General features: G+C 46.5%; 6 protein-coding genes across 11 annotated transcripts in view; 3 read left to right on the top strand and 3 right to left on the bottom strand.

Moving 5' to 3' along the window:
- tnikb (TRAF2 and NCK interacting kinase b) overlaps nucleotides 1-18,249 on the bottom strand; it is a 52,299-nt gene extending 34,050 nt beyond the window's left edge. The window contains exons 1-2 of one of the 4 annotated variants that reach the window (XM_062521823.1): nucleotides 17,816-18,249; nucleotides 8,346-8,411 (exon numbers count right to left, since the gene is read on the bottom strand). In XM_062521823.1, coding sequence (XP_062377807.1) covers nucleotides 8,346-8,411; nucleotides 17,816-17,872 — 123 coding nt within the window. In that variant the 5' untranslated portion in view covers nucleotides 17,873-18,249. The remainder of the gene's footprint in view (nucleotides 1-8,345; nucleotides 8,412-17,815) is intronic. The other 3 variants (XM_062521824.1, XM_062521822.1, XM_062521825.1) reach the window with 3 other exon arrangements.
- A 4,342-nt stretch (nucleotides 18,250-22,591) lies between these two features.
- pld1b (phospholipase D1b) lies at nucleotides 22,592-52,324 on the bottom strand. Of its 3 annotated transcripts, none has more exons than XM_062520787.1 (27): nucleotides 52,216-52,324; nucleotides 41,131-41,310; nucleotides 40,834-41,000; nucleotides 40,377-40,519; nucleotides 39,919-40,030; nucleotides 39,757-39,822; nucleotides 39,605-39,663; nucleotides 39,328-39,420; nucleotides 38,796-38,948; nucleotides 37,801-37,950; nucleotides 37,193-37,276; nucleotides 35,988-36,069; nucleotides 35,722-35,832; nucleotides 34,613-34,798; nucleotides 34,049-34,250; nucleotides 33,093-33,185; nucleotides 31,658-31,786; nucleotides 31,414-31,532; nucleotides 31,097-31,210; nucleotides 30,568-30,678; nucleotides 30,278-30,366; nucleotides 29,307-29,420; nucleotides 28,818-28,867; nucleotides 27,154-27,288; nucleotides 25,139-25,292; nucleotides 24,679-24,796; nucleotides 22,592-24,411 (listed from the first exon to the last, which is right to left on the bottom strand). In XM_062520787.1, the coding sequence occupies exons 2-27, from the start codon at nucleotides 41,276-41,278 to the stop codon at nucleotides 24,187-24,189; spliced, it is 3,207 nt and encodes a 1,068-aa protein (XP_062376771.1). In that variant the 5' UTR covers nucleotides 41,279-41,310; nucleotides 52,216-52,324; the 3' UTR covers nucleotides 22,592-24,186. The 3 variants fall into 3 exon arrangements, with proteins under 3 accessions (XP_062376771.1, XP_062376770.1, XP_062376772.1); XM_062520786.1 differs by lacking the exon at nucleotides 52,216-52,324 and adding an exon at nucleotides 48,137-48,324; XM_062520788.1 differs by lacking the exons at nucleotides 33,093-33,185; nucleotides 52,216-52,324 and adding an exon at nucleotides 48,137-48,324.
- Nucleotides 52,325-54,669: 2,345 nt separating this feature from the next.
- ghsrb (growth hormone secretagogue receptor b) lies at nucleotides 54,670-56,320 on the top strand. Its single transcript, XM_062521940.1, has 2 exons — nucleotides 54,670-55,468; nucleotides 56,016-56,320. The coding sequence occupies exons 1-2, from the start codon at nucleotides 54,670-54,672 to the stop codon at nucleotides 56,318-56,320; spliced, it is 1,104 nt and encodes a 367-aa protein (XP_062377924.1).
- Nucleotides 56,321-58,799: 2,479 nt separating this feature from the next.
- On the bottom strand, nucleotides 58,800-117,992 carry fndc3bb (fibronectin type III domain containing 3Bb). The gene is made up of 26 exons (XM_062521166.1): nucleotides 117,870-117,992; nucleotides 108,674-108,812; nucleotides 108,472-108,547; nucleotides 95,188-95,264; nucleotides 93,232-93,463; nucleotides 91,825-92,178; nucleotides 87,544-87,602; nucleotides 84,762-84,907; nucleotides 84,469-84,528; nucleotides 83,778-83,916; nucleotides 83,608-83,661; nucleotides 81,950-82,074; nucleotides 81,057-81,231; nucleotides 79,827-79,913; nucleotides 78,193-78,328; nucleotides 77,985-78,056; nucleotides 77,680-77,798; nucleotides 77,128-77,233; nucleotides 76,026-76,312; nucleotides 74,527-74,640; nucleotides 73,048-73,197; nucleotides 71,127-71,407; nucleotides 68,219-68,428; nucleotides 65,749-65,915; nucleotides 65,298-65,425; nucleotides 58,800-61,314 (listed from the first exon to the last, which is right to left on the bottom strand). Exons 2-26 carry the CDS (start codon nucleotides 108,782-108,784, stop codon nucleotides 60,988-60,990), a joined length of 3,792 nt encoding a protein of 1,263 aa, XP_062377150.1. The 5' UTR covers nucleotides 108,785-108,812; nucleotides 117,870-117,992; the 3' UTR covers nucleotides 58,800-60,987.
- Nucleotides 117,993-120,260: 2,268 nt separating this feature from the next.
- Nucleotides 120,261-124,978, top strand: LOC134066286 (neutral cholesterol ester hydrolase 1). Its single transcript, XM_062521572.1, has 5 exons — nucleotides 120,261-120,507; nucleotides 121,058-121,289; nucleotides 121,693-121,762; nucleotides 122,067-122,238; nucleotides 122,554-124,978. Exons 1-5 carry the CDS (start codon nucleotides 120,370-120,372, stop codon nucleotides 123,172-123,174), a joined length of 1,233 nt encoding a protein of 410 aa, XP_062377556.1. The 5' UTR covers nucleotides 120,261-120,369; the 3' UTR covers nucleotides 123,175-124,978.
- Nucleotides 124,979-130,826: 5,848 nt separating this feature from the next.
- On the top strand, nucleotides 130,827-134,976 carry tnfsf10 (TNF superfamily member 10). Its single transcript, XM_062521416.1, has 5 exons — nucleotides 130,827-131,106; nucleotides 131,829-131,975; nucleotides 132,218-132,263; nucleotides 132,387-132,506; nucleotides 133,286-134,976. The coding sequence occupies exons 1-5, from the start codon at nucleotides 130,984-130,986 to the stop codon at nucleotides 133,747-133,749; spliced, it is 900 nt and encodes a 299-aa protein (XP_062377400.1). The 5' UTR covers nucleotides 130,827-130,983; the 3' UTR covers nucleotides 133,750-134,976.
- Nucleotides 134,977-143,486: the final 8,510 nt, after the last annotated feature.

The raw sequence follows: 143,486 nt of genomic DNA, 5'->3' as shown, positions 1-143,486 counted from the left end.
CAGACGAAACAGATCCCCTCACACAAAACGTAAACACCTGTGCAAGACAGGTTTTTAGCATCTTTATTCACAGCCCCTCTATTACCGTCTTGTAAAAGGAAGTAAAAAAGGAAGTGTAAAAAAAGGAAGTGGGGACACAGATGACTTGATCTGTGGTTAATTATGCAGAAGGTGAAATGAGTGTTTAGCTCAGCCACCAAATGAAATGAACATCACCCCATCCCACCCCCCCCCCCCCCAACAGCAGACACAGACACAGACGCAGACAGACACAGACATCACCTCACCAGGCAGCCTGGTATAGACGGACACATGATGGACTGCGGACGTGAACAGACTGTTCTCTCCTCACCTAGCCTCTCGCTGGCCCTGTCTGCATGTCATTACATAATCAAAATAATTACTCATCATCATAAAGCGCCGTAATTAGAGAAGGATTTTTTTCTTCACCTCTTTTCTCCTTCCAAATAAAAGAAGTGAGATTAACCTTTAGTTATGCGGTGTGTGTGTGTGTGTGTGGGGAACTATGCGGTGAGAGCCTTTCTGTAGATCTGTTTACGTCTGGATGTGCTTGTCTGTGTGTCTGTGTATGTTTTGACCGTGTGATGTGATGCAACAGTGTTTTTGTCCCTGTGCGCAGTGTTAGTGTTTGTCTATTTGCATGCATTTGTCTCCATGCATATGTGTTCGTCTGATCATTTGAATGTGCGAATTTGTATTTGTCTCATTGTGTGTGTGTGTGTGTGTGTATGTGTGTGTGTGTGAGAGAGAGAGAGAGAGAGAGAAGGAAAGAGAGAGAAAGTGTGTGTGTGTGTGTGTGTGAGTATCTGTGTGTGTGAGTATCTGTGTGTGTGTGTGTGTGTGTGTGTGTGTCAGTGATGCGCGGGCTGATCCAAATCGAGCGGGCGACCGCGGTCACCCGCGGTCACCCGCGGTTATGGGTCAAGAAAAAATATTTTTAATGATATTCGGGTCATGTTTGGTCGGGTCGGTAAAAATATATGCCGTTAATTTTTTGTCATTTATATCGTACATAATTGTCTTTAGAAGACAAAGAAATAATTTGCAGCATTCCCACTGAAACGCGATTCTATACCCCACATTTTGTCACGAACATGTAGAAATGCACTTGTTGTTTCTGCGTAGACAGACCCTCGGCTACACTTGACATGCAGTTGTGTTCTGTTCTCAGAGCATATGCTTTCTCTGTCTATGGTCTCTGTCTCAATTGTTATGAATGAGCATGTAATGTGCGTCCTTGCGCAACTTATAAAGTGGCTCGTTGGAAAGCACCACGTCTGCTCTTTCGATCAATAAAGGTTTCGAGCAATAAAGGTTTCATCTCGCTGCAATTTATAATCACGGAGCAATGACGCACTCAATCGGGCTCTATGGGTTTTGGTTTTTGTTTTGGTCCATTGATGAAGACGTTAATAAAGAGTTTCTTAATAATAGCCTATTCTATGCCTGCATTTCATGCTTGGGAGAGCTTCAAGGCATTCATGTGAGGAACGGCTGAAACAGAATTTGTAGCCTATAGGAAAATCCTTAGGCTAATTATGTTCAATGTTGAGTCAAATAGCCTCATTTTTGGATGAATGCTGACACGGAACAAAAAAAGGTAGACTAAATGCATGTTTCCCAAATTCTGAGCAATTATAGGCTATATATAATTAGGCAATGTATATTATTGTTTTACATGCATATGAGATACCAAATTTGCGTAGCTCAATGAAGCTACGACTAAGTTAGACTACTTTTTACAATAAGCGGGTCGGGAAGCGGGTCGGGTCCAGTATTTCAATAATTATTTTTTGCGGTCCGAGTTGCGGTCGGGTTAGTTGTAGACGGCGGGGCGGGGCGGGTCGTTCAGACACGTACCCGCGCATCACTGGTGTGTGTGTGTGTGTGTGTGTGTGTGTGTGTGTGTGTGTGTGTGTGTATCCTCTCGGTGCGTGTCTGTATGCCTTTTTCCCTGTAACGCTGTTGGTAAAGGTAATGCTGCTGTGCAGCCTGTTGTCTGGGTCCATTGCTCTGCTGTTTCATCATGGTGCCCGTGTGAGAGAGTGCCCTCCTCTCCTCTCCTCGCCTCGCCAGCGCAGAAACTCCATCACCAGCAGGCTGTCTGGCAGTGGTCACGCAGTCACGTGTTTCTGTGTCTGTGTGTGTCAGTGTGAGTGTCAATGTGTGTATGTGGGTGAGATAGAGAGGGAAAGAGACAGAGGGAGAGAAAGAGAGAGAGAAAGAGTGTCTGACTGCGTGTTAATGTAGTGTGCATGCCCGTGCCTTTTGTTTCTCATGCTTTTCAGCTATGATCACAAGACTGTGGGATATGACTGAAAAATAGGAAGTCACAATTAATCTTCCCCCCCCGTCTGCATGGCAGTTAAGTCAGGGTGCAACAGCGACACACACACACACACACACACACACACACACGCCCACACACACAACCACATATACACACTACTTCCCCTCTGTAGCCTAGCAACAAGGCTGGCAGGTTTGCGAGGCGGGCGGGCGGGCGGGCGGACGGGCAGATAGGAGAGGAGGAGGAGGAGGAGGAGGAAGAGAGGCTGGAGGAGGAGGAGGAGAGGAGACAATGAGGGTTCATGAATTTCACACTCTTGGCCAGACAGACTGCTGGGGCTGGTGAGGCATGCGACCTGCCACGACCCACACAGCACTGGTGCAGAGCCACACACACACACACACACACACACACACACACACACACATAACACACACATACACTGCCCAGAGATAAAAGCACTCTCAAACACAAGCCAGGGCAAGGATGGGGGGGCGGCTTACAGTCTAACATCCATACTCACACTACTGCACATACATATGCACATATAAATTAAATTCACACGTGCACCAGTGCAGCGCAGAGCTTAACTATGCATGCTTGCACACATGTAAGTACAGTACACACATGTAAAGGAGCACAACCATGCGTGTGTGTAGTGCTGTAGTGCTTATTTGCATGGTACCACTGCTCTTCTCACGTACAGTGTGACAAGTACATTTGTTGTATATTTAGCTCCACCAGCAGAGCTAGCGACAGCAGAAGGCAAAACCCGGTGTTTTTAAATGGAGAGAGCGCTAAAAGCTAGGCTAGCGACAGCAGAATGCAAACCCAGTGTTTTTAAATGGAGAGAGCGCTAAAAGCTAGGCTAGCGACAGCAGAAGGCAAAACCCAGTGTTTTTAAATGGAGAGAGCGCTAAAAGCTAGGCTAGCCGCCATTCCCTCCTTCACGCTCAGGGCAGAAGCGGCAACAGGGAGCGCCTGGTGATGGAGGAGACGGGGAGGCACAGGGGGTGGAGTAGAACAAGCGCTGGGCAAAACCTGGGCTCAAAATGTGCCGGATGATTAATGGGAGAGCGTGGCTGGGCACCGTTGACAAACGGTGTTTATCTTGCCAAGCCAGGCTGGCGGCAGAAAATCTTTTGAGAAGCTCAAGCGATCAGACCGCTGCTGCAACTGTCTGAAAAAAAGGCCGCCCTGCCTTCTCATACCTCCAATCTTGCCCCCACCTACTACGAGCACTTGCTTCTGTCTGTCGAACTCATTCATACATGGCTTTATCAGCCGTCTGTCTGTTGTAGGTCTGTCTGTCTATCTTTCCGTCGACATCAGCTTATCTGTCGACTTTTCTGCTGTCTCTCTCTCTCTCTGTCCCTCTCTCCTTCTCTGTCTATCTCTCTCTCCCGCTCTCTCTCTGTCAATCTTTCCCCCGGTCCGTCCTGCTCTCTCAAATGGCATGTGAGCCTGGAGACATGTGGCCGTGATGCGGCACGCTCTGACCCAGAATCCATCTCTCTCTCTCTCTCTCTCCGCGCGCTCGCTCGCAACACACCGCGCACACTGGGGCATCGTCTTTTAATGGAGCTCCCAGCCTCCCCGAGATGCCATGCCAGAAAAGAGGAGCGCCCGCCTGGGATTTCGCCCAGCGCACATTTCCAAAGCCCCGGCCACTCACCGAATGACCCATTAGGGCCTGACCATAAAAACCAATGGACAGGCAGCATATAGCACTCATCGCACTGGACGTGTTAGACTCGGGACATGGCAGTGACTCACGAGGCAGGCCTACCCATCCCAAACCACAATGAGCCCCACTGTCTTCTAATGATAGCACAGCAGCACCTGGGATGATGCAACTTAATGTGAATCCAGAGCACACTGCCTAGGCATCCTCTTCTTCTGCTTTAGCTGCCTCACCCTCGTTGAAAGGAGAGTAGGACAGGGAGAGAGAGAGAGAGAGAGAGAGAGAGAGAGAGAGAGAGAGGGAGCTACAGAGAGATGGAAAGCAGGTTGTGAATGGCTGAGAATGTGTCTTGTCCGTGCATGTGATATGTGAGTGTATGTTATTGAGCAAGTGAGTGTGCTTATGTGAATGAGGGTGCACATGTGTGTATGTGAGTTTGTACTGTATGTCCGTGCGTGTGTGTGTGTGTGTGTTTTTTTAAGTATGCATGTGAGTGCAGGAGAGACTGCAGCTATACAACTCCAGTGTGAAACAGCCCCGCTCAGATTAACCCAGTTCCACCGCTGCCACTGACTCGGGCAGACGCTCGGAGCAGCGAGCAGAAAGCAGCGAGCAGAGAAAGAGAGAGAGAGAGAGAGAGAGAGAGAGAGAGAGAGAGAGAGAGAGAGGGAGAGAGAGATGAGCAGAGCAGCGAGTGGACAGGCTCTCCCGTTACGCAAGACCAGATAGAGCCCACTGAAGCTGGGTCAGCCGCACCAATCCATTCTGTTTAACGAGCCAGTTTCAGCGGGGAGGGGAGAAAAAAAAAAGAAAAAAAAGATGGGCTTTATTATTAACCAGAGAAGCACAGCGGCAGCCACTCCTCTCCACGACCCCTTCCCCCACACCAAACACAGCAGAGCAGAGCGGAGTGGAGTAGAGTGCAGCACAGCACAGCACAGCACAGCACAACGCCGCTCACCACAGCACAGCGTAGCACAACCAAATGGAGCAGGGCACCGAAAGAGCCACGGGGCTTCATCAATGCAAACGCACAGGGTAGAAAACGAGCTCCTTTTTTCTCTTTCTTTGAGCGGACAAATATCACAGATCCTGAAAGGGAGAGGGGGGAGAGAGAGAGAGAGAGAGAGAGAGAGAGAGCGTAGCTCTTCGTTGTCAGTGAAGCGGATTTACATTCTTGGGTTGTAAAAGAGTCTGCTTGATTCAAGAGGGAGAATAACATTTCTTGTGAGAAAAAAAAAAGAAAGCAGGAGGAGGATTTCCGCGCATCTAGTCATCTTATTTTGAATCAGCAGGCTGACTCTTCACAGAGACTATCTCCTGCGCTTTCCCTTTGACAGCTTCCTCTGCCAGTTCTCTGCGACGGCATCTGGCTATTTATTTCAACTGCACAGTGCTTCCAAATGCATATTAAAAGATACAAGAGAAGAAGCGACTGACATTTCTTTTCACCAAGAGCGCTAATTGAAAACCTTTCATTTATCATCGCATTGCCAAGGCGAATCACTCGCTCATAAACTGTATTCACGTATGCCACATTCATCTCTCACAATGTGCCTCACACTGATGGCAATACAGCACTAGCTCTGCTGATAGCTTCAACAGCACCATTTGATCAATGAGTGGAGCGCGAATCTTACTCAGAGAAGAGAAGTAAGATGATCCTTCAGGAAAAATCTGTCACTTCCGTGGGTTAAGAATAGGAAACGAGTTAGAACGTGTTAGAAAGCTCTCTGGCACTCAAGTCACATGTATTAACATGTAGGGATGAAGAAATGACAAGTCGCCCACAAGCCAATGATCTGGGCGGTTCTTGTGACATTTTTTCCCTCATCCTCAGGCAGATAAGGCCACACAAGGACGCTTGCGCTAACTACACAACGGGCAGCCAAACAGCACCAGGGCCTGATGGGAGTTATTAGACGGCGACGCGCCAACACAAAGTCAGGAACAGGGACCTATGACTCGGAGATAAAACCCGCTGTTGTTCCTGCATATTAAAACAGAGATTTGTTTTGGCAGCTCAGGGAAGCCTTTGCGACCGGGTTCACAAGGTCGGGTTTGGTTGACAGTCATCGCATTGGCATTAATATTTATAAACTGTGTGTTGCCTTGATTTGTTATCCCTTGCTATCTTCCTTTCTTTGTCTCCCTCTGTTTCTCTTGGCCATCTCCTCGTGCCCGTAGTGCGCAGTCACTGCAATCATATTAAGGATGTCATGTCTGACGTAACCCCCCCCCACCTCTCCCTACTTTTATCAAAATGATTTCACATGCTTCAGACATCCTCTGACCTTTCGGAAAAACACTCACTGCCTCTTCGCCGACGACGACGAAGCCGACAATTTCCACCACTTGCACGACTGCGGCTTTGTGCACGCGGCTCTCTGCATTATCTGGACAATGGGTGTGATTTGGTGCCTTTGATCTTACCCTCTGACAACCGACACTCTAAACAGGACTGTTGTTTGCCACTGGGCTTGTTCGTGGGGGGAGAAAAAAAAAAGACTACTGCCCCTGTGCCCCTGGAAGGCGAGATGCTTATTTGTTTTTCTTGCTTAAAAACCCGACATGACTCAGACCTCCACGTCCAGCTGCCAAAGGGGGGGGCAACCTGAGACTCAATCCACCATGCAGAAATGTGAGAGGACATGAAGGACCGTCCAGAAAAGAAAGGGGGGGGCAGGAGGGGGCATCTGTAATCTCTGTTGGCTGTTTGTGGAGGTTTGTAGAGATTAGGGGAGTATAAGAGGTGCCAGCACAAAGGTGCTCTCTCAAGTGTGAACAACTGCATTGAGGAGCCCTATGCAGTATCTCAGCTCCATCAGCAATCTCAGCAGTTGTAGGGAGAGAGAGAGAGAGAGAGAGAGAGAGAGAGAGAGAGGCGGGGGGGAGAAAGAGAGCGAGAGAGTGAGAGAAAGAGAGAGAGAGAGATCTCCTGGGCTTTGCTGTCACAGAACTGGGTCAATGTCATCTGAAATAAGTTCTCAGAACCAGATAGCACGTTGCTGGGCACTGTTTCAGCACAGCGGCAGCTGTTATGGCATCCATTTCCCACGTCACCCCTCACTGTGAAGAGTGTGAGGTGCAATGATAAGTTTGTCCATTCATCTGCAGGCCTACGCGCAAGTCGGTACAAATCACAGCAGATGACCCAAAAAGGGAGTGGAAAACGTCTGATGGAGGCTCTAATGATGTCTCATAAGCTTTGACACCCTGATGCACGTGTGAATCACACACACTCACACACACACACACACACACACACACACACACACACACACACACACACACACACACACACACACGCACAAATGTGATCACCCCGGGGAGTCCAGTTGAAAATGAGCCTTTTAGCAAAATCAAGCATATTTACAGTAACCATAATTGCTATCCACTGCCCCTGTCTGCAACCACAACCCCCATCTCTCTCTCTCTCACACACACACACACACACACACACACACAAACACACACAGAGATCCTTTCAATGGCTTGCAAATCCTGTCAGTAACAGTCTGACACAGCAAACACACTCATAGAGCATTTTACTGTGATTTGCCCAACACTGATCAATGATGCTGACTGTCAGCATTGATCAGGGAGCTGTGCCGTGTGAGAACAAGGCCAGTTAGGGGCTGAGGGTGGAGGGGGACATGACTGATGCATGTGCTACATCACCAGGGCCTCGGCTGCAGCGGTAAACTCCGCCACAGCGGTCCCTGCCACTTCCTGTGTAAGCACTCGGGCCTGACATTAGCTGGCACTGTGCACACGGGTCAGCTGAAATGGATGTCTGCTGCATACGTGCACTTTCATTTTCCTCTCACATAACGCCATACGTCGTACTGTTCAAGTGAAAATACAACCGCACAACACAAGTTAGCATGCACAAAAGGCACACACAGAGCTCTTTAACCAGCACAGTGCACACGTTTTGCACACTTTCAATATCTGAGAGACTTGTTTAAACGGTAACTAGGAGGACAGTTGGTGCGACGGGCTCCTGTTGAAAATCACTCTCAAAAGCCCCCTGAAGCATAGACAACACATAGGTCCTGACATGCTCCTGCATTCCTGAGCCTAGAGCTGTTCTGTTCTACGCTGCGGGCAGGTACATGCACTGACAGGAGGGCCTGAGAGCTGTGAGAGGTGGCCAATGATACGCCTGAGAAGAAAAAAAACTGTGCCAACAGGAATAGAAGGTGAGAAGGACCCATGATTAACCTTCTCCAACCAACCTTTGCAGTGGAGTGTAACTGTGAGCTTGGAATAGTTTATGTTTCTAGGGGACTGAATTACAGGGCCATCTTGGAAGTTTACCTGGAGTTGGATAGGGGAGGGTCTTACCTTGTATACTTGACCATAGGTTCCATTCCCAACCAGTTCCACCAGTTCAAATATGCCTGCAGGGTCCTGTGAAGACAAAGACAACAGGGGTTAAAAGAGCCTGAAACCAGCACTGAGTTTCTAAAGCACAGAGCACTGACGGCTCATTAACTCATAATTTGTATGCCAGACCATCTAACGACACGCCACAGCATGCGGAGAGTTACGGCTTGGGAAAACTCAGTCTTTCAGATAGTTTGATACCAGCTATCTTAATCTTTGCTCTCTAAAAAAGGCCATGCTTGTAGAGTCTAGTTGGGGCTTCTAAAAGAGCAGGATCTCTTCCTTGACAAGGTGAGTCACTCTCAAAAGATGTCAGACTCATCAACATGTCAGACTAGATTCATCATCATCAAATCCCATAACACTCCCACACCAAATGTTATTTTATCTTTAAAAGTATTATATAACCCAACTCTGACAGAACCTACATCATGTTCTTCTGCACAAATCAGAGTTTTTGTTAGAGGAAACCTAATTATGCAGGAATATAATATACTAAACATGAAATGACTTAATCAATACTACAGTCTAAACTTGGTACAAAGCAAATGCCTTAATCAAATCTGTGGTGAAAACTCCAGTCTAAGATTTACGTTGAAAGGCAACTCTCAGTAAATGATGAGTCAGAGAACACCTTTGCCATTGTTCCCGCAAGTTCTCCATTTCTCTCTCTAACTTCCTCATTCAACTGTATGGTTCAGAGTCAGACAATGTTCTAAGGGGTCAACAAGCCACTAGACTACTGTACAGACAAATAGTATGACTATCCTATAAGAGGACTTCAGTAAGGATTTCAGTAGGTGGAAAACCAGTTCTCAATCACCAAAACGTTTGTGTTCGGCGTGTCTGTTTCAGCACAATCCATCTGTCATTAATACAGTTGTAGGGCTACAGAGCCAAATTGAGTGAAGTACAACCCCGCCAAATAAAATAAATGAACCAGAATTATGTGTAAAGCTTCTCTAACAATGAGCGGGGCAGGATAGGTTGCCATGGCAATCCAACAATAGCTGCCATTGATTCAACTCACAGGAGATGGAGAGGAGCCCTTCAACTTTGTCATACACTTCCATTCTCTCAACTAAGCCATAGCGGGTAAGGAAAAGGAAGAAGACAGGCAAAAGAGGAAGCAGGTAAAGAGGACGGAAGATAAGAGAGAGGAGGGGATTGAAAACTTGGGGAAGAAAGAGAGACAAGACCAAAAGGCCCTCTTCTGCAGGTGATTTCAGAAAGCAGCGCAGCTAAAAAAAAAAAGTGCTTAAGGTTGGTGCGTTGGAATTATCCCGCAGCACTTTTAAGAAGACATGCCTGTCAGTCTGTTCTCCAGATATTCGGGCCAACATTCAAGAGCACCCAAGCCTCCAGAAGGGTGGCACAGACGTCAAATGCAGATGTTTATTTTGAAATAAACATGAGGGTTTTTTTTACGCTGCCGAGGGATTACAGGCGGGAGACTGCGGAAGGCCGAGCTTAGCGGGAATCTTTCGAGCCGAGCGTGACTTCTAACGCCCAGTCACTAAGTCCGTGTGGTTAAACTAGGTCAGGCGAACGGCCGGTCCCTCAATTTTGATTCAGACAGCAGGCTCTCTCTTTTCCGACATGACGTCACGTGCACTGCCACAGACTCACATCAGCAAAGACCCCCAGGGGCTGATGGGTAAAGGGAGCCGCCCCCCATCTGTCCCGCTTTAGATGGTTCACAGAGAGGGGAGCGTGAAAAAACTCTACCCTCGTCACACATAGTGACACAAGCTCGTGATACATCTACCTGAAAAGAACCGCGATGCAATAACGACGAACTAATGAACTGCTAATGATGACATACTGATCACTGAGAGCCCCTCTATTACAGCAGGTTAGAAATGAGCAGCTTTGCCAGAGACACATTTCAGTTCAGCTGAATTCATTTCCTGTGATGTCAAAGATCACTGACATTTATTACATAGCTACTAATACTTACAAAATGACTGCAACAACCATTAATCTGGTATTAAAAATACTTTTATGTTGTATGGTTCGACTTGACCTGACCTTTTTAAAAAAAAAAAAAAAAAAAACAACACTAGCTACATCATCCGGGCGCACATTCTAACCCAGCACTAAATAATTCATGACCTGGGATGAGAGGAGGTGTATGGACCTATGCCATGCCTGAGCATCTATTCTGAGGGGGATTATTGTGATGTGATTTGCTCCCCAAAGCTATTTCCCTCCAATATGCCATCAGGCAGATGGGCTGTGCCAACCAGCCTCCATCAGGACCTCTGGCCTCAAGCAAGCAGAGGTCATCTAAGCACCTGAACAGAGATTTCAGACGGCTGATTTCAGCTCATTCCGCTACAGTGCACACCATGCGGATGGCAGTCTCCATCTATCCCTCATATTTGGTGGATGTCAGCTCTCTACGCAACAAACTCGGATTGCAACAAGTTTAGATGGAATAAACAAATACCTAAAAAAAAAAAACAGGAAAAGAGGGGGGAAAGAAATCCAAAAACGACCAACATCAATCTGAGGCTGTGAAGTGAGGAAGCTAGAGAGCCATGCCTCCCACTGCCTTGTCTCTAACAGGAGCCTGATTTCCCATGGTGGCCCTGGGAGTGTGTTCAGTGGCTTTAAATTACACGCCATTACAGCTGTTCCTTCCTCCATTACAGGGAAATAACACCATAACTCAGGCCGCTCCGAGGAGCACAACGCTGGGGCAGGGAGAACAGAGGCAGGCCCCCGCCACTCTCCAGAGGGCAACACCTCAGGCGGGCATGACAACAGGCAGAGGAGCTGCCATAGAGCGCTGCCAGCTAACGCTGGCACAAAGAGGGGAGACGGGAGCTTTGATGGATGGGGCGATCACCGTGGCACTTGCGCTAGGCTAGCTGAAACTTTCTATTGGAAAATGTGAATGACATGACCGGGCCAACTGCCTCAGACACGATCCATCATGTGGAATGAAGAGAAAAGCGGGGATATTTTTTTTGTGGCTCTTTGTTTTGGGGCTGGTGATCCCCCATCTTAACATGTGCCTGTTTGTTTGTTTTAGTGGTTGAGTCAAAATGGCTGTTGTATTGATTCTACTGTATGCTGCTATACTTTCTCCAATTTAGGTTATCTACAAAAAGTTCTTCTATTCTCTTGCACAGAGGGGACCAAAAGCCTGGAGATTTCAGCAGCTAATTAAAACTAGAAATGTAAATCTTAGCGAAGCTCAGAGTATTTACAGTGTTTGTTAAAAAACTGGTGTGGGTTAGTGGAATCCTTTCATGTCGCAAAGACCAAACAACCCACGACAACCCAAACAACCCACTCGACAGCTAAGTAGCCGTAGCTATAAACGAAATCTCAGTGAGACGCAAACAATGAAGTGGAGCGTCTCCATCTGTCGCGAGATGAAGAGAATCAGAAGTGCACCTCTGCTCTAACCACGGACCAGCTCAGCCCCTTCACCCAAAAGACAACAAGACAAAATGGAGGCACACATATGTGCGAGGCAAGTGCAGGCAGTAAAAAAGTGTGTCATCACTGACAGAGCTCCAGGACAAGAGGACAAACACAGGCCAATTATCACTCAGGCATGCTGACACCTGAATGGACCTGTGAGGATCCGCTCTGCACTGGACAACTGCATCTAACAATGCATCCTGGGACTCTGATGCAATACACATTTTGCTGAATTCAGAAAATGACCCCTTGCAAGCCTCTGGCTGTCGTTTCAGTGTGTACACCCAGACAAACTGGTATACACAATCCTCGCCCTGTAAATAGAAAATATAGTAGCTTGGACTAGGGCTAAACAATTAATCGATTTAAAAAAAAAAAAAAATGCATTTTGAACTAATAAGTGATTGTGAAGGCTGTAATCAATCATGCAACTCACAACTGTGAGGCTAATCACATTGCATGTATGATTTTTAAACTCATCAACTCATAAACTGTCATCCCCCATGTAACAGACTATCCAGCTCACCGATCAGACATGCAGAGAAGTGGTTGCTGCTAAATTAGTGCAGAAGAGGAGTGGCTCTTTGATTATTTGGGAGTGTTTCAAGTTTCCCAGAAGTCATGAAGGACCTACAAACAAACAAAGGCAGGTTACCATGCACCATCGTTGAGCAGTTGCTGCGCACCAAGGCAAAGCAACACGATGAATTTGTCCTAACATTTAAAAAGGAACCATAGGTAGCAGCATGATAGATGTAGGCCTACTACAGCAAAATAAAAGCAGAAGTATTGCTGGTCTTGACCAACAGAACAAGACTAAGCAAATAACAGGAGTCATCTGAGTAAATTTTGGAAGCATATAATTCCATTCTCGCCCTTGGATTGGTAGATATGTATGTATTGTATGAAATGCATTATGAACTGAAGCTTGACTATAACATTGCAAATCACATTCCCTATATCTGCTGTAGGGAATCAGCTACTTTCCCCAAATAGTTCAACCCTAGCCTGAACTGAACCATCAAGAATTCCTGCCAATCAACACTGCTTCAGGGGCATGGAAGGAAGGGGTGTCGTTTGATGAAGGCTGTCAAAACAGGGTTCATCTGAGAAGAAAAATGTTCTTCACCTCTGTAATTATTTACATACATTAATTTGGCACATGTCTTCATCCAAAAACAAGTTAGGATTTTTTGGGGTTTCTGACTGTGTCTGTGGGTATTAAATAATTGATGCCTGCCCCACTCAGAAATGAACTTTTGACCCTGGTAGAAAATGACAGTTAAGATTACGCAGGACTCTTGTCACCCTCTCCACACTTGTTTGGGAAACAAGGTTATGGAACACAGTGGTCGGTTAAGACCATCGGTGACACACACTAAGCGGTATGCTCTCCCTTTTATAACACACATACTGTACCTTTAAAAGACACATGCTTATTTAGTTGTATATATGCGTGTGTATTTAATGTTAACTTATTATCTTGAAGTGTTAATTATTGTTAATTCATTACATCTGTACCTGTAACCATAACTCAGATGCAGATGCATGTATACTATCTACCCTCAACTGTTTGGTTTTTTATGTGGTCATGACGGTGGGTGGAAGCACTGTCATTTCCATTCTTATGGATGAAGTAAACTTGACTTGACTTGACTTGGTATTGTTAGTGTGTTGCTCTGCCACGCTGGAAAATGCCTGTAAAAGCTTGTGTTGAAAGAATCCACAAACTCTCCATTTGGCACTTGTGAACTTGCTGTGATTCTTTAACCGAAAATGGAATATTGACCTGGGAGTGTTGCGCAAGCTGTCTAAGGGTCTCCTGAATTCACAACCCCACCCTAAGATTCAACATTCCCATTAAGCATATCATGCTGGTTATCTACGGTACACTGCAAGCGTTTTTTTTTTTTTTTTTTTTAAGGAGACCTGTCACATCTTTCTTTAATCTTAGTACTTCACAGTCGCCTTGTTATATTATGCCACACTAGCAAAAATCAGTGTGAAATGAATGTGGCAACATCAGGAATTCAAAAGTGAATCCTTGTAATGTGTCATAGGGTGTTTGTGTGTGTGCCTGTGTGTGTGTGTGGGGGGGGGGGGGGCAAGTATGGCATGAGGTTTACCTTGTTTTATCTAGCACATACAGTAGGAGTGAGTTTGCCTTGTCATATATTGTGAATTTATATACTAAGTGTTGCAAAACATAAGGGGATAGTGAAGGGCATTTGAATGGAGTTATGTGGCTCATGGGTTGGTTTGACCTGACTAATACCGGTCTTAACACAACTGAATAATCTGTCTCCTGTTTTTACTATCAACTTCTAGTCTATGAGTCTCCTCCAGTTTAATTTCTGTTACAGCAATGCAACAATTTAGACAGTTCATGACCCTCAAATCTGCCCGGCTGTGTCTTCTGTTAAAAAAAAAAGAAACAATTACATTCTTTCCAATTCAAGGTCATCCAAAGCCTCTAATCCCTTGGCATTAAAACTTCTGTCGTGCCTTTCAAAACAATACCCCATTTGGCACGGTCTCCCGAAAGTGGAAGAAGCACAGCAAACGGTAAAAAATAAAAATAACCTCAGATGTGGGGATCCGTTCCACATGAACATCTGTCTGCTTCAAAACAATAGTCACATGATCACATGATAAGCCACACTCGTTCAGAAAAAAAAAATGCTGCTGGGAAAGCTGCCCGCTCATTCTTTAATAATACACATTGTTACAATTGACCTCAAAGATCCACTGAAATGTCTGTGCAGACTGAATGAAGACATGAATACATCTCTACTCATTCAGCATCACCATCTGCCAACGCTGAATATCTTCCCCGTACAATGAGCCTGCCGTCGGGGACTGAGACAGGTAATCTGTTACTGTGCCCAGCCATTCACTAATCAGTCAGCAAACAGGCCACAGTGAAAAATCCGGACCGCCCTCACAAGAAGTGCCATTCTGTTCCTCCACCGACACCGGGCACGGCCACAACGGAGCGCGAGGAAGATTAATATGTGCACGGCAGCGCTAATGGAGATGGTGGTGCTGCTGCTGTTGCTGTTGCTGCTGCTGCTGATGATGATGATGGTGATGATGGTGATGCGGAGTGGGCTAAACAACGCCGCAGCTCAGCCCCGGCTCCTTCCTTCTGACAGCCACCCACATTCCTTCTTGGCGCAGGAGAGCGAGCATTAAGAGTTTCCAGCGTGCGCAACGAAGGAGTACATGCTGCTCGGTGCTTGAGTAACATGGCCCTGGGGCCTCGAGCTTCCAGAGTCATCAACCGGAAAAAAAAAAAAAAATACGCCGGGCTGGGGTGGAGGAGCTGGGGGTGGGGGGGCTTTGCAGACAAATATGGTCATGTAGCTTGTCACTCCCTCACTCTCTCTTTCTTTCTCTCTCTCTCCCTCACTCTCCTTTCTCTTTCTCTCTCTCTCTCTCTCTCACACACACACACTCTCTCCCTCTGTCTTTCTCTCCACTGACAGCTCTCGGAGAGGTCCGCTCTTGGCGGCATTAATTATTCACAAAGCAAAAATGTATGCCTGGCTTTTGTGTGCCTCCCATGTTTTCAAAACACGCCGAGCACAGGCACAGTTCTGCGCCACCACCGACAGCTCTGTTCTTATCTTCAAAGATTAATGTTCCCGGCTGTATGCAGGAAAACGACTCCTTTGTTTTGGTGACACAATCAAACGCTCATTGGTCAGACAGGTGAGGACTTGAGCACTACGCACCATCCCACACAGCCATGGACTATATTGACAAAGCGACGCAGCTTCGAGAGTGTCGGTGTCAAGACACATTCGCCGCTACATGGGAAGGCATGTCTACTGCTGCGTTTGTCTATCTTGAGCTGTCCCTGATCTCTCCGCTCTTCCAATCGTTCTCCTCTCTAAGAGGCATCTGTCCATCGGTCTACTTTGTGCAGCGTCGAGCGTGTGTGTGTGTGTGTGTGCAACATCAAAATGCTTCCCCAGCTAAGCCAAACCTTGCGCTCTGCCTCTAGATGACCTATTTTCCACTGGCACCACTGATCCAGTGAGAGCAGGGAGCAGAGAGCAGCTCGTGGGCAACGGCGAGAAGGGCCAAGGCCACCGTTTTCAAATCACGCCGTGATGTAATTGCACACTCTCCACTTTAGATGTAGCGCAAGAGAGAGAGAGAGAGAGAGAGAGAGAGAGAGAGAGAGAGAGAGGGAGAGAGGAGCCTGTGAGGTCAAAAAAACAACAGAAAGAGGTGCTGAGCATGCCAAACACCCACACGGAGAGGAGTGTGGCTGTGTGCTAAATGGAACTAAGCTCATTTAGGTCAGAGGGACAGGAGCCAGGTTGCACTAATGTTCCAACACCACCACTGGCGTCACCACTGGCGTCGACTCGCAGACAAAAGCCATTGGTGGGTGCTGCCCATTGTCCCCTAAAAGTCCATGAAAACCTGACACTGGCTAGCGAAACACTGTGAAGATGCAAAATCATCAGACCGTCGCGTAAAATGGGATTTCGTGTGTCTGTGATTTAATGGTGATCATTCAGACAGTATCATTCAGCAACTACTGTATGACATTTTTGCTCAGAAATCAAAGATGAGGAAAATAAACTCCCGATCAACATCATGCACCTCAAACCATACATTGCTCTCTTGAGGAATACTGTTCTACTGTTCAAATGAAGGGTTGCAAATGTTGCCTAATACCTGCCTAATACCTGTCCAATCATGCATAAGGCAGTTAACAGGGGGCTGTATTCAAAAGCCCCATATACCCCTGAGAATTCATTCAAAAAAATATTACTACAGTTCAGTTCACTGGGGCAAAAACCTCACAAACAGTCCAACACCCAAATGCACTCGCTACAACGCCCATCGTGCCCAGACTTGACTCGAGTGTTGCAGGTAAGATCACGTTGCGTAACTAACGTGCCTGATGTCTACGGTGATGCGCGGTCTTTCATCTCACTGAATTCAGACACCGTGAATACCCAAGGAGCTGGATTGTCTGAGAAGCTTAGTCCACCGCGAGGCTTGTGGTCGGAGAGTGTCCACTCAGCCAGTGAATGTATGTCACAGTGAAATGATTTCTGAAAGGGGTGAACAAAAGAGAGACGCTGAGGCCGCAACTGCAATACTGCCACAGCAGGATTCTCTCAAGCCTACTGTACCATCTTTCCCCTATGTTTTTTTTTTTTTTGCTTACCGTTCGGGGCGGCGCAAGAAACAGGGTACATAACATCATGATAAAAACATACACCATAAGCATACTACGACATTGTGTTATAGAATAACGCGTACAGAATATAAAGGAATTCAGACACAACTAGGAAGAATTATTCAGATCATCACCGCGTAGAAGATGGAGAGCCAGCATAGGCTATTACCATTTCTCAAAATGTCCTACAATGTGAACGAGAACGTTGCAGGCAATGCATATGATAGGCTATAGCCTACGTCAGGATTCACATTTGCCCTAAATGTAAAAAGTGATCTCACTGTAAAAAAAAACAGTTATTTGACAAGACGTTACAATAACTCTACACAACGCGTGGGTGTTCTTCGTCTCAATTAGACAGCATTAGGCTACTAATAAACATGAATATATTACATGCTATTGCACGTGGTTTTGTCGAATGTTCTGCCAAAATAATACCACTTTATAACGATAATGCATCTTGGAGTGTTGTGTTGTATTGAGCGCAATATCGTGACGGTTTATCAATGAATTGAATCAGGTGTGAATTCATGTGTGACTGCAGGAATACCCTTCTTATTCACCATCGCATCATATCACCTAATAATTTAGTTGTGCAACGACAGATCTATGTTATAACCAACTGGTTTTGCCGTGTAAGACGCGGGTCGTAAGCTAGGTTGTAACATCTACAGGAGCGATCAGGTGCATGGCGCCGAGTATCAACCCCCATTTTGCCTACCATTAATGACAGAAATGCAGGACATATTCACGCACAGTGAAGTGGATTATTTTTGCTACTCACCCGCAGAGCCGAGAGGTCAATCTCGTCCAAACTTCTAGCGGGAGAATCGCTCGCCATGATTATCTTGCTTAATAAATTTCAAACAGATGACACCCAAAAATCATGTAGAGTGGGTCCAACATCCGTCTCGGCCACGGTGTTGAATCCTTGGCAGTAAGCGTACAACCTCCGGATGAAATCTAAAGGATGCCTGATAAACAGTCAATTCCCTCGTGATCCCGGAAAAAAATACCGAGAATGAAACCGAAGGACCAGTGTCTCATGTGCTACATTAACGCATGTATGAAGGACATGCTTCGCACCGTTTACATCGCCCAGATAAACTATAACAAAATCGGGCAAGGCACAGGCGCGCACATACACGCATATCCCGGCCCGGCGGAAAAGTGTCAATCACGAACGTTGTCGGGAGTGGTCAGGACAGGAGGCGGGCAGAACTCCTGAAGACTCCGGACGCCTACAGTGCCATTACACGCCCACCCACGTAAGGATCTGTACAACAGCAAGTAGCCTACACTTCTGTGAATGTAATGTCTGTCCACGGATATGGTAGCCTATTTTTGAGGGAATTTGTCTAGTGAACAGCTGGATTTCGTGACGGTTCGCATTTGCATGATTCAAAATTTGAATAGTCAAGGTGTGTCCGCCACGCTTTAACACTGTAGGTTACAGCCTGCAGCGTTGCAACATGCAGAAACAAACAGCTGCACATCGACAGCATGAAATGAACCTTCTTAACCTTGAGATGAACCGACTCTTTCCGGTGACCGTTCTAAAGTCCTCTCTCAACATCCACTGTCGTCAAACCAAATATAAACTACAATTTATTAGCCTATATAGCCTAGTTGAAAAGCACAATATCGTATAGTCTGTATTATGTGTATTCTGTTATAGACTATTTATATCCTAAAGCTACATCCCTCTCCGTGCGTGTGTGCGCACGCGTGGGTATGCATTCTGGAATAAATATTTCACCTGGTTTAGCCTAGTCCATGTTAAGAGAGGCTGAACAGTCTGTCAGGAGGAAGATGCATATATTTGGAGATTATCTGGGATGTGCTAAAAATAGCTTGATATAACAGAGCAGATCATATCAACACAACACACACCTAACCATTTATTCTGTAAGGGAATCTTGTAACAAAAACACTAAAGTGGATGACAAGCATACACAACACACATCAGTCATTCAAAGGATCAGCCACTTTAGACCTGCTAAGCAGACAGGCATTTATCCACAGGATCATGTGTATACCCAAGAGACTAGAGAGGCAGAGAGAGGCAGAGCTCACTGCAGAGGAGAACAAGCACTGGCACCATGTAGAAAACAGGAAGGCGTACAGCAGACAGAAGAAGCACTGAGCTACACAACAACACACACTTCCTCACACCTTCCGTTTATGTAAGCAGCTGGTTGTCATAAACCACCTCCCCCCTTCCTGTATGCATCGGCTCAGCTTGAAAACATCCTCTCTCTCTCTCTCTCTCTCTCTCTCTCTCTCTCTCTCTCTCTCTCTCTCTCTCTCTCTCTCTCTCCATGCTGTATAAGAATGTGTGGCAATGGTTTAATAAAGGAATGTTAAACCAATCTGTCGCAAGCAGTGAGTCTCTTATAAGGCTGCAGCCTGCAGTTCTCAATATGTTGATGGCAATGTCAGTTGTTTCCTGGTGAGATCTAACCCTTGAAATAAAAAAAAATAAAAAACTTTCTATCAAACGAATGTTTTCCTGTGGGCATCTTTGAAGATTTCAGAAATCGATTATGCGTACCGGTCCGTGACACAACTGACTGCCATCTAGTGGTGGGTCTTCTGACACTGGCAGGTTGTGAAAGTGGGGCACCATTCAAGAGAGAGAGAGAGAGGCACGCAGAAGATCAAAAGATGAAGCTATCGCATGCCGCTCCACACGCACCTGTGATGTCTCTACATACAGTAAATAGAGCCGATGCCTATGACAGTCAGGTAGAGAAAGAGTCAGAGAGAGAAAGATGGCAACACAGAGAGAGGGAGAGAGAGACAGAAAGAGAGAGAGCTGTTAAGGAATGGTAATCAGAGTGAAGGGCATTCATGATAGAGTGTGTATGTGTGTGTGAGTGTGTGTGTGTGTGTGTGTGTGTGTGGGGAGGGGGGTATTCAGTAATGCTTGTCTCCTATAGTGACACATCTGAATTCAGGCGTGAAATATCGTAGCATAATCAATCAGTGTGTCAGACTGGATGGATTTGGTTCCTGGGATATCACTGGACACTGTGTGCATCAGCTCAGCCTTTTCTCTTACTTCCTCACCGCTGCAAATAAACAGTTGGCTCTTGCAGTAAATTAGAATGGTAATGCAGGCTTCCTGACTCCTCCAGCTATGGTGTCTCATTAGCGGAATCAAAGACAAGAGGAGAGGTTCAGACACAGGAAAGCAGCAGAGGGGCACCATCATCTGACAAAGCACAGCAGCACACTAACAGTTTTCCTGTTCAAATGTGTCCCACTTGAAGCAATCCACGGACTCCGTTGTTATGTCCCTCGGAGCAGAAGCTCCAGAGGAGGTCAGGGCCTCACCCAAAAAACCTCACACCTCCCTGCCATGGGGAACCTTGCTCCTCGCTCTCATCAAAGACGTGCCAAAAACCGAATGTTCAACCCGAAGCCTGCAGCGGGAGTGTTTGTTGAGTATACGCTTAAAAGCAGAGAGAGGCCAATGTAGGTGCTGCCATACTCCATTCATCTCCCCCACCAAGACATGCCAGAATCCAAGCGCCACATTTCACACTTGACTTTCATGCTCACAGATCTAAGGGCTGGCACTCTGCTTTATTTATTTATTTATTTATTTTTTTGAAAGGACCTTTTTGTTTTGAACCTTGCAAGCTGATAAATCAGGTCACAGGCCAGCGGCTCGAGAAAAAAGCCGAGGGTGCTCGGGCAATAATCAATCACCTTCGCATTGATGATCTGTTGCAAACACTAGCATCTTGTGCTCCGGCTCCGACGCAGACCCACCACAAAAACAGACTGTGTTGTGGGAGAACAATGGCAACCTGTTTCAGGCCCAGAGGCTGTCAGCACCGCAGCAGCACACTCTGCAAGAGATATTGGGTTTCCAATGTCAGCTGGGACCGCACATTACGTAATTAGTCACACCAAGTCAGACGTGATTCACATGTGAGCTGGGTTTAATCAGGCCAGAGGATCAGGGGGAGAATGGAGGGCACTTCATAAAGCCTCCCAAACAAAGACATCAACAGGAAGAGGAAGAGAGCGAGCATACAAACCCACGGCGGTGTGTTTCTGCTCAATATTTTACAACCTTTGGTGGGAAGGTCTGCTATTAAATTGTTATTTGTTTTATTTTTGGAGGAATATTGTATCATGGGGAAGTCTCTAGATGATGAATTTCCTTGATGAAGTTTTACTGTAGATGGTTCTTTGTGATCCCCCATTTGTGAAGGGTTCATACCTTTTAAACAGAGATGGGAAAAATCAAAACATGTTTTAAAATAGATATGAAATATTGTCATTTTAGGTGTATTACTAGAAACTACAAAATACTGTAGCCATGCCATGTATCACAATAAAATACAGTATTTTTTGTATTTTGAAACCACTAAAATACTAACGGGAGCATGAAATAACTTTGCAAACCTTCAATATCTGTCTATTTAATCTATTCCTTCAACAGCACACTGATGCTGTTGATTAAGTGGACACTGTTACAGAACATCTTTCCTCTGGCCACGGGACATGCCATAAATCTACAAACAGTCAACAGATTAACTATACTGGCCTGCCTGTTACATCTCATAGCCTACAGTATATCACAACTGAACTGGTCAAGTGGTACAAATTGGAAACTCTGACATTGTCAATGCATGACCAGATTGCTTGATACTGCACTGTGTAATGCTGTCGAGCAAGAAAGATCATGTCCTTTTAGTTTGCTTCCAACTAACTGGGTAGCATGTAAGCGCTAAATGGAGTTATATCGGGGAAGATAAATATGAATATACTGTAGTGTTGCAGGTGATACATGGGGATACTTTTTGAGCAATCACATCCTTCGCCTCATGTGCTCCGATTGGATCATTCAAGTTCTCAAGAAACTTGAGGTTTGTGTGAGAAGGAGTGCGCTGTGTGTCAGCATCAATCAGAGGCTGCATTTATTGTTTTGCACTTTGCACTGTCCTCACATCACCAACAATATTTCACAGTATTTTAAGCTACAAAAATACACACCTGTAAAATATTTTGAGGGAAAATATGAAGTCAATTTAGTCAACCCAATAAAATGCAAATGGCAACAAATACTGTTTTGTATTTGAAATCCATGTTTTAAATACTGTCCATGCATCATAAATTCTGCCCATCCCTGCATATAAACTAAACTGGTATAAAATAGGAAACTAGCAACATCTAGCCCTTTGTTGTTGTCTATTCAGCCCTCCTGAATAGAAGTTGCCATGAGCCAAGTTAATGTTTGTGGTCAAATATACTGTACAGTTGCTTGAGTCACACAGGACACAGATTTACTACATGATACACAGCGTCTGATCCAGGGGGCTGCAGCATGTCATACCGAGGTCATGACTTGCACACAGAGGTGCAGAATGGAGCCAGTGACTCAATCTCTCTCTCACTCTCTCTCACACACACACACGCACGAGATATGACTTCTGACATGACATTGCTCCTCAATGTACTGTACCTGGCCACAAGAAGTAGATTCAACAAGTAACAGCTGAATCTAAAGAAAAGAAAAATATATATATACAGGACTCTGATGGTATGGAAATCATATGCATTTAATTATTTGCATAACCTGTACATCAATGCACACAGATGATGCATATCATCAAGGAAGATCTTCATTGGGTTTTACAACACATGACATTCTGTGCAAAAACAACACAAGGCAACACATGTGAGAGTAACACCTTGCAAAGGAAGAGACAGACATCCTCAAGAGAAAGACAAGACACAGTTAGAAAAAGAGTGTTATGGTCCCCAAGCAGCCATAGATATACTTCACTTCTTTAGCGACAGTCAGACCTTAAGACAAGACTTTAATGTAAGATCCCCAGAGATAGCTTAAAAGTCACCACAAGGCCTCTGTGATGGAAAGTCATATTTTTTTTACTTCTTTGTGATGCATGCACTGGGCCGAAGCACATCGCATTATTTATGACAAGTAATTAAGAATTAATGACTTGCACTAAACTGCATGAAAATAGGAAGTTACAGCTGAATGCCGTGCTGTTATCCAGGGCCTACTTACAGTGTGTGATCACATCAGCCAGTGAGTCACAGAGAATTCATGCACATAGTAGACACCCATCCATCCACTTTTCCACTAGTAGACAAAATTGGCAAAAGAACTACATTCAACACCATACCATACTGATTCACCAAAGACGGCATGCCACATTTCCCAAACAATTCATGGCAAGCGTGCCCCTTTGTGAAGGCACTTCTACAAAGTGTTTCTCTTTCTTTTTTTCAAATTACTTTTCACAAAAAGCATCCTTGTATCATGGCTTTATAATGGTCAAGGAACGGGCAAATGGAATACATTTCAGTAAGATCACAGTATTAGGGTCAGAACTGGCCAACAAGAGTAACTACAGACCAGATATGTAGTAGAATGTTCAAAAAAGTTGAAAGGCAAGATACATAAAAACAACACACGAATGGAATTAATTTAGGAATGTTAAAGAAAATATACTGCATAAGTTAGGGTCCTAATAATTGGCACTTGTGTTATTGCACCTCTTGCTTTCCAATCATACGCGTTAACAAAATGCTTAAAAGGCATTCTTGGTAATGCTTCTGTGTTATCGTCTAGTATATCAGTACTGTATCATTATGTCTTTTTTAAGACACCTGAAACTCCCACAGGGTTGAAAGCCCCTCTCCTCAGTCGATACCCTCCCTCTGTTAAAATGCACTGTGTAAAAATGTAGACTGCAGTGTACCATCACTGTAATTGCATAGTGTTCAACTGTAATGTTAATTACAAATAAAATAAAATAAAAAATAAAGAATAATAGGAGAGACTGACAGACATATAAGAAAGACAGATAGAATAACAGTCATGCATTGGGTTAACCGTCGCTTGGGAAGAGTGGTGGCTCATTCCCTTTAGTCTTCTGACTGAGGTCGTATCCAGGCAGTAGCTCCTTCATCTGTGTGGGAGGGCAGGACGGCATTGCTGGTGGCCCTGACTCAAGGCATTCGATCTTCAAAATGACATTTCTCACTGGATGGCAAGAAGTCATTACATGGTTTGATGAGATTCTCCACCCCTCCACGAGTCCCTTCCCCACGCGATCCACGATGGGTCCGGCTGACGGTGCCAGATCTCGGGTCCGTTCTCGGGGCTCAGGTCCAGACCTCCATGGGCACCATGGCCTCCTTGGAGCCGATGGGCGGCAGCAGGTTCTGCTCGCTGAGGAACTGGAGGGGGAACTGGACGAGGAAGCCGCGGATCTTCTTGAGCTCCTCCTGGGCCCGCGCCGGGTCCTCCTTCTCCAGGCCGGGCTTCGCCAGGTAGCCCTCCAGCTCAGTGATGCTGCGCACGTCACTGGACGGGAGGCTGCGGAACACCTGCAGAGGGAGGAAGAGGAGGAGGAAGAGGAGGAGGGCGAAGAGGAGGTAGCATTGATACATTAGGCAATGACAAAAATAAATCTTCTGATTAGCATTAAAAAGATGTTAAATTAAATATACAATGTCTGAATGAATCATCTTTGTTAGCTTGCTAATTGCTAATGCTAGTTGCTCACCTTACAATTACAAAAGGACACAAAACAAAACAATACTACCTAAAATAATATAAGCTCCTCCTACTGCTGAAAGATGGAGGGCACTTGCCTTTTGGTAGATGGTGGCATTGATGGCTGCTGTGGACATCCACACCTCCTTGTAGAAGGTGTCACTGATGGGGTCAGACACGTCGATGCTGCTGTCTGTGTTGGCCCCAAGGATCATGCTACAGAGAGGAGCAGAAACATATTCACCGTTGAGATCATAAAGACTTCATTAAACAGCATAGCTAAAGAGCAGCATGTGCTTACATTAGAGAGATATATCTAAAAATGATGACACAATGAGTCATCGTGTTTCGTTAGGTTGTGTGCGCGTTGAGTGGAAGTATGCTTATGGTGCAGAGCATAGTTTTGTGTGTGTGTAAGTTCCATTTCTCCCTCTCAATGCCATAATCACGCTGAAAAAGGGTGTCTTGCCCGAAATGTGATTAAACAATGTTTTTAAAAATAATAGAGTATAATCCTTTATCAACAAAGTTCCGTCTCTGCCCCCATAGTTAAGGCACCTGAAGCACTCCATTCTGAGGCGCAGCCCGAATGGCCCGGCCTGGTACTCCTCTCCGTCCATCACTGAGGTCACCGTCTCCGTGTCCTGGTAGATGACCGCCACCTCACTGTCCCTCTTCCCCAGCATACTGCGGTCGTTGATGTTGGCCGAGCCTGGAGAGACAGGGACACAGAAAAAACTGAAACAAACTTAAACAGTGCAAAATGTGTTCACAGATCTTGGAGTCACTGTCCAGGATGAGGGCTGTTGCAGTTGCAGTTGTAACATTTTCAGCTGAACAGCAGAGGGCGCCACAGGGTTATTTCAAGAAGAGCCATTCAGTCGAACGCCTCAAATTTTATTGCAGAGCTACAGTACAGTAACATGCCTGACAGAATCCATTGATTGTGCTACCTATGACCAGGAAAGCAGAGAGTTTCAGATGAAAATGGAATTTCAGGTTTAACCGCAGTGACGCCTGAAGGAGTCAAGTAACAGGAAAAAAATGTTTTCTTGTAGACCTTGGAGTAAGATATGTTGATGTGACTAGGAGACATACAGTAGGGTACTTTCCGGAGTGGACTGTTCCCCTCCGTGTCTAATGGCCACAAGCAGGAGATGGTCACAGCCTCCTGAGACGGAGCAATTTATTACTATTTCATATCGTACTTCGCTTTCAGTGGACATCGGGTCTAAAATGAATGTCATGTCATGATATTGCATTGAATTACACTAGGATCTTACTTGGCACATCTATTTACAAGTAATGTCTCAAATACTTCAGTAATACTAGTAAGGCTTTTGCTCCCCTGGACTGGTTCCAAGGCTGTGTCCCTATGGTTGAATATGCACTCTGTGGGCTGTACCAATGAGCTAGGCTCTTTAGCGCAGCACTCAGGGAGCAGGTATGGTACCCTGTACACCTGGGGTGCCTCTCATTCAGCTCATTCGGCTCAATGGGATGGTCTATCCAGTTTTAGTTATAGATCAGTGGGAACGCCCCTCGAGGATCGAGGAGAGATGTTGAGAGGCACACCTGGACTTTAGCCCAGGAGGGGTGGCCGCACTCTTCCATCTCTACATAGGTGGTCAAGAAGTGGGATGGCTGGCTGGGAGGCCATCAGAGACATGTCCAGAGACGAGTGAAATACTAATGTGGGAGCAGACGTACAGTGGAGGGACGCCTGATGGATAAGTGTGTGTGTGTGTGAACACACTTTTAGCAAATGCATTATTAATTACACAAACTAATGGGGTCATTATTATTGGAACATCAGGGGGAAAAACGAGCCAAGACATCGATTCAATAAAAGACCTTGCAGACATTACATAAGCATCATAGGGAATGTTTCAATTTATTTTAAAGTGTATGGCGCGACTCCTTTTATGGTCAATTCTGTAACCCTGCTCTGTGAGACCTCCTCCAGGACACTAACTGTGTCAGGTCAAGTTTTCTCTTCACACAAACAGGTTCAGTCAGGGAATAAAGTCACAGTTTCAGCAGCTCAGGATGTAACGACTGGATATTGAACCAGCTGTGTTATATTATACTAAATTCCATTTGATGCTATTTGTGTTGAACAGAGCAGAACACTAGCCGAGGAAAAACTTTCACACAAAGGAGAAGCTTGTTCATCACACACAGAGAGGGTAAAGTGTAGGGTTGCCCACACAAGACACACAAAATACCCTACAATTAGGGGCAACATGTTCTGAGTCATACTCATCCTCTAAAAAAGGTTTTCAGTGAGTCATGCTTAATGCTCATTTACCCTCAACGCAACTGGCCCTGGATCAGGCTAGGTGGGCAGCCTGTTGCTATGGCGATGTGCCACATATAAATAAGATCCAGCTTTACGGGGCAAACCCAGGTTACATTGACTTAAATCTGTAGTTTACTGAAACCTGTAGTTCACTGGCTAAACCTCCAAATGGTGAAAGTAGGTTAAAGTCTGGATGAGGTACATCAAAATGTTCCTGAAACTGAAGCTTGTGTATTATGCAGAATGACTAAGCACTTCTGTCATGGCTCACCAATGATGACAGTGTTATCATCAGCGATCAGCATTTTGCTGTGGACGTAGATGAGCTCAGTCACCAGGCGGCCTTCCAGCTCCGCGTGCGTCCGCAGCCCACCAAACGAGATGTAGTTCATCCACTGATCCCCCACTGAAGAGAGCAAGAAAGAGGAATAGACAGATACAGAGAGAGAGAGAGAGAGAGAGAGAGAGAGAGAGAGAGAGAGAGAGAGAGAGAGAGAGAGAGAGAGAGAGAGAGAGAGAGAGAGAGAGAAGCCGGGAAAAAAAAAACCCCTTCCTTTACTTCTGTTTTTAGTTGAAACCCACCAACGCCGACAGCAACCACAAACACCCTTGTTTATACAGCCATAGAAACCAGCAGCCGCTCTCACGTGCTAACAAACAAACTTGAGACCTTCCTAGGAGTATTGAATGTACGCATTCGTATACTGTATACGGTCCTTTGCATTTGCACTCCGAATGTAATGAGTCGGTGAGCTGTCCCGGTAGACCAGCGCAAGGGGATGCACGCGAAGGTCACCGTATCCAGCCAATAAGCTGAGTGCGTGGTCTGCTCTGCGGTGGACCCGTCCGCTCTGCAAGGCAACACCGCCGGGCTGCTGGATAATTCACACGGGCACAGAACAGACACTCTGCTCTGAAGCACTCACTGCCTCAGGTTCTCAAGAGCCCATCTCAGGCCCCTCAGCAGCATGCTCCGGACTTAGCAGTCCAGTCCTCAAGTGTGTGTGTCTGTGTCTGTGTCTGTGTCTGTGTGTGTGTGTTTGTTTGTGAGTGTGTATGTGTAGTGTGTGTGTCTGTGTGTGTGTGTGTGTGTGTGTTTGTTTGTGAGTGTGCATGTGGAGTGTGTGTGTGTGTGTGTTTGTTTGTTTGTGTGTGTGTGTATGTGGAGTGTGTGTGTTTGTTTGTGAGTGTGTATGTGGAGTGTGTGTGTGTGTGTGTTTGTTTGTTTGTGTGTGTGTGTGTGTATGTGGAGTGTGTGTGTGTGTGTGTGTGTGTGTGTGTGTGAGGTGGGGGGGCTTGAACATCTGTCTTCATCATGCTCATTCAATCTGTCTCACATTCACTGACATTCGTCCATATCGGATATCAGATATCAGAACAGATTGATGTCAGTGGCCTGTTTGGTTATGTGACGTGTGCAAACCAGACCTCAGTCTTCTCAGTCAGTGGCGTCAGGGCATTGTGTGGGAACTTTGAATAAATGCCTGGGTATCAAGCCGTCTACTCATGCATTTACATGTCGCCGGTGACCGTTGCCTGTGTAACAAACACCAATTGTTATTTGCATGATTTGGAGAGCTATTCACCGGTAAGCCATGCGGGTTTTACGGGCGGTGGTGAAAGGTTGCCAAACCAGCACTTCCTGTTTCGCTGCTCGCCTCTTGTGCACACAGTAGTGACGTGGGCACAGGCCTGAAACTCGACTCAAATCAGAGGCCTTCGGTGTGTTGACTTGAGGTGAGGTCGAACTCCCTCATGCCATTGACTTAGCATAGCTGGCCTGAGATCAGCGTGGACTGGGAGGCTTTAATGCCTTGAGGGCGAGCCACAGAAACCACAAATAAGCACTGGGAGTTTTTCGGAGCGTACAGATAAACAAAGACGACTCTTAACTAACGATGGGTTTGGCCAAAACACTTGTGGCTTTTTACTCACTCTCTCTCCTCAGCTGCGAGATGATGGAGCAGTCCCCTCGATTCATCGTTCTGAAAAAGAGAGAACCAAGAACACGACTGAAACAGAGAACCGAGGACTGAAACTATCCTTCCACTTCTAAATTGAGAAGTAGTAATGGTACTTATAGTCATATTCTATTTAATGTGAAACGCAAACACACACACGCGAGAAACTTTGTAAGATAACTACAGACCTGAAATGCCTGAAGACAAAAGCAACACCAAACCATGGGAACAGTATCAGCAAACTGACCTTAAATAACCCTGCCTATTTTCTGGATGACTGTCGTTTCTATCTAATATCTAATATCTCTTTATCTCGGCTCCCTAATGAAATTTACTCTCCTTCCTCGGAGGCTTGAAGCTTCCTGAAGGAGTTTGGCTGGAAATGATTAATCTCTGACGGGGAAGTGTCTCCTGGTACAATCCATCGGCCTTCTGCAACCAAGGTGCCCACTGGCCGGCTCACCTGTAGTTGAAGTGCATGACCGCCTGGATGGCACTGCCGCCGCCCGTGTTGATGTCTCCCTCAAAGCCAGGCAGAAGAGGGGTGACCACGTACACACGGTACTTCTTGTTCTCCCTGGAGATGGCGCAAAGAGAGAGAGAGAGAGAGAGAGAGAGAGAGAGAGAGAGAGACACAGAGTGTGTATGTGTGTATATGAGTGTGTGTATGTGAGTATGTATGAGTGTGTGTATGTGAGTATGTATGAGAGTGTGTGTGTAAGTGAGTGTGTGTGTGTGTGAGTGTGTGTGTGCGCGTGTGTGTGAGTGAGTGAGAAAGAGAGAGAGACAGAGGAAATAACAGAGAAGGAGAATGGCCATGTTAGAGAGATAGAGAGCAATCGAGCAGCAGATAAGAGCGATGGAGGAAAAACATCAGGAGGGACCCAAATGGGGATATCAAAACAGCTCAGTGTTTTCATTACACACAGGCGGCAGCAGATTATTTTCTCTCTTGCAAAAAAAAAAAATCAACCTTAAAAAGCAAGGAATTCAAAAGAGAACAGCCCATGCCATCTGGAGCTAGTCCACATATGGTGGTGGTTAACCAGTCAGCATGTGCCGCCTAGTGTGTTTTAGCGAGTGTATGTTTAAGTGTGTGTGCGTAGTGTGTGTGTGTGTGCCCATAGTGTGTGTGTGTGTGTGTGTGTGTGTGGGGTGGGGGTATGCCTGCTTTGAAGCAAATGCTTAGAAACAGCACAAATATAGGTTGTCTATTGAATTGCCAAGTGGCATTATACTTAGCATGGCCCAATGAAGGGTTCCTGACTTCTATTAAAGCCTGCCAGTGAAAGCCAATTACAGTGCGGATTTATGGCACTGATGACCATGTTATTTCCCCTCCCGTGTCCACAGTATGGTGGGCAGCACACCAGGAGCCTATTCAAATGCGGCACGTAATAAGGTATAATGGCCGTCATGTAGTAAGGAACTCACTTGTAGGCTCTGATGATTCTCTCAGCGATAGCGTCTCCGATCTTGTTGTACACATGCTTGTTGTCTGCGCAGCTTATGAAGAACTGATTCTGGGAGGACAGCGAGACAAAGTAAAGGATGTTCAGGATGTTTTGTCATACCCAAACGTAGACACTACGTTCGTGTTCTGCTTGCCTCTTGCTCGAGAGACGGAAGGCACCACTTCCAAGTTATTGTGTAGAAACCATGAGGGGAAGTGAGCACTGCGAGATTGCGATCTGGCGTGTTTACGATAAGTGCGGTGTGGGTACCTCGATGTAGACGTAGTGCTGGCTATTCTGGATCACGTGGACGTAGGCGTTGTGGATGGACTCCTCGTGGTACTTAATCCCGGCCGACCAGTCGGATGCCGATCGCAGAACCTGAGACAAGACAGTTTAAAGGATTTAAGAGTTTGGACTGGCAGCGTAAGAGTCACCAAATACATTGCGGGGGTACCTCCTTCAACTCAGTCTCAGCTTCACATCGCCTGTCTGTAAAGTGGCACAGACAGTCTGACTGATTGACAGTACTTATATGTTAAGGGACAACGTATTCAGGAGGTTGGCACACTGACGTTGAGCACTCGGTGCAATGTGAATTGCAGGACTGTGTATTTCTCTATACAACAGGTGTGATCCGGGTTTCAAGACTGTATCAGGAACCAAATGTGTTTATAGCACCCATTAACACTGTTTGCATAGCGTATGTGTGCCAGCCATGAGGTGATCACTGAATTGACCATATTCTAGTTCAGTCGATGAGCTATAAAGGAAGTTGGGATTCACAACAGTCCCTTACCTGTACTTTCGCCTTGGTGCAGTTGGGAACCTGGTATCTGATCTCGTTGGCAGTGGTGTGCGACTTGGGTAGCAGGTACGGGTAAGACAGAGACCTGTACTTGGGCTTCATGAGCTGGAGGAAAAATACAGACAGATTGTTGGCAAACAACTCCAAAAATGATACCCTCCTTTTAAAGACCAATGCTGTAACCGCGCCATGAAATACAACTCAAGACTATCGATGCAATACCTATTTATAAATCCGAACAGAGTTTTTGCAGGGTCTAGTTACAGAAATATGCAGTGGAAATCTATTTCTTCCACAGTGTGTCTGACCTTGGTGAAGTTCCAGCGCTGGATGAAGTGTCTGGCGACGTCTCTGGCTGCCCTCCCATGGACCACTGAGGCGATGTCATGCCAAGGCATTCTGGGAGTTGTATGCCTGTCAATGAAGTCTGTGCCAGAAAAATATGACATTATATTTCCAAAAAAGGACTTACTCCTTTCGTGTGTTCAATTGGTTTTGACAAAGAAAACTGTAGTGAACCACTCTACGTGATTAGAATTGGAAGAGGCTCACCATCAAATGGCTTCTCGAGCTGAATCCAGTCCTTGTGAACAAAGTTGCAGTAGTCCTTTCCATGCCAGAAGCGGGTATTACCAAGGAGCCCCACAACATCAGCCTGCGTGTTCTGGGCAGAGTCTGCCCCTACGGAAAACCAACAAGCCCACAGGACATAGTTTAACGGCCTGAACAATGGACGCAGACCTCACCAAGCAGCCCAACTGGCAGGGCCAGAAAATGCTCTAATCAAAACAAGATTAAGAGCAGCTTTCAGAGTGGAAAGCTCCATGGCACAGGGAAGAGCTGGGAGAGCAGAGATTTGAAGTCACGGAACATGACCTTGAGAGAGTGGAGACAGGGAGGCGGTGAGGGAGAGGCACCAGAGACTACTTTTAAAAAGTGACAATCAGTCGTTTTTGAGAGAGAAGTTTGACAAAAATGGCCATGAATCTTAAGTCACATCCTTTGTAAACTATTTGCCCAATCACAGATCCAATTGTCGCGTCTGCCTTCATATCTCTAGTAGTTTCCTGTTTCCTGTTTCCTATCTCTGGTAGTCTCCGTCACAACATACTGTAGGAATTCTAGCATGCAAAGCTAATATAAGGTGCCCACATCAATGGCCCTGCTGTGCAAGGGGTGAAGTACAGGAAGCCAGAGTGTCCTGCTGTGGTCCTTACTCAGTAGCGTTTTGCATCAGGACTCTGGCTGCTTGTAGTACACTATTCCTGGAGACCTGGTGTACAGTATGTGTCGTATTTCAGGGCTGCCTTTGACAATAACAACAGCAATAGTAGTGGTCTTATTCTTGTTGAAGGTTTTCATTTGTCAAAGGGATTGAGTGCCGCGAAACACAGCACACACACACACACTCAGACACAAACACACACACACAGCATGGTGCTCCAAAAATAGGCCCTGTGACTGTGGTAAAACAGTGGTTCTCTCCCAAGCTGATGCTGTGCTCCTGTCAAGGCAAATCATTCTTTTTTATGATCATATCAAGCTAATGGCCAAAAATGGGATAGCATTTCATTGGAATTTTGTAAAGCTTAAGCATAGGCAGATGCACACATGCACACACTTGCGCAGGTGTACACACACACACACACACACACGCACACACACACACACACACACACACAAACACACACACACACAGCTTAACTAAACCTGAGCAAGGCTGAGAACCACAATTTCCGCAATGGATCAATGTGAGGTGCTGCCCCTCCTCCTATTCATTGATCACCAGAACAAAAGAGTGGGAAAGGTACAGCAAAGGCAGGCCACACAAAAGGGAAACCACCATTATTCAAAAGACACTCTTGTTTGTGCAGCAACACCTGTTCACCACACACACCAGTGTTTTTTGACCTAATGGAGCGCGCAAGCGGGCTCACGCAAGGGCCCTGGCCTCAAGCCCCTTCAACCAATCCTGGGCCTCACTCACCCGGCAGTGATGGACCAGAAGGTGAGTCCACCTTCAACTCCATCCATCTACCTGGTATCAAATTGTGTTGGCTGGATATGCTGTTAGACCAACCTGTGAGAGAGGCGAGCCATTTATAATACCCTCGCCACTAGGGGCATGGTTCTCTAATGCTGGCTCCCCATGATGACGTGCTTTACTGACTCAACGTCTGTGTTTGGGAGATCTTCCGTTAACAGCTATGACGAGGTTGTGCCGAGATAAAGGTGGATATGATGTGTCTGTAGTAGGAGGCTGTCAATCGGTATCTTCTAATGACCACTATGATTTACTGCTTTCGAGGAAGCACAGGAACCAGTAGTTCCTGATAAGGGAGTTCACATCTTGGCTGACACATTAAGGATGATTAAGGTTCTTAGGATCTCAATCAATATCATAGATCACGAGCTACTCATAATGAGTCACAGCGGTTAAGGATGTTTCTCCAGAACAACTGACTAACAATCCGTGTCATTGGGTCAAATTGGGTATTACAAAAGGCTGTGAGATGTAGTTCAGCATTCTGACCTCGGAGCTGGTTAGTTCAGCATGGCGTTGTTAGTGACAAAAAGGCACATTGTTAACAAGTAGCTTAAGCCGTAGAAAAAGCACAAGTGAGAACATTCTGTAGATGTTAGATGTTAGTCCAAAGTTGTCCTCCCAGTCACAGTCAATGTCCACTGCCCAACTCCCCATCCTCCCATTCCATACCCATCCACTGCGCTTAATTAGCACAGCAATACATGTTAAGACACACAACATTTCATTTTGCCCAACTTAACACCATTATCAAACAAACCCAGGGTGTCCAATGGGTATTTCACTCTGACCACTTCTTCCACACAAGTCTGTAGACGTTAGAGAGATGGACAGAGACAAAAAAGGACACAAGTCTACTGGTCTGTAAGTGAGTGGGGATGTGTTTGAGGAGGCCTTACCCTCCTCGCTGTCGATGGTGCTGACGCTGTCGGCGTGGGTCAGGCCGCGCTTCTGCAGGTGGCGGCGGATGCTGAAGCGGGTCCGGCGGCCGCGGCCCTGGCCCTTCAGCTTGGGCTGGTCCAGCGAGTCGTCCGTCGGGACGCCCTTGCCGTTGCTGGTCGGCGGGCATTTTGCAGGCGAGGCCATGGCTTCAGTTTCTGCCTGTTAAGCAGACAAGAGGGCGGTACAGCGGTGAGAAAACGGGCAGAATGACTTGGAGTCTGGAACAGAAAAGGACACCATATGTTCACAAAGACGTTTAACTAGCAGTCACAGCATGACTAAGAATGGAAGCCACATGATTGGAGAATATGAAGCTTTTTTGGTCGTCGGAAAGCTTGAGGAAAACATGGATGCTTTGACTTTTAGATTCTGCATTCTTCAAGTTCCTGTGTGCTTCTCGTAAAAAGACCAATTGAGGCTTCTCTCTTCTACACCGACCGCGATATTTTAATGCGCGGAGTTGACAAAACAGAAAAAAAGGAATGTAACAAAGGAAGGAATGTGTGGTGTCTTCTCCCCACCTCGGTGTTCTGCATAGCTCGGGTGACGCTCCCGACGTCTGTCAGGCGATGTTCGCAGTCGTCCCAGCGGCCGTACGCCAGGTCAATGCCTCCCACGAAGGCCACCGACTGGTCAATGACTATGATCTTCTCGTGGTGAGCCCACAGGTAGACCGAGGAGGACACGTGGTCCGGGTGCCTCATCACCTGCACACAAACAGACAGGTGGACAGAGTTTAGGTTTTAGGTTCATGAGTTTATTTGTCCATGTACTGTAGGCAACAGTACAACTCCTGTACCAGAGTAAGCTATGCAACTAATCTGTTGCCCCTGGGCAGGGAGAGGTTAAAATAGACAGACAGATAGACAGACAGACAGACAGACATTAGATAGCCTCAACAACATCACATACAACAGCACATACAACAGCAGTCAAAGTCGTAATAAATTACTGCACAGACAGATACAATAACGTTCATTGACCTATTTATGTCTCCACGAGTCCCTCTTTCCACATCATCCTTTTCTATTTCAGTCTGTTTTTCTTTCCTTCCGTCACAATCTCACGCCCTTTTCCACACCCTTCTGTTTGTGTACAATCATGTGCAGACGCATGTGGGTCGACCTTTGGTGCCTACACTCTACACTGACTATACTGTAAGTCTGACAGACAGCTACCGGTTGTTGATGCTTGCTCATGCTGATGGGGGGTATGTGGAATGTCTGCCGAAAGATCAAATGGAAGGAATGTGCCAAATCTCGCTCTACGTCTCTCTCTGGTTGCTCTCTTGCCTTTTACACACATCTGTTCACCATGCACTTAATTAATCAAAAAGTTATGGTTTGTATGTTTATGGTTTTTGTTCATATGAAAACGTATTATTTTCACTGTTGATATCACATTGCTATTTTCCACTTTATTTGAAACTATTATTTGTAATAACGAATGTAGTTTTCATATACCTTGAGCCACCTTGGACAAAAGCGTCTGCCCAATACAATAAACAGAAATATAAACACATGAAACTGTAATGTGACACCCTTGTAGCACAGACACTTTCACATTACCAATCCAAACCCACATGCCGTGTGTTACAATGAAGCTCTCGGGTTTCAGTCTCCCACTCTACCTTGATATTTGGGTGAAGGTGCATGAGCGTCCTTTTGCTGTATTCACTGTTGATTCCAAGGGCCAGCTCCACCTCTTTGTACAACATCACGAAAATCCTCACGCCTTGTTGCTGCACAACCACAAGACATTCATAAATTTTACAGTGGGAGTTAAACACACACACACACACACACACACACAATCACAATCAGGGCCATAAATCTAACAAATGGACAATAGTGCCGTTTTAATGGTGGGGTGAGATAGGGGAAGAGACTGACTCACTGCTCTGCGTTTTAAAATGCAGTCCAGGCGCCAGTAGTTGCCCTCGACGACAGGCCGCTTCAGGAAGATCTCCGGGCTGAGCCTAAAGGCATAAATATTGTGTCAACAATAAATAATTCTGCGCAGTCATCGGCACAACAATATTTATAATTTATGCTTTCCTGGTACTGTACTGTATGCATGTGCTTGTGGGTGGGGTTGGGTGACCGTATGCTCCACTCAAAGTGTACCAACCTCACCGCAGTGAGGTAAAAACAAATACACTTAGCATGCACCTATAAGGTGTGCATACTGCTACAGTAAGTGTACTAGCAGCACACAGTATGACTTTTCAGTCTTCTGTGGGATGTTGTATTCACACCTCGTATGTGCCGATCTGTTCTACTTTAATGAAAACATTCTGCTTAATCTGACTAGGGCAGGACACAAAGGGTTAACGCCTGCTGAGGCGATATTGACAAGCATTAAATAATATCACTGATCCACACGTGGTGCAGAAAATAGGCCACAGCCAATAACTGCAATAGGCCGTCTAATCTGATTCCCAGTCATTATTCAGTCATTTCCGAGTACCTGAGACATTTCATAATGTGCAGGGCAGAGCACTTACACCACTACAAAGAGGTTTTGGCCACTCTGGCGTACAAACAAATGTGTAATTTGGCTCTTTTTTTGTTTGTTTGTTCCGAGTTCGATAGTAATTCAGCTTTTCCCAGTACAGAATCTCCTCTATCTGCCCTCTCTCGCACGGTAGACAGCGTGAAACACATCCAGTCAACCAAATAATTTCCCCTCTTTTGTGTTTTTTCCTCTTCCTGGGTTGTGGGTCTGCCACGCTTTACTTAACGAGTCCCTTCCTGCCCTCTCAGGCTCAGTCATAGAGAATACACTCACTGGAATGCTTGCCTAAGGTTGAACTCGGTTACTGATTTCCTTCCATTATAACAAAGGGGGAAACAAAGCCTTGCTCTGTGTGTTTGTGCAGTTCAGAGATTTAATCATTGCCGGTGCCCCTTTACGGCTCCAACTGGTTTTCACTGTGTGTCAAATTACAAAGCAAATCGATTCCACAAGGTCCTCAAAGGTCTGCTCGGGAGTCACTCAGCATTCTAATTGTTGCTAACCGTAATGGCGAGAGGTGGTGCTGAGAAACTGTTGGCATTACACCAGAATTTCTTCACAATAGCATTACTCTGCATACTAACCACCAGTCGGTGATGAAGATCTCTTCCTTTGCCTCCTCTAGCGCATTAGCCACATCCTCCATGTAGGTCTTCCCATTGACATACCTGTGAAAAGCAGAGAAACATTTGATGCCTCCATTTTATTCAAAACGCTAATGCTAATTAATTTTCATCAATTCTAATGATGAGAGAGAGTCGGTCATTGACTTGCTGCCATCCTCAGAGGACAGTTTGAAGGCTCTAGAGAAGAGCACAACAGCAGGCCCCTCTGAGCCTGCGTGAAGAGCCCCGAAGACAGACTCTCTCACGCAGACACTATCACATTCCTCCGCAGGGTCACGGGGAAGATCAAAGCTAGCGTTTCACTTTTCCCCCGGCGTGCGTTCTCTCTCATGTTACGCTGGGGCGAAACAGGGCCCCCGCCACCCAGGACACCCGAGGCCAGCGCTGATGCCCAGCCCCGATCACCTACGCCAGGCTACGGGCAAGCGGGCAGGCGGGTAGAGGGAAGAGGATAGAGAGCTGGAGGTGAGGATAGAAGAGAGAGAGAGAGAGAGAGAGAGAGAGAGAGAGAGAGAGAGAGAGAGAGAGAGAGAGAGAGAGAGAGAGAGAGGTGGAGAGGCGCTCACCACTTGGACGGGATGTCCAGCTGCTCCTGGGCAAAGGAGCCGAAGCGCTGGTCGGTGAGGAAGGCGCTGCCGTACTTCTGAACAAAGTCCTCGATGGCCTGTCCCCACCAGCGGGCGTGCCGGTAGCTGCTGCACTTCAGCACCAACGTCCTGCAGGGGTCAGTCAGCAGGGAGAGGGTCAGGAGGGAGCACCCAGGAGGTCAAGCTCCACAAACTACATTCCCTCACAGAGGTGGGAAAGTCCAGCTTCAGAAAGTAAAAGTCCTACCACATGTCTGTGCCAACCATTCATTTAAACCAGCTGATTCTAATCAACACAAGTCTTCAGCCAGCTAGCGCAGCTAATTAATGAGATCACCTGTGTTAGTGCACAGGTAGAACCAATACAGTACATGATTGGACTTTTTACTCGCTGAAGCTGGAGTTTTCCACCTCTGCCCAGGAGATCAAGCTACACAAACTACAATCCCTCATTAGGGCCCGAGCACCAGAGGTGCAAAGCCCTATTGTTTCTATATGGACTATTAGTTCTTTGAGTATCGATGATCACACATGACTTAAGGGTCAGAGGTGGAAAAATCCAGTTTCTGAAAGTAAAAGTCCTACCACATACAGAATCTGTGCCAACCATTCACTTAAACAAGCTGATTCTAATTAGCACAACTCTTCAGCCAGGTAGAGCAACCAATTGATGAGGCTACCTATGTTAAGTGCACAGGTAGAACCAATACATGATTGGACTTTTACTTGCTGAAGCTGGAGTTTTCCCACCTCTGCCCAGGAGATCAAGCTACACAAACTACAATCCCGGTGGAGAAAGGTGCAAAACCCTATTGTTTTTGTATGGATTATTAGTTCTTTGAGTTTCGATGATCACACATGACTAAGGGTGTGGCCAAAAAGCTTTACAATGCACCTTTAGAGGCTATGATAGGAAGTGAAGCATCTGCCTAATCTGAACAAACAAGCAAGAGGCAAAATGGCTTGCAACGGACCTGTTCAGATTGTCAATGCGCACCCCGTGCTTAGTCTCTGTGTCTTTGGAGTCCATTTTGATCGAGAACTCCTTGTCCACCAGCATGACAAAAGAGATGGCCCCAGAGTCTGGCTTCATGTAGACCAGAAACGAGTCTTTCACAACCAGCCACCTGCAGGAGAGTCCAACCAAACATCAGCCCGCAGAGAGGAAAAACATTCTTCTACGGCACACAAACCAGCTGCCTGCATGCTATGTAGCATTAGCAGCATATGCTAGCTAACACTATAATAATCAGCTGTGCTGATGAGGCCAGCTGCTGAGAATTATTGTGCTGTTATCCCAACAGTGAGAGTCACTTGGAAGAGGCCCCAAGATTCCTGGAGGGTCAAACATTTGTACACACATGTTTTAACACATGTTTAAACACATCATCTAGCTATGCCGGTGCACTTTCACGAGCAGTGTAAAGACATACAGTATACAGCTCTGGACTTCAAGTGGCTGTTTCATGATGAGAGGCATGTGGAAAAAAATAAAGCCGTACTGACCGTTTGGACCAGCGGTAGCACATTTTACTGTGGCCACAACAGTTGAGCCCTGGGATCCGGTGACCGCCCGACCGCTTGTAAACAAAGCCCTCCCTGAGGAAACAGAATGGCAGAGGTCAACTGCATGTGGAATATATTTATCTGTGAATGACCGTAAGGTAGAAATCTTCACTTGTATTAGGGGTTTTGTATTTCTTTAAGAAGTTGATGTAAATAATAAATCATACAGAGTAATTCTGTAATACACTTGATAGTTATGCACGAAGAGATTTCTTACAAGCCTTTTGCTCCCAAATCATGAATGAAGGACAGCTGACTCACATCAATGAACTCGGTCTACAAAGTGAAATGAAAATAATCACATATTAAGATAGCAGTTAGTGGCATGTCATCAAGATACTGTCTAAGAAGCACATTGAAAAACCTTACTGTAGCATGGTAGCTTCTGTACATTGGCATTTTTAGCAGATTATTCAAGTAATCTTCCAGTTGTTTCTGGAAGAAGACAACAACAAAAAACACTCCGTTAATATTCTCTCTCTCTTTCTGGGTGACTGACATGGGCAAAATCCAATCAGGAGAGAGACTGACCCGTCTACTGGACACCTGCTCCTCCCTGGCCAGGTCCTCCCCACCCCCTCGTGGCAGACTGGGCATCTGACGTGCCAAGTTCCTGTTTATAGTCTGCCGGCGTTCGGTGTGACTGAGCAGAGAGGGAAATTACATAAGTCGCTGAATTCTAAGAAAGCTTATCAGTCTGCTACAATGCAACACAGCAACAGATTAAAACTACTTATGTAGGTACAAGACGTGCAAGATATTCAAGTCACTAAGGAAGACGTACAATAGCAAAAAAAAGAGAAAAAAAACAGATGACTTAGTTAGGTTTGAGAGATTCACATTATTAGTCAGGCGAATGAAGATAAAGTTACAGTAGAGAGAGAACAGGACAGACAGATCAGAGACTAAAAACAGCCACAGTGGAGTCCGCCGCTCAGTGGAGACCCAGTGCAGTCCACCCCCTCGTGAGACACGGAGGAGCTGCTCACCTGCGGGAGGGCAGTGGGATCCTCAGGAAGGTCTTGTAGGTGCGCAGCTCCCGATGAAGCTCCATGAAGTGTTTCTCCTTCCTCTTCACCATCCAGGTGAAGTTCCCGTGCTTCATCTCAATCTTGAAAACAGCAGGGAGCACCTGAGGGTGTCAGGAGAATATTATGAGACATGTGTCTAGAATTAAACATGCCGTTGTGCTATTTTAGCTCATTGCAGTACTATTATTATCATTACACATGGGGACATAGCACATAGCAGTACTATTATTATCATTACACATGGGGAGTTGGGGACATACTGAGCTTTTCACTGAGAACACATTTAGGCCCAACCCATATCATTATCACCAATTCAAACCTACAATAATACAGCCTCGACTGGAGATTAAACACACACAAACACAAACACACGGTTCCTGTGAAGATGAGCCAAGGGCCAAAAGTGAACACGGACCTTTGACACGCTCCTCTGGGTGGTGAGATTGAAGCGGTCCTGGGCTATCCTGGGGCGCTCCACTTCCAGGATCTTGGCCGTGATGGCGAGGGTCGCGATGTAGACCCGCGTCTCTGGCTCCTTGAAGCCGGTTGTCTTGTAGATGGCGGAGAAGGGGATGCGGAGGTCTGCCAACACAACCACACCACAAAGGGTTAAACGGCTATATCTATCTACCTATATACACATACACATATATACACACACATATTTCTTTAACCTAATGTTGAAGTGGCGCCTCTCGTGTTTTTGACTTGCCTGGGTTGCCGGCATCAACTCCGTCGAACACCTCGTCCCCCCCATCCCCCATGTCCAATTCTCGTGTGTCTAACTTCTCCATGATGTCTGTCATGTCCGAAGCCACCAGTTGCAGTGTGCTGTTCGTGGGCTCGTGGTGCCGCAGCATGGCTAACAGTCAGCCTGCTGGCCAGGGCTCTCCTGTAAACACAAACACACACACAAACAAACACACACACACATTTAGAGCTTGTGAGACAGGGTGTGGTGTAGGGAAGTTCAGTGTTGGTAAGGGTAACCCATGGGTAAGGAGGAGAGTCAAAATGCAGTACAGCTGAACCCTAGCTGAATAACTCTAATAATACACTGGCTGGGTTTGTCTTCGTTAGTACAGGCTGCTTTGTTTAGGGAACGAGACCAAGTTCATTTGGGCGCACGATTGTGAGTGGGAGTGTGTATCCCATAGAAGTCATCACACAGTAATATATGGCCCATGTACGTGGGTGAATGTATGTATATGTGAGTGTTGAGAGAGAAGGGGAGAGAGAGAGCGTGCACGAGAGAGAGAGAGAGACAGAGAGCAAGAGATCTATTTATCCATCAATGGTTGGGGGTTAAAAGGAAAAAGCGTCAGTCCACAGCATAACCTACAACATGTTCCCTAAAGAGCCTGAACAGTGAGTAAAACCAGAACTCTCCTCTCCTCCCCATCATCGCACTTCTGCAATCTCAGATGCAATTACACAACCAGACTGCAAACCTAAATACTGAATCATGACTACGTGCCACATAGCATCCTGTGGTCCTTAGCGTGCACTTAGGGTGACCTAAGATGTTTGCAGTGAGACATCCTTGCAACTGTAAACTTCGAGGCGAGCGGCTGCAACCCACGCGACCGTAAACAGCTCAGCGTCTGCCACTGATCTGCCATCTGCGGAGTCACCTTCAGCACCAGAATAGGTCTCCCCACGAGGACACCTCACCCACGAGGCGTGCGGTTCACGGGGGCCCTGGCGAGGCACAGGCCTCGAACCACACGGCCGGCCCCATTGCGGTGGGCTTGTTACGATCATGGCTCTGTAATTGGTAGACCGGGGGGCAGATGGATGGTTTACTGAGTGACACGGTGTGGCCGAAAGCCACACGCACGCACCGCTAAATATTTACATATGTGCAGGAAGGGTTTTTTAGGATGCACGACACACACACACACACGCACACACACACACACACACACACACACACACACACTGTGTCAACGGCTAGCAATTACTTGTTAAAAATTACACTAGCATCACATATCATTTGCCTGCTCTTCATGGCAGCAAGAGAACAAGTTCATGACTATATTAACACAATGTAGAGCTAGAGCTGTCATATGAACTCTCATCTCTCTCAGAACTCAAAGATCATGAAATGTGTTCTGAGAATTGCCTTACGTGAGTGAGAAACAAAAAGATATCAGTGCTGTGATGTGCGTGTGTACACACACACACACACACACACACACACACACACACACACACACACACACTTACACTTACAATGAATGTGATGTCCCTATCTGTACACAGAGATGATTTTTAACCCACGACCACATGTTAAAAAACAAATGCAAGTTGTGTTGTTTTCAACATATTTGTTTTAAGAGAGTGCACACACACACACACACAAAGAGAGACACCCACATACTGTATGCATACACACATTTACACACAAGCTTTACTTTTGATAAACGCATTTGCACGCGCACACACGCACACTCGCACACTCACACACACACACACACACACAAGTAGACAGAGGGCCAGGTGTATCCCAAATCAAATCAGATGAATACTGCTGGGGTCTAATGAACCAACGTTGTCATTGTCAATTACAGCACAGTCTCAATGCTATCTGACAAGTGCAAAACATCATTGTCTCCCTAAAGACAACCGATGGCATCACATGCTCGTATAATAATAAATGGCTCATCTCACTTCTCCAAAGGCTCATTGTGAAAATAGCATGCCTTTCCGTCGCTCTTAGAAAAAGGAAGCACCGGCACAACAATGAGCTGAAAGACTTTGTCCCAAAGGATTTAGGCGGCAGGGCCGCTCCAAACGGTCTCGGACAAAAGCAGTTAACCAATGAGCACCCTGAGAAAACACGTCTATCCATTCCAACACTGATGCTTCAGAATGTCACGCACCTCACAGCTCCACACACAGGCCACTGTGACGGTGACCGTGTGCGTCGGGGCTGCATTTTGAGACGTGGTGGGACATGTCACAGACTCCCACTCCTACTCGACACCTGCGGGCTATAGTCTCTCGTTTCGGCCGACACAATCGCGAGCTTTAAGAGTTGGCTCGGCTTATCGTTCCAGTTTTAGTGGCGTTTGTTTCTTTCCAACGTACGGGTGTGGGCGTGCGTCTCTGCATCATCCTCTAATTTATCACCAAGAAAAACACGGCAACCAAACACAGCGAAACAAGATAGGCAACAACACAAATATTTACTGGAGAAGGGAACAGAGTACTCAATTACGAGATTACTAACTTGAGCAGCAAGCAGACATACAGTATCCCTGAACATATAGATCCAGATCACAGACCCATCACTATGGTCTGCACATACTTCACAGCTGAGTGGCTGGCTGATTATAAACCTGGATGACCTTGATCTTCAGCTGCTCTTTCATTCACAAATTCACACTTAAGTAATTTGGCGTATACACTTTTATCCAAAGTGACTTACAATTAAAATGCTATTAAACTAGCCTGCAACCGGAACCATGACCACAGAGGTAACAATAGCCCACATGGATCTCATCACTCCAGACTTGTGTGTGGTCATTATTATTTGGAATCAAACCATGACTAAGCTAGTAATGCGATCACTCCATGTGCAATCTGATCATTGTCTGCCAGCTAGCAGGGAAAACGATCAGAGGAGATAAAAACACAGTATGACAATATAGCCGTGTTTGTCTCACTTCCCTAATCAGGCACCCTGAGAATAACTCGTCCAACCACACGGCCAGAGGAAAAGAGAAGGACCTGGGTCAACTCTGAGCACTAAACTCAGGCTGGAAACCACGAAAAGAGCCCAATGTTATGAATTTGGGGATCTCAACACAGACTTGTGTGAAATCAGCAACACCACATTCTGAGGTAATGCTGAACACAAAGATGACAGTGTGAAAACAGTAAAGAGAGAATCATTTCAACAGAAAAATGTTCTTTCCAACCAACAGTGTTGAGCATTAAACTAAGGCTGTGGGCTTGATGGCAATCCCCAACTCATTAATCTACAACAGCGATGTCTTTAGGTCAACTGGTCCAACCACATTGTCAAGGAACTTTTCCCGCCCCAACTTGGCCAATGAGATGAGCGCCAGCAGAGTTATCCAACCATTTCATCTTTAATAACGCACAAATGACAAGGGTGGAAAAAGCTGTTATTTGACAAGATCTTAAAAAGGAAAACTTTCCACAACATATACTTAAACTTAGACATATATATATATATATATAAATACTAAGGCTAAGGAGTTTACTGGCAAGGATTTTTTCACAGAACACCACATGAAGCAAGCGTTGGGTTTCGGCCTGTGTGTGTGTGTCAAAGTGAGTGGGTGTTGGCCCAATAAAGCACTAGCTGAGCGGAGCCACTTCAGAGGACACAGAGCTGCCCCAGAGCCCTGCGGGCCAGCAGGCTGAGTCTTGCCAGTACAATGAAGCCCTGGCCAATCTCTGATACCACTTTTCACATTTCCTTCTTTGGGTTTGGGTTTAGCGCTGCTCCTAAATTAATACGTTTATCAAAGAGGGAAAAATCAACATAAATAGACACAGCCTATCATTTGAGGGTGGGTGGGTCAGCTGTACGATGCGCAGATAAGGTTTGGGCATCCCTAACTGGAAACCACCTTGGGCCTAAGGGATCGCTTTGCGCCGTGTTGGTGCCTGCCAACAGTTGGCATGGCATCTTGTTACAAACCTTGGTCTGGAAATGCCATTCACCAAACGCACAAGGGTCAAGACTAATAAGGTCAGTAATGGGCTACATTTCAATTTGGTTGGTGATTTTGGCGAATGTCAAAGAGTATACACAGTATGCAGTACTACTAATTGGATGTAGCATGATGCTGCTAATGCAATGCTTAACGGGGTGACATAAGGCATCAAAAACACCATCAGGCACTTCACCATCTTTAGTTTAATTTAACAAAAGAGAGGGGCTTTCATCTTTAGTTCAGTTTAACAAGAGGGGGCTGTCATTTTTAGTTGAATATAACAAAAGAGGGGCTAAAAATAAACATGGGCATCTAATGTGCTGCTGTACTTAGATCAAATCACATGTAAACACACTTTTCCTTTTCCCTCCTACAGTGATGAAGGTCTCAGCCCGAAGGCCTTCCAAACAAGTTGACAGAAGCAGAGACTCTGGATCTGGTATTCACAGCTAGACACACGCTTATCCACTTTCATCAATCTCTCTCAAAGACGAGCGAGGGCAACAGGCAAGGCTGTCCCACCGCTCTGATCCAATTTTGTAGAAGCCCGTCGGTTGTCTGAACTGTATTGTTAGAGATCCTTCCTGTACTCGTCTGCTCAGCCAAGAAAAAAAACAAAACAAATCCATTCTGTACTCACGTTCACTTGCGGGGAGATACAGATGGCTACTGTTACAAAAGCCTCCGTTGATCTCACGGACATTATAATTACAGAGTATGCAAATGCCCCCTGCTTCAGCTCAATCCGTCCATGTCACAGGGTACACTGAGCAGGCAGCGGTCCTGTGCTCGGTCTAGGAGTGGCCAGCATCCGAACTGCCCGCATCAGCAACACACGCTTTTAACAGTGTAAGCAGAAAGGAAACTAACAATAATCTCGCCTTACACATTCACAGAGAAACACATGCGCATACACAAACACCCAAATGTCTAGGAATGATCTGTATTTCTATGTGTGGAAAAAAAAACCATTCGGTTTTCTGTACACACAACCAACAGATATAATCCTGTGCTTTCTGTCAACACAGCTTGGGCTTGATAAGACTGGACACAGGCGGCAGGTAGGCAGGCAGGCCCCTCGCTTGCTCAGCTGTAGAGACCCCATGCCTGTTCAGATTTGCATGCACATTTGCATGTTTGACCACCCAGCTGAGAACCGATGGCAATAGACAGCACAACCCTCAGAAACACATCTCTGTCCAGAGTTACAGAGAAACTCGTCATATTTGCTGCTTACCACAAAGTACACGGCAGATGACTTTAGTCTTATACTTCTCATATTACATAATGTATGCCAGACACATACCTCTTCTTCATTTTTACGTAGCCTATCTCTGTATTTTACATTAAAATATGGCGATCAGCAGGCTTTTATGTAGGGGATACAGTTTGTTTGAGAGCCTGCCATATTTCTCCTCTAGCCCTCCCGACAAACACCTGTGGCATAAAGAGAAAACAGAGGCTACGGGATTTGTGGAGCAGAACTGAACCCCTTGAGGCGGGCCTTTATCTGGCAGGAGTCTCTTATCCGAGCAGGAGGCCAGGGGGCCGAGAGAATATGAGGGTTTTCTTCAAAGTGGACTCAATGTCCTCACAGGCCTTTGAAGTTCCCTGTGCCCACATCTGAATGCCCATAAGAGAGCGCTGAGAAAAGTAGAACAGGTGGGCAATGAGCCAAGTGTTGTTCTACAGTAAGTGCCCTCTTCCTGGTGCCAGGTGCCAACTTAACTCACAAAACTGAAAGCCACAATGCCCTCTTCCTCACTTTTCAGCTGCTTTTTTTTGCACCAACAACCACCACCCAGAAACAGTCCGATGTGTTATTAAGGCCACAGGGACTGAGTCATACCACTCTCACACAGGCACGGGCGCAGGCACCCGTCAGACCGGTATGAGCACCCAAGTCCCCTTTGCGCAGTTTTAAAGAGGAACCCGTCAGGCAGATACAGGGTGTGCCAAGGGCTGGAGACGGAGATAAAGACGCCAGCGCAGTCACGTTTGGGGCAAGTCAGCCAGCACTTCATCTACACTGGTATGTGTTTGGGGGGGGCAGGGGGGTGAGAGAGAGAAAGAAAGAAAGAGACAGAGAGACAGAGAGTGAGAGATAAGCATGTGATTTGTGCAAGTGGAAACATCAAACGTTTCAGTGTTCGATGTTTCAAACAAGTGATAACCAAGATGAAAAAGAATCAACAAATGTGCTGTATCTTCAGGTACAAGGAGGTGTTGATAATTGCCCTTTAAAAAAAAAACTAAAAAAACAAGCCCAACGTGTGGGAGAGCCACTGAGGGCATGCTGCCATTGCGCTGTAGGGGTTCGCCAGAGCAGCTTGGCTGCGGAGGCACTCACAGTAATTGGGCGCAGAGAGGGATAGATGATGCCCACGCACAATTCTCTCACTAGCTCACCGGCCAGGTGTCTGTGGTGTTGAGTCTGGATCTCATGAGGAGAGCGCACACACACACACACACACACACACACACACAAACACACACACACACACACACACACAGGTGAACCACAAAGAGCACTACAAAGAGCATTTACATAAGCAGATGCTAAACAGGTAATTTGCGGAACAGCAGGGGCACTGTGTTTTTCACGTGGTTGCCAGGGCAGCGGTAGTATTGCACGTTTATACTTCTCAAAAATGAAACATGCAACAACCGGACCACACCGCCCACGGCGGTAACTAAGCAATAACCATGAATACACTCTCTCACCCCAGCACTTATGTGTGATCTTCACAGAAAGACAAAATTCACACCCTATTGCACAGCGAGGCAAATATCATCCCCCTTGTGTGAGAAAAACAGCCCTAAAACACACTTGCGCAAACATTTAAAAACAGTACTTGTGAGAAAGCGCAGCTCAGAGAGATTTCAGCCGTTTTGAACGCTTCCATGAACGCTGTCAGTCCACGAGTGTGGTGGACAACAAAAAGACAACACAGAAAGACACAAAACTGCAAGGGGGTGAAATTCCAAAGCACATGGAACACAGGAAAGTATGCGTTCACTGACCTGCACCCTGATTGGGCGGGAGGGCCCCATTGTGTCAGCTGTCTCTTGCTCTTCTCTGCTCTTCACAATTGTCAGGAAGTGCTTGCGCACACAAACACCTCAAAAGTGCACCAACACACACGCACGCACGCACGCACACACACACACTCACTCGCTCCCCTGAAATGCTCCTCTGCCGGACTAACAGGGCTGAGTGAATGAGGGAGGAAAGCTCAGCTAAAGTAAAGAGGGAGGGAGGGAGGGAGGCTGAACACAGAGTGAACATAGAGGAGGGGCTTAGAAGAAAGCACCGAGGATGTTGGGGCTATGATGTGTCCATCTCACAGCTGAGCCAATGAGAGCTGAAAGGGTGGGCCAAATGCAGGGCATGCGGTGTGCCTGATCTCAGTGTTGTGAGTTGTCTGTTTGAGTGCGCCTCCAGCGACCGCAGGGATCAGGAAGTTCAATTTATTCCTGGAGGAGGGAATGTAGCCTTCTGCTGCTTCAACATGACACACAAATGGTTAGATCATAGCAAATCGTGTCGTCATTTTAGACGACTTCTCTTTTTTGTTTAATCACGTGTGGTGGTGTCGCAGTGCAATACATCCATATGTGTATGAAGTATAAGTACTGCATTGCACAATCCTACCACCCACACCCATGTCAACCATTCATTGCCCAGAGCAGCCAGTGCTGAAAGGCCTGTTGGGATGGAAAATCCCCAAACACTAGGTGGTGTGGCGAGTTCTGGGGATGATCTTTTCATCGTAGTACACACCCACACAGAGAAAACGTGTTGAAGTAGTCATATGACATGACACACACACTACAGTGAGAGGAATGGCGAAGGATTGACGCATGGTCTTTTGGTCACATCCCCTACCGCATGCGGACATGCTGCAGTACGAGCATTTCAAGAATGTGAATGCTGGGACTAACTAAATCAATAGCAAAAGGTCAACTAAGGCAAGATAAGAATGACCAGTACACAAAACAAACAAACAACAACAAAAAAAATAGCATTTCTTAGGAGAGTCCAGGCAAAACAGACTGGATTTTTGAAACATGAATGAAAAGTTTCAGAACAAAATGCCTAGAAATGTTCTGAACATATTCTGTTTCTTCCTTGGACACGGAGATATATTAATTAATTAACCTACTTTGACTTGATTGTGGTTGTGGAGGTGATAACGCCTCCTTTCCCTATTATCAATGACAATAAAGCAGCCAGCATGATAGCCTTGTATGCGCCTCACCTAGTTCAATTGGCCTTATCGTCGCTCTCCAACTGAAGCACCCAAGACCAGCCATATATTCTGTGTCCTATCTCTCTACCCAACCCATACCATCTCTCTCTCTCTATGTCCTCACACTGCTGAGAATTGATCCAGCGCAGCAGACCTGCTCAATACAAAATGATTAATGGAGATGGCGTCAACGCGATGCCTGTGTTATACTCAGTTCACTGGTCAACAAATCATTTTCTCTGAGGTCTAACAGCAATGCACCTTTGATCTAGCACTCTTTGGTATAGCTAATCATTCTTATTCACCTCCTGATAATAAGTACTACACAGCGTAGCTTTTATAATATAATTAGTGAGATACGCCAAACTAGAGTAGCAGAATTTGCATGTGAAAACACAGAGCATATCTGCCCTCTAGTGACATCTGTAGATACTGCATTGTAACATGCAATCCCAAGTCTTTATATCACCAAGACAGAAAAGAAAATATTACTGAAAGAATAACCAAAGTGTGATGCATGTGATTAAATTATTCTTATTATGAGCCCCTTTTCACTTCACATAACATAACCTTTAAAAATCTACCGTCATCACACCTTTCATATAGAGGTGTTGAGCTAGACACCTCATCTTCATCATCATTAAATCCCCCCTGCCCCCACACAGACTCTTTCACCATCACCCTGTCTGCACCCACACACACAGACACATGGTAATGAGTGTAAAAGATCACATGATCTACACAGTTTCCTGCCTGCTGCTGAGCTGTGGCTACAACACATTACCACTCCTTAGACCAAACCACCGCCAGTTCCTCCTTACACTGTCTGAAGTCAACATGGTGCCAATGTTTCAACATGGTGCCTGCCATGTCCAAGTATCAAGCAGTCACAGGTTCATATGCTGCATCTCCACTCATTTGGAAATGATGTACAATTTACTGCACAGTGACGACAGTGAAATGAATCTGCGAGTGGTGACCACACAAGGCAACACACAAATGCAACCCACAAAGTTTAGTGTGAACAGGGACAGAAACAGGGTGGTGGTGGTAGCGTAGTGGTTAAGGAGCTGGGCCAGCATCCAGCCCAGGACAGTAAGTTCAAGCCCCACCTTCCACCACTGTGGCCTCGAGCAAGGCACTTAACCCAAGAGGTGCTCTGGGGACAGTGGCCCTTCTAACATAACATACATTATAGAAATATGTCCCTTTAATAAATAAGTTCCTTTGGATAATTTGGTCTGCTAAATGTAAATGTAACAGGAACTCTGTCGATTCAGCTGAACTCTCGACCGCTTCACCACGAGGTGAGCTCCGGTTGGCACGCCTAGGCTGTGGTCCAGAATCACAACAATGCGCTGATCTCAAAACCACCTCACACTTTAATTGGACAGCCGAGTTCTTCAATTACGAAACTCCTGTCTCATGACTTTCGCCCACTGACTACCAGAGACAAACACTGTTGCCTTAAAATGCAACTGAACAGAACACACAGTTGTATCAGGGTGAAATATCTCAAAAATAAGTCTTGCAAAGGGGAAGTCTGAAGAGACTGCCTAATGATGTAAGAGTTAATCAGTTTATCGCAATGTTCCTGTGGTAATATGAGCATGCATGTGCAATAGTGAGTTTGTGGCAAAACCTGCTTTCATGTGTATGTTAGCATGTACAGTGTATCTTGTTTGTTTGTGCGTGCGTGCATGCTCAACCATGTCTGCAATGACAGGTGTTAACCTATAGCACACCCTTTTGCCAGTGGAAGGCCGTCATTGAGTGCTGCATTGACTTATCTGGTTATCTCAAGAGGCCCTGAACCTGAAAGGATGTAATCTGCAAATAATCAGAAGAAGAAGGAGGGGGAGGCCCTGAACCTAGCTGAGAGTAAGTGGCCAGATCTGGATAGACAGCCAGAGATTACAGATCTCCCACCCCAAACGCTAGCTTGATCCCGGTGCAAAGAGCAAGGCTTGCACCACACCAGCCTGTTAAGTCAACTGAACACACCCATGCGATGTTTACCTCTGTGAATTACCCCTGTAAATGAAATTCACCAAATACATTTGCCCTGCCTCAACAAGTAAGAAAGGAGCCAGGTACCATATAAGGAGACAGAGGCAGTAGATAACACAGAATAAATATAAGAGATAAAAAAAAGCCTAGTAGCCTAGTGATCTACAGTATAGTAGCTGTAACATTTTACAAGCCACGCCAGGGAAACTGTGGTTGAAGATCTAGTTCCTCTAGAGTCTAGAAGTTATTAACTGGTCATAGCAAACACATTCATACCGGATGTGCTTAACACTCTAACATGATTACTTTGGCAGGCCACCTAAGCGCCTCGCCACTAATTCACTTACCGGCAAACGCACCAACAAAATAAAATGCCAAAACAGGTCATACTGCAACGTGAAGTCGTTGGCAAATGACAAGCCTGATGCAATGCAAGAGTAAAGGCATGTGTTGTTAATAATCATCTCCACCTGTCTTTAGGTGACGTGAGATCAATACATCCTTAAGTGGTCTTACCGGAACATCAGGTTACTTCGTTTAGGTTTTCCTCGGCTGAAGAGCTAACTAGTGAACATTATCTAGTGCTGCCAATCCCATCAGGAAAATGATAAACACGGCAATACACTTAATAAGATTACTTTAAAATGGCGAATGAATCTAAAACATGTTATCAAGACGAGACGACAGAAAAGTTAGAATGCTTGGATGGATCCAAAAAGATACATCTCAGAAACAGCAGACAACACGTTTCATCAATTCAGAAATATGTGGCACGGCGTTTCAATTTTGTTTGCGCGTTTAGAAAAAAATCCCTCCAAAACACAAAAAAGAAAAACTTACATCAAGAAAATCTCAAAATGTATACTTAATCCACTGTCCAGGAAGATGCGTGCGGAAGAATGTCAAACCACTGGCTGTTGCCTCGTTGCTTCTTCGCTGCCTTTTGCGCAAGGGCCCGCCCACTCATAATCTCGTGGACCTTATTCTTGTTTGCCACTCCTGACTGGCCTCAACGAAAATCAGACCAAAATTTGAATGACCGCAGACATAATTACGGCATTAATGTCCACCCATTATGCTACACTGCAGTAAAGAATAAGTGCCTAAACGGAAACTTCCTGGACTCGATCATTAGAGACAGAGGTGGAGTGAGAAGTGCCTATTTCCCTGCTTACTCAGCTGCTCGTGATGCGGATTGGGTGTATACTGCAGTGGACTTCTGCGACCCGAGTCCTATGTATGATCGTCAGTAGTTTGTTAGTTGAGTCACGTTTACTGTTGCATCAAGTGCATTGTGACCTCTAAGGTGACATCCGATAAAACTGGGTTAGCTCATATTTCTAAATAACCATATATCCAGCAGTGAGGACAAATATTCACCCAAATCCTGAAATGTTAAATAAATGATGACAGTACCAAGACTGCAACGAGCGCTCATTGACTCCAGTTAATAACTTCACTGGGTTGCATGCAGTCACGAAGATGCGCCTTCTGAATTACAGTTTCACGGATGCGCATCGCAAACCAAACCACTGAGGTTAACAGTGACTTGTACTGACATTCCTCGGGAAATTGCCATTCATCCCAGTACAGGTTCGACCTGGGCACACCCAATTCTTCACACACAGCTGCACTCTCCTAAATGTCAAATGATCACGTCCGTGTTGGAGGGAATCCTGTCACACCATGGATTTGCTCGTGTCACCAGTAACAATTGAAAAGCCGAGCAGAATCCAGTCTCTGGTATTAGCTGACTCCATCTAGTGGCCATTTATGAATGTACATGTCAGTTAAACTTGGATCTGCATGGGCAATTAGCGCAAAAGGCAGCATACTATATATTACACCGACTTGACTGACAAACTGAAATCTGACAACAGAACAAAAAAGAGAGAAATCTTCATGCACCAACTAGATGTTAGTTAATTTTCTAAGCATTCAATTTTGTCAAGATGCACTTTCTGTGCAAACTCACTTTTTTGTGAGACTGTTATCTCACGCCAGTAGATCCAGTCTCTTAAGATAGAAAAAAGATTGTACAGATTGTATAGTAATTCAGAGGAGGAGTACGAACTATTGGTCCCCACATTTCATTTTCAGTACCCTGGACAGCGGGCACTGAAACAAGATGGCATCTACGATCAATAAATAATTGATGTAGTCTACACATCTTACAAAATAGATTAAGCCGGAGACAAAACGTCGAAATGTCATGATTACAACTATGGTGTCAATCACAGAAGGCTACACACATTGAGTGACGACCACGTGCGTCCTAAATCAGTGATATTTCGACTCATTGTGTTGAAATCCACGGTTGACTGCACATAATCAACAGAAAACTTATCATGTTCAGAATTCTGACCAGACATCAAAACACACAATGCAAATGTGTTACACAAATGCAGTTTACGCCTGTAAGTAGAAGGGGTATACTAGGATGCCACTAAACACCAGATGGCAGCAACCGTGCGTATGATGTCCGCCCTGAATTCCTCAGTGTGGATGAAGTTTCCTGATGTTGGGACATCTTTGTAGCCTGGTCATATCAAACACTAGTTCTAATAGCCTACGGAGGGCTATGTCAGGCTAACATCTTAGCAGAAATATTTCCTTCGTTTCAAATGTATAATCATTCTAAGTGTACCAGAGAAAAAAACGTCTGACAAAGAAAATGTCTTAAAGGTTACGAATCGAGCGGGAGATAAAGATGGTGGTTCAAAATTAACTTTGTCTGTATCTTGTCACCTTAACCATACCATTACTCCAGGTCTTCATGAATCGTGCTAATATAGTATGAATTGATTTGTACAAACACATGGGGTGTCAATACGCAAAAGGAGTATTCAACAGGGAAGGCTTTGCGCGCAATCTGCGCATGTCTAGTCAAAGGTGTCCATACGGTTCTCCTTGCCAAACTGAAGACGCGTCAGTGCAGGGCGAACAGGTTTGCTGTTAGGACGCAAACTCCTATTCTGTTTTACATTTCTTCAATATGCAGTGTTCTTCATTCTTTGGTGTCCATGGAACATGAACATAAAATTAACTTGAAAACCATGTGAATCTTGGATATCTTGTAATGGAACTGCTTTGATGGTCTGACACGATGTAGTTCCGAAAACCTTGAAACCTGCGCGCATGCAAGATGTGAAGATGGGCTATCTTATCTTTTTTGAGAATCATTTCGAAACATTTGTCTACTTTTTCAGAAGATGTGTTATTGCCTAAGTTTGTACGCCAAATGGGTTTAGAGATAGATTCTTCCAAACTGAAATTAACCAGTGGTTCACCGTAATGACCAACTGGACAAACAACTCAAGCTGCATGCTTAGTCTCAGCTTGTGCGATGCAGAGGTTACAGACAATGACAATGAGACCATGAGGGATTTCGAGTATCCTGTAGAACTCTTCCCAGTGTCTTTACTGCCTGCGATAACGGTAACCTGTGTTTTGTTGTTTCTTGTAGGGGTTACAGGGAACCTAATGACCATTGTTGTTGTCACTAAATACAAAGACATGCGAACGACCACAAACATTTACTTGTCTAGCATGGCATTTTCGGACCTGTTGATTTTCATTTGTATGCCTCTGGACCTGTACAGAATCTGGCGTTATCGGCCATGGAATTTTGGGGACCAACTCTGCAAGCTATTTCAGTTCGTCAGCGAGTGCTGCACTTATTCGACCATCCTGCACATCACAGCGCTGAGCGTGGAGAGATATTTTGCAATATGTTTCCCGCTGAAAGCCAAAGTTGCAGTCACGAAAGGGCGCGTGAAATGTGTCATAGTCGTGCTCTGGCTGGTGGCTTGCTGCAGCGCAGGACCAATATTCGTTCTTGTTGGAGTTCAGCATGTAAATGGGACTAACCCGTTTGAGACAAATGAATGCACTTTCACGGAGTATGCCATCCGCTCCGGACTTCTTACCATGATGGTGTGGGTCTCTGGAGTTTTCTTTTTTCTGCCTGTGTTGTGCTTGACAGTTCTGTACAGCCTTATTGGGAGACGGCTGTGGAGAAGAAAAAGACATTCGTTTGCGCAGAACATTTCCAGCCGGGACAAGAGTAATAAGCAAACTGTGAAGATGTTAGGTAAGGACCCAGATATAATTGTCAGTATTCAAATGAATCGAACAGGAGATGTTGCTGTTGTCCATTGATATGTAGGCAATGACTTTCCATTGCCACCTAAATTTAGGTGAATGTAGGTCCTGGTAAGGTCCTGCATTAACTGACAATTGAGGGTAAGCTATTCATTGGAATGTTTAAGGGTTATATTTTAGTGCGCTAACTGAAGTAGGACTATGGGTTGTACAACCTTCGACGACATCTTTGTGGTTGATGGGATAAAACAACTCTGCAGAGATGTGGAACAGGGTAGAGTAGGAGATAACGTCAGTGGAGGATGCGTAATGACGGGCTCCCTTCACCAGTTTTAGAAATGACCATTTCTTGAAATAGTTATTATATGTATTAATTAGTTGAACTGTTAACAGCTTTATGCACCTTCAGTGTTGGGAATGAACATTGCACAAAATAGTTATTTTAATGTTTTTTGATCAATGAAATGAATGATGTTATGCACGCTCGATTGTCGAGTGTCCTTTGATGTAACATGTGTTTTCAATTTTTTCTACAGTGGTGGTTGTAATTGCATTTATCCTCTGTTGGCTACCTTTCCACGTGGGACGCTATCTCTCCTCCAAATCATCAGAGGCCAATTCACCTCTCATCTCTCAGATCAGCGAGTACTGCACCTTGGTGTCGTTCGTGCTGTTTTACCTCAGCGCGGCTATAAACCCTATTCTATACAACATTATGTCCAAGAAATACAGGATAGCAGCATGTAAACTGTTTAGAATGAAGCATTCAGAGAGGTCTGCATGTGCAACGGTCAAAACAGAGAATGCGACTGGATGGGGAGAATCAAGTGGCAGTAATTGAGGAGCCCAGGTATTCACCTGAGTTTGGTACAGAAAAGTTATCGGAGCAGAGGAACATGAAAACTTCGTTGTGATGCTGACAGAGCTCGTCTGGTCTTCATTCACCCAAGGCATTTTGGAGTCGGAAGGAGCATGTCATGGAATCATCGACTGTCCGTAGAACTGATGAAAGGCCGTGCGTAACGAGACCGCGCCCCCCCCCCCACACACACACCTTAATTATGTCATAAACATTTTTCTTTGTCCATCTAGGGTCAATTATGATTGAATCGAAGTTACCACAGGCAGGCATTACCAAAGAGACAAGACAGGAGAGGCGTCGCAAGAACACAGCAGACTGATGATCGAGTCGAGTTATGTTGATAAGAAAGGTTGATGTTGAGGGTACTCGATGAAATAATAAAATGGATGAGAAGGATACCAAATACGATAACTTCCTAACAAAAAGAGAGCTATCATCATCCCATTTTCCTGATTTCCTTTTGAGCACCGATACACTGACTGCTGCATAAACCACCTGCAGCGCACGGGTAGGCTACAGCGTGGTTTGAGCTAAGGGAACGCGTCTCAGCTCGTATTATGGGCTGATGGGTTTTGACCTTGTGGATCGATATAGATTCCATTTTATTCCTTGTCGTTATCAATCGAATAATAATATTGCTATTATTATTATTATTCACTATAATAATATTGCTTAATTGTTCACTATTATGACCGTGATACCAGTTCTTTCCCTGCCAAAGAGGTCACTGAAGTTCCGCGAACTGAACACTTCAGTTACGCGTCTGTTGTAGCCTGTCTGTAAAATTGAAATACATTTTTGGGGGATGAGGATGACCGAACAAACACGAACGATGGAAAACACAGTTGTCATTAAACGTATGTCTTTAAATGTGACTGGTTGGTGTTGAACTGCTGTATAAATGCAATATGACACTCGTGATCGTGGGATTGTTAAAGGAACAGACCTACCCACTCGGGTGTGGTTCGGCCTCCGGCTGAGTGTAGGTAGCCACAAACCCTACTCACACTCGTGGCATATTGCTTAATGAATGAATTGATGAGCCGACCACTTAATGGAACCCAATTATTTCTGCATCAGCGCTTCTCATCCTGCATCACAACTGTTTTTCATATACGCGGCACTGGCCAGTTGACGTTGATAATGGCTAGGCATCGTTATAACACTGGCTTGCTTCTTACACATTGTGTATTTGTTTGGAAGTGTCTTCGGATGGGAGTGTTATGAATCGTTTGTATTGCAGATGCCATCAACTTCAGCGGACTGAAATTATGCACATACACAAACACATACCGTAGCCTACACATACTTGAAAATGCCTTAAATTGATACTTTACACTGGATGACAATGTGAGCACTGTAGATGTATGTTAATGTAAATAGATTCGTCAAAATGTCTTGTCAGGGATCACGCCACGCTTATCACTTGATGCTGTGATGTTTCCACCAAAAATGTGAGCTTTTTGTTTGTAAGCTACCTGACATCGTGGAAAAGTGCACTTAAAATGATGACACATTTGGAGAAAAACAGGCATTTGTTGTCATCATCTTTCAATGTTTGCTGGTGTCTAATGTTGCTTAAAATGTATGGCCAGGCTTAGCCTATAGTTATATAGATTTGGAAAGCAGCTTTCTCTTGTTTGGGTTTTTGTCTTTGCTTGGTTCAGGCTACAAAGCAGCCATGACATTTGTTTTAATATGCTACAGCAACTTTGTAAGAAATGTTAATATTTGTACAGCTTGAATGGCAAACATTTCAGCACACCTCCAGTAAGCCTGCCACAAGCACTGTAAGTCTGCAAAAGCACAGACAATGTGCACCAATGCAAGACATGTAACAATGTTTGAAATGTCCAGTATTGATAAGAATGTATATTTGAAATATGGCATGTGTATTTTTATTCATTAAAATCAGAGTATTTGCACAAGCTAACCATAGTATTCACCCCCGAATCACTTGTTAAACTCTTCCTGAATGTCAGTATTAATTTAAGAATGGATAACTCAAAGAGTTTTCAGCAACACCGTTTTTCAGCATCATTAAAGGTGTGTGTGGGTGTCATTCAGGCTCTGGTCAAAGATGAGTTTTCTGCCCATAGCATAGTTCTCACTGCCCATCAGTATCCTCAGCTGACCCCTCACAGAGTGCAACAGACCATAAAAATACCGGACTCCTCCCCTGTGGGGTGAGCACATTAGACACCTCAGTATATGGTCTCTGGTGGCAGGTTTATGTGTTATGCACAAATTGAGTTCGCCTGCATGGCTAATAAAAGAGTGCAGTCTCACCAACACCTCGGGACCTAAGGAAGAGTTATGCTCAAACATCAGTGACCACTGAAGAAACGACGCTCCAGTGCAGTGAGTCACAGGAATTTGTGGACATCATGTCAAACACTGGTTGAAGGAACTGGATGAATTCTGACCGGCAACATTCTAAGGCAACAGAGGTCAGATATCCGAGAGAAAAAAAATTAAACATTTATTGTGCATAAATATATTACATATATGCTACAGATACATAATCATCTTAAATACAAAGGGTAGTATTTTCAAAATCTATACATTAAAGTTGATATGGTAGTATTTTATATGATGTCTATGATTACAATGTACAATTATTGATGAACTCTAAAAAAATCAATTGATTATAGTTAGAAATAATGGCAATATGGAATGAATTTTCTTTTAAGCTCAAGTTAACATAAAAAAAACATCTTTTAGGGGTAACATTTTCAAGACATCTTCAAGGAAAGATAAACAAATCTTCAAGTGTCAATATTAAAATTCAAGAAAACGTTCTTATAATACAAAACTGATTGACGCCAATAGAAAAAGGTCAGTGTGCTGGGATTAAGTCTGGGTTAAGACAACATTGCTCTTTCACAGATCATTTGTCAAGACTAACAACTCGTTGTCACAAAAGTGGACAGGAGGGGACAGGAAAAAAAAGAATCAGAACTCCAGGAACGTGTGATCAGTTCAAGCTGAGTGTATTGTTATGGCTCTCCACACGTCACTTTTTGATTAACATCATAATGCCATGTGTGTGGGTCTCAGCAACAAGGATGGGTGTGCATCATTTGCAAACAGCACCTATTCACTTCATTATCTGGACAGATGTGCATTATAAAAAAAAGGAATCAAAACATCAATGACAGGTCTGAAACATGAACAAGATTAAAAATGTTAGGAATGCCATTTTCTATTTGAAAAATATAAAATATATGTAAAATGAAATCATTACAAAAAAAAGGTAAAATATATGACATGCTACATGAGAAAATATGTATGACGGTTCTTTTGATTTTTTTTTTTTAAAGAAATAAATAAATGAAGATTGCACTGTGATTTGCATTATAAAGTACGGTATGCAATATATAGCATAAATAAAACCCTAACAAAATTGCTCATTAACTTTGGTTAAGGTATGACTGAGCTAGTAAACTTTAAGAGGGTGTACTGTAGTCTCGGGCTATACTCTCTGCGTAAGGCTACGAGAAGATCAGGCAGCAGAGCGGAGCGGTAAGGCTGAAATGACTGAAGACAAAAGAAGCGACAGAAACACGCCGGTGAAATGACTAGGAAGGATAAGAATAGGGCACGGGGCTGGACACTGCCACCCTGGAACGCGAGGCTGTCGGTCGCCCCTTCGAACACAAGTCCCTGAGGTACATTCCAGGCTTCGTGCCATCACTAAGGGGTCTGCTCGGTGAAACTCTTTGGGATTGATCAACGCTGATGATGATGACGACGATGATGATTAGGCTCTGGGCTCAAGGACAGTTTCCCTTTTTTTATACATTTGAAATGCAATATTTTATCACAGGTCAAACAAGGCGTGGGTTGGTTTACGATGGTTGGTTGGTTGATATTTCTCATCTACATTGCTCTCTGGGAATTTATTTCATGTTGTCAGCTGACTATACTTGGGCAGCTGGTATCATAAGCCCCCACCTAACAGGTAGCTTAGATGGAGGATACGCAGAGGACTGGTTTCATTCAAACCAAGCACTGCAGCACACCAAAGGCCCCGGGTCCAATCTTACCCAAAAGGAGGGATAATCCCTTCGGCCATCAAATGTTAAAGCTGTAACATAGACAATATAACAGTACAAATATATAAATACACTTAGAGAACAAGCTTAGAGGAAAAATAGGACCAAACATCAATTTTTCGATGTAGAAAATAGAACAATTTGTGTTTCAGTCATGGACCTAAAAACCATTAAAAAAAAGTATAAAAATACTTTTGCAAAACCTTTTTTTTGAAGGATTGTGGTTTCAAAACTGGCGCAACAAAGACGCACTACAATCCCACTCCTCAGACATATAAAAACAACTTACAGACAGATACAAGGGCTAAAACACAGAAAAAAATGGAATGTGACGTACAGTACAGACAATGGAATTGTATAGGAGACTATAACAGGGAAAAAAAAGAACTGGACTTTTAAAAATATCCCAAATATTATATATATATATTTATATATAAATCTATAATGTGAGGATCGGTGTGTCCTCTTATATATAAAGAAACATCCCTCAAGTTTCCATCCTCTCTTTCTTTTCATCCCATAATTTCACGTTTGTTTTGTTTTGTTTCGTTTTGTTTTCCCTTTACATCACCCAATGGTTGGACAGCTCTACTCCATGAGGAAGAGCTGCAGGAGGAAGGCCAGGAGGAAGGAGAGCGAGGACAGGCCCACCACGATGAGGGTGGCAAACTGTCCGTCCGTGGAGGTCACCCCGAAGGCCTTGACGGCCGGCGGGGTGGCGGCGGCGGCGGCGGCGGCATCGGAGGCCAGCGCGGGCTCGAGGCGGCGCGGCGTGAAGTGGGCCGACGGGCTGAGGGCGCCGCTCAGCTCCTGCGCCGTGTCCGGACAGTGGCGGCTGGCGCACACGCGGAGGCGGTAGTCCGTGTTCCACTGCAGGCTGAAGAGCTGGAAGCACGTCTCCTCGCCCTTGAACACCTGCGCCCGCCACAAGGGAGGGACAAAAAAGACGAGACGTGATTAAGATCTCTGGTAGCCTAGGAGCTGTGGTCAGCTAGTCTGAACCATATCCGCTACCCGTTTTTTTTTATCTGGAATGACCCCCACTGCTCTATGGTCAAGAGCCTGTGAACCTTTACAAATTCTGAGCCCAGACACAAATCCCGCTCACCATTTTCTGTGGCATTCAGCCTTGCCCCAAACACAACACAACAATGAGACTGTTAAGAGGGTGTTCTTCAAAGCCTCCCGCCATTGCGGGCTTTCAGCCTGTCATTTGAGTGCAAGTTTAAAGGCTAGCAGATAATGAAAACCCGTGTATGATGAGGACACAGGGCCACCATAAACATGCCTAGAGAAGTGTGTGTGTGTGTGTGTGTGTGTGTGTGTGTGTGTGTGTGTGTGTGTGTGTGTGTGTGAGTGTGTGTGTGTCTGTGTGGTACAGTTGTTTATCCATCTGGAAGTGACGATGCCATGTTTACCCATAATCAGCCGTTTAGAAAGAAAATAGCACAATGCATTTTGTTTGATCAGACCTGCATACGTGTGTACTGTGTACCCTGTGTTAAGGTCCAAATAAAAGTATTGAAGTGTGTGTGTGTGTGTGTGTGTGTGTGTGTGTGTGTGTGTGTGTGTGACATGTGGAGTTAATCCCTACATTTAGACAAACCTATTTGTGCTTTCTGACTCAGCCATAACAAGTTGTTTGCCAAGAGATTCCATAATGCAGAGTTGCTAATGTCTCCCAGCGTACTCTTTGCTAATCTAATATTGCTTCTAAGCACTCTGCCACTTTGGTTCAATTAACCCATTGGACAAAGACGGATGATTGACAGGTAAGAGATTTTGATGTCCTCATGGTAAGGTGTGCAGCGCACTCACATGCTAAAATGTTTTCATTTAGTTTGTAGAGAAATGAGAACACTGGCACGTCTTCTAAATGAAATTAAGTACAGTCACATGAGAAAGGTAACTATTAAGTGAGTGTCTGAAAGCTTGTATACAGATATGAACATGTAAACACAAGTGTGCATGTGTCCAAATGTGCAAGTGCCTGTATGGGTTGTGTGCTGTGTAGTTGTGTAGTTGTGTGGTGTGTGTGTGTGTGCACGTGTGTGTGTGTGTGTGTGTTTAAATATCATCATTTACTGTAAGCCATTAGGATGCCATTAGGGACAGGTACTCCCGAGGGGTGGGGGGGTGGGGGGTGGGGGACGGGGGACGGAAGAGAACATATGTGTCAAGACGAGTCATTTGTTTGAGATCTCAGCCGCAACCAACTCTTCTGCTCTAGCAGGCCCGTCTTCTTCAAAGCCCTCGCTCGTGCCTCCTTCAAAAGGGGCTGTTAGTCTCAGCTTCACTTCATCTACCACACAAACACACTGCAGCACTAAAGCACCCACATCAAAGCACCCAAAGGGGATGCAAATACAACTCAAAAAGGTATTATAGCCTCGTGTTGTCATCAACAGCTTTCTGAATAAATCAGCTGTTTTAATTACTTATTTATTAATGTCTATTTAACTTTGGCGCATGAATACACATCAGGCAATTAAAAAAATGAAATGATTCATATTGAAATGGGTGATTTTAGCCTCCTGCTATTTAAAATGACAGAAAGAAGAAGAAGGAACGAGACGAAAGCCCCGAGCAGCTTTTAAAAGGAGCATTTTCACAGCAGCAGATTTCAATCGATAGGGTCTGACTGTTTAGTATTGGAAACCGACAAAGACTAGGGTGCCTGTAATCACCTGCTGGAGCTCGAGGTTTAGTGTCAATAACAGTGTGGACCAGAAAGGCAGACCTACAGAGAGAGCAGAGACCGAGTGAAGCGAGTCGCTTACTCCATTCACCAGAGGCACACTCTCTCTCAAATGAAATAAGTATAAGTATAAGTATACCGTATTTTCCGGACTATAAGGCGCACTTAAAAGCCTTCCATTTCCTCAAAAAAAGACAGTGCGCCTTATAATCCATAATTATATGGAATAATTCAAGACCTCGAATTGATTTTGTGTGATACACGGCGCTCTGTCAAAATGTTATTGTGAAAGTGTTTGATAGAGTTTGACTGACTGACTTATCGGTTTTGTTTCGCTTAATGCACCTTATAGTCCGGTGCGCTTTATATATGAAAAAAGTTTGAAAATAGACCATTCATTGACAGTGCGCCTTATAATCCAGTGCGCCTTATATTGCGAAAAATACGGTACTCTTAAGTATATATACTCTTTTGATCCTGTGAGTGAAGTAAATTCTATAAGAATAGACTTCAATGCAATCTGTCTACTGTCCAGAGAGCCATAAGTTCATTTTAATGCATTGTATCTGGGCATTCAGCTTGTGAAGCGCGTTATTAGACTCTTGGCGACGTGAAAAGACAGGGAAAAGTAACCTGCAGTTACCAGTTTCCACAGCAACAAATCACAAATCAATCCTCCGACGGCGACAGAGATGAGACATCGCGCTTCTCTCAAGGCTCACCGACTACTCATCGCCGACCGTCCCTCCCTCGGCCAGACGAGCACTCGAGTCTCATGGCTACCGGCCGTACGTCTGCAGACGGATTTCATCAGGACTGACTGGGCTTTTGAGGTCAAAAGAGGAGAGGGAGAGCCATCGTACATAGCCATCATAGCACTGGAAATTGAATAAAGCTGGCAGAGGAAAGGAATATTATAATGACAATAATTTCAGGACAGATCTGCGAAGCCCGTGGATAAATCAGCCAAATTGCATTTCTGAGAAGTGCCTCTTTTGTGACTTGCGGCTAATATGATAGCCGGAGGATCAATCAAAACCAGCGGGTGAGTGAATTACCACAATTAAGCCCCCGCTGTTTATGCTATTCATGATGCTCACTCGCTCAAAGCCTCTTGAGAGCTCAGTCACGGGCCTCCAACACCTGACGAGACCCGAATCCTTCTATGGCCATTACGAACAGAAGGATTTCTCTCCTGTAAAACACGCCTTTAGCCTGGATACAGTGTTTGCCAAATACACACACACACACACACACACACACACACACCAGAAATGTGAGAAACACCATGTGCCCCACATGTACCAAGCAACACCAAGCACTGAGATAAAGGCACCAAAGCCATTAGAGATGAACTGATAGACACACTGTACTGTGTACCTGTGTGTGTAACACATTGTGAACAAATGCTCACAATTGAAGTTAAAAGTTAAAAGTTGACAAATAATCTATCAGATGTGGCATGGACACGCAATGGTGGGTTCGAGAGTCGGACCCTGGATGGCGCCGCAATAACATCGGCAACGTTACAGCTGCTCCACCACGCCTACAAGAAAACAACAAACGCTCACACATATGCAACCACACCGGCTACACTGCGGCGTGCATTCATAAAAACAGAGGCTGGCGTAAAGCTCTAGCCTGCCGTATAATTTTGGTCCATAAATTTGATTACTGTGAAATACGACAGGGGGAGCAGTGACGGCCGGGAGCAGAGCAGAATTAAATTGCCTTGTGCCTCCAGATCGTCTGTCATTTTTCATTTTGATTTTCTGACAGACCAAGGACAAATATCACAAGCACAAAATCAAACCCCCTAAAACAACAAGGGTGTAACTCTTCAAAATGAAAGCTATTGTTGACAGAGGAGAGAGTGACAAGTGATGCCTACAGGCAGGCATATTATGTGAAAGCCTGTCTGCATTAAACCCTGTTTCATTCCATTCCCTGGTGTGTTCTAATTTACAAGGAGCGGTCTACACAAGATCACAATTAATCATGGGATGTAACTGAGAAATCAGCATTCAAGTCTTGAACACTTAACAACGAGAGCCTTTATTGAATGGGACGATAATTCTAGCAAAGTTGGTGCCCTTGCCATTTAATAAGGAGACACTCTCAATTGGCAGACCCATTCAAACTGCATTGTATATATCCCACATAGTGTGGCGTGACAGAAGGGGGGGGGGGGATCACTGACCTGCTTGAACTCGGAGTCTCGGCCGCCCAGGACCTGAAGTGTGTAGGTGATGCGGTCTCCTCGCATGGGGGGCACGGCCTCCCATGTGACCTCACAGGCATTGCCTTCCAGCTGGGACACTCTTGGGGCTGTTGGTCGCACACACAAAAATAAACATCAGTAATGAGTCACTTAATAAAAATAAGTCATCTAAGCCAAGAGAGAATAGTCTTAACATGCCCACTGTGTGTATGGGTCTTAGATGTCTTTAGAACTTGTAACAAGCATTCGTACACTTCAAGATGGCGTATGAAAACATGCACTGCTTAGACTATGGATGTATGGAGCGTGTGGATTAGTTGTACTGAAGTGGGCAGAGGCCTGACATGGCTTTGTGTAATGAACAATGAACACTGGGCCAGCGGCCGGCTGTCTGTAGGTGTTCGCGTGCTCGGACGCCGTCCTTGGCTACCTTTGAGTGTTGGAGGCACAGACTTGGACGTGCTCAGGACGAGGGTCTCGGAGAAGGGCCCCTCCCCCGCCTCGCTGACCGCCTGGATCCGGAAGCTGTAGCGGCTCGACTCGCTCAGCCGCTGCACGCGGAACGTGTGGCTCGGCCCGCGGTAGATGGCCACGAACCTGCGACAAAACAAGCGGGGTGACCGAGACATGGCACGTTAGAAGCAGGGAAGGCAAGGAGGGCACACTCACTACAGACACAGATGATAGAAATTCGAAAGTGCAAAAAAAAAAAAAAACCACTGGCTTCATAATTGTAGTCATCAGAACCATAAGTTCCAGGAAAGGCATTGACAAAACCTCCAAAATGTCAACAGAAAGCCCCCTACACAAATGTTCCTCTCTGAATTCTCTCATTTTAGACGAAATGCAATTATAACGGCATTGTCTCATTTGTGAATGACCATAATTACACTGAAAGTAATTATGAAGCTTCTTCTGGATTCTTCTTCTGACAGGGCATGTGGCCTCACAGAAGGGAGATGAAAGACCAGAAGAAGGAGAGCTTAGTTCTAGCCTTAGAGCTTTAGTGTGACACATTCTGGGTCTACCTAGGCAACAGGTTGCCATGGCATCCACAAAATGGCAAGCTATCACACAAGCCTGGGGATGGAGCGATTGGCCATGATAATCCGCTGTAATTAAAATGAGCTGACACAGTAGGCAAACACATAACTATAATTCAAATGGCAACAAAGATAAGGAATTCTGTAATGATGTGTATGTGCATAATGTGCATAGTAATGAGCTTAATATGTGAGTATGTGTATATATATATATATATGTATGTGTGTGTGTGTGTGTGTGTGTGTGTGTGTGTGTGTGTGTGTGTGTGTGTGTGTGTGTGTGTGTGTGTGTGTGTGTGTATGTGTATGAGAGAAAGCGAGAGAGAGAGAGAGAGAGAGAGAGAGACACACAAAGAGAGAGAGAAAGGGCTGGTGGGTCAGTGACATGGCGGGGGTGCAAGTCCAGTGGACTAATAAAGAGCACTGAACGACCCTAATGAAGCCTGGGCAGCCCTTCTGCACTGCAGCCCTTTCTGCACCACTCAAAAACCAGAGGGTGGGAGACCAGACCACGCAAACGACAGACGGCACAAAGACGAGACAGAACAGTGGGGGAGAGAGAAAGAGAGGGAGAGAAGTAGAGAGAGAGAGAGAGAGAGAGAGAGAGAGAGAGAGAGAGAGAGAGAAAGAAAAAGAGGGGGGGCGAGTGCAGACGCATATGAGTGCTAATTGGGCTGGTCAGACAGGAGGGCTCGGACGAGGCCATGTGTCTGAACTGGCATTAGGGCTCCAGGTTGAGTCCACTTCTGCCCCGGCGCCGCCTCCCCCTGCTCCGCTAATTCCCAGCAGCGTGGCCAGACCAGCGTCCGTGATTAGGGCGCTCCGAGTTAATGTGCTCCCAGACGCGGAGGATGCGCTTCTCGCCGATACGGAGGGAACACGGTGTCGTCGCCGTCTCGAGAGAGAGAGGTACGGGAGCAAATTAAAACATCCTCTACACCCTCCTATCACTGGCCAGGGCTTTTCTTTGAAAATCAGTTCTGCTCGAATAGGGTAAATTCAAGGCCAATTGAACGTCTATTAGCTAAAAAATCAAAAGCTCGAGAGACGCGGTTCAGGGAAGTATTTAGGGCTACTGAGTCGCTCTCGTTTTTCACAAGAGGCTGTTCAGACAAATGGAGAAGACGAATGGAAATGTTCTCAAAAGCCAGACTAATAAAGAGTTATAAAACCTCATCCCGTGGTGCTCAAACTCTGTCTGTAAAAGTCTGGTGGTGACCATCACAACTGCATATATGCTAAGAAAGTGTAAGAAAAAGTGCTAAAATTCTTGAATTTCCCCCTGGGAATCAATAATGCATCTATCCATCTACTGTATATACAGTATCTATCTAAAAGTGTATAAGTACTTAGTGCTAGACAGACACCTATGAAAGAGACTGAAGTAAAGTCACTGTGATTTTGTGTATTTTACGATAGGTGTGAGTGAAGTTAAACAGAGGCAAAACAAAAGCAGATTGATCATCATCAGACTACAGCAAAATGACTGCTGCATCAACAGCCTTGTTTTTCTTTTTCATTTTCTACAGTTGCCCATCGGCAAAAGGTCCAACATAACGAAACACCGCAATTAACAGAAACGTGAAGAAAAAGTGAAAAGTTAAATGGCAAGAGGTTTAGTGTCAATATGATTTTTTTTTTGGGGGGGGGGGGCTTTTTATGCCTTTAATTGGACAGGACAGTAGAGAGCATGACAGGAAACGAACGGGAGGGAGAGTAGGGGCGGGAATCGAACCCGGGTCGCCGGCATGCGGTGCAGGTGCCCCAGCCAGTAGCGCCACGGCTGGAACCAGGTTTAGTGTCAATATAACAGTGTGGACGTCATTGACTCTCCATGCGGCGGAGAGGGGCGCTCACCTCTGGTTCTTGTCCTCCATCTGCAGGGTGTATGTGACGTCCTCGCTGCTCGGGGCCCGGCTGCTGTCCCCCCAGCGCAGCTTCAGGCTCTGGGGCCCCACGGCGGCGCACTCCAGACGGGGCGGCGCCGGGGGCAGCGGTCGGGTCCGCACCAGCAGGGGCTCGCAGAGTGGACCGGCGCCGATCTCGTTCTCAGCCTGGACTTGGACGCTGGAGGGGGGGGAAGAGCAGCCAGACAAAAGCGTGTCAAAAACACCCAGTGACAAAAATATTGTTTCAGAATTTATTTTATAACGTGTGTCGAAAGATATAAGGGCCTTTTTTTTGTTTATGTAACTCAACTTCGGTCAAATTAAGCCCTCATAGAGTCAAGCTGCATCACTCTTGTTAAAACAAATCCTCATCCACAAACGAATAAAACACAAAAACAAACCACTCCATCAGTCCATATTGAAATGACGGGGAAAGTGCCTATAGAAGCCTCTACGGGCACGACCCCACACCATTCTCTTCTCTCCATCCCTCTCTCTCTCTCTCTCTCTCTCTCTCTCTCTCTCTCTATCTATCTCTATCCATCTTTCTCTCTCTCTCTCTCCTCAGGAACTCAGACGTGGTCTGTCCACAGAGACTCACGTGACGCCTGGGCCTGTGACCCACGCTCTCACTGATGTCACAGAGACAGGCGGACCGACCAATGGCCATTAGGGACACGTGCGGCACGCACGTTGCGCCAGGTGACATCAACCCATGTGCTTGTGACCCATATAGACGAGGAGAAAAGAGGAGAGTAGATCTCTCACCATAAAGAAAAAAGGAGACACGGGAGCTGTAATGATATTGGGTCCCCTTCAATCATATAGCACACTTGAATGTAAATGCACAGTCCATATAGGAGCATCTGTAATGCTATTCTCACGACTTTATTCAGATACAATGCTCCTTTTCTACCTGAAGAGTTGTCTACAAATGAGGCACTGGTAACCATCACAACCTGGGCTTCTAGCTAAACCCGGTTTACGTATGGATGGCTATGAAGTAGTCGCTGGGTATTTTCAGAGCCATTCTCCCCCATGTCCCTGGGCTGACCTACACCTGCTCGTTTCATCAGATGTTCCTGGCTCGCCATCGAGAATTTCTCTGGACTCGCCAAGTTGCAGCCAGCTGCTATTATGTGCCCATTCACCACAACAATTACCCACATAATTGTCTGCAAATCACGCTACCCCAGCACGGGGGAAGAAATCTTCAACGCTCAAGCAGATTGTACACAGCAGGCACGGGCAGTTGTTCTGGCCTCTGTTCACTTGAATGAGTAGGACTATAAAGTAAAAGGTGGTCATGGAACTTCCGGCCATCGATCGTAGACATGCAAGCAAGCCAGCGTGTCAGCACGCACAACTTTAGGACGTCAGACCTCAAACAACACCTTGCCATAAATGGTTCCATTAGAACATGAGAGACGACAGGAGAGCAATACGGTGTTCCATTCACCACATTGAGATTCTCATTTTAAAATTCTTTAGAATTCTTTTCACTCATTACATAGATAGAGAGAGAGAGAGAGAGAGAGAGAGAGAGATGACAGCACAGCCTAGACGAATGAAAATCACTGTTAAGTGATTAAACTGAATGTTTTAACTAAAATTACAGCTATTGTCCGACACAAAAGGCTTCCCTCTTAGCCTCTGGGAGAAAACGCCACTGCTGAGGATTCAAAAGCTATTTGCATTGATTGCTCCAATTCAGAGCCCACAATTGCTACTAGATGAATGCAAAGCGTCCCTCAGCATTTACAGTTAATGACGATATAAATTAGCTCAATGGTAATGAAACAGTGGTTTCAATGAGTAAATGGACTGCATCACTGTAACATTGCCTATTACTGTGGTCACTATTGCAGAGAGGACAATAAAAAGGCCAAACACAAAGGCAAACACTTATCGTCTCACAAAACCACTTTGTTCCTTTCTGTTAATGTGAATCTGGAGAATGGTTCCATCTCTTCCTCCGCAAGCTCTTTATTCCCAGGTGAACCACAGTGCAATTTTCTGCCATTAATCAACCACCCAGGTAAACGCTTTTATCTCACCTTAGCAGCTGTTAGACACAGCTGGGCTGAGGTGGGAATATAGAGCACGCACGCACACACACACACACACACAAACAAACATATCCTGTCTGCCTGGTACAGTCCACTGAGCCAGAAAAATGATAGTGTGTGCTTACCACTTGCTAAGGGATATGGGAACTTAAAACTCATAACAATAAAATAACGATAAAACTCATCATCGGGGCCAAGCAATGAAAGCTAAAGGGCTTGGCGGGTGGTGGCTGCTTTGATTTGGATTTCTGCCCGGTTAATCAATATAGTTTCTTTCTGTGGGTTTTTGTGAGGTTATTAAGGCTTCATTAAGGATGCAAATGCATTTAAAGAAGCAGAATTATTAGGTGTGCATTGTTTTCAAATGACTTGAATCAAAATGGTTTACATCTCTATGAGTAAGATAAGAAGCTCATAAAGACAAACCTGGGGTCCCTGTGGTGCTGGTCAGATTTTGTGAACATGAAGTAAATACCCTCTTGTGTCCTACTCTAAGCTGGTATGAGTAGGGCTCTATCAAAAGCGTAACATTTTCTCCCACAGAGAGACATGGAGCTCTCCCATCACTCATCACATGGGTACCAAAACAGCGCAGTAATGGTCCAAATCCTCACTAATGCACCACTAATGACCTTTCAAGCCCCAACTAATGCGTAGCGCTGGGGAACAGCACAGCGGAGGGAGGGGGAGACACAGAGAAAATGAGCCATGAAGAAGCCTCTAACTTGGGCTACGGGTGAGGGGTGGGAGTGGGCGGCGTGGGAGAGCGGCGTCCACCACCACAGCCGGACCGAAAACGCTACCGACCTGTATTCGGTGTTCGGCTGCAGGCCCGTCACCACGTAGCACGTCACGTTGCCGACGGTAAACGCCCGGTCTCCCATGACGACGGAGTAGGAGGTGATCTCCGCCCCGTTGCAGGAGGGCTCCTCCCAGGCCAGGGGCAGGCAGGTGGAGGGGGGGTGGAGGTCGGCGTCCGAGGCCGGGGGCTCCTGGAGGAGAAGGGAGGGGACGACGCTGGGGGCGGCTGCGGGGGTCCGGCAGGTGACCAGCTCGCTATGGGGGCCCGCCCCATCCTGGTTGGCTGCCTGTGGGGACGGAGAGAGTCGGAGTCAGTGGAGAGGAAGTGTGAAGGTGGAAGGGCAGAAGCATTGACTCACCACCTCCTTTCACCTGTGATTCTTCTTATGAATTGCTGCTACCTCGTGCACTGCAAAAAAACTGCTGATCTAATAACATCTAACCACGAGTTATTTAAATTCAAATTATTAAATGTGCCTTGATAAGAGTCAATCTCTTATTAAATTAAGTCAAAATGATCTTATGAGAGAGTGCTAGGGTAAGTCTCTTTATATTAGAAACAATACCAAATAGAATGTTTGACCTTATATAAGATTAAGAACACCTGGTGAGATTTTATTCCTGAACCAGACACCTGGTGAGATTGTTTTCCTGAACCAAAACAAGGGCAAAAGAAAAGCAGATTATCAGACTACAGCAAGATGGCTGCTGCATCAACAGCCTTGTTTTTCTTTTTCATTTTCTACAGTTGCCCATCGGCAAAAGGTTGCTTTAGTAGTCCAACATAATGAAACCTGCAATTCACAGCCAATTAACGAATGGAGTGAATTGGTCCGAAAGGTCATAGCATTCACAGCGCTAACAGGGCTAACAAGCTGTCAGTCATGACTCACTTCTGGCAGCCTGCTTAGAACATGCTCTAATGAACGCACTGGCAGCGTACCTGAACCTGGGAGTCCCCAAAAAAATAACGTAACCTTTGAATTTCACTCTTGTTGATGTACAAAAGTAACATAAACTGTTGAGAAACACGTCTCGGCTTTACAACGAGTATTACCCAACGTACAACGTGAGGAGGGTGCTGCGTGTCTGAGTGTTTTCCTTACAGAAGTGAGGGATGGCAATGATGAAGGAAGTATAAAAAACACCACATAAAAACAAAACTCTTCACTCGTTTGATGTTGATCTTGAAACAGCCTGTGAAAACCGAAAGGACCCTCAACATCTTTTCCCTTCGTCATGCCATAATGGAGCATCTGACAAAGACAAAAATTGCGAAAGAAAATTGCGGTTTTCTTCTACACTCATAGTGCTGCAGGCTGAAAGAAAGACTAGCTCGCCAACCCTCATCTCACAAAAGGGCAGACCAAAAGACACCCTCCGAAGAAATCAATGACATCTTGTTTTTCAGAACTCTGTCTTGTCTGCCCTGACAAACGTGTTTGAGTCATCGGTTAAATGACTGACACACCCCCTTTTCTTACAATTGATCCAGGGCGCTGTATTGTTGATCTGTGATTTAACCTCGTCTTTGTGGACACCTAAAAGCCCTGGCTTGTATAATCTCCTTACATAGAAGACAACTGCATCACTCCCATGTAGCCTACGTCATTAGTGGACTGCATTGATAGGATTCTCACTGATTTGAGCAGTCCTCTCACTTAACCTTTAGCGTGGTTACAAGTGTACTGTGATTGTGAAACACACACACACACACACACACACACACACACACACACAGGTCTCCTGTCCAACCAACAGTGAAGTGCAGACTGTTCTGTATTACAGAGAAACCAGTAATTACATTGACCGATGGATAACAGTGGATTTTAATTGAAACATGTCCTTTCTGCTGTTCTACCCCCCTGTGGCTGAGCTGAGATCTCTCCCTGTAGCAGAGGGAAGATGGAGGACACCTATGGCTCACCTGTAACCTGCAGCAGTACTCCGTGGACGCCTCCAGGTCGGAGATCTCGCAGGACGTGTCCACGCCGCGGTAGACCACCTGCAGAGAGTCCAGGTCCCGGCCCCAGGCCAGCCAGTACTCGGAGACGTCGGCGCCGGAGCTCTCGCAGCTCTGGAGGGGGAGAGAGACGGGACTGGTCAAGAGAGGGCCTGATGATGACCACCAGAGTCAAACAGCGACAGACTGCCTCTAAATTCACTTGTTTTTCATTTGTGCAAATAGATCTGCAGTACAATACAGTACACACACACACAGGCCTAGAGTCAAGGGTTTCGTAATTACTTTGCTCTTGTCTTTTGAGTTCTATCATATTTCATTTCTAGGAATTGAAGTCATAATTATGGGATATTGAGTGCATCAGCAACACACTACTGCTCTCTCTGAGTAGTTGCACAGGTAGGATAATTTCTCTTTGTATTTGCTTTTCTATGAAAAGTCCTCTGCAGCATGGTAGATTGCACTGGAATCTATCAAAACAAGGATTTATCTTCAAGATATCTAGATCAAAGAGGCATCGAGAGCCCTCAACATATAGTATGAGGGCTATATTTCGCATCCACTATAGCATGTGCAACAGAATACATCCAGTCTGAAAGAAGGCTTTCCAAGACACCCATGATGCTAACCTTATGAGACCTCAGGCTAATCCCTAACCTTAAATAACCCTCCAGAAAGCGATGACTGTGGTTGCCGAGCCTAATGTGACAACCCACTGATTTCTACTAATTGTTATTCCCATTACGAACATTATGAGCTATGTAGGTGGTGGAGATGCTTACAAAGAGAAAATGGATCGATACGAATTTAAAAAGTATTCCAAGCATGCAAGCCATCGGCTTGTGGTGTGTAGATGATTGGTGCCCTGAAGTGTCTTCTCTTCTAACTGAATAGAAGAGTGGAATGACTGATGGATATAGCTGCATGGGATACTGAAGAGTATTCATATCTTTTAGCAGTCTATTGATGGGCTCAGACAGGACACCGAGGATGAGTAAACTCAGTTAGTCCTAGTGTCACCTTCACTCAGCCAATCATGGAGCAGGATATGCATCTGCCCATATCTAAAGTACGTGTAAACAGGATTGATTGTTGAGCAGCCCCTGTGGGAAGTCTCCTTCCTGTGTATGTCTGAAAGGCATGATTAAATGGGATCTATGATTGGTCTTTGTGTGTATCTTGACTGAATGTTTTATTGTTGATTTTGTAAGGTGACCTTGAGTGTCAAGAAAGGCGCCCATACATAAAATGCGTTATTATTATTATCATTATTGCTATTATTATCTTGAGTGTGTAATGCACTACGGTTTGTCAGCAACAGATGGATTGCAGAAGAAGAGCGACATCACATTTTGAATAACCTCATTTGGCATCTGGTTTGACATTCTAGTGAAAACAGTAAAGTCAACCATCTAGTGCTGTGGGATAGTGAGCGCTCCGTACCTCCCAGCTGACCGCTGCGCTGGTGTGAGACGTCATGGTCACGTGGGGCTCACCGCACTGACCCGGGGGTCCTGCTGCCGTGGTGACCGTGAGGGCCTCGGAGTAGGGCCCCGCCTGTGGAAGAGAGAGAGCGAGCGGCATGTTTATCAGTCACGTCTTGCCTTCACCCCACCGAGCCCCCTGCTCCGTCCAGCCACGTCCAGCCGCATCCAGCCGGGTCCAGCCCCCAGGCTGCCACACATCAGAGAGGAAGAGGCAATCCCCGTCCCAGCAGGGGCACTGCGCTAAACAATTTGCTTGTGCGGCTGAAAGCACAGCACCATGCTGACCGCAGCACTGTGCTGTGCCGATGGCAGAGCGGAGACCGAGGGGGAAGAGAGGCTGGGCTGGACAAAAGGCCCGAGTGGTCAGTGGGAGAGGTTTTGTGTGGGAGCGGAGTGGTACAGTAGTATTGACATTTAGGATGTTCTTGGAAATGAAGGAATGGGGGGGCGGCGGCATGTATTCACTCGCCACTCTCGCCACTATTCACTTTTGTACCTTATTCATCCATCCTAATTTAAAAAGCAATATGTGGGGGTGGGAGGGGGAGGGGGAGGGGGAGGGAGTGAAGGCGTGCACACAAGACCTTTAACTTGAAAGCGTTCTGCTCAGAATTTTTCATGGTTAATACACTCACAATTTCATGCAGTGACCTTTTCACTGATAGTTACGCGGGAACAAATTGCACAAACAAGCGCGCATCCTTCACTTCATAACTCGGCGCATGATGAATCACCTGGGCCAAACAAAAATGGCCAAACTCTGCCTACCACTGTCATTCTGCTCAGGTTGATGGTCCTGTTTTTATAGGGACCAAATCAACATAGATGAACCATGTCAGTGTGCTACTGCTGTAAGGGTGACTGCCATGACTATGAAATGCCACAGAAAATGTATTATGACAGGGAATAAAAAATAATTGGTGGGTTGTATGCAAATGATTTAGGTGAATATTATGGTTTGTGCTGCTATGAAACATAATGGTGCAAGAGAGAGTAAAGTTATGAGGGCAGTGACTTGGTTGGTTTGATGTGTGTGTTGAGTTATGAGTTTTTACAATTTTACACTCAATTTGATACAATCTCAGCTGTCTTTCTCCAGTGACCCAATGTTAGCGTAATCTTAAAGAGACCCTATGCAACTTTCTGCAGGAGACGATCGCTCCTTGTTTACATCTGGAAGTCTGAGACAAAGAACCACGCTTGCAATTTATATATTTAAATATAGCCTATACATGTATAAATATACACGCTAAAGCTGTCGGGGAAGCTCTGCAGAGAAAATGCAAGCATAAAACGAGCGAAAACGAAAAACGAAACCGAAACCAGAGATGAAATCGCCAATCCTGCATAGTTCCTCTTTAACTTATCTATCAGTGTATTGTCTTTGGACAGAGGCGTCTGCTAAATAACAACAACCACAACCATCAGTGTGAAACACATGCACGGGACACCCACCCCGCCGTCGTTGGCAGCGTGAACGCGGAACGTGTAGGTGGCACCGGGGAGCAGGCTGCCCACGGTGCACTCGGTGGCCCCTCCGTGGTACACCTCCACCGGCTGGGCTTGGCACAGGGCGCCAGCCTGCTGCTCCTGCTGCTGCTCCTGCTGCTCCTGCGGCTGGTCCTCCTCCTCCTCCTCCTGCTGCTGCTGTGTCTCCGTCTCCTGCTCGGCGGGACTCTCTACGGCACACATCTCCACGGTGAACTCGACCGCTTCGCCGGCGCCCTCGCACACAGGTCGATCTGCAGAGAGCGAGAGAGGGGGGAGGAAATGAAAGGAAAGTGAGGGGAAATTGAGCCCCATCTTAGAATTTGTTTTGTTTAGGGGCTTTTCTTTTTAACCTGGTCTCTAGTGGACAGACCTTATGCAACTTCATTAACGTACAACCTAACTTCACTGACCAAACACACCCCCCTCACTGACATCCACCCATCGGACCAAAACAAAAGGAGCCGTTCCCTCAGCAACGCAGCCTCCAGGTGAGCTTAAAGGGAGCAGGTCGATGCCAGTGATTAGGAACAGGCTGTGAAAAGCATGCACAGCCTCGTGAAGGCAGGGACCAGGAGACGAGTGTGTGCTTGGTCCAGCATGGCTATTTCAGTTCCATTCAAGGAGGCGATAGCAAGTCCTAAAGTGGCTGCTCATATACAGACACTCACTAACTAGTGCAGTCAGTCAGTGTACTAAGAAAAACCTCTTTAGTGGTGCACCTTTGCATCCTGTTTACTGGAGACTGAGGAAGAGAGTAAATTATTCTTTGCCATCCTGGAATAGGTGTCAAGAAGGCATAACCTTTTAACGGATGCAACTTTTTAAGGGTACCACAAATGCATTTAGGTGTTCATGTCATCTATTTTCCCCAGAAGAATAATTAGCGAGGGGAGACCAACCAGCCACAGCGCAAATGCTTTCAGCTTAATGGCTTCAAATCACCCCAAAAATATATCTGGACCAGTTGTGCTAATTAAGGCAAACACATACCTATATAGTGGGAGGCACATGGGTTTGCAGAGCAAAAGAAAGGAGCCAAGAGATTCTGAAAAGAGACACAACTCACCCCATTCTAAGTGGACCTCCTTGTGCTTGACATTTCCCATGACTCTGGGCGGTTGGCAGGCGGCCGGCGGAAGGCCCAGGCTCCGGACAGACAGGCTTTGAGAGTGCTGAAACGTCACCAGCACACAGAAAATCAGCAACCAGCACTCTGATTCAGTTTCCTGTGATGGACTAGCCAATGTAGACAGGAGCTATACACATGCATTTCATCCATTTGTCCAATTAAAAAAAAAAATTCTGACAAACACAATCCATAATAATGTCTTTGGTTCTTCGTGTGACTCAGACAATGGGTGCCTCTCATGCAGCGTTTATACGTCCTCCCTCGCTCCTCGATGCCTCGATCCTCACTGATCTACATAAAGAATGATGGGGGGAAACAATGGGATAGTCTATCCAGTGTTAGTTATAGATCAGTGGGAACGCCCCTCGAGGATCGAGCATCGAGGATCGAGGAGGCATGTTGAGAGGCACCCATTGTCACGTCTGCATGAACACCACTGTGGGTTCTGGTGCATGTGGTCAGACTACAGAGCTGGACTCCTGGCCTTACCTGGCTCTGGCCTCCGGCACTGAGGCAGTGGACCCTCAACGAGTAGCAGGTGGTCGGCCTCAGGCCCTCACACACCCGCTCCAGGGCAGGGCCTTTATACACCTCCTCCCACTGAACCTCTGAAAACACACACACACAAAAAGTCACATTTTATAAGATTTAAAAGGTTAGACGTAGTGGGTTCATGGAGGCTGATGCTCTTTCTCTGTATCTCTGGAGGAAGAGGCTCCATCCATTTCAAAACAGTAATGGCCTCCAATTTACCACTTAGAACACACATAATAGGTGCTTTCATTCCATCGTACCTTGAGTCTCTTCCTCCAGGAGCTCCAGGATATACATCAGAACCTCTGAGCCGCCGTCATCTTCTGGAGGTTCTGGGGGCCAAGACAAGTCGAGAGGGTTCATTCAGAGTATTATTCGGAGGTATTATTGCATTAGTATTATCTCCAAACAGGTACAATGGAGCTGTAGGAGGATGGTGAGGTGACCGCACCACAAAGCGCCACTTACGCCATAAAGCACAGAAGCCGTGCGAAGTGACGTCCCTGACGGCGAGGTCGGTCGGCGGTCCCGGCTGTTCCGGGGTGGTCTTGCACACCAGCAGCGCGCTCGGGCCGATCCGCCACTCTGCACTGCAGGCGGTGAGCTGCAGGGGGCGACAAAGGGAACGGCAACGGCCGATCAGTCCGGCGTGTCCAAGTCTGCACTGTGTCCCCACTCCAGATAGCAAACCAGCGTTGTGTTTGCCAAGTACAACAGAGCAACATGAATGCCTCTTGGAGAGCGAACTTAAGTGGGCTGTCTTAACAAAGGCATCCAGGACAAACATTCTGGTGCCGTGGCCCCAGAAACACTAATACAGTACATTTCAACAAATATGTAGAGGCTTCAATCCAACACTGTGTCTCGTATTAGGCCACGTAGGAAATGGAAGATCTATTATTAGAGGTGTCTTGGAGGGGAAGCACTGTTATAATGACTTTCTTAGTTTGTAGAGATGGGGACATATTAAATCATTCTAATGGATGACTCAGCATCAATTACCAACCTATTACTATGCAGTTAGTCTATTAAGCATTTCTTATGCATTATGGTCTGTACTCTGTATATCATAGTATTTAGCTATTTTCATAAGGCTATTGACTGAATTGGCATTGTAGTTTATTAATGCTATTCTGCTTAATGTAGTATTACCAACTTATTGTTTACTGTTAAAATGAACTATTGCATCGTTATTTGTGTGTCGCTTTGAACAAAAGTGTGCTAAATATTGTAACCATAACCATAATCAAACTGAAGTTCCTACAAGCTCATCCATGTAACTATTCCTCAACAAGGCTCTGTGCCCAAAGACTGAACTCAACATTATAATGAAATGCCAACTTTGAAAAATGTATTGTTCTTGGTCTGTTAGTTATTCTGCTTTCTTGGATCTGTTGTAATTCCACATTATTTCCTCAGCCCATACATCAAGTCGTTTCTCATTAATCTCATTATTTTTTTAATCTAGTCTTCCCAAATGGCTCGATATCTAACAGATAAGCAACGAACTCAGGCTGGCACGGGATGCTGCTGAGAGTTTCTTTACATTCTCCACTCGTAAGCATGCCAAGTGTGCAGCCAAGAAACACACTCTCCCCCCAAAGTTCATGTAAACCTGACCCAGAGCGAGCCATATAGACAGACACCCAGCTTAAACCCAAACAGTGGAGCTAAACAGAGGTCGTTCTCTCTGGGGAGCGCAGCCTCTGACTCAGCCCCCCGAGCCATTCCAAATGGCCTCCGGCCAATTCCCACTGACCCCCGTGCGGCGGGCGACCAGCTACGAGGGCCCCCACCGCTGGCTTACTCATGCGGAGCAAATTAGCCTGCGACACCCATTACACATCCACTCAGCCCTCCCCAGAGCACCCCCCCAACCCCTCCCACCCCCCGGATGCATCAGAGTGCCGGGGGAAGAGAGAGTGGATGGAGGAGGTGTGAGGGGGGGGGTTCTGGGTCAGGGCGGGCGCTGCATCTAATGCTGCATTTAACTAGGAGTTGTTTAACATGGTGGGCTTGGCAGCACGGTTTGGGGGCTTGCGCCGTGTGATGTGTAGAATGAAAGCCACGGAGGCTCGGGGACGGACGGACGCTGGACTCACCCTGAAGCTATACTGGGTGCTCCGCTTGAGGCCGTCCACTCTGCAACTGACGTCCGTACCGTTGTACCTGGAGTGAAACTCTGGTCCCTGTAGACAGAGAGAGACAGAGAGAGGCGGAAGGAGAAACACAAAGTATGCTTTTAATGGAGAAGCCTTTCAATGCATGACTTTTGTTCAATAAAAGCTTTTCCACAACCTCCAGCCCTGCAGTGGACCTGGTCGACTCACAGGGTCACCACAAACCTAAGACACTAATGGACAGCCAGAGCTATTACACACCAAACAAGCATGAAAGAATGAGGCCGCGTTGCATGGAAGAACACTGACTTTAAGAGGAAAATTTAAGAGTTTGTTGAATGAAACATTTTAGCCATGAGTTACGGTGGAGACACGCTCACTTTAGCATCACAGTAGGAGGTAGAAAGTAATGGTATTAAGTCAGTAGCATGCAATTCATCAGTGTGTCCAAAGTCAGCGTCAGTGACTGAGACATCCTGAATATTTCCCTCGAGGGGGGGGGGGCATTTCATCATCATCATTTCCTGGAAAGCGCGAATCTGCATTCCATGAAAGTGTCCGCTTTGTAAAACCTAATTTGCAACGGGTTACTCGGGGACTGCAGACGTAATTTGATGTGCACAAGCACGTCTCCTGCTGCTTAGTAATCTGCCCGTAAACAAAGATTTTGAGACTCTTTGTTTATTCACTTTTATTTGTTTACACAGGTATCTTTTTTTTTTTTTATCTCCTTTCACTTTCCACTTCCTGGGACACACCTTGCCAACTTCTCCCAGTAATGAGGTCTGTTCTGAGACAAACAGTGGGCCAGGAAAATATATGGAATATTTATACTATATTTAAAAATGTATACTACTGCCATTATATCCTCTTTATCCTATTTTTTCCTCTCAAACTGAATAATCTGTTGCAATGACCTCTTGCTGAAGGAGCCTTTCCTCCACTAAATAAGCAACCATATACCGTCAATTCCCGAACTATTAGCCGCCGCTTATAATGTACATTGATTTCTCCAGCTATGAGGTTAATCCATGGAGGCAGTTAATATTGCATTAATATGGTTTCGTTTCTTTTAACTTGCATAAAACACTGTCCTGTGGCTTCTACACAACGCGGCTGATACGCGGGATATTGCTGTAGGTCGATTAAGTTAGGAGGACTCTCTACAGTGTTGCACGTTAAACTCTTTGGTCAGGTGATGCGTCGTCCCACCTGGCTGTCCTCCTGGAGCTCCAGGACGTAGGTGACGGGCTCGTCGGGGCCGCAGCCTCCGGGGCGCACCCACTCCAGCGTCAGGCAGCCGCTGCCGGCCCTCTGGAGCTGCGGGGCCGGGGGCAGCTGAGGCTGGCTGCCCGTCGTCTGGAAGGCCACCTCCGGGCTGTAGCCGCTGTAGGAGGACCAGAGGAGACAACAGGACAGGGCAGAGCAGATAGATGGTTTAATACAGACCGGTGGGCAAGCACAGACAGAGAGAGGGAGAGAGAGAGAGAGACTTTATTTTGTTTAGCCAGTCCAGTTTAATCTATGTGACTGTCTATGAAAGGCAAGAGGAGCTAGGGCCATAAAAGTGCATAAACATTTATAAAGTCACTATTTACTTTCACCGTGGAGATAAATGTCACACTGTAGCATCAGGCCCGGGAAATAAATTATTGCGGGAGGGTGGAGGATCTTTAAAATGAGTCTGGACTTCTTCCTCAGTGAATGAGTAGCCCCGCTACCTACTAGAAGCTACGGTGTGAGGTCGTTTTAAAAGTTATTTACTGAGTTGTTAAACTCTGAGTCACCTCGAGGAGGGGGAAGTACTCAATCACGGGAGGAGAGTGCAAAAAACCTTATTAGAGCTTTAGGTTTTCTCTCTACATTTATTTCACATACAAGGTCACTTCTGTACCAACGTAAATTTACACACATATAAAAAAGATGCGGCAAGCGGTAGCTTCGCGCTGCACCCACATACACATGCGTGTAACCGAAGCATACACACAACCATGGAAAGAAACACACGCACACTTAGGGAAATGGCCACAAACAAGTGTTTGTTCACACACAGAGACACATATTATATATATATACACACACGGAAAAACAGGTGGGCCTTGTACCTGGTCCCAATGTCATTCAGTGCCGCCACCCGAAATGTGTAGCCTGTGGCTGGGCAGAGCCGTGTAACTTTAAAGTGCCTCTGGTTGCCGTAGTAGCACTCTCGGAACGTGCCGTTCTTTTTGCCCTGCGTAAACACAAGAACACAAAAGGCCTCAGTGAGGATGAGTACCCACATAATGGCCACACAATCGAGCAGCAGAAAATGCAGTCCCTGCTCAGACAAGCATATTAAGAGGACCATTTCTATTTAAGAGCCTTCTGATGAGGCCAAAAAAAACATGTTTGTCCAGTTTTGGAACGCAAAATGTAGGTGGCTATGTTAGAATATCCTAAGCAACTTTGAAAATCACAAAGAGTTGTTGTTTAGGAGCCACTGCTCCCCTGGGTGAGGGAGATCAGAGCCCCTGAGCAGCCTCTAGAGACACAATTGCTTGTGTGACAACATCTAGAGGAAATAAGGCGAGGAAGATCGAGGTGGCGTTATCAGTTTGGTTGGTCTCATTCAAGTAGAGAGAGGAGAAAGGAAGAGATGAAGAGAGAGAGAGAGAGAGAGAGAGACAGAGGTAGGAAAAGAGAAACAGTGAAAGAGAGAGGGAGAGATAGAGTGAGAGAAAGAGAGCGAGCCTGTGAGACTGACAGGAAGAGAAATGAGAGGAGATATGGTCACTAGCAGGCCTGTCTTATTAGGTTTGCCTTTCCACTTTATTAATCTCGGAAATTTTCACCGGGGAAACCGCAGCGGCCGATAAGACAAACAGCTCGTTCGCCCCAACTGAAGCCCTTCCAGGCCAAACAGCGCGGCCCCGCCGGACCCGAATTAGCTCACGGCTCACTTTCCCCACAGCTTTTCTTTCCTCTAACAGTTCTGCCATCTAACACACAACTAATATTATTTTGGCCCTACAATCAGATCCAATTGGATATTAAAGCCCGTCTGCTTGTGGGACTTACGGCTGGTGTTGGTGGTGTTGGCGGGGGCATATTGGCGGGGGAAAAGATGGGCCTTTAGAAAGGGCGCGCATGGGAGCGGTGGGTGCCTGGGAGATAGGGGGCAGGAATAAGAGGGCTTTCAGTGGCCGAGGAGACGCCGGTGAGCCGCGGCGCGGCGGGGGCCCCCGGCACAGACGCCGATGGAACGGAGCGGCGGCCGGCCATCAAAGGCGCTCATTCATTCCCCCGGGCGGCCTCCCCTGCACAAACAGGAGGCCTGTCAGCGGCAGCGGGGCGGGGAGCAGCGGGGCGGGGAGCAGCGGGGCGGGGAGCAGCGGGGCAGGGAGCGGAGCAGCGAGGGAGCCTGGCGGCGGAGGAATGCGACGCGAGAAACGGAGAGGTGGCGAGAGGAAAGATTGACCCAGAGGGACGGGCAGAGGGAGAGGAGGGGCTGGGGGCAGGAGAGAGGTGGGCTGCTGCACGTACGTATTCCTGAAAGGCTGGCTTGATGGATTCTGAAAAAGTCCTTCATGAGTGTGTGTAGATGTGCACTCCTGCGTGCGCGCGCGTGTGTGTGTGTGTGTGTGTGTGTGTGTGTGTGTGTGTGTGTGTGTGTGTGTGTGTGTGTGTGTGTGTGTGTGTGTGTGTGGTATAAATAAAGGGATGATGTGTATTCTGGGAAAAGAAAAATTGGAAAATTACGAAGCGCAAAAGGGAGGTGACTCACCTCATCCCATTCTAATATGTAGCTGGTGATCCTTGACCCGTTGTCTATTGGAGGCTGCAAATCAAAACACACACACACGGTCACTCCCGCTTTCATTAACGGCAAGACAAACACATTTGCTTGCTCTCCATCATGGCCCAGATGTATGGGGGGGGGGGGCGTGCTGATACCTTCCACTGGAGGGTGAGTGAACTCCTGGAGCGATGGGAGAGTCTGGGGGGGAGGGGGGTGTCCGGTGGGCCGCAGTGGGTGGTGAATGTCCCCGCCTCGGAACGCGGACCCCTCACAGAGTCAGACACCGTGCTTACACTGAAACACAGACGCACACACACGCACACACACACACACACACAATGTTTTTTTTCAGGCGAGAGTGAAGTCATTGTAAGCGAAGTGCAGAACAGCGATACCTAATTAAATATGCATGAGGTATTGACTAATGTTCTGGCATTATGAAACCTCTATTTTCATTTCCCAGCTATGGGTATCAACTGTGCCTCAATGGCGCAGCGCTCAGCAGAAAATATGCTTTTCAAACAAAGGCTCCGCGAATAAATAACATTTCAAACACCCCCTTGTCGCACACTGTGTCACATCATCTACATCATGCGTGGTGCAAAGCGGCAGCTTCTCGGAAAATGAGATTTCAAAACACCACAGACACTTGTGATAACTTGAAGGGGAGCATCTGGAGGTTGTGGAGGGGTGGAGGGGTGGGTGAGGGGTGGAGGGGTGGAGGGGTGGAGGGGTGGTTGAGGGGTGAGGGGTGGAGAGGTGGGTGATGGGTGGGGTGATGGGTGAGGGATGGGTGGGGGGTAATTGCAAAAGAAGGCAGTTGGGCAATGCCGGAGATTTTCTTACCGGACGTGGTAGTCTGTGGCCGGCCGCAGGTCTGTGAGGTTGTACTCGAGCTCTTCCCCACTGGACAGACGGACAAGAGAAGAAGGAATGAATGAATGCTGAATCACTGACCATCATTAGTCAGCATCCCCCACATTACGCACATGAACTACACCAGCAGATCAGTCACATCCACATCTACACTCATACTCTCTTTTGATTAAACCAAGTGGAATCGACATTATAAATGTCTATTTAATGTGTCTAATTAATCCTGAGTGTGTGTGTGTGTGTGTGTGTGTGTGTGTCCTTACCTGTAGACCACACGGTACTTCCCGTCGATGCCCTTATCGGTCAGCATGAGCTCGTAGCTACAGGAGGAGGCAGCGTCACCCTGCCCACTAGCAACCGTCACCGGGGCCCAGGACACCAGTGCTGAGCGAGACTGCACCTTAGACACCTGACACACACACACACACAACACACACAACACACACAACACACACAACACACACAACACACACAACACACACAACACACACAACACACACGTCAATGCATTTACCTCTATAAACAACTTGAAGCATTTAAATCAAGACATAGCATCACCCAACTGTGCAAACAATGCAGTTTTACTTGGATGAATATTTTCACACAGGCTAAAAACACATGGGCAACTACAATTAGTCCTAACTCATTGCACACAAAAGTCTACAAACATGTTTTTATGCAACCGTGGTATGACTTAACAGGTGTGCTATTGATTTACAGGTCTCCTAGGGTGTAGAATTCAATTTGTGGTTAACAACCCAGACTATAGCATGAGAGGGGAGATTTATGGGAAGGAAAAGCGAATCAAGCAAGTATGAAATTAATCCAAAGCCCTCTGGTGTCGTACATGAGGGAGAATGAAAAATATTCCACTCAGTGCTATATCGCGGACCGGTAACAAGTTTGATTCCCTCTACCTTTTTCACAATAAATTTGCGGTCATTTACATAAATGTGGGGTTGTTGAAATATTTTATTTATTCCAAATAAATAAGACACCTTCTGCTATTTCTGCTCTGGAAGCACACTGCACCTCAGGTTAGAAAGAAGTGCACAGCTTTGATGTAAGGGGTTTGTGCTGTGGATGGGTAAGGCTGGTGGTGACGTATCGATGACAGCGGTAGCATGACTAGGACAGAGGCTGGGGACAAGCAACCTTGATGAAGTAGAAGAGGGGGAGATTTTGGGCAGGTAAATTAAGGTCCCAACCATCCATCAGAGGAGAACTTGGGACAACGATGAGCCCTTGGAGTGTCTCTCTCTCTCTCTCTCTCTCTCTCTCTCTCACGCACACACTCTCTCTCTCTCTCTCTCACACACACACACACACACACAATAAGCCTCTGTCTGGCATAGATAAGAGAGATGGTGGTGGCGGCACGAAGCTGGCGGCTGTGAAGGCTTGCTGATGGAGAGATTCTCAGGCAGAGGCAGAGGCAGAGGGAGCAGTAGCAGTCAAGCTCAAGAGTGACAAGGTAATGAATCCCCCCCCCCCCCCCTCTGACAGCATGCCATAAGGGAGACCGCGCGCGTTCAGTACTCCTCAGGAACGCCGCTCAACCCTTCCGATCCGAGCGTGAAGTGTGCACAGATGGCCACGGAAGGAAAAAATATATATTCTGGAATCAAAGCTGACACAAAATCAGCGTTGCACTCAAAGAGTTTGATTTCACAGAAGTCACAGTAGTGCTGGGCGTGCTCGTGTCGGACCGGAGGAGGAAAGTGCAGCCAGATTTGATAAGGCCTGTGGTCAAGGAACAGTCAGAACACTCTCTCGGTTCAGTGGTGTTTTTCTGCCGCAGTCGTGGATGTCCACTGCACACAGTCACATAAAACAAGACAATCCAGCAGCACGTCCAGTTCATGCGTAAGCAGCAGGTGAAGTGCGTCAGGCCTGGGAACTGAGCATCAGGAGGAATGGAGGGGGGGTCTAAAAAAGCTCATTTTAGCTGCACTCCAGCAGGACTTTTCTGAAAGTGCTCTGACCGTTCGCATGCGCTACCCAATGATGAAACTGAATAAATACTGCAGAAAAAAAATGTATGAGTTGCGCATGACCTTGACCCACTGGGTTCTGCGTTTGAGGTCAAATCCCACACAGGGAGGGAACACAACACTGTTGGCAGAGTGCCAAACTGAGAGAGTGTTGATATTGTGATGAGGCACTTCCACTGCCTCCCCCTCTGTTCTGAGGCCCCAATGTTCCCACAGAAACAAACCTTGCGAGGCGCTAATGAATTTCATTAGCCTCTCGATTAGGCGCCGTGGTAATTAAGAAAACGTTCACTTTGTCTTTTTCAACGACTTGAGGAGGTGGGATTGGGCCACAGTTACAACAAACACACAGCTGGGCCATAGATAAAGCCCTGCTGCCACCTGCTGTCTAGGAGTGGACATGCTCAATAATTACAAACTCCAGTGCACCAAATACAAAAATCGGAGGGGGACAATAGAGATGAGCTGTATTATCATACTGCCAAGCATTATATGTTAGCTATATGCTTTCCAAGTCCTTGCAAAAAGTAGTCTCCAATTTACACCAATTAAGCCCAGTAATGGGTGAAGCCATATGATGGGCCCTTGAGAAACTTGAGGAGCCCCGACATTCTGAGGCAGTTACATTTTTGAAGGAAAAGAAAGAAAAGAAATGTAGGACATTTGTAGTGGCCAACATACTACTGTATACTAATACAGTTAGACATAAGATGATCATATTGTTTGAATATTAGAAAGTACACTCCAGCGACACGCACACACTTAGCCTATCATGCACCAATCAGTGGCCCACTTCAGTGACCCTGTGCTGGTGCACTGCACTACCATTGAGGATAAAATGTCAGGAGACAAATACTTTTTTTTTTAAATCTTAACTATAAATTCAAGCACTTTCTATGACCACTTATGTATATTAAAAAAAAAAAAAAAACATTTCCAAGGCCTTGACATCACCTTTTCAAATTCAAACTTTCAAAAATGTCAAGGACCTGTGGACTCTTATTTTAGTTAGCTTCTCATAATAGATTGACGAATGTGATGGTGCAACTACCTGTGGTTTGTCCATTCCTGAGAGCATATCTTGGACTCTTCGGCCCTCTACATTATGATCTGGAGGAAAATGAAAAGAAGCAAAAAGAGAACATTTAAATAATATATAACCATAAAAAGACACTGAAGACTTGAAGGCTCACAGTATTTTACTCATGTGGTACTGGTTTGATGCCTATCTAACAAGCCCAAAACTTTTTTTGAACATCCAGACGTGAGACATATACACTCACTCACATCAAACAGCAGACAGGGAAAAAGAAAAAAGGGGAAAAAAAGATCTGAGGAGTCTGACATCTTGACAGATGATCCTGTCTATGTGAAGCAGGGTGGTGCTGAGCAGGCAAGAGGCTAGTGGGGTGTGTGTGTGTGTGTGTGTGTGTGTGTGGCCGTGGTGTTGGGGGGGACCCCTTTCCCCACAGGCACACAACTATGACTCACCACTGGGATGAAGTCATGGCAACGCGACCCACTCGTGACCTACGGGTGGCTTGCCTCTCTCTCTCTCTCTCTCTCACACACACACACACACACACACACACACACACACACACACACACACACACACACACACACACACACACTGCTCACCCCACCAAAATGGTGCTGCAGCATTCGTAACAGGAGACTGCCGTGTCGGTGAGGGGAGATGAAGTGTTTTGGGGGGGTGGTGTAGCATAAGCTACAGCCTATGCTGGAACAAGGAAAAACAAAAGCCCCCTTTCAGAGCACTGCTTTGGGTTTGTTTGCTTTGGACCAACAGTAAAAAAAAAAAGGCCTTTTTCGCTCAAGGCTCATGGCAACACAGGAGTCTTAGAGGTGCTCAGGGCTGCACATGAGGGGAATCAAGAGAATCAGGGAATCATCCCAACTGAGTCACTGACTCCCGAGGTCACGCCGCCTTCCCAGCTGGCCTTCCCAAATCAACACTAAAAGGGAGTCAACACTGGCAGCTAGCAGGGAGAACGAAGAGGCGCGCAGAGTTCAACATCGTGCGTTTATGTCCGCCATATTCCCCTCTCTCCCTGCCTGCCCTCCTTTTGTGGGGGTTTAAAGTGCTGTCGGGTGACGCGGGCACCGCTCTGAGAGAGGGGACGGAGAGAGAGGGAGAAAGCGAAGGCCAGCCTGGTCGGCGCGGGGCGCTTCTGGCGCTTTTAATTTGCCACGGCGCTCTCTCTCTCTCTCTCTGCGCGGCGCTGGGGCGTGCTGTGCTGTGCTGCGCTGCGCCGCGCCGGCCGTTTGCGGAGGCACGCCTCCAGACAGGAAGAGGTCTGTCTCTCATTATGGTCTGCGGTTGCTGAGCAACCAGGCTGCAGAGGACGGGAGGGGGGAGACGAGGCGTCGGGGAAGTCATGGGAAAGGACAACTGAAGAGGAGAAAAAAGGAGCGAAGAAAGTGGAAGTGAGGTGAGAGAAGAAAGTAGGAAAGAAAGTCCAGAGAGAAGGGAGACAAGAGGAGAGGAGGGATAGCAAAATGGAGGACAACAGACACACACACACACACACACACAGTCTCATGGAAACCGCATGTTCCCTACATGAACACCTCTTCCATTTTGGCTCTGGGTTCTCTAAGCCCCTTGCAACCTGTGGCTCTGCAGTTACGCTATTTGACCACAGGGGGGGAGCAGTCACCATTCTCCAGGTGCCTTTCTCTTGCCAGCTTCCCCTCAGCCTGGCACCCATCAGCCGACACTCCGAGCCGGTAACGGCGGTGACGACGAGGAACGCGGCGCTTCCGGCCGTCCCGTAGTGCGTCGGGCGGCGGGGAGGAAGCGTGCGGCCTCGGAGCAGACGCCGGGGCAGCGGCTGCACACATGGCCAGCCAATGGGGGCAGACCACGGCGCTTACTGGAAAACGACTTTTTACGAGAATTGCACACTCTCAAAGCTGTGGGGGATTAATTAACCCACGCATGTGTACCTGTGCACCCGCGCACACACACACACACACATCTCACTCATACAAACACACAACGGGTGACTGCACTCACAGACAGACACACACACACACACACACACACACACACACACACACACACACACACACACACACACACACACACACACACACACACACACACACACACACACACACACACACACACACACACACACAATGTGCTGTGACAGGCGTCCATGAGTGCGGTTGTTTTCGTTTCGATGCAGCTGACAGGCTATGCTGATGCCGAAAAGAGCCTTTTTATATGGTTCCCAGATGGCCGCTGAAATATGTGTGCAAAAATACAGTCACAAGTGAAAAGAATAGCAAGTAGGGGGAGAAAAAAAACTGGCCAGACCTTCTCTACTCCCACAAACACAGACATGCACACACACACACACACACACACACACATGCACACACTCACACACACACACACAGACAGGGGTATACATACACACCCACACTCCTTGGTGAGGACAGATAAGAGTGGCTTCGAGTCCCTGTGGAGCTTTCGGGATGCTCAACACCCAAATTAATTAAAGGAAAACACACTCTCAACAGGCAGCCACCCACGTGGACAAACATCACCCAGGACCACTGAGTGACTCTGTGTGTGTGTGTGTGTGTGTGTGTGTGTGTGTGTGTGACAAGAGAGTATAAACTTAATATTACAGTGTGTGTCAGTTGTGAGTGGGTGTCCATCCATCGGTGTATACCGAGTCCAGAGTGTGAGTGGACTGTGTATATGTGTACATATGTTTGAGCCTGGATTATCTGTCAGTGTGTATACTGTTTGCATAATATTTGTGTGTGTGTGTGAGAGAGAGAGACACACGGGGGATGAATGACAAGATCAGGCCACGGGGTTTGCCTGGGGAGGAGGGGGCGGGGGGGGGGGGGGGGGGGTAGGAGGAGGTCACGGCGTGGGGTTTGATTTAATGTGCTCCCCTCTGTCTTTTTCCAGCCCGGGTGACAGCCAACCAGCCAACCGGCCGGCCAGCCGGCCAGCGCTCGCAGGATGTGGCCACGACTCTGTTTACTCTTCTCATCGGCCCACTGGCTCACACCGAGGCACCGGACAGAGAGAGGGACGGAGGGAAAGAGAGAGTGAGAGAGAGAGGGGGAGAGGGAGGGAAAAAGAGAGAGAGATGGAGACAGAGGGACAGAGGGGGGGGACTGGAGACACTATTCAGAGAGAGAGAAATAGAGAGACAGAGAGAGAAAGAGGGAGCACAGGAGTCAACTAGCGGAGAGGGCGGATGAGGGACAGAGGGAGAGAGAGAGAGAGAGAGAGAAAGAGAGAGGGAGGAAAAGGAGAGGGAACGTTATTGAGGGGGTGTACTGGACTTAACACTCAAAAGAGAAGGAGAGAAAAGAACCGAGTTTGGTATTTAATTTACTCAGAGAGAGAGAGAGAGAGAGAGAGAGAGAGAGAGAGAGAGAGAGAGAGAGAGAGGGAGGGAGGGAGAGAGAGATGGTGCCAAGAGAAGGTGAGATGTAGACAAACGGAGAGGAACGGATATAAAGAGCAACAGGGCATGAAGAGCCAGAAAAGCCAGCACACACAGTGAGCAAGTGACAGAACTCATGATTCCTCTCCCTCCGTGCGGAGGGTGGGATGCTGTTATTCACACTGGCCGGCTCTCTGACGCAACTCTGGGTGTGAGGCGAGGAAACATTCGCCCTCATTTGGCACTCGCCTGGGTGGCACGACAGATCCAAAACACTGGTGGGAAAACACTCGAGGGACTGAGGGGGGGGGGACTTGTGCAACGTTCCACTGGGCAGGGAGCTTAAAGGATGCCTTAGTCATTGACATGCACAGAGATCCATTTGTAAAAATGTACAGTCATTTTAGTCATTTGGTGTGACTCAAATGAACTTCTGTTTGTTTGCCTGACTCGGCTGAGGTGGAACTGAATACACATTCATTGTTTTGGATTGAAAGAGAGTGGCAGCAGTGGGAAACTGACATGCACGCGCATTCACACACACACAGACAAATACGCGGACACACACGCAGACGCAAACGCACACACACACACACGAAAATGAGCGATTTTGGTGGAAAGGGCGCATTTTTTATGTAATATCTCATACATGCATAGAGGCATTATGACCTGTAACACACACACACACACACACACAGTCCCTTATGTTCATAACGGGCATGTGTGCACAGAGATACATGAGGCTTATTGGCCGCTCTGCATTGATATGATATCTGAGCAGAGGCTCATAAGCTCGCACAGCACACACACAAGCCTGTGGAACTGTGGCCTGCACAGCACACACACAAGCCTGTGGAACTGTGGCCTGCACACACACACACACTCACCCTGCTGCTGCTGCTGCTGCTGTTCTGCGTCCGTACTCTTGGGGCTCCCCCTGGACCTGCGCTCTGGACGCTTGTTCCCTGGGCTTCCTCCTCCTCCTCCTCCTCCTCCTCCTCCTCCACTGCCGCCGCCCGTGCTGCCCGCTCCGCCGTGGCTCTTGGGGTAGCCGTTGGCGGTGGCGCCGCAGCCCGAGCCGCTCTTGTAGGCGGTGGAGGAGGGCGGGCTGTTGACCCGGTTGAGGCCGCCGCCGGGGCGCTCCGACGGGCCCTTGGGCTTCTTGGGCAGCGGCTTGCAGTAGGCCTCCTCCCCTCGGCTGATGTAGGAGGTCATGTTGTAGTGGATGTTGTGGATGATGTCTGGGGGAGTGCGGAAAAAAAAACGATGGGGGGAGAGAGGAAGGAGGAGAGAGCATTGGGACACAGGTCAAAGGTCAGGTCAGGTGAGAATGAGAGACCATCATGGCGTGAAATGATTACAAAAGTTGCAGAGTGCACTGCGCGCACGTCCAACTTAGTGCAGGTGCAGGGTAAAATAGATCCGTGAAAAATGAAAAAAGTACCCGCACACTGCTACCTAAGTGAATCATTTTTAGCACGTTCTGACAGATGTGAATAAATTAAGAAGCGCGCTCAACACCTTAGTGCTTCGAACTGGGTGCTTAAACTTACTTGATACTAAATCATAAACATTGAAAATAAATAAAGCAAGCACACGGCAGTTTCCTTTTACTTTTTTAATCGCCTCACAAACGTTTCGGGCTTTACCCTTCTTCAGTGAGATATGGCGATTTCACCTTTGAACCCAAGTAGGTGTGCCTAAATAACCTCGATCATCCCCTTTGACCCTGCTAGTGCCCAGCACTCTCCAACAGGGGGTTTTGACAGATGAACATTGGGAGCAACAGCAACAGTGCAATGATATTGCTGTGGCTTATACATTGAATTAGCAAATTCTTCAGCCTAGAGGTTAATATACGGGGGCAGTTAATATGGTTTTAATATGGTATTAATATGGCTTGTTTCTTTAAAATTGCATAATACACTGTCCTGCGCTTATACATCGAAGAGTGTTATATTAATGTACACCCTTCGATAACCCAATGAGAACACCCTTAGCTAAATACACACTTGCATTAGCCATGATTCCACTGCCGTGCCAGTGCTATCTAGGGCTAGCCTGAAGCTAACCAGAAGATCATGGATTCACCTCCAAACCCCTACAGATGATTCATGGAAATCAAACCCAAGCGAGTTAGACGGCTGAAATACAGCATCTCGTATGACGCACTGCAACATACGGCGATGCAACTAATCATGGGACTGTGTTTGCATACACTGTACCCTGCTCAGCTTTGACATACTGCAGGAAAAACAAGAGGGGCCGGGGAGCGGGAGGGTCGTGGGACCTACCGTCCGCGTAGAGGCGGGGCAGCCGGTGCTGGTAGTACTGGTGGGGGGGCACGTCCCCCGGGCTGGCTGGGGGGTAGTAGGCCGTGTGGGAGGCGGGGATGAAGTGGGGGTGCGCCATGTAGGGAGGGGGCATGTGGTGGGTGGGGGAGAGCGCCGGGGAGTAGCTCGGGGGGTAGCACTCCGAGTGGGGGGTCACCACCACACGTCGCACCCCGGTGTTGTCCTCCAGGACCTGGGAAAGGGCAAACATAAAGATGGCATGATGGTGGGAACAGACAACAGAGGGGACGGAGGAAAAGGCACAAATCAAGCCATAAAGAACAAGGGGGGGGGAGAAGAGAGAAGAAACGGGGGAAAGCAGGAAGACAACTTCAGGTTTCAACTTCACGTTATAAAATCTAGGGTGATATATACATGGAGTCCACTTTTCACTCCCCCCGAGTTCCATCTCCCTCACGTCTTCCTCTGCGGACTCGCCCATTCCAGCAATAACATGGGGACACGTTCACAGTTTGGCATGCCAACAATTACGGACCAGACCACAGACATCTGTAGCACTTTCCTTTCTCAGCAGGCGGGAGGGGTAGGGGGGAACACAAACACAACAGACAGACAGCATCAGACTGGAGCTGGCATGGTGTTGGGATTCCAACCACTGAGTGTGTGTGTGTGTGTGTGTGTGTGTGTATAGGGGGGGGGGGGTGGCTGAACCTCTCTTCTCATGGCTCCAGTGACAACACTCGGCCATGCCTGTTCCCGAGTTCCTGCTCCTGAGTCGCAGATCAGGCAGTTGGGTTCAGAGGTGAGGTCAGTGACGTCATGCCTGACTTAGTTAACCCTGAGCGGGTTCGGCCGGGTCGGGCCGGGCCGGGCTTAGAGGAAGGGCGGGGGGGGGTCTCTGGGATAGCGTTCCAAGATCTCGGGGCCGTGGGGAGACCAGGGGAGCAGTCCCAGAGGCCAGAGTGGTGACACAGCTTAGATGCTAACTCAGAGCAAACACACTTGGCATGCGGTTTAGTGGTTGAGGGGGAAAAATGCCTTTGTTCTCTTCATCTTTTTCATCTGCCTTTTTTGTGTTGTTTGCTTTCTTATTGTGGCCCGTCCTGAAGGAAAAAAAAACACCCCGTCGTCTAAATCTGTCCCGAGGGCAGCCGAGTAAAAAGATCCTCTCCCCGGACCGTGAAACCGTCCACATGTTCTGACGTCTATTGTCCTTTATTGGCCCTCTTATCTGGATGAGATAAGGGCTCGTTCCTTTAGGAAAGTTCTGGGAACGTTCCTGAATGTAAGGTGGGGTCGGAGTCACGCTGAAGAATCTGGGGCTGGATGGAGCAGGCAGGTTCTCTCGCTGCAGATACACGTTAAGACAACACCGCCTCCACCTCCTGGCTTTAGCCTTTTCCAGTGTCTCTGACAGCTGGATTACAGCGTAGGGGTGTGGGGTGTCATGCAGAGATTCACGCCCTCGGAAAGACAAGGGGCATCCTTCACCATTCTTTCGTCTCATTTCTCCCTTGTGGACACACACAGACCTGCACACACACACACAGACCTGCACACACACACACACACACACACACACACTCTCTCTCTCTCTCTTCTCTTTCCTTGCATTCTTTGTGTGTTCTGACCTTTCTGCTGAAATGCCAATGGGCTTGACCTTTCTCTGTCACCACTCAGAAAGGTTCTGTCACAATTACAGAGCAGCTCCAGTTGCCTCACATGCAGAGACGTGTGCATACCTGCCTCTGCCCATAAGTGTGTGTGTGTGTGTGTGTGTGTGTGTTCATGTACAAAACGTGTCAGTGAAAAAGACAGGAATGCAAGATTTTCTTTGAATGCGCTCATAGGCAGTAGCTCCACTAAAGCATGCACCCCCCCCCCCCCCCCCCAACTCTCCCTCCCCCCCCTGCGGGCCAACACTGGGCCCCCACCCGCTCATTCCAGGGCCGTTACCTGGGAGATGTAGCCTGGGGGCACGTGGATTGGTGGGATGGAGCCATTGGGTGACATCATGGGAACTTCAGCTGGCCCTGTGGAAAGGAAAAACAGAGCGGAACAGAAAAGGCGGCTGTCAATCAAGTGCAAAAAGAACGCCCACAGGCCCCACCCCTTCAACCTTGTCCCCCAGTCGGAATGATGGCGGAATATTCTGGAAGTATTAATGCTGAAAATTGAAAAACAGATGTGCCCCCTCTCCCAGCAAAACCTCTGAGCCATCTCTCTCCCCCCTCGGGCCAATCAGTAATGAGTAACCATCTGCCTTAATGACGGCATAGCAGATCGAAGCCGGCTTAAGTAACCACAATACCTGCTGTCCAACTCCCCATTCACAGACACAGAGAATCCATCATTTTTCATCGGTGTAATCCTTCCGCTTCTAAAGACAACAGCAGACATATTGTCTGTTTTTCCACTCTCATCTCTCTCACTCTTGCTTTCTTTATCTCTGTCTCTCTCTCTCCCCCCCCCTCTCTCTCTCTCTTTCCCCATCTCCATCTCTATTCCTCTGCCACATAGTTTTCATTGCCCTCCAACCGCGGAATGAGCCGGACTTGGTGACATCAGGTTAAATAAACCGACTGTCTGTCTCCATGACCTCCCCACGGCCCGAATCCACTCATCCTCCAGAAGAAATAGAGATATCAGCTGGGGTGCAGACAGAAAGACAGAGTGAAAGACAGAAAGAGAGAAAGAGAGAGAAAGAGAGAGAGAAAGACAGAGAGAGAGAGAGAGAGAGAGAGAGAAAGACAGAGAGAGGGAAAGAGAGACAAAAACTGAGTTATGGCCTTAAGGACTCAGTGAGGCCTTCAAGCACCGCTCTTTGTTCAGTGTTTGGTCAGAAAGCTGAAGTCCTCGCAACACAACGCAGATCACTCCAGACACACTGCACCCCTCCTGTCACTCTCTCACTCTCTCTCTCACTCTCTCAAACACACTCAATCGACAGGTCTCTCTTACAGGGGGCTCCAGGAGTCTGACCTCCAGCTGTTTAAGACATTTCGCTCCCCTCTGCCCGGCCCACCCTTCCCCCCACCCCCCCAGCTCCCTGCAACTCCCGGCGGGGAAGCGGCACGGCGGCCTCCGCCAAGCGGCGCTGCCATAAATCAGCCGCCGGCTCTGATGGCTTTTACAGTTGATCTCCGTCTTCCGCCAGGCCTCGGCTCCCATCAGGCCCCTGGGCTACTGTTGGAGGAGGAGGAAGCGGCGGCTGCCTGCGCTGCCGTGTTAACCGCTGACCGGTGGGGAGGAGGAGGGGGAGGAGGGGGGTGGGGGGGGGGGGGTAAGGATTATTATGGGATGGGTGCAACGCTGTAGCTCAGTCCCTGAATGGCACAGTGTTGATGTGCCATGCAAAGCAGGGCACCAAGAGGGGGGGTGCTGAGGTTGAAAAGGGCCAGTATTTGTGGGGAATGGGGGGGGGGGGCACTGACATGCACATGAAGGCATGTAGGGGGCTCTGGTGCAAGCACATGCCTGCAGCCTCAAGGCTTCAAATATTTATCCGTCGCTCCCTTGCTAATGCGAAAAGAAATGAACAACAAAAACACAGTGCTCCGCTGCTCTCTGGGCAAGTCCGGGGGAGAAGGCCTTGCCACAGGTATGCCAGTATGCACCCGTGCCACCTCAGAGACCCATCGCCCACCAGCACCACCACCTCCACCCCCACCCTGTGAGCCTAATCCTGGGACGGTGAGAGCGAGGAGAGAGGAGGGGGCCAGTGGTGGTGGGTGGAGGGGCGTCTGTGCGGGCTGCCTGAGCCCACACGGCTGCATCCCAGCCCCAGCCCCAGCCCCAGCCCCAGCCCCAGCCGTTCCCCTCTCCAGCATGAGAGGCCCTATTCAGAGCCGCCGCTCGGCCCCGCGCGGGGAGCAGCTCACACAGAGCCCTCGACAGTTCTCCACCAAGACACTGGGCAAACACCAGCATTCCACCCGCTCCACAGGAGGGGCAGTGGGCTGAGGAGGAGGAGGAGGAGGAGGAGGAGGTGGTGGAGGGGGAGGGGGGTGGAGGAAATGACAGAGAAGAGAAAGTGTGAGGAGAGAAAGGAGAGAGTGAAAAGAGACAGGCGGGTTGAGGAGACGGGGGGAACGGCTTGAGATTGACAAACACGAAAAAATGGGCTGCAGGAGAAAAAAAAAGAGAGGGGGAAAAGAAGGAAAATAAAAACACAGACAAGGACAAATAAAAGAGTGGAGCCAAACGCACACAGAGCTGAGGGGAAGTTTTGCAAGAAAGCAGACTTTTAGAGGCCAGGGAAAGAAAGAAGACTGAGAAGAGTGAGGGAAAGATATACAGACAGAGAGCTACAGAGAAAGAGAGAGAGCAAGAGAGAGAGAGCGAGCGAGAGAGAGAGGAAAGAGAGAGAGAGAGAGAGATGTGTGAGCGAGAGGGATAGAGAGAGCGCCGAGACAGGGGGTAGTCTGCTCCCTTGCCAGGCTTCCCAGGAGCCTGCTGAGTCGGTGGGGCCTCCTCGGCAGAACAAGTCCCTCTTTGTGCTCCTGACTGAAGGCTTCTCCCCCTCTTCAGGGGCCTGCTCTCAGGGCAGCAGGATTCCTCACACGGCCCATTCAGGCCCGCAGGAGGCGGCTGCTCACAGCTGACACCACACCGCTCACGCACCGTGTGTGTGTGTGTGTGTGTGTGTGAGAGAGAGAGAGGAGCACGCACACAGGCATATGTTTGTCATATGAAGGGGGGGGGGGTATTTTGGTGTGTGCACATACCTGTGTTTGCACATTCTAATGTGCATGTTTGCACATATAATAGTGTGCATGTGTGGGTGGGCCATGTGTTGGTGTGTGTGTGTGTGTGTGTGTGTGTGTGTGTGTGTGTGTGTGTGTGTGTGTGTGGATGCATGCGCTTTATACATGAAGCAACGAAGCTTGATAAACCAGCTAGTGGAAAATGGCTGCCGATAGTTCCTTTACTGTTGGGCTCTTCTCTTTCCAACATAGAAGGACTGAGAATTTGAGAAAGCCCAACAGTGAGACGAGAGAGAGAGAGAGAGAGAGAGAGAGAGAGAGAGAGAGAGAGAGAGAGAGGATTCCAATGGAGGAGAGTGAAGGCTTAGGCTTTGAGGATGGGAGTATATATGTGCACACATATATATAGATCTACAAACATAAAGCGGGCAAAAGGAAATGCAATTTTCCCAAAACCATGGGTTCTTAAGAGAAATCCACTAATTTAGTAGGGAAGATTGGCTTGGCCAGACAGAGAGACGACAGAGGAGAAAGAAAGAAAGAAAGACAGACAGCAAGAAGGCGAGAGGGAGAGAGAGAGAGAGAGAGAGAGAGAGAGAGAGAGAGCGCTTGAGAGAGAGAGAGAGAGAGAGAGAGAAGTCGACAGAGGGATGTTTTTGGAAGGAATGTTTTGCAAAGATTTGAGGGTCACCCAGGAACCCAGGGTGCAGAGAAGGGTAGAGTGTTTGCCAATCTGGAGTGGGCGACCACAAAGCGACACACACCGGGGTTTGCACATTCACTTGTGTGCTCAGGAATCACCTGTGTGAGAGGTATGGAAGCGCACGTGTGGAGCACCACACAAACACACACATACACACACACACACACACACACACACACACACATGTGCTTTCAGTGTGCATGGATTGCCTCATGTGTGGGCAAGACAGCACGTGAGCTTCCTTTTGTGCATGTGCATGTGTGTGCATGTGTGTGCATGTGTGTGTGTGTGTGTGTGTGTGTGTGTGTGTTAAATTACTGTGCATATGGTTTTTGTATGTTTATTGTAGGGTTTTTGCACTGTGCATATGGTTTTTGTATGTTATTTTCCGTATGTCAGAAAATGAGCACATGTGTGAGAGCGAGTGTGAGTGTGTGTGTGTGTGTGTGTGTGTGTGTGTGTGTGTGTGTGTGTGTGTGTGTGTGTGTGTGTGTGTGTGTGTGTGTGTGTGTATATATATGTGAGTGTGTGTGTATATACATGTATATGAGTGTGTGAGTATGTGTGTTCCATCAGCGAGCATGTGAGTTTGTGGTGTAGTGGGCACCGCCCCCCCACCCCCGGACTGGATTCATGGCTCATGTGAACAACAGGAAACTCACAGGTCCACTTTCTGCCATTTCATCTCGTTTTTCCCCAGCGTCGCTTCGCAGGAGAGCCCCGACGAGCGACCGTCTCGTGGAGACACACCACATGTTTGCCTTGGAAGAGACCCACAGGACGCTCAGACTAGCCTAATCTACCTTGATCCCTCTCTCAATCACAAACACCCATGGCGCGCACACACACGCACACACACGCCCCCCCCCCCCCCCCCCACACACTTTCCTTTGAAAGCAAGTCTGATGGTTGGAGCTACGAAAATATGTAATTACACATCGCCGTTTGCTTTCTTTGGGGCTTTAGTCTTCCACGGTGGCGGGGCGCAAGTGCTAAAGAGGCAGAAGAGAAGGAAAAAAGAGGAAGAGAACGAAGGAAGAGAACATGCTAGCGGAGGACAGAAGAGAGGAGAGAGCCGAGCGGAGCCGAGCCGCGTGAATCTTAGTGATCATCTGTTTGTGATTGTACGGCCCATTGTCCTTGCAGTAAACACTATCCGTCTCCGCCGGTCCAGACGAGAGGGGGGGGGGGGGGAAATATGAGCCTCCTCAAAGCACCATCACGGGCTTGCAGGGGTGTTTATGAAACACCGAGGCTGATCAGAATAGCCGCGACAGAAGGCCAGTCTCTCTCTCTGTGTGTGTGTGTGTGTGTGTGTGTGTGTGTGTGTGTGTCTTTCTCCGGCCGTGACAGACGCGACGCAGCCCTCGCATTTTCAGACGTCGGCCTAAGCTGATTCCATCGCCATGACATCGGCCTCTGCACACAGCTGGTGTTGCGGCGGCGGTCGCGACACATCAGCAGCCTTGGTGCGTAACCATAACAATATTTGAAGGGCGGGCGTGCGGGCAAGCGCAGAGGGGCGGGCGGGAGGGAGGGAGCGCTTTCCTGGCCATCCTCGTTGTGCGCGCTGGACGGTTCCTCGTGCTTATGTAACAGAGAGACAGGCGTGCCGCCCTGACACATTTTAGTCAGCAGCGCAGAGAAAGAGAAGCTCACTGTAAAACCAGGGAGCACACCAAGAGCAATGAAACACTCACTGTGTGCACTCCAACCAACAGACTCTCAAAAACATTCAGAAACCGCTCCCTTAAAATTCACTTTTCATATTTCCCTAAAAGACTAACACAGACACCACTGACTATTTCGACCAAATACAAAAGGCAAACGCAAACACCACTGACTATATCAGAAGTCACCAAAACCAAAGTGGAGCAAAGAAATAAACTTCCAGAGGAACAGAAACCATACCGAGGTAGCCAATCACAAGATTCTTATCACATGAGTCTGTGGATTCACATGAGGGACTTGAGCTTATGATTGAAAGTTACATCAGGTGCTCTACTGACTCTTCTCCAGCCTAAACCAAGTACACACACACACACACACACACACACACACACACACACACACACACACACACACACACACACAGACACACACAGACACACACAGACACACACAGACACACACAGACACACACACACACACACACACACACACACACACACACACACACACGCTCTCAGTGCTGATGCACTTGTAAACAGTCACTGCATAAACACAGCCAGCTCCCAAAACCCAGCCCATTCTCTGTGTGTGCAGTCTGAATTAAGGCAGTTTGGTCTACAGTATGTGGATGGCTCGCTGGAGGACTGTCTGCATTTCTACGCTCCCCAGGCCATCTTTCCTGTGATTGATTGCTTTGGCCTGAGCCTGTCTCAGGCACGATAAATCAGACCAAGCTCTGCATATTTCAGAGCTTCTATAAATATATATATTTTTTTATTACTATTACTTGGTAACACCTTGGCAACCTTCTGATTCGCCCCCTGACGACGGAAAGAGTCGAGCACAATGGCCATCTCAAAAACAGAAGCTCCCTGTTTGAATTTTACACGGCCGGAAAGAAACGTAACTTTTGCAACTTTTTGTAACGTTTTCTTCCTCTGTAAAAATCCAACGTGAAGGACACTGACATTTTAACAAGCACGGAGGGGGAAATAAGCCCATGCATTAAGTGCATGAAGTGAAGGTTAGCACCAAAAAACCTCCCGAGACACAGAGAGAGAACCTGTGTTCACAGAACAAAGAGTCTGTGCACTGCCAAAGCTTGAGTGTGTGTGTGTGTGTGTGTGTGTGTGTGTGTGTGCAAAGGGCCTTTTGTAAAGCAAACCACAAAAGGGGGAGACAAACTAGGAGTTGCTCTCTTCTGTGGTCGAGTCTTCCAGCACAGCTAGACTTTAATGCTATAGTGCCTGACACATTTTCTGCTTATCCAGAATATTTGAGGGAGAGAATGAGGGAATACAAATTCAGAAGACAGAAAGCTCTCAAACTCTCTCACACACTTGTTCTACCTGAATATCGGACAAAGAAAGGTATGTATGTTTTTTTTTTTTTTAAAAATCAAGTATCTGAACTGCACACATGATGTACTTCCTTGACATGCACATATTCTCACTCTCACACATGTGTAGAACAATTTGCATGCAAGGTTTGAACCTTGGGATGACCCAGACATGAATTCCCAGCATGGTTTTGGATGCTGGGTGTTGGCTTTGGGGAGGTGTAGTTAAACACCCGGGCCGACTCAGGGTGCCCCATGTTCCCAGACAGTTGTGCAAACAGCAAGACAGGAAGGCGAGAAGCCATCACTCCCCTCTCTCCATTTCTCCCTCTCGATCATTCTTTCTCTCTCTCTCTCTTTCTTTCTCCACTGGCACCTCTTTACCAGTCTTCACATTGGCAAAAAAAAAGGGAGAAAGGCCAGCTGAAACTCACAACCCAACACACACACACACACACACACACACACAGGGGGTGACACAGAAACCAGCTTCACTCCCACAGTAGCCCCTGAATGAGACAGGAGCTGACGTGGTCACACCTAAGGCAGGCCAGGGAAATGGCACAGAGATAGGCCCGGATGCAGGAAACCACAGCCCCAACAGGAGCTGGGTCACCGTTGCACCGTGTGGCTTGGTGCCTAAGCTGCAGACATCACGCTGGCTTGGGAATGGGTCACGGCAGGGGAATTCATCTGTGGGTGTAGACATGTTTGGGTGTGTGAGTGAGTGTGTGAGTAAGTGTGTGTGTGTGTGTGTGTGTGTGTGTGTGTGTGTGTTGGATATGGGGGGGGGGGGGGGGGGTCACTGAGCAGGATCATCACTGTACAGGACAGAACCAGATGCTACCCCAGGGCACCAAGGACTGACTTATATCTGAGGCAGAGGCCCAAACAGCTTCCTCTCCTGCATGCACACACATGCACACGCGCACGCACACACACACACACACACACACACACACACACACACCCCTCTGCCATTCAGCTTCCGGCCTTGCCTGCCCTGGCCTGCCTTCTGCTGGGCCGCGGCCGGACACTCATTAGGTGCTCTGACCCTTGTCTGGGTGAGTGGAGGAGTGGAGGAGGGAAGGAGGGAAAGAGGGAGGAAAAGAGGAGAGAGGTAGAACAAGAGAGAGAATAAGGACAAAGCATAGAGAAACATATAGATACAGAGTGAGTAAAAAACAGAGGGACGGAAAAAAAAGTGCTGAGGCCAGGAAAGAACTAAAGAAAGACAGAGAGGGAGAGAGACAGAGAGAGAGAGGGAGAGAGAGAGAGAGAGAGAGAGAGAGAGAGAGAGAAGAGAGAGGAAGAGGGAGGGAGAGAGGGAGAGGGTGGAAGAGTCTGTGCTGGAGGATGAGAGGCAGCCGGGCCTGCGCCGACACGCTGGGTATGAAAGGAGGACACCTCCCCCCCCCCTCCCGCTCCAACACGACCTGGAGCTCAATGCATCCATCACACACGCACACATGCACAACAAATGAGCGCAGTCAGGACGATGCCTGTCTGTCAGGCATAAATACAAACACAAATGCCACCATTGTCTGCAAACCTCTGCTCTAGGAAAGCCTAATGTGCGATCGTGTTTCAACAAAAAAAACGAGACTTGCACTGCCGCGGTATAATCTGTGATTAAAATACATCTTGGCTCGACGGAGCACAAACCAGAGACCACACGGCGTTCACACTCGGGGCTGCTTTTACAAGCGCCGCGAGTTGCAAAATCTGCAGCTTTTTTTTTTCTTCGCCCATCATCTCCATTCGGGGGAACCACTGGATCCCTTTGAACTTCAAACCATTATCCCTTTTGGTTCCTGTTCACCGGGTGAGAGGGGAGGGCTAAACGGAGGCCTCGTGCTAATAGGGTCGAGGTTTTCACTTTTCCTTGAAAGCCGACATGGAGTTCGCTCTGTCGCGCGAGGGTTTCAGAGACGGGGAAGCGCCGGCGGGCACTTGAGCACAGCGGTGGGCGTCAGAGGGTTCTGGGTTTGTTTCTGAGCGTGCCCCCTTCTTGTTGTTGGTTTCTCCCCCCCCCACCCCCCCCCCCCACCCCCCCCCCTTCTCCCTTTTTTTCTCCCTTCCCTCTTTGCCCTGGAACCAGAGGCTCCGCTTACTGAGCCACTGCCCCATAAAGGCACGCTCAGCCCTGGGTGCAGGATACAGCGGGGGCCTGAAAATAGTAGGTCAGCAAGAAAGCCGAGGGGTAGGAAAAAAGAGAAGGAGAGAGAGAGAGCGAGAGAGAGCTGGAGAGAGAGAGAGAGAGAGAGAGAGAGAGAGAAAGAGAGAGAGAGAGAAAGAGAGAGCACGAGAGGGAGGAAAAAAAAAGAAAACCATTTGGTGGAATGTTATACTGTGCAATGTTCTTGACTGCTTTAGTGCCAGCAGGAAAGAAACATTCGGCAAACGCTTTCCTCTGAATAAAGGGGGGGTGGGGGTGAAGAGATAACATTAAAAAAACAACATTACACTCAAAAAGACCTTCAGGGGGGAACGGTAGTGGCACGACGACCTTTCTTCCCGCCAGACAGGGAGACAGAAGGAAAGACAAACAAACAAAAACACACACAGTAACGCAAGGACGTGGGTGAGACAGCGTGGGCGAGTTCCACACCATTCGTCTGTCTCACTCACTCTCTCTCTCTCTCTCTCTCTCTCTCTCCCTCTCACTTTCCCCTACCCTCCTTCTCTGCTTTCCCCACTCAATCTCAACCACCACCCTCCACCCCCTCCTTGAGCTCTATCGCTGTCTGTTTCTTGTCCCTCCCTCTCTCTCTCTCTATCTATCTCTCCCTCTCTCTCTCTTTCCTCTCTCTCTCTCTCTCTCTCTCTCTCTCTCTCTCTTTCTCCGTCTCTTCATGATGCACACAAAAATCCACTGTTCCTCAGCGCAGTGACTCACTGGAATGGAATTAGAGCTCTGTGGAGCAGAGGGGGTTTCCTCCACATCAGGAAAGAGGGCAGACTGCGGCCCAGACCAAAAAGCAGAGGGAGAGAGAGAGAAAGAAAGAGAGAGATAGAGTGAGAGAGAAGGAAAGAAAGAGTGAGAGAGAGAGGGGTGAGGGGTGGGGGTCTGAAGGGAGCTTGACAGGGGAAAGCAACAGCAAGAAGGGGAAAATAGGGAAGAGGAGAAGAGGAAGAGGACGGTTACTAAAAACCTTTTCACCGTCTCAAGGCTGCAGCCTTGCCCCGTCCAACTGGATCTCCACCGCCTCTCCCTTAGCCTCCAGTTCCAGCTGAGCCAGGCATACTCGCACACGCTGCTCCAGAATGTGTGTGTGTGTGTGTGTGTGTGTGTGTGTGTGTGTGTGTGTGTGTATTCGTCTGTCTCTCCCCTGCTTTCCCAGCCTATGTTTGCACAGCCTCTGGGTCCTTGACTGCATTCCTCCTCCTCCTCCTTCTCCTTCTCCTTCTCCTCCTCCTCCTCCTCCACTCCATCTTGCACCTGGTTAAAGCCAAACAATCCCGGTCAGGCTGTTGCATCAGCTCGCCGAGAGTGACGAGAGCACACAACTCGACTCGCACAACTCGACTCGACAGCGGCAGCGGACTGGCAGTCTGGTCCACTCCAGTGGAACAGGCCCCTGGGTGTCGGGCAAGTGCTTTAAACAGCAAAGCAGAGCCAAGACAGCAGGGTTCCATGTTGTTCTCTCTTTTTTTTTTTTTTTTTTTGCCCCCCCCCCCCCCCCCCCCGTACCCCCTCCTTTCTGCTGAGTTTCTACTATGCGCTGTTAAAAGCACAGAGATCCGCGGCTCCCCTGAGCCATCCGTCATGGGGCTGAGTCTCCTGGTGCCAGATCAAAGCCCGGCTCATGGCAGAGCCTCCTTGCCGACTCCAAGGCCCCCAGACACCTGGGATTAATTCCAGTTTCCTATCTGGAGTGGTGCTGGAAGAGACTTTTTTAGCTGGGTTGCATTTACAAGTCACAATCAAGCGCGCGTGTGTGTGTACTGTGACTTGGTAAAGGTCCAAATGCCCTTTCCTTCTACAAAGGCAAAAGTCACAAGTAGGCATGACATTTCACATTTAATTTGCCTCAATTCAATCCATCCTCTTCAGTCAGCATTTGTATATAAAATGTATGCAGCAATGTCATTATGTTCTTGCCAGTAAATCCAAAACAGACAACTCGACAATGCAGCTGCTTTAGTTCAAGCAAAAGGTTCAAAAGTAGCCTGTACACTAGAGACTCATGTTTACTAACAACAAACATGTTTACATTTACTGATGAAGGAGAACTGTTTAGTGTAAGTACCAAAGACACATGAAATTCTACAACACACATCCTGTCAGTGCAGGAATTCATTTTCCAGGGACATCGGTTGAGCGAGCTAACAGTCTGTTCCTGTCTACCTTCAAGTGCGCTAGCAGTGTGATCTGAGACTGCGGAGTGATGCGATCACAAAGAGCGCCGAACATGTTTAGACATCTAGGCCTACTGTTTCATGCAGCCATGCGCAACCTGATTGTGGTTTCATCACCAAATGTCAGACATAATGGTGGTTCAATATCAGCCTCGGCTGAACACAACAATAATAATACAAAAAAAAACACACACACACTCCACTTGAGGTGATAATTTTTTGTCTAGACAGATGGAGAGACAAAGAGAGAAAGAGAAAGAATGAAAGAGAGAGAGAGAGAAAGTGAGTGGGAGAGAGAGAGAGAGATGTCTGCTTTCAGCTTGCAGTTCAGTTCACCTGGCAAGCAGAGACAGCGAACCAGGTGTGATTTGTTAGGGAGCCTCACATTCCTTCCCTGCCCTTCCTGTGGCTCCCCCTCTCTCTCCGAGTCGGCCTGCCGGCTGCTCTGCGCCTGGCTGCTAATGTGCAGGGCATTAACTGAGACGCCACCACTATCTCCCCCGCTGCATCTCAGGAGATCATAGTTCATCTTAAAATGCTGCGGGTTGGGAAAATGCCCCCCCCCCCCTTTTTTTTTTTATGAGTGGCGCGTGCATGCATGACTACCACCATGTCCGTGTGTGTGTGTGTGTGTGTGTGTGTATGTGTGAGTAATGTGTGTGCGTTTGTGTATGCAGTCAGCAGGAAAAATATTAACACTGTCTGCGGAGGGAAATAACAGGAATACTGTACGTGTTGTTTTGATCTCCTCTGAACTGTGCAGGTTACAAAAAGGGATTATATACTCACTCAGGACTTTTCAAACTAAACATCTAATCAAACGTGCACCAGTTGGTGCCATTTGTGCGGGGAGTGTGGTCCTCCTACATAACGTCAGTCTTATTAGCGTGCGAGTGTCTGTTTGCCTGCGTGCACATTGGTCGGTGTACCCATGCGTTATTACATATTTTTATGACATGGGAACTGTGGCGTGTAAAATTACAGGGGTGTAAGCGCTGGCCCCTTCTGGCTCCTGGACCACACAAGAGTCTCGTCGGGAGCGATCCGACGGCACAATCATTACTCATAAAAACCCTGCGAGGGGGGGGGGGGAAACGACCGGCGTTACATCACTGCCATTCCTCTAGCTGTCCGTCATAGGCTCCAGCACGACCAGCCGCCAGAGATGGGGTCCAGGGGAGTGTGGCCGACTGTCGGCGACAGGAGACAGGGGTGCAGGGGGGTGGCAGGGAACCGTGCAAAAAAAAACCCCCCAAAAAAACCCCGATGACCCAATTGACGCAGTCCAACTCCTACGCACCGACGCGTGGTCCAGCAGCGAGGCGATGCATGGCGAGATTATCGTGAGCAATGACGATGGAATCCACTATTGCATGAGCGGGAGCGCGGGTGGCAATGGGAACAGGGAACAGGGAACATGTTGGTCGGGCACTGGCAAGCTTCAGACATTCCTGACCATTGAGCACACCAGTCCAGAGCCCCGCACGCTCACTCTCTCACACACACACACACACACACACACACAAACACACACACACACACACACACTCACACGGCATGACAGTCCTGAGCAACCACATCGATCTGCTCCGCAAAAGCCCCTGCACCGTCTCACTGAGGCACATGTTTGAATTAACAGATAAGCCGGCTAAAAATGACACAGCTCACTGTACTCCACCCTGCCCTGGGAAAACAGCCATCAGCAACTTTTTCAGAGAAAAGTCAACATTAGCAAAATAACACAAAACAAGACCTCTGGCTTATCGGACACTTCCTGCTCACCTGGCACTGACTCAGACACAAGAACATACGCGAGGTTAGAACAGCAAACCATCCAGGTGGATCTTGGACCAACTTTCGAATATTACCCTGGAAATTGTTTGACACGTTCATCTCTACCACTACGCTATGACAGCACTCGATGGCACGTCCGCAAGCTTCCGCGCACTTCCGCGCCGCTGTGTGAACTCGCTGCACTTTTTCCCCCTGGCTCGTCCTGCTTGACCCTGGGCTGGCCGACCGCAGGCAAATCTGCGACTCTCATCGAGAGAAATCAAATTATCCCGGGGACAGCTCCCTCTCTACACAAGCTGTCGCGAGGGCAGGGCAACAAAGCGAGCGGCATTGCGTGCGGTCAGCTGTTCTGCCCGTCCAAATTTTATTTGTTTACATGAGTAGCACGGCGCGGCCCTCGTTTAAAAGGAGGGCCTTGCCAGCCTTTAAAAGTGCTTTATGAAGTTAGCGGAGCATTGTGAAGAGCCAATTTAGCACGATTTAGGGATGTGGTTCTTCGAGAGGCAGTTTTTTTTTTTTTTTTTTTTTCTTAATGCTAGCCACTGAGTCTCCATTAAGGCCAAGGCCAAACTAGATGATGTCACAGCAGAGCAGGGCCTTGATGGCCATTGCCATGACCACAAGGAAGGGTCGCACTGTTTTTGGTGTGTGCTTAGGATACAGACCTTGTATGCACTGCAGGCTTCCATCCTCTGCCCGGATGGTGAACGTCTCGCCTGGGTTCACCTGGACCACGATCACCTGCAGAAAGGAGACCAAAGGGTCAAAAGAGTCCAAACACAACACAGACACATGGCCAATAAGGGAGGAAGGGAGGCTGGGATGTTGGAGGTCCACGGAGTGTCCGGAGTCGGACTGTGTCCTCACCTGCTGCGACGTGTCCCCGTTCATCATGGGGTGCATGACAGAAACCTCGCCGTTCAGCAGTGGCGGCGGAAGGTCCAGCATCTGGTCCGTCATCATCATTGTGACGTACATTCATGGAGACCTCTCCAGGACCGCCTTTCTGTGGGGCAAATGAGGGGGGGGGGGGGGGGGGAGACTGATTAAGCAAAAACCAGAGCAGAAGAATATTGAGCGCCTACAGAGAAATGTGCAATTTTTACATGGAAAAAATAATAATGCACAATTCTTTACCTTACAGAACAACTCTCATACATACACACACACACACACACACACACACACAAGGTTACTAGTGGGTTAAAAGTCAGTGAAATCATCCTGATGTCACCAGCATTTATATGATGATGTAATCCGAACGGGCATGATGTCATGTGTGTATAAACGCCGTTATGGAGCGGCCCGGCTCCTTCTCTCCCCACACAGCTGGGAGACTTTGGGCAGAGAGGGAGGGAGTGGTGGGAGAGGGAGGGGGAGACGGAGGAGGAGGAGGAGGGGGAGGAAGGAGTAAGAGGAGAAGCCTGCATGCCTGCACTGCTGGGGGATAACAAGGAGCCTATGGAGCTGCGATTTTCCACAAACGGGAGCTGCTCCTCTCAATTGCTCTTCCAGAGAGATGCTTTCCGCCTGCAAAGTCCAAACAGTCTGCGGCTCCAGCAGGGGCCGAGGCAGAGGGACGGGGAAAGGACAAGGGGCCGATGGCTCCATTAAAAGCAAATCAAAGGCGGAAATTAAGAAAAGATTTAATTTAGGGGGGACCTGGCAGCCCTTTCGGTGATTCAGCAGAGTCAGCACTTTGTGCTAAACCTATCCCAACCTCCTGGTGAACTTCTTCAGTGGGAGTAGAGATGGGAGCCACTGGTGCCGAAAGCCAGAGTAAGAAGCCCTCCTGGCAGCTGTCGCATGTACAGTGAGAAAAGGACACAGTTCCTATTGCAGACTCACAAGTAATGTCTCTGCAGAACCATGGGATTTTCCCCCCTGAGTATGTGATGTTAAGGGCCCAGTAGAACGAGAGACATTGGCAGCCACTGTCCCCGTCTGCACGCTCTCTGCCCTTTCGGCCTTCACATCTCCCCTAGGACAGCTGACTGGAGCCACTACAGCCCCGGATCAGTAAGAGAGATGGATGGAAAGGTCCCACACTGGGGTTTCAGGGGTCGCAGGAAGGTCAGAGCAACTTCCATGTTTAAACTCGCCGGATGACTCACAACCCGTTCAGAGATTGACTTGCAAAATTCAAGTCTCACGCAAGTCTTATCAACAACATTAAAGGTCAAGCTCTCTACTTTTTAAAAAAAAACTTTTTTTAACCAAACCACAAATACGTGCTAATATACGAGTCATTTCCGCATATCTAATTGGTCAATCCTGTTAACTGTAACTCGTCTACAATTCTTTCTCAAGAGCAATCACCTACCTCACTATCAATGGAACAGATCTGGCTCACCCTGCCAAAACAAATGCTGTCTGTGTTTCCAATTAAATGTTAAAATTTTAGGGATTAGCTTTCCACTTGACTCTGGCCTTTTGTCCGCTCCTTTGCCAACATGTTGTGAGTGCAGTGCAGCAGTGCCTGGAAGCTGAAAGGCAGCGGATATGTCTGGAAGGGGAGATGTCTGACCCGTCAAGGAAAGGCCACCGATGTAAGAGATGAGGCTACAACCTTTAGGCTTCTCTGTTTGAAGACAAAAAATGCTAGCTGAAAAGGAAAACCCCCTCAGGTCGTTCTCTCACGTAACACCTGGGGTCAGCTAAATATCAGCTGAACAGGGTGGGGCAGTGAGGACTAGGACAAATTCACACGAAAGGAGAGAGAGGGTTTGTGAAGACCATTGGGCAGACACCTACCTTCCCACTCACCAGCTACCAAATGTGCTAAATGTTCTTTAGATCAACTTAAAAATCAACCTTGGGCCCTACATCCATCAGTGTAGAACCCATTCCATTCATAATTATCATCTCCCACGGGTTGGGATGGTAGCCCTGTAATTAACCAGTGGAGCAAAGATCATCAACACAGAACGTGTTGCGATCATTAACCAACATCATTAACAGGTCAATTCCCTGGGGGAACAGACAGCCAACTTTTCCTCCGGTATTTCCCGGGGATTGTTCCAGAGCGCCCTCACCCACCCCGCCATTCTCTTCATTCCTCAGAAGCTCAGGAGGGTGGAGGGTGGAGGGTGGAGGGTGGGGGGGTGGTGGGGGGGCACGCAGGAGGCGTTTGGGTGGTTGTGAGAGCTTAGGGCCGAACCTTCCCAAAAGAAACGTTCCGAGAGACTGGAGCACTCTCAAGAAGATGAGGGTGAGAAGGATAAGTGGAGAAAAGAAAGGCCAGACCCCCTACCTTCCAGGGTCATACTGTTATAACTGTGTCACAGTGTGTGTCGCCTGCCACGGAGACAGAGGGGCCTTTCATGCCCCGCACACAGAGCTCCTATGAGGGTATTCCCCAGATTATTCCCCTACTGACCCCCACGATCCGTCTCTCTCCCTCTCTCTGCCTGCGTTTCTCCACTTCCCTACTGCACCCCCTTCTCTCTACCCACCCCCTCCCCCCTCTCCTTCTCTCCCCCTCCAAGCCAACACTCCCACCCACAGCACCATCCGCATGCCTAACACACAACCAAAACAACACTATGGAAACAACCGTTGCCCTGGAAACAGCATCTCCTCCGTTGCTTTGGAGATAACAAGGAGCAATTTTGAAAGGCAACTCAAATTAAAAAGGTCCGCTTGAGACCACTGCTTTTTTCCGCCCTTGGGTCTGCTGTAGGAAAGTGTCCTACTAATTCACTTGGCTGAGGTATGTGCAGTATGTCAACCGCACATAAAAAACGCTAGCTTTCCAAATCTTTATGAACACCTCCCGTGCGTCTTCCTTGCCATTTTACCTACGTTTGTTTTTCAGGGCATACACACACACACAGATACAACAATAAAACAACTCAGCTCAGTATCAGTGTTTCATAAAGTGATAAACCCAGCTGGATTTAAATTGTGATTCTCCAAAGCGACCCTCGTTTCAGCCACATTTCCTGGAGACACCAGCTGGGCCTCATCAGAAATCAGCTGTGAAACTACACCGTGTGCATAACCGTGCCACACAACAGCGACCAAACCTCACTCCTCTCCTGAAGCCCCCCCCCCCCCCTTGTCATTCCATTCTCCTTTTACACTCCTCAAAGTCATATTTTGCTCGAGAGAACCCAGGAGAAAAAGGAGAGAGAGAGAAGACTTGTTTGCACGTCTGGCAGTTTTATGGGCTCAGATGGGGAGCCGGTCTGGCACGAGCCCTATAATCCACCTAATGATATGTAATAACACAAGAGGAAACTGGGGGAAACCAAGGAAACCAAGGCTTTTTTACACCCACCACCCACCCCATCTCCCCTTCTCCCCTTCTCTCCGTCTTCCTCTCCGAGACCCTTTCCTTGCATTCTAGAAATCTCTCCCTTTGAGCCTCTCCCTCTATACTTTTCTCCTCTTCACCCTCATTCCCTTTGCACCCTCCAGAGCCCCACGTGCAGCAGCGAAACCTACAGCTGGGCCCTCTCACACACCTTCTCCCCTACACTCGCGCTCACAACTGCTCAACAGACAGTCGTCGGCTTTTTCCTGCACTGCCCAAACTCTCACCTCTCTCCGAGCGTTCACCGTTTCCATTCGTCTCTCTCCCTCCCTCCCTCCCTCCCTCCCTCCCTCTCCCTTTCTCTCCCTCTCTCATGACTCACGTCTGCCTCTCGGATCAACATCAGCCGGAGAGATGAAATCACGTCTTTAAAAATATCCCTTCCTCCATCTTTCCCTCCCCCTCTTTTTTTTCAACTCGTCACCTCTTCCCCCAGAAGCAGACAGATAAAAAAAAAAATTCTTTTTATACACCCTGCAGACAAAGCTAAAGCCTCATCTGACAGCTCAGGAAACAGAAAGCCCCCGACAGGTATGCAGCTGGGCTGACGTGGCTGAATGTTCAGCCGACTTTACCTGCCACTACAGGAACCAGACAGCCGATAAGACCTCACCCGTCTGGCAACACATGTGGAGTTGGCAGAGTAAATAACTGTGGTGTGTGTGTGTGTGGGATGGAGGGGGCACAGCAATGTGGATGTGGGACTACAGCTGACAGACGCATGGGGGAAGCTTATTAGGGGGGTAGAGTCAGGGGGGGGGGGGGGGGGGGGTGTTGTGGGTTTGAAGCCGAGGCCACGGCCAGATAATCATGCAGCGCCTGTGTGGCATATGCTCACCCATACACCATGACCTGAGCCGCTGCACCTGGGCCCATCCCCGAAGAAGCGTGCGGCCCAGCTTTGTTGGGCGGCAGGTGTGTTACCTAATGAAGATGTACCAGGGCGCGACCCAGATCCCACATACAATTCAGGCCGGCACAGGCGAGGCCCAAAAGCTCCAGCCCCTTTTCCTGCAGGGCACTGAAACCCCATCCGGGCCTAACTCGAGCTCTCATCCGACCAAACAATGCCGTGGGACGTTGTGAAGGAGAGCAGGGGAACAAAACATGGCACAGCGGGAAAAAGAAAGGAAGAAAGAAAACGAGAGCGGAGACAAGAGGATTCCCAGGAACAGGCTCTGGCATTGCGTAACCCCCCCCACCCTTCCACAGCCTCTGCAGCTGAAACCCGATCCAGCCTCCGAGCATTCAGTATCACCAGACGAGGAGGCCCAGCGCATCTAAACCAGGTCAAGCTGTTCCCTCCACATGAATCATACTCTGCCTTCAAAACAAGACGGGAAAATGCATCAGGGTCATCCAGCGCAAATAAAAACAGTTTTTTTTTTAAAAAAAGGAAAAAGATGCAACGTCCAAGCGACCACACACAAGCAGGCTGCTAGTGATGGACGGACGAAAAAAGTGACTAGTGCCAGTGTGTGAGGGAGGGAGGGATAGAGAAAGAGAAAGAGAGAGCGAGAGAGAGAGAGAGAGAAAAAAAGAGAAGAAAAACAGGGTGAGAGAGACATGTAGGATGAGGCAGCTGTTGGAGACTGTTGACTAATGCGAAAACTCAAAGCAAATGCTGCTGATCACATCATGCCACGTCACTGGCGGTGACTTCTGCCTCCGTCAGGGGCCCCTCTGCCGTCGATGAACAATCAGGCTAAGTAATATCATGTGGCCGCGCTCAAATTAAATTTCACATCATGTAATTATGCAATTCAAAATAGAAAAACGTGGCCGCAAACTACGAGAGCGTGCTCGCCTGGGCTCGAGCGCTTGCCGAAGCGCACAAGGGCTCCGCTTCCCTGCCCAAGTGACGACCCTCTCTCCAGGAGCTGTGTCAACACGTCAGTCAGCACCCGGGGGGATCCAGGCCACCACGGGCAGTGACTGCCATAGGGCAGCATCTGTGATCCTAAAGGAATAACACAACTTTGCTCCCCTGCACTGGCCCGACATCTGATGTGTTTATGTGTTGAAAAACGCTAACTGGCTCCTCCTTCTTTTACACACACATGCGCACAAACACACACACGAACACTGTAAGACACTCTCTTTCCCCCTCTCCCCTACTCTCTTTCCTACTTTAGGGGGTCAACAGGTCAAATTCCTGATCCTCATTTGGGCCTCAAACTACATTTTACAAAAAAATTGGTCTTTGTGCGAGAGAGAGTGTGTGTGTGTGTGTGTGTGTGTGTGTGTGTGTGGCAATGATTGTCTTGTGCACAAAAACACACACACATGTGTGTATGCGTGCACGTGTCTTCTTAACTGGAGTCTTAGGGGGAAGGGGTTGGAATGGTTAGGGGTGGGTAGTGTTATTGGGGGGCCCAAACACTGCTGATTTGCTCCATGTTTCTCCTGGGCCGTCAGAGCGGATAAGGGCAGAGAACGCTTCCCATCCAGGGGCAAAACCCAGAGCAGGGCAGCCCCCCTCCGACCTGCCACGCAAACAGTTCAAAGGGCTCCCTCGGCTTTTCGGAGATGAAAAACATAAGACGTCACACACATCCACACATATGCTTGGTACCCTCACTAGCCAACTATTCCTGGTTTCAAAACACCTTGAGAGCCAATGCACCCTGCAAGGCCCATCTCTAACTCACTTCAAGATGTTGGTGAAAGATTTGTCTACCCACTGCGTACCCCGGGAACAAAACAAGAGCTCAATAAAACAAAACAGATCAACAAACATCCCAAAAGAAAAGGAGGGTCGTTCACACTGAGGGCCCACTGCATTGCAATTGAGCACTTTACAAGAGAGGGGGGAGGCCAGCGGTGAGATCCTATCAGGGAGTCTCCTTCAACGCAGACGTGTCCAGACAAGATATCATCCCATCCGAATCCGGCCTCTTTTTGTTGCAACAGGGGGTCGTAATGCATTCATTGTGTGCTTTGGATGCAGAAACCCTTTAGGGACAGCTCAGCAAATGGTTGAGATTCTTTTCCCTGAAGTCTTAAGTAGGCCCCTGTGGCAACTTTTGGGTCGTTGAACAATGCGCATGACACAAATATTGTTACGAAGATGGTCCGTATGGACTATCCATGAAACACCAATATTTCATGTACACATTTACTAGTGTGCATGCAAGTTTTAAATCACTACCAGAGTCAAGAGAAAACAAAGTACACTTAAGCAATTGATTAATTTAGCGGAGCCTATATCCATATCGACTTACAGTAAAGATCCACACAAACAGATGCAGATGCACTAGCCTATACGATGATGGTTGGTTGGCAGAGTACCACCTCCACAATACTTTGGTATGTGTCCACTAACAGTCCAAAATTCCATTCACTAATAATATGGAGCCAACAGTAGACCTAATAATTTGTAAGACATATAAAATGACAAATGTGTCCAGAAACAATAATAATAATAAAAAAGATTCTACAGCTTCTACCTCAATGTACCATGTCCCTGTTCTGTACTAATCGGTATGTGAATGTGTTACCATCAAAAACCTTTATATACCAGACTGCAGTGCTCTATAATCTTCTCCAAATGTGCAAATAGTTTTAAAGTAGAGAGAGGGAAAAAATCTTCCAACCCACAAAGTGAGCCCTGCAGGGATAGCTGTGTTTAACGATAACACTGCAAAACAGATACAACATCAGCATGGGTTCAATGATGACAGCTAGCAAACCCTCTTTAAATCCCTGGCAGGGATCAATGCAGACAGATGGGTCACAGTGCCTGACTCCTTCCCAATTAAAAGGTATGTCAGAGGATTTCAGCCAGTTGTGTTTGTGGATAACATCAGCACACTTCAAAGTGTCGACACAGCAGGGAATCTGCGGCCCCAGAGAAATGGGTGGGGGCATGAAGGAGTAGGGGGTGGGGGTGCTGTGGGATGACAATAACCCAGGTGCAAAACATATGATACTGGCAAAGACGGGAATGCCACTCTTCTCACTTGATCAGTGTTCAAACTACTGTGGAAGATTGAGTTAAAAGTTTAATTTAATGTCAAACGAGATGATCCAATAATCAGGGGGAATCATCACTAATGTTTAATGTCCTAAACAGTTCAAAAATAGTTTTGAGGTAAAGTGTGAGGAATTTCTGGTGCTTTCGTTATATTAAGGGCAGTTGATCCCAAGAATAGAGCTATTTTATAACACCAGAGGCTTAACATTCCTGTCATTTCCAGGGTTGGGAGGAAGGTCCAGAGGGGGGAGGGAAATGTTTGTTGGAGGGAGGGGGTGCATGCCAGACAACTGCGCAAGCACTAAAATAACACTGAATTACGTGAATGCAAGGCATTCTTTTACAGCTGAGACAAAAAAAGGCAACAAAGGCTGTCTGTCACCAATCTGAAAAGTACTCTACCTGACAACCGTGCAAGACTCTGGTCCCTCATCCGTAATAATCAGTTCTATTTTCTACTTGCTCCAAAATAATTGGCAGATAGGCCTATAAATAGGCTGCCCATTGTCTTATTCGCCACTTTGAAACTACGCAGACGCACCTTTAAATCGCACCCAAAGGCTGTCTTCGTGCGTATGACAGTCTACACAGAAACTGGTGTGTATAGGCCTATAGGTGTGATATCAGCATTCAGCAAAACAATTAAAATAGCACTCCAGTTCAAGACCAGAGTCAGTCCGGTTCACCTCTCCCTCGCTTTGGAATTTCATCTGACGTCATATATTTGGGATCAGATTTCTTCTGCCTATGCGAACATTTCGCGCTCTCAAAACTGCCACCGAGATGGAAGTTAGATTTAGCAGAAGACGCCTGAAAAGCGTTAACAACATGCCAACACAAACGGCGTTTCGATTTCATCACCCAAATCTAGAATAATTATCCATTCTTTCAGACTTCGCTCTGTATGCTATTGTCCTATTTGAGATGTCAGACATCTGATTAAGATAATCGATTAAATCGATAATCCGATATCAAGAGATCTGCAAACTACACAATCTTAATGACGGCAAAGCCAATGGAGATGATGTTGTCTGTCTCATGGCGCGTAGGCTACTATGGTTAGCCAATACGGCACTTTAATCATTGGCTTAACGCCATCCATATAGGCAAACCTGATAGGGGGCATTTGACGTGTCAACTCTGACTCCAGTATCCTATGAAAACTTTTGGTGCTATAAGTCTAATAACTGCAATTGATTACCTTAATTTACAAATAAGCACTGGTTTTGGTAAAGAATGGAGACTAACTTAAGTTTCGCAACACCGATCAGGTTCCGATTCCAGAAATTTCGACAAGTGAAGCATTGTTATCATGCCCAAAATGCTACTGTCTAAACATAGCTCACATCTAGTATCGAGTATTACAGAAAATACAAGTTGTCAGTAAGATTTCGTGCTGCAACAATGTAGGTTGGATTCCAAAACTCTGACGCACAACACTCAACACAAAGCGTTTAAGGAAACAAATTAACAACGACCATATAAAGTATAAAGTGTACGATAAAAGAGGGTTAAATATCCCCAAAGATCAGAATGTAATTGTCAATGCAAAACATTCATTTCAAAACTAAACGAATGCGCCAAGAGAAGGCTAAGAAACTTTCGTTTTCCACTAAAAGCCAATACTTCCTATTTCCATCCAGGCAGACAACCGGCGTCTTCTCGCCCCAGCAATTTTCTGCAACTTTGTAACTTTCAAAGTAATAAAGGTCACATGAACTGTCTGAACATTGCCCAAGAAGAAAAGCAACACAACGCATGTTTCTTACCTTTGAATTACAAAATCTTTGACGATCGAGGTGTGTATCCACTTTTCCCCAATCTAGAATCACAATGTAGCCATTCCCAGACTGCAGCGTCTACCACGGTCCAAGCCAGTGTGGGATTCCGCCATGTCAATTATGTGTCAACGCACATGGGGGAGTAGTCATGCCCATTTCTACCGTATAATACCAAGTAGCCTACCTCAGCTAGTGGTTCCCATTCTTGGAGATCCTAGGGAAATAGATAACATTTATAAGACTGAACGCAATTTATTTGGGGAAATTGTATGTTAACTTTAAGTCTCTATTATCATAAAGCATAGCTTAGGCATGGAAGAACTAAAGAAAAGGGTACCCTTTGTGGAAAAGATCTTTACACAACTCATGATATTGTTTGCGTAAGCTTTATAAGAAAAATCCGGAGAGCCCACTTCTGCGCAAAAATGCTTTGCATATATGATACAATGGTCTAGAATAAACTGGGAATTTAGCAACAATTGCTACATTTTAATTACAAAAAGATTAATCATCAGAGAGTAAATTACTGAAAGGCTGGCATCGAGATGAATCACAAATGCAGTCTCTTGGCATGTTACACAGGAGACAGGAGTCCAACCATTTCCATTATGATTTGCACATTTTAATTTGCACATTTTTGATGCCGCTCAATGTGTGAGTGGTATTGGTAGGCCATGGGGGATAGCGACACGACTGACACTGCTGCACCGACACGGCACATTCAAGACGACTCACGTCCCTCACGCCCGCGCTCTAGGATCCTAACCACACACAGGCGCACATTTGTGGTGTTTGCCCTACTTTCCGCACAGCTGCATTTAGGCGTGACGTCTGCACAGATGTGAACCTCCACACTTCAAGGAGGAATGAAAGCCTCTGATCAGATTCAGGAGTAATACCAGACGCGGCTTCAGATGTATTATATATTTTCAGTTTGTTTCTTGCCTATATGTAGTTTTTCTCCCCCCACTTTACAGTAGATTTAAGTTGTAACTTCTCCTCAGATTTTACAATTACATTAAATGGTGTTATCGCTCACGCCTCTTTTCCCTGGCTACATTTAGATGTTTTATGGAGGGGGGATGCTAGATTAGCTAGATTAAGGGAAAATTGCCCGCTAGATTATGGTCCGTGAAATGAGCCTCTGCCATATGCATGCTTTGAGGGGTCAACCATTTTTGCCACGTTTCAATAATGCAGAACTTGATGCAACAGGCAGGCTCATATCAGTATTTCCCGTGGGGACAGTTATTTGGAATGTAGGACTCAGCTAATTGTTGTTGCCCTACTCTAGGTCTACCAAAAGAGAAATGTGCAATGATGACACAGCCTAGGAAGTGCCAGGGCGCACATTGGTCGGCAGTGACATCTTGTGGTGCTTAGAAGTAAATCCAAGCGTAGACCTCTCCACCATTATGTCAGCTTGAACCCAAATAAACTGCGACTGAGCCATCTACACTAGAACCACCCTACAACGTTGGGATAACACGGTTTGAACCTAACCATCTATTTTAAATCGACTATTTGCAGATTAGGGCAAACTGTTATAGGCTAGTTACGAGGACGCAACGTTATAGGCTAGTTAAGAGTTGCGTGGCACTGATTTTCCTTGTGCGTGAGTCCCCCCCAATCAAAGTCAAGGCGAACAATTGGTAGGTTATTTCTAGGCAGTAGGCAAAGCAACACATACAAACATTGCTATTATATATATATATATATATATATATATATATATATATATATATATATATATATATATAACAATAAAAATGTACTATTACAATTACACACCAGTACAATTACACAAAAACTGTTCAAAAACTGTCCTTGAAAGCGCAGGATGTGCACCGAAGTTTTAAAAGATGATGAACATACGGGCCTTCTCAGCCAAATTTACTGTAACATGTCACAGTATAAAAACAAATGCTCTCAATGGTCAGAACAGGCCCAGCCTACTTGGTGGGTGGGCCCTCCACTCATACTTCCATACCCAGACCATTTCAAAGTAAAAGGGACACTTCATTATTTTAAACAAATGTGACCTGATTTCCTGATTTCTATTTCAGTTTGCTTAGGGATAATAAGGTGAAACATCATTATTGAAGTCTAAACATCTCCAGAAATAGGGTAGTTGTTGGACATAGATAATTTTAGATTAGCATTTTATTATTTCATTCACGACGGCAAGTTTACAAAACACCTTACGCAAAACACGGGGTTACGCTCAAGGCTCAAAGCGTCGACAATTAAAAGACCACATTAATATAATTGTTTTTGCTTAATCGTCCCGCAAATGCACTTTTCAGTGTGATTACGTCGATCATATTTCTTGTTACGCTATCAAAGGACTCTTATTTTGAATGTACTGTCAGATTTCATAACCTGGGATTCTAGGCTACAGATGGCTTTACGCGCAGCGCTCAATTAGGTATTTGACTACCGAAACGCCTTGTTCCATCAAGGCTGGTTTTACACTGGGATTCTGAAAATGAAGCCGTTTCTCGCGGCTACCTTGTTATTGTCAGTGGCAGCTGCGTACTATGTTTACCTTCCATTGCCTAATACTATATGCGAGCCATGGAAACTAATGATCCTAGATGCTGTTTTCCGGAGTTTCATGCATATGGTAAGACACTGCTGCACTGACATTTACTGTTAGGCTAAGTCAGTCTCTCTACTGTCATTGTGTTACTGCACAACGACTCACTTCAGAGTGTCTTCACCAGCAGAGTACTGGATTGAGTGATTGATAGGTTAGATCTCATCTGTCTTTGTTAACCATTGTCACGTTTCTGATTTAGGCTACGATCAAATGCTCTAAACTTTCTTTTGTGATTGTTTTCTTTCCGCTTTACACTGGGCAGTGCTCACCTAAGTTCAAGTTTTCGATAATTACGATCCTCCTAGGTAATTTTTTGGCAGATCAAATCAGTGTCAACCAAAATATCGATTACAGCAAGTGTAGATGTGTAACCTCTTCGACGACAGGTGCTATGTGTGACACCACAAAGCAGTATAAGATGTTATTCAGAGGGAACTGATATCTCAAATCCAGAGTGCGTTGTTTACTCGATTTAATTCGTGTGTATAAAATGTGAAATGCTGTACGGCTAGACATTCTTTCTCTAGATTATAAAATCGTTGGTTTAAATGAATATGGTTCTCTTTTCATACAGGGGGACTTGGCTCATGACCTTGGCCTCAGCCACCACATTCATGTCATCAATTACTTTGTGACCCAAGTGGAGGTGAAGGGTCCTCAGTCCAGTAGCACAGTACGGGTGACCGACACCGCGTTTGCTGGTGTGCCAGCTCGTGTGTTTGAACCGACCACACAAGTGAAGGAGCACCATCTGAAGAGAGGTGTTGTGTACTTTCATGGAGGTGGATGGGCCATGGGTAGTGGACGTAAGTTGAGTGTGTGTGTGTGTGTGTGTGTGTGTGTGTGTGTGTGTGTGTGTGTGTGTGTGTGTGTGTGTGTGTGTGTGTGTGTGTGTGTGTGTGTGTGTGTGTGTGTGTGTGTGTGTGTGTGTGCGTGCGTGCGTGCGTGCGTGCGTGTGTGTGTGCGTGCGTGCCTTCTTACTCTTACTAGTGCATGTTTGAAATTACTGGCTCATCTAGTTCCACACCCTGAATCAAATCACACTTTGTTTGTTTGGAATTAATCACCTCCATTTGAAGACAATTGACACACAATGCCACAGCAGCATTACTCCACCCAAAGCTCAAACATTGTAATTACACAGCAAGCTGTCACAAGACCAGTTGCTTGTAATGTATACCTTATCTAATACCTGTTTTGTTGTGAAAGGAATGCGGTCGTATGACTTGCTGTGCAGGAACATGGCAGAAGAACTGGATGCCGTCATTGTATCTGTTGAGTAAGTGTTACTATTGCTTTGGTACTCTTGAAAGCTATCAGGATGAGTGGCACTACTTTTAAACCCACGGTGTCCAGATTGTGGATGTTTTCATACATATACTCATACTCACATGAGTGTTATCTGTGAGCCCTTGTTCAGTGTCATTCTGTAGCATGTTCTATGAGAACGTGGGACACAGCAGGTACACATTGTTCTATCTGCTGCTGGGAATGTGTGGGCATGTAATGCACACTTCATGGCTTGTCACTTCACTGAATGTCATGGCTGTGCTTTGTTTTGTTTTGTTCTTCATCACGGTTAGCTACTGCCTGGCTCCAGAGGCCCACTTCCCCCAGCAGTACTATGACGCTCTGAAGGCTGCTACGTTCTTCCTGAGGCCCGAGGTTCTGGCACAGTACTCCGTGGACCCGAAGAGGGTGGCCATTTCAGGGGACAGTGCTGGGGGGAACCTGGCAGCTGCTGTGGTCCAACAGGTATGGACATGGAGTCAATGTGTTTAGTGGTTGTTACTATCATAGTGTCACATACACACACATGAATGTGCCCTTATGTGAATTTGTGAATATGTGATATTAATTTGTGGTCATAAGGTGTCGGGGGCGCTCAGAAACAATGTGTTTCAAAGACCGTTGTAAGACAAGAGACACACTTTAGCTGGGATTTAATGGAGATTTAAAGTTTCTCGTCCATTCTCGAAGGGTTACGGATGTGTTTCAGTTGATTTGCTCAAGCATGGATGCTTCAGGGTAAGTGAGGGTTCCCTTAATCCTCTTCTCCTTTTTAAACAGATGGCAGCTGACAGCAAAACCACCACCAAGTTCAAAGTGCAGGCCCTGATCTACCCTGTGCTCCAAGCGCTGGACTTCAACACACCTTCCTATCAGCAGAACGGAAACGTCCCCATCCTGTATCGCCCCGTCATGGCCCGCTTCTGGCTGGAGTATCTGAACGGCGACTACAGCCTGGTGCCTCTCCTGCTGGCCAACAACCACAGCGCTCTGGACCTGACCAAAGTACCGGAGGCCGTCAGGGCGCGGGTGGACTGGACGCGTCTGCTCCAGCCGGCGTTCCGCAAGGACTACCGGCGAGTCTCGCCCGCCCGGGGCAGCGCGCAGGTGGTGGAGGATCTGCCGGCGCTGCTGGACGTCAGGGCCGCCCCGCTGCTGGCGGACGACGAGGTCCTGCGGGCGGTGCCGCCCGCCTACGTCATGACGTGCGAGCACGACGTGCTGCGCGACGACGGGCTGATGTACGCTCAGCGGCTGGAGGAGGCGGGCGTGGCGGTCACCAGGGACCACTACGAGGACGGCTTCCACGGGTGCATGGTGTTCGCCTCCTGGCCCGCCAAGTTCTCGGTGGGAACGCGCAGCATGCGGAACTACATCCAGTGGCTGAAGGAGCATCTCTAAGTTACCGGAGAACGCAGATGAGAGAAAGGCGGATGTGATTAACCAAATGATTAGACTGATAAAATGTTCATTGTGTCATTACATGTCATACTAACTCAAAATTGACCCTCTGTGACACAGCAAGCCTGCATGTATCCACTTGTGTCCACTCGTGCAAGCTTGCATCCACTACTTGTAACTTTGTAACCTTTTGACTGAGGTTTAAAGCACAGGTAACCCTGTAACCTTTTGAATAAGGTTTAAAGCACAGGGTTTAAAAATCTAATGTCACATTTTAAATCTGAAATTTATTTATTTATTAGTGCAATATATCAATGCAATTTGTTATTGTAGGCACTGGGTGGCTTGTTTTGTGATTTGGATCAGTGAACTGTTGGAACAAGCCAGACCATTACTTGGCATGTGTGCTCTTTACTTTACTTTAATACTGCTAAACGCACAAAGCACAAAGCCAAATATGATATATTACGAAGCTTTTATCATAATTTATGTCTATGAGACCACTGTATATCAACAGTATATCATCACCAAATAACTACTGTCATTGTATAATAATGTGAAAAGTAGTCGATGACAGTATTCTGTAGTCTATGAAGACAGGGATTTGGAGTGAATGTTGCTCTATCTATGTGCTTGGTACCAGATAAATCCTACAGTACTTGAATGATGTATATGGGATAACCACTATGAATGAAACAATCACTTGATATGTTATTATCTCTTTAGATTAAGAAGAAGAATTGTAATATGCTTGACACTGGATAATGCCGAAATGGGCACCCGAGTCTGAACAAAAGTATTTTTCAACATTCTATATTTTTCTATGGATAAACTGAAAATTATACTAATATCATTCCATCACTTTGTGAACGATAAGACATGTAAGAAAAGAGAGTGTAAATCATGCTACCGACTATCTGGAATCTATTTGAATGTGTTTGAAAAGATTGTACATTAATATTCTAATATATGGTTTGAGTTAATGTTCTGTTTTTGTTTTCCCTGCTCGTGTTGTAACTTTAAATCCAATTATGTAATAATATGACATAACATTATGGTAAACCCCCTGCTTTACTATTATCTGCTGATGTTAGTCCCACACAAAGACCAGTTCATTAAGGGATCAGTTAAGGAACATGCTTCAGTCAGCTGCGTGGCTACACACATGGGCTGGAGCTCTATCTGGGAGGTTAGTATGAACCAGCAGTGTAAACCAGGAGAGGAGGAGAGGAGAGGCCCAGGGTGGAGATAAGCACTAAGGAATGCACTCAGCGCAGTAGCGCTGGCCTGCGCCAGAGAGACCTCTGGCGAAAGCATGTGATTCGCTCGGCTGCACTGTATATTTATGTATAATGGTAGAGAGACAGCCACAATGCAGCGTGGGTCTTTATCTTAGCTCTTAGTCAAACACTACGTCTGGGGAGTGTGCTTTTAATAGCACTGAGGAGGAGATGGTTCAGCAACTTCAGGGGTTTTGATTTGTTGAGCTGTTTTTTCATTTTGCTTCATCCTTTTTTTCCTGAGTTTGTGGTTGGGTTTTTTTCTTAATTTCCCTGGTTTTGAAGTTTTCCACTGGTATGGACTATTCCCACAATTTTAAACCAAATGTTTGTGGACCAAAACATGTGTTATTATGAGCCATAAGTTCTCAGACTTCCGTGACTTGTTTTCTCTGTTGTTCTTACACTGAATGTAACTGTTGTGTTTTAAGTTGATTATTCCGTTCGACTCGCTGAATGTCTCATGTCATTAAATGTCTTCACTGTGTGTTACCTGCAACCACTAAAATTTGACTTCCGTGAAATTGTTGCATTGTGTCATTTCGACAGGAGATGTCACTCTTGTTCTCTACCACTTTGCTTCTTTCAGCTGCTCCCTCAACCCATGAAACTTGCTGTAAAAGACAAATGCAGGATGCTGGTAATACAAGTTCTTACATCAACTTTTTGGTCATTGTACTCATGAGCTTTAACTAAAATGTTTCCAACTTTTTCTTTAAACGCTTTTCACAGCACTGGCCTGAAACCAGTTCAGACCAAACATTTATTGTTGCATCGAGTTTTCCAGACTACAATGGAACAATAAAAATAATAAAATGTCTCGAGAATAGAATGAGAAAGTAAACAGTTCATCAGAATGGACAGACATTTGCCGTCTAGTCCTATGCTGTGCTGTTGCACGTTAGCCCCTAACGGCTGGTGGTTCTCTGGAAGAGTTGATTGATTATTTCGTGCCCTGACAGGGAAGCTCTGCTGAGAAATAAGAGAGATGTTTTCATGTCAAACAGCTCTGAAATCGAGTGTGGCAGGGTGAAGTCACATGACCAAACCTGATCTCCAAAAATCTCGCACAGATGAAGATGAGCTTGTCAACGTGCCCAAACAGCCATGGAACATAATACTCCGCATAAACTTGATGTAATTGACCCTGCAGAAGGTATTTGCATGCAGAACCTGGTGTATAGGTCAAACTATGCCAGACGTTATCACAGTACATCTCACTAAGTCAAAGAGCTAATCATTAATCACCCACTGAGGCCCAGTGGTTATTGCAAAAGAAAACAAAACCCTCTGAGTTGTGTGTGCATGTGAAAGTTCACATACCACTCGTGCAAGAGAATGTTATCATTTGACTCGGGTTCACATTGTATTGAGCTTCCTGACTTTAAGGCCACACAGTTAGAGATACGCTTGTTTCTCCAACCAACAAGGGGATTTCGTTATAAGTCCTCAGAGCTGGTTTTCTTCCTTGATGACACAGGGGCTGTGTAGACGCTGACTCTCGGTCTATCTAAAGCCACCTTTGTTTAGCTGTGGGACACAGATGCCTGAAAACAGATGGTCGCCCTCTAATTGTTCTAAACAAGCATAATTTACGTCTCATTCCATTAACGCGATGTCGGTCGAGTCGAGTGTGTGGTGTCTGATTGGAGTCATGTCCCCCACAGACAAGCAAGCACATTACCTTCACACATGGACTGTAAGGACTTTGGACACAATGGGCAATCTGTCACAGATGTTCTATGATTTTGTTCTTGTTAATGGAGCCTTTTGTTTCATAGTGTGTTCCACTCCACTGCCTGTGATGATACTCAGATTCAGATGTTTGGAGGAGTGCAGGAAAATCATGTTTAGACGATCGTTTGGCCATCTCTCCGATGACAGAATGATCTGTGTGTTTATGTTGTTAACTCAGAGCTCTGGACATCTATCATGACCCCACCCATGGATGACCACTGGTCTTTGGTTGTCTCTCCTCCCAAAAAGCTGGAGCCTGCCAAATGGTAATAAAAAAGAAAACTTCCATCTTGCACAGATTTGTATCCGCAAAGATGACTTAAGACGAAAAGCCTTACTTGCCTCGCTCTCTTGGACAGAGGACAACATTCAAGCACTGAAATAATGTTTTAAAAGCCGCACATTAGTGTAACAGGAACTGACCATATTAAATTATCTACTCTATTACGAAATTACACCAATTTAAAACCAACATATCTGTTTGAATGTGTGTGTGTGGGGGGGGGGGAGAGATCACCGCACACACACAAGCAGTATCCTCCAGTTTTTAAGCTGCATATAAGCACCATTTACAGTCTGTGATTGATTTCAGCAGAGACATTTCGTACACCACCGGAGAAACATTCATTTAGTCATACGCCACCAGACTCTGGGAATCTCCCTTCAGCCGGACGACTCATACTCATATGTGACTTCATGCGACCAAACCGCTCTTTTCCTCCTTGTTTTGACTTGCACACTTCCCTGTCTGTTAACATGGCCTGGCTGTCGAGGTCTCTGTCGTCCCTCTCACTCCCTCCCTACCTTCTGCTCCTACTGACACTGTATGCCAGAGGACCACTTTCCTCCTAATAAAAAAAAAAAGCTGGGCCTCCTCAAGCAGGGGCCTCTTTTCCAGCCAAATTCTTGATTCCCCAAGTGAAATGAGGCATTAAAACAAGACTACGCAAGAAAAAAAAAAGAAAAAAAATCCTCACCATGTCCTCATGCGCTGTGAGGGGGGTATGCCCCCATGTGTACTGGTCAACCAGTAAACACACCAAAACAACCCAAACCAAACAGTTGGCACTGCTGTTTACTTTTAAACGCTGCAGTTGTAAACTATTAGTTAATATGAAAAGTAAATGGACTGCTTGGGCTATTGTGCTCCTGTGTGTTACAGCACCCAGAGGAATAGACGTTCCAAAATAGCCTGTTTCAAAAGGCTTTCTTCCCACTCCTTTTCTGACTGCCTAACGTATGATTTAGATCACATAAGAGGGGGGGGGGGGCACTCAAATTTAATTCATACGGCCTGGATTCCATTCAAACTGAAAGAAAGGATGCAATTCTCAGGACGTGACTACAAATCACTTTGTGTGTTGCGGAGAAATATGTTTGAGCGCTCTAACGAGGTGAAAAAACGCTTCTCAGCCAGCGCTCTGCGAGACAGCCGTTAGCCCGTGGGAGGGAGCATAATTTGTGTGTGGAGACCCCGTGCGCCCAGCGGGTTGACGGCTCCGCACGGAAGAGCCACCTTAAGAGATGAGTTTGATTCTCTGCTGGAGCTTTTCCTGGCGTCAGCTAAAACAAACCAAGCCAAGCTTGAACTCTCGGGCTGCTGCTGGAAAATCCCGAGTTTCCGGCCTGCCCATTGGTCCCTGCAAGCTTTTTTTTTTTTTCCACCAAAGTTTTCTCCTCCTCCTCCACCCCTGCAGCATACGTGTGCCAGATATGAGCAGATCGGCCGCTCTATTTGTTGCATTGTTTAGGTTGCCTGCCATTCAGAGGGGGGTCATGTCAACACGAAGGCCTGTGGAGACCACGGTCGAGCACAGCTGGCTGACTGAGATAGAGAGAGAGAGAGAGAGAGAGAGAGAGAGAGAGAGAGAGTAGGAGAGAGAAAGCGAAAGAGAGAGAGAGAGAGAGAGAGAGAGAGAGAGAGAAAGAGGAGGGGAGGGAGGGAGACAAAAAGGAGCACTGGGAGTGAGAGAGAAAAGTCAAGATCAGACTTGAGCTGCAGCACAAACTCTGGTCTCTATTGTGTTCTCCCCCTCGCCCCCTCCCCTCTCTTTTCAAACAGGATTGTAATGCAATGCAAGTGGGATGAATTTTTCTTTCTGAAATCATCAGATTTGTTTTTCCATGTCATAAAGTAGACTATATTTTCTTAAGTCTGAGGTTCACTCAGTAGTATATCAACGTGTTTTTTAAAAAAAAAAACACAGTAGATGTTATATATTCACCCAACCCTCCCACTCATGCTGTGTCTATCGTTAATTCGGTCGTTAAGTTAATCTTATCGCAGTTTGTTCTTGTAAGGCAGTTCGAGATTTAGTTTACTGTCAAGCCATGTTTAGATAACACTTTAATCAAAGAGGTTAGGGCTGTTATCTACTTTTATGTGCCTATATTTTCCATTTGGGAGTTAAGTGAAATATTGTGCAATAATTTCCTTGTAACAAAATCTTAGAACAAGTCAGTGCACAACTGATTGAGGCCTATCCAGGTGTCTCCGGTTTCATTTTCACATATTTCACACCCGGCTTTCTCAACCACCACAGGTTCCTCAGTAATACATAGTTTCTTTCTTGTATCTTTCTTTCGGTGAAAGCAGATAAGATGTACTCCACTGCTAAAATTAGACCTGATCTGAATCTGTGGTTTACACTAAGTACCTGATTTGGACTTGGCTGTGAGTCTGACTCATGGACTTGTGTGTATGTGTGTGTGTGTGTGTGGGGGGGGGGGTGCATGTGTGTATGTATGTGTGTGTGAGGGGGCTGTCTCAGTGTGTGTGTGTGTGTGTGTGTGTGTGTGTGTGTGTGTGTGTGTGTGTGTGTGTGAGTGTGTGCATAGAGGAGTAGGCCGTCTCAGAGAGTGTGTGTGTGTGTGTGTGTGTGTGTGTGTGTGTGTGTGTGTGTGTGTGTGCATGTGTGTGTGTGTGTGTGTGTGTGAAGGGGGGCATGGGCTGTCTCAGTGTGTGTTGGGGGTGTGTGTGGACTGTCTCAGTGTGTGTGTGTGTGTGTGTGTGTGTGTATGTGTATGTATACTGTATGTGTGGGTGTGTGCGTGTATGTGGGGGCGTGGGCTGTCACAGTGTGTGTGTGTGTGTGTGTGTGTGTGTGTGTGTGTGTATGTGGGGGTGTGGGCTGTCCCAGTGCGTGTGTGTGTGTGTGTGTGTGTGTGTGTGTATGTGGGGGCGTGGGCTGTCTCAATGCGTGGGTGTGCGTGTGTGTGTGTGTGTGTGTGTGTGTGTGTGTGTGCATGTGCATGTGGGGGTGTGGGCTGTCTCAATGTGTGTGTGTGTGTGTGTGTGTGTGTATGTGGGGGCGTGGGCGGTCTCAGTGCGTGGCTCTATGGGTCGTGGCCACTTCATCTGCTCCTCATTACGGCCACTGATCAAATCGCAGCACGACATGTTTGGCCCAAACAAGGCTGCATGGGCCGAGCACTTATTTGGCAAATTGCTCGCAACCGTCCGCGACTCCACCTCTGCAACACCACAGGCCTGCGTGTCAGAAACCACAAATTAGACAACCAAACAGACGCGCTCGCCTGCCTGCTTGCACACCAAAATGCACGCCTGCGTTGTAGCTCTACGAAACTCTCACCTCCAACGAAAAAATTTGGGGGGGGGGGGGGGGGGAGCCAGATATTGAAATGAGCAGAATTGAGTTGGGGGGAAAACATCTGCTTATTATAAGGATGTTGGGTCTGGAACATCTTACACTGATGTTACAGTGTAATAACAGTGGACTCGGAGTGTCCAATGCTGCAGCGGTTACTGTGCCACAGGGGCTTTGTGAGAGTGGCGGAGAGCTGTTACATGCCTCCTGTTAGGGCCCCTAAGATTAGCCCCTGGGTAGCCTGAACACATCGTCTATCACATTACACACACACAAAAAAAAGCCCTGTATGAAATGGCTCACTAATACCTGTCGCACCTCATCATGATCTTCCCCTGCACGCGAACAGGCCAACATGACTCAAATTGCAGCCTTTGGTTCCATGGAGACTGAGATTGCATATTCAGGCAAATCAACTTGGACTCAGATGATGAATAGTGGGTCTCTTTAGAGTTGTGTAGTGTACAGTATGGGGGGGGGGGGGGGGTCCTCTGTTCTTTATGTAGATTGTTTTTCTTCTCTCTACAGGATGGATTTTCCCTTTTTTGGCTGTTAGGGAGGGGAAATGCCAGCTTTCGCTCTGTCCTGTTTGATGGATTCAAAAGAGGCCCCTCTAAAGCTGTGGGCAGAGGTCGACTAGAAACTGAACACTTCAGCACAATAAATCAGATGACGAAAATACCCCCACCTCTTAAAAATACAACAGCGAAAAACAATAGGGCCCAAATCCCCCCCCCCCTGGACATTCATGTGGGGGGATCAGATTTAGCCCATGTGTTAAATATTAAGACACAGAACCCAACTTCTGGGCTCTGAAGTAATTTTGTATGCATTTGTATGGAAAACAGTTTGGCCACAATGACATTAAGGTATTTTAAATCAGAAAAACAGAATAAACGGAAGAGTCATGAACATTGCAACTCAATTCCAGATTTTTTTTACTTATTAGTTGGTCAGATTATTACTGTTGAATTGTCAGCTGTTGAAGTATGGATGTACTTTTAAAGGAAACTGTCCTTTACCAGCAGCAGTAGGGACAGCCTCTCAAGATTTCGGAGAAAGGATTGTGTTCCTGCTCGCTTTTCCTTGATCGCCAACCTCTGCTCCGCCTCCATGTTTTTTCATATGTACTGACTGAAAGAATTCATCTCCAGCTTTTGTCTAGTACCTCTGCAGCGCACGCGATGGTCAATATGACAAGCTCTCATACTATGCAATATATCGGACTTTTACTGTTGGCAGCGATTCTTCTGCAAACCATTGCAGTCGCAGTGACTTTCATATACTTCAGCAACGTCCTGACGACGGTAAGACAAACGAATTAGTCGTTCAGCATGTTCTTGCGTGTCAGATAAGAATGCGAATTCTCCCGAAGCAGTAACTTTTCAGTTACAGTGTTTTATTGAAGACGTCTGTCTTTATTGGTCAGTTTGTAAACGGGATGGTTTATGCATTAGATTGCTCAAGTTGTATGGGCCATAAACTTGCATTTCAAAGAAAAGTAGGCTGTAGGAGGGGAAAAGTCAGCTATTCTGCAAGGCGCACCGTCCGATCCAGCGCTCCTTGAACTTTAACTGGATATGTTCCAACAGGGTGCTCAGTGGACCCTAAAAAGAACTAAGCAACCACAACGAATTGGATTCTCAACAGAGCCAAATTAATACTGTTTTATGCCTGTCTTAATCACACAGAGAGAGTGGATCAAAAATGGAAGATTTTATGGTTACTTGAACAAAGCCCACTTAATGCTTAGGCTATTTACCTGTTTGAGAGATTAATGAGGGATTACAATGCGTTAGACAGTTTTTTTTTTATCATTTATGTAATGATACTTCTGGGTCAGACACAGCTTCTTTCATATTTTTACCTGTAGGCTATGTTATAGTCCCAGCATGTTATCAAAATGTAATGTAGGATATTTTTCTTTCAGAAAATTGTAGCAGCAAATTTTCTGTTATTGTTGAATAAAGGTTCATTTGCAGGTTTGTTAGTAAGTGAAAGCAAATCGACATCTCAACTTGATTTACAGATGAAAGAAACCTTCTCCAAAAGCAGCGTATCATGCCTGATGCGCGCCAACCTCAGAACTATCAAAGGTATCGATCCAAGCGCATCAGACCTGAAAGACGACCCCTGCTGGCAAGTCACGCAACAGCTGCACTTCTTAATCGAGAAGGTATCAACTTCGTTGGGGTGCTGAATCTGCCAAAGCTAGCCAAGGGATGCACAATGAAGCCATTTACCTCCAGTATACAGTTTCCATTTTAATTAAATGAGGAATTCGTTGGTTGGGTAGAGCTTAACGTTTGAGTTTGTTCATGAAAATGACTTTTTAATGGAGTAATTAAACATTTCAGTTCCGTTCAAGATTCTTTTCATTTGGGAATAAATTAACTCTTACATTCTTTCCAACTCTAGTCAATGTCAAACCGTTACCAGAAGGAAATCACCTCAGCAATTAAAGGTAGGCATCACCCTCTTATGACTTTGCACAATATGACTCAGGTTGTAATTCTAAACTGGAAGGATGAACTTCTATTTAACATAACTATTCATTTATTTAACATAACTATTCATTTCCTCCCAGATGAGGTGAACCGTATGCTGCCTTCTCTGGTAATCCAAGACCAGGAGACCGCTCCCCGGCCCAAGATTGCAGCTCACGTCACTGGCAGTTTGCCTCCAGAGACAGACAAAGATTTAAGAGGTAGGTTTCCAGTCCAGATCATCATTTAAAACGCATTTACTCATTCTGTTTTGCACTGGTGCTGATAAGGCACTGAGGCACTGAGGAGTGTGGTCTATATAAGGCTCCTTCAAGTGTAGTCTCCACTGGGTTGTGTACATCCTTGCCCTTACGGTTATGTTAGCAGTTTGTTCTCTGTATGGTTGAAGAAAGAAATCATGGTAAATAAGGGTCTTCATTGTTCACAAATGGGGTTCTTCAAATGAAGTAGCCTACAATTGTTATCTTTCAGAATTAGACTGACTACTCATGATACAGGAATGCTTTTAGCTGGTGTTTACTCATTCTGAGATTTTATCATGGCAACATGCAGAGTTCTTTCAAGGATTAAAGTCCAGATCTCTGATGGTTTCTGTATGGTTTCATATAGAATTGAAAGTGAAGTTGAAAACGCGCAACACAAGACAGAGTTTATTGCTCACTCAGCAATTGTGCCCAGTCAGCATTTATGAAAGTGCTGGCTGTGTCAGAGTGAGGAAATGCAGATTTTGCTGATACTTGAAAACTATGGGAGTTACTATCCGGGTCCAACAATTTCTCTCTTTTTTTCTTCAATTTGCTTTTCCTGCACATTAGGCTAAAACAAAAAAAAAAGGTAGAAAAGCCGGTATGTAATTGGAGAAATGGCTTTGAAACTTATATCCTTTCTCTGTCTACTGCCAAGCTTTTAAACAATGGTCCTTTTTTTCTGACAGGCCGTGCCCATAATAATAAGCCTTGTTTTGGCCCCAATGTTGCAGGTCCTTCTAACAGGAAGGTCCATGGCCAGAAGATCCAGTCCTGGGAGTCAGAGAAAGGTTTGGCCTTCCTCCAGAATGTGCAGCTCAGTGACGGGGAGCTCGTAGTGCCACATGCTGGTCTCTATTACATTTACTCCCAGACCTACTTCAGGCACATGGCCTCCCTGGAGGAGGAGGACGACGAAGAGGAGGCCGGGGAGAACCCCGGGAGCTCTGTGCGGGGCAAGCCCATGCTTCAGTACGTCTACAAGAAGATGGGCTCCTACCCTGTGCCCATCTTGCTCATGAAGAATGCCCGGACCACCTGCTGGTCCCGAGACGCGGAGTACGGCCTGTACTCAATCTACCAGGCCGGGCTCTTTCAGCTCGGAGCTGGGGATAGGGTGTTCGTCACGGTCAGCAACGTGAGCACGATTGACATGGATGAGAAGTCGAGTTTCTTTGGGGCCTTTCTGGTCAGCTAGTGTAATGTTGGCTGTGCAATTCCTAAGACTCTGCCTTTGCTTTGAGCTTCACTGTGATGAGCCAGCTGGTTGGCACAGGTTGTCGATTGTCTAGCCCTGATATGTGATGGACACTGCGGTGCCATGGTATGATTCTGTGTGGCTGTAGACATATGAATCAGATGTAAATGTGTGCTGAACTACAGTCCCAGATGAAGTACTGCAAATAGAGTGGTGATTGTAAGCACTTGGAGGTGAGTCACACTCCAGACACCAGTGACTCCGCTGGTGGTTTGGAAGACCTTCTTTGGGAGCTGAACCAGAGAGAGGAGATGAACTTTGGGTGCAACTCATATATCACCCGCTTTCCTGAGACACTGTGGAATTGTCTGGGCTTGCCGAGACGTTGTGGAAGCAGGCTTGCCACAGAAGGGCTGAGGTGGTTGCTTCTCCCCACCGGAGATGACAGGGGGTGGGGCAGGGTCTACCCTCTGTTGTTCTGGAGAAGAACGGGTCACAATGATGTGATGGCAGAACAGGAAAGTCGGACACAAGCTCATTTTCCAGGAGTGTTTCCTCTCCTGTCTGCCTTTTGTCCCAAGAGCAAATAAATTTATATGTAGCGATGATTAAAGACTTTTTGTATGAATGCAAAATGCAGTGCCAGTACAAAAAGTATTAGTTTGCTGCACTTTTTCAAAGTTGAGGAATAAAATGTGAATTTGTACCTATTTCTCTGCTCACAGTGTGTAAACCAGTATGTACTTTTTATATAAAAAAATACATGGATTCTGATGTTTTGTTTATATTTTGTTTTGAGGTCTTTGATTCTGAGGAGTTCTTATTCTGATGTAAGATATTACAAGGGAAATGTTAGATCACTATTCAAGCATCATCCTACCTAGCTCTATCTCAGTAGAGGAAATCTAATAAGCCTGAATGTTTGTAAGGGTGCAAATACTGTGAGATCTTCGTCCCTGTTAATTATGTGGAATAAAAATATTTTTCTATGAAAACCCTTTTGGTTTGGTTTCAATCGATTGTTTAGATACATTTCTTTCCTTTTATATCTCAGTCCAACAATAACTGTAGTTTGTTATCAGTAAGGAATAGCCGGGGGTCATGGATGGTGGTATTGTCCTTTCACAAATGTAAATATAAACACATAACAACTATCATTCATCAAGATAATTTGTTTATTTTTTAATGTTGTCACAACACGTTGAATAAAGTTTGGACTTTAAACAAGTTTGTGTTCTTGGTTTTCAGTGTTTATTTTACCACACAAACTAAAGACAAATACAGTATGAATTTAGCTACAACTTTCTGTGTGTGCTGCAGAATGACGTACTGTTGTATGAAACATGGAAGCCATTACACAATCATAAAAATGGGAAGATCATTATGATTGCACAACACATAAAAAGAGGTCACAATTCACAAGGGGGGTGCATTCTATAATTTAATTTAGGGAATTCAAAGTAGCCTAACTAATGCTGATTCAAAGAGGATGCACATTACATTCAAGTTGGCTCTCTCATCTGTACAGCAGCATTTGAGCATTATTTTAGGAATAATACAGACTTCCTCAAATTGTTCAAGGGAGGCATATGTTATCTGGCATCGGTTCATGGCGAAAACACTACAAAGCCTTGCCAAAGCCTTCCTGTCCTGGCGAGTTCCACTGAATATGGGACTCGGATACCCTCTGACCCCAGTTTAGCTCAAGCCCAACCACTGTATAGCTGTTTCATTAGAGACAAGAGCGAGCATGTGTGTCTTCTCAAAAGTTTGCACATTTGGCCAAACAATGGCTCTATGAGGCAGAAGAAAGGATTTAGGGCTTGGACCGGAACTCTCGGGAACGCTTTGGAGAACACAATCAATTTGTCTTTATACCACGGGTCAATGGTTGACAACTCCCCACTTAATCTGGCCATATCAAACACTGTTGGCGCGCACATGCAAAATCCGTCAATGTTGGAATTAATATGGTTACTTAGATTACCACAAGAGGATGTGAATCAGACAGGAGGCTTTGATGATGGTGATTACTAAAGGGTTCATATAAATGTCACTGTATTATTATCTCCTCTATAAGAGTGCTTGGACACAAACTATTTGTTTGATCTTCAGAAGGAGGACACAGTAAACCTGCCTTTCGATGAATTGCAGTTGCAACAACCACCTGAGGCCACATATTACTGAGATATCACTACTAACTACTATGGAATAGACCAAGAGCACAAAACGTTTCCAACAAAACCTTTCCACACCTGTGACACAGGACCATAATTCAATCTCAAGAATATTTGGCAGGGTCTGTGGTCAAACACAACTGCAGCTACAGTTGATACTACACATGACACAACTACAGGCTACAACTAACTTTCAAAATCAACGTGGCAGAATTCTTGAATGGAGAACTGCTGTTTGTTGTTATGAATATCAGGGGACTGACTTTTGTAATTCTGTAAATTGGCTGTGCATGGCATTGGTGGACTTTCTCGTATTAGATGATCTCCAATGAGTCACCTGCAGACCTGATCATACTCATTGGCCCGGGTCTTTGACTGTGCAGTCAGCTATCCTCTTCCATCCTCTGCCTGTAAACTCTTAGGCCTACAAGGTGCCTCAAAAAGAAGGGCCGATACAAAGGTCATTGTCAATGTAAAATCTCACAATATCATCTGCAAGGGCATTGGGGCCATTATATGAGGGTGGGACAGGACCCACTCACTTTTTTAGAAGAAGTGCCTATTTGCTAGAGGGGTTTAGCCTATAACACACATAAGTACAGCACATAAAATTCTTAAATGAAAATTCTGGCCATTTTTCATATAGGTCTCTGTTTCTTAAAGTCACTGATGATGTCAGGAGAAAATGTATGAGAAAAACAAAAAAAAACAAACAATCAGTGCCACCTAGACCTAGCTCGAGTCTATTAAGTCTATCAAAATAAACTACAAAATGTATAGCCACACCGCATATCAAAATAAAAAAACTGAATTTTTGTATTTTGAAAGGACTGAAAATACTATATCACTTTTCAAACCTTCTATATCTTTCAATTTAATCTATTCCTTCATCAGTACATCAGTATGATTAAGTGGACAGTGTGTCAGAGCATATAGCTTTGCTCTGCCTACAAGACATGCCATTGGCCTACCTGCAAACAGTCAACAGATCAATGTTAGATAGATGTAGATAGACGTTAGATAGATGTAAAACTGAATGCTTTATCAGAGATGCACTCAAAAGTCACAACTGAACTTGTCAAGATTGAGCAATGTTGCAGGACAATCACATGTCTCCATGTTTTTACCGATTGGATGATCAAAGTTAACAATATTATGCTACACAAACAAGTCTGGGCAAATTATTAATCAAATCAATTTGTCATTTTGTTGACTTAACCTAGGGGGCAACTCAAGTTAAACCACATAACCGAGTCCTCAAGAAACTGATAATTAAATTTCTCAAGAATAAATATATCATTCTACCCTTTGCCACTCTCTGACAGTTCATCAAAAAGTCAATCTGTTGGTTCCAAAAAAAGTCTACAAGGCGTCAGCTTTCAAAAGAGATCAAGCACTTGATTATAAGCCAAAGTATGTGGAAACAGGGCCACAAGGGCCATAAGTAGATGGCATGCAATGTCGAGCAATAACTCAAAATGGGGGGCTAAGTAGCAGACCCCAGAGGTAAAATGGAGAATGCCTCCACATCTTAAATCAATACTTATGTCATCAATAACAAAACCTGAAAGTGTAATGTTAATTAAACACACACACACACGCACACGCACGCACACACACACACACACACACACACACACACACACACACACACACACACACACACACACACACACACACACACACACACACACACACACACACACACACACACACACACTTCTTCTGATAACAGGAGCTTAACAGCTCAACCACAAATGCATTTGTTATTTTCCACCTGGTTTAAGTGATTGAGTAACCTTCTCATGTATAGTCTTGCAAATATCTAAAGTTCCCCACTCTTCAAAAACTCCCTTTTGTGTCTTTAAGTGTTGAAGGCTTCACGGGTAATTGCTTACATGACACGCATATCCTGGAAGGCTTTGAACCATCACCTGCATTGTTTAGCGTACCTGTTTACGTGGACCCGGTTGGGAGTTACAAAATTCTCTCACTCTCCACCTCAAGCTGGTGTGTGGTGAGTGTTCTGGCACATAATGTCTGGCGTGCATCAGGTGTGTGACATAGCTGGTGGTTTGTGAGGTTCCCCTGTGAAGCGCTTTGCGTGTCAAGAAAATCACAATATAAATGTGGTGTGTTGTGAGAAATAATAATGAATAATAAATCTATTCAAAGGCCCTTTTGTCGTGATAGGAGAACGATTCCTTACTCTATGTATTTTACAACCTGCTCACAACACACCACATTTATATTGTGCTTTTCTTGACACTCAAAGCGCTTCACGGGGGAACCTCACAAACCACCACCTATGTCACACACCTGATGCACGCCAGACATTATGTGCCAGAACACTCACCACACACTGACAATCGCTAGCGGCGGTCATAATAAGTGTCAGAATGGGCCTTGACACTACTCATCCACTATACTGTGTGTGTGTGCACCCTACCACACAACACAATCGTACAGCATTTGTATCTAGCTAGGTACTTTTTATGACAAATTATCATGACAACAGCTCTTCATTCAAATGTTGCCCCTAGCTGAATGATAACCAAATTTCGATTTTTCATTCAAATGATAACCAGATTTTTTCATTCAAATGTCTTATGTCTCAGTGAGAACCACTTAGCAACCTAAAGAAAGGAAAGAGAATAAAGGTTATAGGAGCAGATTTCAATGAATGTTGGAAGGCTACTTAATCATTCAGGTTTACTTCAGATAAGACTCCAACAGGATAGTGTGTTGTTGTGATACTGTGGTAACTAAAAAGTCATTTAGCGAATCCATCAGATAAGAGTTGATATTCATTTCAGTGGGTATGGATGCCCATATAACAATAAATTACTGGGCAGATATTGGTAATGGAAGCACTCATTGAAAAAAATAATCGGCCACAAACTCACAAAAGTCAATCATTCACAAAGCCAAAATATTGAGACACTAAGTCAAATTTCTTAGATAAAACAAAATAAAGAAAATAAATAATGAGAAGTATTTTTTGTTTTATTTGCTTATCAAAATTCTGAATGTTTGACTTAGTGTCCAGGGGCCTCGTTACAGAAGAATATCCTAACTGCATGTGGGAGAGGGAGAGATGGGGAGGGATTGGGATATGACCGCCGGTCGAATTCGAACCTGGGTCCCCTGGGCGCACATGGTATGTGCGTTGTAGCCTGCACCACAGTGCCCCCCACAGAAGCAGTTCCCAAACCAATGGCTGTGTCCTATCTTATCTCAGATCTCTTATCGTATCTTAATTTAAGATATCCAGTTGCAGTTATGCCGTCACAAAACAAAAGTATCTGCCAAATCTCATAACCATACCCATAAACATAACCATGAAACATGCTTCTGTAATATCAAAAATCCTAAATGGCATCTTAAACAGAGATAAGATAGGATTTCAGGATTAGGGAGTGGCCTATCTCAGTCTTTTATACTGGTAAAAGTATGAGTGCTAAATTTAACTACTTTACAAACCTGGGTGAATCCCAGACAAATGTGTGTCTGTCTGTAGGTCAGTCTGGAAATGATCCCATTGATGCCTGTTTCTGAATTTCTTGTTTTCCTGTGTCTGAACGTGTCCAGTTGCTTCCCGAATGTTTGAGGACGCCAGCATTGTTTATTCGCCATTACTCTATCCAAACTCTACCCATCCCTCCAATAAACTTTACCTAGCGATATCGCCTCAACTATATCGGCCAATAATCGTCCTTCCATCTGTACATGGATTCTACCAACTTGGATGCCAATTGACTTGCCATCACCTCCTACAATGGCATCAACTCCTGACCAGCACCAACAGCTCCCCCACCACTGCCTTCCAGACTACCCCATGGCAACCAGGGGTAGAGGAGGGCTACATGCAAGTAAACACAATTTATTCACTGAATGATTCTCATTGAAATTTCAGAAACAGAGGTTATGCACCTCTAATTAGAATTTATCCACCTCTCAAAAGAGTTTGCAATTGCAATTCTTAACATTCAAAAATCACACTGTATTATCCACATTCACAATACTGTATGTACACTCATCAACACTCTAGGAACCATTTGATACCACTGGTGTTGTTATCAATGTTGGACAATAACCTCCACCATCATCAAACATGGCTTTTTTTAAAAATCGATATTGCATGACACAGTCCACCAACTGTGATCACAGAATTCAGTTTACCCACCTCTTATTTTACCACTACATCCTTAATGGAAACACCACCGCCACTGGCAGCTCATCCCTGGGTAACTCCACAAGCTTCTCAAAGGGAAAGCACCACCACCACCACCACCACCACTTAAATCACTGGTTGTAGGCGACCACAAACCTGGACTTCCATATGTGCCTAGTGCTACTACTGTGTGTTGGACCCCTGGATAGAATCCTTCTTCTGTCCTGGTGTGGTTAGACCTCATTGTCTGGGACCACTGCCCACAGTTAGCCAGTGGTTGGCATATCCAGCTGGCTCTAGAAGTCATAAAGGGAGCGTGCCTATGTTTCCCGGGTCCTATGTTCCCTGGCTCCTATGTTCCCCACTTTGTATGGGACCGGGGTACATTTAAAAAAGGGTCCTATGTTCTCTGCTTTTCCCAAATAAATATGTATGTATTGCGACCGGGAAACATAGGACCCTTTTGGGGAAAAACGGGAAACATAGGACCTGAGGAACATAAGGATGACCCCTCTTAAAGCTAGCTGTAACCACTAGCCACCTCACACCAGCTTGCTGTTTGAGGCTTACAACCTGGACTCCCCCACCACCACTCCATCTCCTTCTCCGGCACCGGTACTGTGAGGTAGACCTCTGGACAGTCTGCTGCTGTCCGCATGAAGTTTGGCCACGTTGCCGGGGACTGCTGCCCCCACTTAGCTTCTGCTAGCAGTAGGCGGCTAGCTACCGAACGACTTGATGCTGACCCTTCTGACCTCTCAGTCTCTGTCTCCTCTGCTCATCATCCACGTTCAGTCCCCCAGGCCCGGACTCAACCATCTCCAAGCTTCGTCCAACTTGCCTTTCGCCGACTGTCCTGTCGTGTCGAAACTTTCCCATCAGTTAATATGTGTGCAAGATTTCACCCTATACCTTGCTAATAACTATGTAATTGACATACTCTATCTCACAACAACCATACAAGCTGAACACCCCTATCCCTCCATTCTGTATTTTTATCATAAAAAAACTCTCCTACTTCATCTCCACTACATCCATCAAAGCACCCGTAGCACTTCCCACCTATGTCATCACAACAAACACCATGTGTGCTCCATCTGCCTACAAACACTAGTCTGACCAGCCTACCCAAAACCAACCACTTCTAAGGTTCGCCCTTTTTAACACCCGTTCCCTCAGCAACAAAGGCCCAATTCTCAGTGAATTTATCGAATTACCCGAAACATGGCAAAACCGCTTGAACACTCCCTCAACTTAACTACATCAACTGGATTTACATACATAGACAAACCATGAAATGGGGGCTGTGGCAAAACCACCATAGTACCCATTCTCACTCCTACTTCATTTGAGCACTTATTGCCTGGCCATAACATTCAGGAACGTCAAATCCATCAGCCCCACCTCTCTCTCCCCTATTACTGACAACCACCATTGCAAATTCCAATGCAACCCTAAACACATTGGAACACCACTGTCTTTGTCAACGCCTACAATGATGCACTGTCATCCTGTCTCAAAACCATCGCAGGCCTTAAAACCACATCTGTCTCCGTCACACTCCATCCCCTGGTGCACTAACCAACTCCGCCTCCTCAAAGCCAAATGCTGACAACACTAAAAAACAGTCTCACTGTCCACCTAGAAGCCTACAAACTTGACAGACAATAATACAAAAATCCCCTCAACTCTGCCCGTTCCTCCCACTACTCCTCCATCATCCAATCCGGCTCCAACTTTTCCACCATCAACAAACTCCTAAAACCCATGGACACAATCTCCAACTCCTTCACCACCTCCAAGTGTGATTCGTTCCTCTCCTTCTTCAAAATTATGATCGACAACATCCATAATCAACTGGCCCATAGCTCCAACTCCTCTACCCTTGGACCTCCACCCCCTCCATCCCACTTACTCTTTTCGTTCACTCCAATCACTAAAACTGATGTTCGACGATCTCATAAAGTCCTCAAACTCTCCCCTTGACCCAATCCCCACATTTCTTGCCAAAGCCTACCTCACTTTCCCCCCTCATCACCAATATAATCAACTCCTCCCTGGCATCTGGTATTGTCCCCTCCGGTCACTCATGGTGTCCCACAGAGTTCAGTTCTTGGCCCCCTCCTCCTCATCCTGTTCATCCTCCCCCTTGGATAGATCCTATGCCAACATGGCCTCCACTTCCACTGCTATGCCGATGACACCCAACTCTACCTCTCCTCAAAGAACATCCAGAGGTGGAAAAATCCAGTTTCAGAAAGTAAAAGTCCTGCCACATATCTGTGCCAACCATTCATTTAAACCAGCTGATTCTTATTAGCACAACTCAGGTAGATAAAACAGAGTGGCGACACTCCCATAGACCTCCATAGGAAAAAATGGCAGCATTTTTCCCAGGCTAATTCCGCGTTATGGGAGTTTTGGAACTATTAAATTAAACAGAAGTGTCGTGGCACACTCGTAGCTTCAAGATATTTCATTGACCAACGTTTCGGCTTACGCCTTCATCGGGGTCATTTTCATCAAGTCATTCAGGATTTCCTTTATGTTACACGTGAGTCTCTTGATTGGACAGGTGTTAATTGGGGGTGTGTCGAGTCCATTCACAAAATCCACACGCAGGTTCTTGCTGCTGCAACACAGTGTAGTTTTGATCAATAGTGCAGGCATGAATGGTGAACAAATGTGAACAAATATTAAAAACATTACATGTGTCATAGACTAGATCAATACTTCAAATACATAATGTCCATACATTTCTTTTGGTTTTGGAACTATTAACAGACAATCTCTTAGTCAGTAGTCAATGAGTTAATTGATTACACCCTCCAGCATCCAGAAGTACATCGCACCCTCCTGTGATTCAACCACTCAGCGCAGGTTTTTTGGAACTTTTGATCGTGTGGCGGCGACATCAAAGCGTGTAGCAACTCTCTCTTTCTATGGCTCTGGCACAACTCTTCAGCTAGGTAGAGTACCTAATTGATGAGATCACCTGTGCTAGTGCACATGTAGAACCAATACATGATCGGACTTTTACTCTCTGAAGCTGGAGTTTTCCACCTCTGAGAACACCAAAGCCTACTCCACCCTTACAGCCTGCCTCACTGACATAAAATCTCTCACCTTCATAAATCAGAGATTCTTATGAAGGGTCTACACTCTCTCATCTCTTTTCCTCAATAATGAAAGCTCCAACGTCACTCCCTCCACATCTGCCACACTCCCACACTGTAAAAAATGGCTGTGAAATTCACAGTTATTTACAGGAAATTTCACAGTAGCACTACTGTATATGCTTTTTACAATAGAATGTTGTAAAATTTACAGTAACGCCCCTACAATTACAGTAGTCCCAGTGTTACTGTAGACATTACAGTAGTCAA

The sequence above is a fragment of the Sardina pilchardus genome, chromosome 19, assembly GCF_963854185.1.
Source record: "Sardina pilchardus chromosome 19, fSarPil1.1, whole genome shotgun sequence".
NCBI classification, from domain to species: Eukaryota; Metazoa; Chordata; class Actinopteri; order Clupeiformes; family Clupeidae; genus Sardina; species Sardina pilchardus.
The sequence above is the reverse complement of the archived record's forward strand: the minus strand, read 5'-3'. Positions and strand labels throughout refer to the sequence as shown.

Excerpts from the sequence above, each read along its gene's own strand:
- pld1b (XM_062520787.1), bottom strand. The coding sequence starts at position 41,278 with ATGCTGCGGCACCACGAGCCCACGAACAGCACACTGCAACTGGTGGCT. Across the intron at positions 34,251-34,612 it reads GAGCTATGCAGAACACCGAG|GCAGAAACTGAAGCCATGGC; the intron begins GTGGGGAGAAGA and ends TCTGCTTAACAG. Across the intron at positions 28,868-29,306 it reads GTCATGCACTTCAACTACAG|AACGATGAATCGAGGGGACT; the intron begins GTGAGCCGGCCA and ends TCTCTTTTTCAG.
- ghsrb (XM_062521940.1), top strand. The coding sequence starts at position 54,670 with ATGACCAACTGGACAAACAACTCAAGCTGCATGCTTAGTCTCAGCTTG. Across the intron at positions 55,469-56,015 it reads GCAAACTGTGAAGATGTTAG|TGGTGGTTGTAATTGCATTT; the intron begins GTAAGGACCCAG and ends TTTTTTCTACAG.
- fndc3bb (XM_062521166.1), bottom strand. The coding sequence starts at position 108,784 with ATGTACGTCACAATGATGATGACGGACCAGATGCTGGACCTTCCGCCG. Across the intron at positions 84,529-84,761 it reads AAGTACCGTGTGGTCTACAG|TGGGGAAGAGCTCGAGTACA; the intron begins GTAAGGACACAC and ends CCGTCTGTCCAG. Across the intron at positions 79,914-81,056 it reads AGCTCCAGGAGGACAGCCAG|GGACCAGAGTTTCACTCCAG; the intron begins GTGGGACGACGC and ends CTCTGTCTACAG.
- LOC134066286 (XM_062521572.1), top strand. The coding sequence starts at position 120,370 with ATGAAGCCGTTTCTCGCGGCTACCTTGTTATTGTCAGTGGCAGCTGCG. Across the intron at positions 120,508-121,057 it reads TCCGGAGTTTCATGCATATG|GGGGACTTGGCTCATGACCT; the intron begins GTAAGACACTGC and ends CTTTTCATACAG. Across the intron at positions 122,239-122,553 it reads CAGCTGCTGTGGTCCAACAG|ATGGCAGCTGACAGCAAAAC; the intron begins GTATGGACATGG and ends CTTTTTAAACAG.
- tnfsf10 (XM_062521416.1), top strand. The coding sequence starts at position 130,984 with ATGGTCAATATGACAAGCTCTCATACTATGCAATATATCGGACTTTTA. Across the intron at positions 132,264-132,386 it reads AATCACCTCAGCAATTAAAG|ATGAGGTGAACCGTATGCTG; the intron begins GTAGGCATCACC and ends ATTTCCTCCCAG. Across the intron at positions 132,507-133,285 it reads GACAGACAAAGATTTAAGAG|GTCCTTCTAACAGGAAGGTC; the intron begins GTAGGTTTCCAG and ends CCAATGTTGCAG.